The sequence below is a fragment of the Vulpes lagopus genome, chromosome 12 (assembly GCF_018345385.1).
Source record: "Vulpes lagopus strain Blue_001 chromosome 12, ASM1834538v1, whole genome shotgun sequence".
NCBI lineage: Eukaryota > Metazoa > Chordata > Mammalia > Carnivora > Canidae > Vulpes > Vulpes lagopus.
Genome location: NC_054835.1, coordinates 41,802,561 through 41,941,290, shown reverse-complemented (window position 1 = coordinate 41,941,290; position 138,730 = coordinate 41,802,561). Strand labels below are relative to the sequence as shown.

At 51.5% G+C, this 138,730-nt stretch overlaps 6 protein-coding genes across 29 annotated transcripts; 4 read left to right on the top strand and 2 right to left on the bottom strand.

The window, feature by feature from the left end:
* Nucleotides 1–28,798: 28,798 nt before the first annotated feature.
* On the bottom strand, nt 28,799–55,681 carry DCAKD (dephospho-CoA kinase domain containing). Of its 4 annotated transcripts, none has more exons than XM_041726733.1 (5): nt 55,490–55,681; nt 37,125–37,352; nt 36,565–36,768; nt 33,059–33,146; nt 28,799–30,040 (listed from the first exon to the last, which is right to left on the bottom strand). In XM_041726733.1, exons 2-5 carry the CDS (start codon nt 37,234–37,236, stop codon nt 29,749–29,751), a joined length of 696 nt encoding a protein of 231 aa, XP_041582667.1. In that variant the 5' UTR covers nt 37,237–37,352; nt 55,490–55,681; the 3' UTR covers nt 28,799–29,748. The 4 variants fall into 4 exon arrangements, with proteins under 4 accessions (XP_041582667.1, XP_041582668.1, XP_041582669.1 ...); XM_041726734.1 differs by having other exon boundaries at nt 37,125–37,348; XM_041726735.1 differs by lacking the exon at nt 55,490–55,681 and adding an exon at nt 49,432–49,469.
* Nucleotides 55,682–55,913: 232 nt separating this feature from the next.
* On the top strand, nt 55,914–86,908 carry NMT1 (N-myristoyltransferase 1). The gene is made up of 12 exons (XM_041725507.1): nt 55,914–56,063; nt 67,597–67,705; nt 70,725–70,869; nt 76,610–76,728; nt 77,409–77,500; nt 78,354–78,470; nt 79,254–79,424; nt 80,254–80,362; nt 83,690–83,860; nt 84,483–84,650; nt 85,679–85,816; nt 86,514–86,908. The coding sequence occupies exons 1-12, from the start codon at nt 55,933–55,935 to the stop codon at nt 86,532–86,534; spliced, it is 1,491 nt and encodes a 496-aa protein (XP_041581441.1). The 5' UTR covers nt 55,914–55,932; the 3' UTR covers nt 86,535–86,908.
* A 5,366-nt stretch (nt 86,909–92,274) lies between these two features.
* Nucleotides 92,275–111,595, bottom strand: PLCD3 (phospholipase C delta 3). Of its 4 annotated transcripts, none has more exons than XM_041725591.1 (15): nt 111,106–111,595; nt 101,497–101,658; nt 101,153–101,381; nt 100,791–100,920; nt 99,808–100,036; nt 97,789–97,990; nt 97,449–97,593; nt 96,911–97,063; nt 95,812–95,949; nt 95,581–95,731; nt 94,697–94,813; nt 93,680–93,846; nt 93,358–93,493; nt 93,135–93,284; nt 92,275–92,943 (listed from the first exon to the last, which is right to left on the bottom strand). In XM_041725591.1, exons 1-15 carry the CDS (start codon nt 111,593–111,595, stop codon nt 92,855–92,857), a joined length of 2,688 nt encoding a protein of 895 aa, XP_041581525.1. In that variant the 3' UTR covers nt 92,275–92,854. The 4 variants fall into 4 exon arrangements, with proteins under 4 accessions (XP_041581525.1, XP_041581527.1, XP_041581528.1 ...); XM_041725593.1 differs by lacking the exon at nt 111,106–111,595 and adding an exon at nt 107,606–108,039; XM_041725594.1 differs by lacking the exon at nt 111,106–111,595 and adding an exon at nt 101,875–102,376.
* Nucleotides 111,596–111,625: 30 nt separating this feature from the next.
* On the top strand, nt 111,626–119,487 carry ACBD4 (acyl-CoA binding domain containing 4). 13 transcript variants are annotated; one of them, XM_041725601.1, is made up of 11 exons: nt 111,626–111,741; nt 113,163–113,325; nt 113,431–113,560; nt 113,813–113,933; nt 114,005–114,089; nt 114,378–114,498; nt 114,747–114,833; nt 115,152–115,222; nt 115,314–115,389; nt 115,975–116,105; nt 118,799–119,487. In XM_041725601.1, exons 3-11 carry the CDS (start codon nt 113,473–113,475, stop codon nt 118,919–118,921), a joined length of 903 nt encoding a protein of 300 aa, XP_041581535.1. In that variant the 5' UTR covers nt 111,626–111,741; nt 113,163–113,325; nt 113,431–113,472; the 3' UTR covers nt 118,922–119,487. The 13 variants fall into 13 exon arrangements, with proteins under 13 accessions (XP_041581535.1, XP_041581534.1, XP_041581530.1 ...); XM_041725600.1 differs by having other exon boundaries at nt 118,796–119,487; XM_041725596.1 differs by having other exon boundaries at nt 115,311–115,389; nt 118,796–119,487.
* Nucleotides 119,488–122,978: 3,491 nt separating this feature from the next.
* HEXIM1 (HEXIM P-TEFb complex subunit 1) lies at nt 122,979–126,477 on the top strand. Its single transcript, XM_041725349.1, has one exon. The coding sequence runs from the start codon at nt 124,001–124,003 to the stop codon at nt 125,078–125,080; it is 1,080 nt and encodes a 359-aa protein (XP_041581283.1). The 5' UTR covers nt 122,979–124,000; the 3' UTR covers nt 125,081–126,477.
* Nucleotides 126,478–132,421: 5,944 nt separating this feature from the next.
* HEXIM2 (HEXIM P-TEFb complex subunit 2) lies at nt 132,422–137,549 on the top strand. 6 transcript variants are annotated; one of them, XR_005983127.1, is made up of 3 exons: nt 132,422–132,527; nt 134,073–134,186; nt 136,586–137,549. XR_005983127.1 is itself a non-coding variant. In XM_041725350.1 (3 exons), the coding sequence occupies exon 3, from the start codon at nt 136,910–136,912 to the stop codon at nt 137,378–137,380; it is 471 nt and encodes a 156-aa protein (XP_041581284.1). In that variant the 5' UTR covers nt 133,195–133,316; nt 134,073–134,186; nt 136,586–136,909; the 3' UTR covers nt 137,381–137,549. The 6 variants fall into 6 exon arrangements, 1 of the variants encoding a protein (XP_041581284.1); XR_005983128.1 differs by lacking the exon at nt 132,422–132,527 and adding an exon at nt 132,843–133,012; XR_005983129.1 differs by lacking the exon at nt 132,422–132,527 and adding an exon at nt 133,162–133,220.
* Nucleotides 137,550–138,730: the final 1,181 nt, after the last annotated feature.

Sequence of the window (138,730 nt, the reverse complement as noted above, 5' to 3'; positions counted from 1 at the left end):
GCCTGGGCGGCTCAGTGGTTGAGCATCTGCCTTTGGCTCAGGGCATGATCCCAGGTCCTGGGATCGAGTCCTGTATCGGGCTCCCCAAGAGGGAGCCTGCTTTTCCCTCTGCCTATGTCTCTGCCTCTTTCTCCGTGTGTCTTATAAATAAATAAATAAAATCTTAAAAAAAAAAAAAAAAAAAGACAGCTGAGGCACAGAGAGGTTAAGTAACTTGCCTAAGGTCATACAGCTAGCAAGTAGCAGAACCTAGGCTCAGACTTAGCCACAGCCCCACACTAGAGTTTTGACTCCAGAGGCAGAACTCTATACATACAAGAGAGTTGGTGGGTGTGTGTGTGTGGGGGGACTTTAAGGGGCTCCACTGTCTTGAGGTTTCTATGGCCAAGCAGTGACATCTGGCTATCTTCTCGCCTCCATCTCTCTTGGGAGCTCTGACAAGGGAGGTGGGGATCATGGATATGTGGAAGAAGTCTAGGTTCCACCAGTTGGTGGTCACAGAATAGGGGAGGAGGGATCCTTCCCCTGGCCAAGGCTGGCAGCTCACCCCAGTTCCTGCCTAGGGCTCCCGCCCTCGGGAGCTCCATCCTGCCGGCCTCCCTCCCTCCCAGGATCTCATTATATCCCTAAGAGAAACTGACAGCCTCAATATCTTACTTTGCAAATATAGTTTATTCCTTCAATAAAGCCGCCTGCGCAGGGGAATGTTTAAGCCCCGCTCTCCCCCGAGAGCCTCATTTGAATTTCTAAAGTCTTTAGTCCTCCAATGGGGCAGCCGGGTAATGAAAACGCAGCCGCTTACAGGGGATTCATTTCCTGTCCGGTCTGATCGCGGCTGCAGCCGCCGCCGCCACCGCCGCCACCACCGCCACCACCACCGCCACCACCACCGCCCAGGAGGAGCTGGGTTGACCCACGGGAAGGAGAACCGCCGGCTATGTGGATGCTGGGGGGCAAGGAGCAGAGACACCTTGGCATGGGCCTGAGCCCCCAGGGACTCCTCCACAGGGTCTCTAGGCCCAGGGGCCCCTAGACAGCATCTCATAGGCCAGGGTGCTCCCTCAGGGGCCTCGCCCACCAGCCCCTGGGGGTGAGGTCTGCTCCCGGCCGGACCCCCTCACCCCAGGGCAGCCCCTACCCCAGGCCCCCATGGGAGTCTCTAATTAAAGGACCGGCACGCCCCTCGGGGACTCATTAGGCCCGCTGTGCAGAGAACATTTAATCATTGCTCAGAGCATCGATTGGAAAATCAATTTCTTTGTCTCTCCGCACGCGGCGCTGGAGAAGTGGGGGGAGCGCTGACCTCCTTCTGCTGCCATGTAAAGTGCCGCACATTTAATCAGGGAACAGAAATCAATTAGCCACTTACGAGGTTGGCTTTAGTTACCGAGTCGGCAGGGCCCGCGCCACAGCTCAGCCGCTGACAGCAGCGAATCTCTCACACCCCACCAGGCTGGCCCCACTGCGCATCCCACCAGCTCTCGGCGGCCCCTCCCCTGCTGGGCACCTGTCATACAGTCAGACCCCTGAAAACCCCCACGGAGGCCCTGCCAGGCTCTCTAAACTCCCAGCTCAGGGTCACGGCCTCCCTGGCTGACCCCCCTCCTGCTGATCCGCACCTCCCACTCAGCTCTGCAACCCTGGAGGCCACAGCACATGGAGACTCAGCAGAGGCCAGTTCAAATCCCAGCTCAGCTCTCTGCTGGCTTCTGGGAGGTCAAGGATGCTTTTGAACCTCTCTGAGCCTCAGCTCATGAGCACTTTACTCATGAAACAGGAAGGATGATAGTCCCTGCCTCACCACAGGGCGGTGGAAAGCCAAGGACATCTCCCCAGGTGCCTACCAAAGTTCGAGGGCTCACACCAGCAGGGCAGAGTCCCTCCATCTGCATAGTCGGCCAGGTTCCTTGGGGACCGGCGTGTGAGCCCTGTAGGACAGGGCAGGTGGGTCCAGTGTCCCCCTCACTTCTGTTTCCCCATCACCTATGGGGGCATGACTCTGAATCACCTCTGCTCCCATTCTCCCCTTATCTGTGCACCCCCACCCTGGTGCACATCCCCGCTGCCCCCTCGCCTGGGATACTGTGCCTTCCCTCACCCCCATGCCCACCCCACACAGCTCCCGGGGGAGGGGGGAAACAAGCTTCACAGTGCTGTCTCACGCACCCAGAGTTATACACACCCAATTACACAGAGTTGTACACAGTCTGCACGCCCCATTACACACAGTTCCGCAGAATCTCCCCCACAGTGACAGTCACAGGGCTCCCATCCCCTCACGCAGTGCACACACCGCCTTCACACACACAAAGCCGCTCCACTGCTGTTCGTGCACACAGCACTCTGGCCTGGTGTCACTCACGTGGGCTCGCCGGGTTCACCTGAGGGCCTCCCACCCCACAGAGTTGCACACCAGAGGCACACCCGCTCACACACGCATGCACACACGCACACGCACACCCGTTCCGTAATAATATTAGACATGCCATTTCTTTTGCATGACAGTTCCAGTGGAGATGCTCAGAGCTGTCACTTGGATGAAAAATAATGCATAATCCTCGTCTTCCTTCCTTTCCTTCCCTTTCTTTCTTCCCTGTTTAATGAGCTCCTAAAAATATTCCTTGCTGTCTCGCCGAGGCTGTGGGCTAAGTGTGAGTCAAGCCTCCCACCCCCCTTCTCCTCCCCCCAGCCCCCTGAGTGGGCTGCAGGATGAAGGGTCACAGCCAGTCTCAGGGCTTGGCCTGGCTCAGGTCAGGCGGAAGGCTCTTGCCCAGGCTCCACAGGTCTCTGACTCACCACCCCCTCTTCAGAGACCACCTGAGCTGGGAATGAGACACGGGTGGGACCAGGAAGAAAGGCAAAAGTCCCCTTCTGCTACCTATACACCCTCAGCAACCCTTCCCCACAGTTCCTGACCAATTTCCCACCAACGGCCCCACCTACCATCCTGCCCACCTCAGGAGGGAGAGGCCTGCATGCAGCCAAGGTCTTATCTCCTTGAACACCTGCTTCCTTCTCCCTCCCAGAACTCAGAGGAGAAAGGAGGAAGGGCCTCCCTGAGTCCCCAGTTTCTAGCAGCACCTGAGCCTGGCTCTGCTGGGAAAGTCGCCATTGTCACAGCTTCTTCCGATTCATCCTTCAAGCCTCACACCAAAGTCACCTCCTCCTCAAAGCCTCCCTGATTCACACAGAAGAAGATATTTGTTCACAGTACGTACTGACACACTTTCATAATACTAAATTTACAGAGGAGAGGCAATCGTGCCCAGTGGGAAATTTGTCTCTCTGTGGGACTCTCTCCATTCTGTGTTTTGTTTCCTTGTGATGTCACCCCCATCATATCTGAGCTCCTTTGGACTGGGAACCTGGCTGGCCTGCTTGGAGAGATGGATGGGTGGATGGATGGATGGATGGATGGATGGGTGGAGAGACCGAAGGATGGATGGGAAATGATATAGAGGGAAGAGCTCAGCATCATGAATTCAGGAAACTCAATGTTCGTCTGGTTTCGGGGAGCATTTGCTGTGACTTTGGGAGAGGCAAAAGCCCTCTGTGGGTCTCAGTATCCCTATCTGTAAAGTGGGAGAGCTGGGCCATGGGGTGTCCAAGGCCATCTTGCAGCACTGGCAATCTTCATTCTACAACTCCATCTGCCATAGTGACAGATGGAGAAAGCTGTCTATGGCCTTTTACATCCCGCCCTACAGTGTGAAGGGACAGTGTGCTCTTACTGACAACGTGGCAGGAGCTCTCAGCACAGCTCCGGCCTTTATTTTCCCAGCCTCTCTCTGCCTTCCCTTCCATACTTATTTCTTTGCTCCAGTCTCCTTTATTCCACTTCCATGTCTTCTTTTCGTTCTCTGTCCCTTTTCTTGCTTTTTCTGGGCCCGCATCCTACCCATTAGTAGCTCAGAGCAAGGGTGCCCCCCACCTCCCTTTGTCTCTCAGCCCCACCTGCGCCAGGAGCCCCCTCCCCATGGGCCTCCTCGCATTGTCCCAGCAGCTCCAGTCCCGAAAGGTTAAGCTAATAGCAGCTCCTTTCCCATCAGCTGCTCTTGTTTGCTCTACATAATTGCAGGAGAGGGGGGCTGCGAGGGGGCCCTCTGAGTGGTAGGAGTGGTAGTGGGTGTAGAGCGAGGGGGCTGCACAGCCTTGTCCCTGGGAAGGGGACCTGGTAAAGGTGGCACTTAAGGAAATGGAACAGTAGGTAGGCCGTGTGGGCTCTGATCACATGGGACAAGAATCGGGCTGTGGGCCTAGCCATGGCTGCGCTGCCTGGAGAAGGGGAATGGGGTCCAAAGATTGGTCAGAGACATTACTACTCCTGGCAGGAGAATAATAACAACAAGAGCCATAATAATGTTTATCAAGCAGGGTAACCACGTACCAGGCTCTGTACCAAGCACTTTCTTGCCTTTATCTCATTGCTTTTTTTTTTTTTTTTAAGATTTTATTTATTCATTTATGAGAAACACAGAGAGAAAGAAGCAGAGACTTAGGCAGAGGGCGAAGCAGGCTCAATGCGGGACTCGATCCCAGAACTCCGGTATCACACCCTGAGCTGAAAGCAGATGCTCAACCACTGAGCTACCGAGGTATCCCTCATTGCTCTTCACCGTGATCCCAGGAGGCAAATGCAGCCCTCAGGCCCAATTTTTCCCTTGTGCCCATTTTACAGGAAACTGAGGCTCCCGGACGTTCAGTCACCACCTGAGGTCACATGTTGCTAATGTAGAGCCTCAAGTGGAGACTGCTCCTAATCTCCTGCTCAGAGACTTAGCGCTTGCAGGGACCTAGGAGGCCCACTCACTCATCCAGAGGGACACAGGGCAAGGGACTTGCCTGAAGTGACGAAGCAAGTTGCCAGAACACAGATGAGGATTCAGGTCTGAGGCAGAGGGTGCTGCTGCCCTTCTGAGCCCAAATCCCCTGGGATACTTCCTGTGGGTGGGGTGCTTGAATGAGGGTGAAGAGGTAGACTGACATGCCTCCTGGGAGGTGGTGTGGAGTCAGGGCAGGCACAGGTAGAGAATGCCACCTCTCGGCCAGGGAGTGGCAGCCCCGGCCTCCTGCTGGTTTGAGTATATTCAATAATTCACTGGGGACAGAGAGGAGTGAGGGACAGCAAGCAGAAGGTGGGGCAGAGAGTGTGACAGCAAGTGGTAGTGAATTGAGGCCAGTCCCTGGGAAAGTTGAGACAGGAAGTCAGCAGGCCTGGGTCCTCAGCCCGCTCCTCTCCCTACAGACGTGGCACCAGGGTGGCCTCCACATTCCTGCCTCTGGTCCCAGGTCTGGGGCACTGCCATCTCTCTCCAGTCCTCTTTTTTTTTTTTTTTTTTCAGATTTTCATTTTTAAGTAATCTCTACGCCCAGCGTGGGCTTAAACTTAAAGATCAAGAGTCACCTGCTCCCCCGACTAAGCCAGTCTGGTGCCCTGGGGACAACCTGTCTCTTGTTTTCCTCGAAAGGTATGAATACACTTGGCACAGGCACAGTCTTTCCCTTTGGACTGGGGGACTCTTGAGTGGGGTTTTCCAAACTCTGCTGGACACTTTCAGTCCAGGGCACTCAGTGGCTCTAGAAGTAGGGAAGCTTTCTCTTATGAAGAACGACCAGCTTTTTGGGAAAAACTTCTGACAGGTGGTCAAACTCCATCTCCTGTGACTGCCGCATGCAAACCTGACACCACTCCCTGCACATCTGCCTGCTAGTCAGCGGCTTGTCCAGAGTTGTGGTGCCTCACTGAAGACTTGTAGCCCAAGCCTGACCTTGGATCCCCTAGCACCCACATCTGCAGTTCATTGCATGGCCAAGTGCATGCCCCCTACCTCCCCTCAGCACCGCAGGGGGCAGCTGTGAAGGGCCAGGTGAGCAGATGGCCTTATTTGTATTCTAAGTGGCCAGGCAGAGCTATGGTTTTCTCTGGGAGAACTCCATTCTCTCCCCCAGCTCCATCTTTCGAAACTTCTCCAAGCAGCATCAATAATGGGAATCAATTCATCAATGAGCATCCTGGCCTTGAGGCCCACAGCTCCCGTGGAGCTTTGCTGCAACTCTAAGCACTTTGGCTCCCTGCCCCCCATGCCTCACACATCATGTCTAGGGGCCTTGACCTGCCTTTGGGTCTGCTGTAATCCTGAAAGACTAAGCCCCCACTTCAGCCCCAGGACAACTTTGCTTTGACAAAGCTAGGGATGCAGCCTGGAACTGGAGGAAGCCCTGGGGCAGGGAACCAGGGGCTGAACTCAGTGTTGCTTTAACAGGCATCATGCAGAGTGGGAAAGGGCATGCATGCCCCAACCTCCAAATACTGACCATTCAACATCTACCTCTTAACACCAACAAGCCGAGTCACCATCTCCAGCAGTCCTGACCACACTTTGACCCAGGTCCAACCTCCCAACACTGATGGGCCAGCCCAACCAACTAGTCAATGTCAATCATTCATCACTGACGAGCCACACCTAATGGCCCAACATCAATATATTTTTTTAAGATTCTATTTATTCATGAGAGACACAGAGAGAGAGGCAGAGACACAGGCAGAGGGAGAAGCAGGCTCCCTGCAGGGCGCCTGATGCGGGACTCAATCCCAGGACCCTGGGATCACAACCAGAGCCAAAGGCAGATGCTCAACCACTGAGCCACCTAGGTGCCCCCATCAATATGTTAATACATCCTTTAAACACTAGCCAACCATCACCCCAATATCTTTACCCTAACATCCAGGAGTGATCCTCTGTACAGATCTCCCCCAGCTGACCACCCCAAACTAGCCAACCCATTCTCCACTGGCCATCCAAGATTGTATCCAACAAAGACCCTACCCCATAGTCACTGTCACCTGTCGCTTTCTGCCAGATCCTGTGCTTTACCTACAACTCTTCAGATGTCTGCTGCTCAGAGCTGGACAGCCCTAACCCTAACTGAGCCCTAATCCAAACTTCCTCTGGCTCCTGGGACCTGTCCTGTCAGCCAGTGGTGGACTGTTGGGTCTCTAGTCTTGTTCCTCTTCATCAGACCAGGCCCTAGGGACTTCTCCCAGCCCGTGCTGCAGAGTTTTGTTGAGAGAGTTTTCCTTACTGTCTCTGGACTGTCCCCAGAAAAGTCTGGTTGCTGCTTACTGGATGCCTACATCACTGCACCCCCCACCTCCTTCCAGGGTGTTAGTTGCTAAGAGTGACAGTCCGTGGAGCATCATGGCTCTGGCCTGGGCTGATCTCATAGGGAAAGCCTCTAGACTGCTGCCTTCAATGCAAGCTGTAGGTGGAAGGTGGCACCTCTCCTTGTCCACCCCCTTCCTGAAGCCAGGCAAGGGGTTCAAGGTGAAGCAGTTAGAGGCAGGTCCTGAGGAGTGGTGAGAGATAAGGTGAACTGGAAGCAGAGGAGGCCTGTAAGGGCAGTGAATGGGTGGTGACCTGGCCAAGGGGAGGAAGAAGTGAGGAGCTGAGGAATGGTAGGGGCAGAGAAGAGGATGAGAGGTGGGAAGGGGGTGCAGCCCTCGGCGTGGCAGCCTGTGTGCTGCCCCACTGAGCCCGGCCGCTCCTGGTTCCCTGCTTAATGGAAAGCTCCGTGGAGGCTCATACAGAGTGACTGCTTATGATCCCCCTTCATCAAGGACTTGGAACCAGGGCCATTAATTAGATGAGGGAGCAGCTGCTCTGGGCTTAGGGGCTGAGTGACAGGAAATCACTCTGTCCCTGGAAGCTCAGGCCCAGCCCCAGCCTCAGGCTCCCCTCACCCTCTGTGGGGCTTGCCCAGGGACCTTCACATGCCAATCATGAGGCCCTGACTGCTGCCAATCTCGGACCCAGGGTGCAGCAGACCCCACACCCCAGGTGGGAACCTGGCTTCTGGCTTGGACTCCGACATATGCAGCCATGGTCAAGTCATGGCCCTTCCCCCAGGCCTCAGTTTCCCCATCATTCCAATGAGGAAGGCTGCCACCCCTGCTGCCCTGAGCGGTGATGTCTGGGCTCCTCCCCTCCTCTCCTGGGCATGGCCAGAGGCTCCCATAACTTGTCCTCAGCTGAAACAAGGCTGAGCCTGATGGCAATAACTTCTAACTTCTCCACTCTTTTCCTGCTCTCTATTCCCATCTCAGGGATCCAAGAAGAGTCACCAGCCTCCTGTGGCACAAAGGGAGGGTGGGCTTTGGTCCCCTGGGTCCCAACAGAGGACAGGTCAGGAGAATCCTAAGGGGCCTCAGGAGCTGAAGGAGTTGGAGATGGAGGAGATGAAAGGCAGACCAAGGTCAAGACACCTGTCACCCCTTCCAGATGATGGGACAGAAATTCCTAGAGTGTTGCCAGGACTGCCCTCCATCGCTAGGACTTTCTGAGCAGGGGGGAAGGGACAGGATGCCGTCGTGGTTCCTTCCAGGTGCAGGGGTCTCTGAGGCCATGAGTCTAAGGCTGACCATGCGGCATCTGTGTCTGCTTTGGGGGTGGGCATGACGGGGATGCTTAAGACGTGGTTCCTGGTGCTTGGGCCCCTACTGTCCAGTGAAGGAAATGGGACTCGTGCCCAAGAAACCCCAGGAGTGCAGCATTCACTGAGCTTCCCCATGTACACACAAACACACATGCATACACACACACGCACATGAGTGCACACAAAGGAGATGGCAGTTGTGAAGTTCTTCAGGGGAGGAAGAACCCCAGAAGGCTGTTGACCGCTCGGAAGTTTTCAGCAGGAAGCAGGAGTTAGCCTGGATCCTTGGGATGGCACAGGGCATGGACTGGTGGAGGGGAGATGGGGGGAGATGTTTCAGGCAGAAGGAAGAGCCTGTGCAGAGACACAGAGGGGCTGGCGGGGGCATGCAGAACACGTAACCAACTCCAAGGAGCCTGGAGTGTGGGCGGGCAGGATGGGGAAGATTGTTAGGGGATCTCTCAAATGCTCTTTCCAGGCACAAAGGTTATTTTCTGATCCCCAAATCCGAACATTTGGTGTGATTGGTTTGTGTGCTTAAGGGTCTGATGGGGCAGATGTTCGAAATATGGGTCATCTCAGAAAAACGGGTATTTTTGGCAGTGGAGCATTTTTCCTCTTGCGTTTTCCTCACCGCTTCCCTGGTTCCAGATCACACCAGTTAGATTCTGGGGCCGGCCTCCAGGAACCTGCATCACCAGGGGTGGGTGGAGGTGGGGGTACTACTTCCCCAGGACCACCAGGCTCTAGTACCTAAGGGCCACAGGGGCCCTGGTATCTTGCCTGCTGACTTTGCACGCCTGCCCTTTCCACTTCTCTAGTTAAAACCCAATCCCATTCTTACTGGAGTCCCAGGGCTCCCCCCAACAGGACAGAAATCAATGAGCAATTTGCTGCTATTTGTAGATCCTCTTTCCCTGCCAGCCCCCAACCCTAGCCTGTCCCGACCAGGTTCGGCCCTGCCTCCTTCCTCAGTCAGATGGACTGGCGCTGCGCCCAGCCAAGTGGAGCCTGGTGCTCTGTACCTGGGGTTGGGGGCGTGTCACAGCTCGGAAGGGCCAGGGCTGATCCTTTATCCCGTTATGCTCCTGAGAATCTAGAGGAAATAGGGACAAATCAAAGCATTGGCTGAGGAATCTGTATTTTTAAAAAGCCCTTCAAGGGATTCAAATGGAGCTGGTGCAGATACGGCTGGGAAATTAAATGCATTGGCTGCTGTCAGCTTTCCTTCCACCCGCTAGCCGTGTGCCCTTACTTACCCTCCCTGTGCTTCAACATTCTCATCTGTAACATGAGGGCAATAATAGCCTCAGCCTCCTAGGGTTACCCAGAGGATCACCAGAGAAAATGGAGGCGTAAGGTTTAACTCAAAGCCTAGCACCCAATAGACACTCAAGAAACGGTTAATGTGGGGCACCTGGGTGGCTCAGTGGGTTAAGCGTCTGCTGTCAGCTCAGGTCATGATCCCAGGGTCTTGTAATGGAGCTCGGAATTGGGCTCCCTGCTCAGTGGGGAGCCTGCTTCTCCCTCTCCCTCTGCTAATCCCCTTGCTTTTTCTCTCACTCTCTCTCTCCTGTCAAATAAATAAAATCTCAAAAAAAGAAGTGATTGATGATAATAGCAAGGGCCAAGGGCTCTGAGCACTGGCACACTGGCCTCTCCTGGGGGTTCCTGGAGGGGTGAGCCTAATACCTGCCCCAGGGCAGAATGCCCATGCCCCCTCTCAAGGCACTGGAGACCCATCGCCAACCAGTCCTCTCGGTGCTGGGGTGAGAGAGGCCTTTCAGGGGGATGAGCAGGTTGGACTTGATCCTTAAAGGTGGAAGGAAACAAAATATTGACCTCCTGGGGCTTCCTGACCCACCAAGCAGGATGCTGTTTGAGGAAGCTATGAGTCAAGAGGGACTCTCCAGCAGAAGACTAGACACCCGCAGGTGGTCAGTTCCCCAGGTTATAAGGAAAGCCATAGACAGCCTGAATGGTGGGGAGGCAGTAACACAGAGGAAAGCTGGATACTTCTTCCAGGTGGGGGCAGATAATCAATTCTAGATCCCCATCTTTCTCTTCCTCCTACTCACCTGCCTGCTCACTACTCACCTGCCACTATCTCAAGAGACACAGAACATAACAGTGACAGGTGTGGATTTTAGCTCAGCTTACCTGGATTTCTGTTTTTAATTTTATTGAAGTATAATTTACATACAACAAAATGCACACATTTTAAATGTTCAATCTGATGAGTCTTGACAAATTTATATGCACAGATAACCGCCACTACAATCGGGATATGGAACATTTTCATCATCCCCAAAAACTCCCTGGTGCCCCTTCCCCGTCGATCCCTAGCCTTCCCCCAGCCCCAGGCAACAACCGATCTGCTTTCTGTCACTATAGATTAGATTTGTCTTTTCTAGAGTTTCATATAAATGGAATTATGTAATATGTACTCTTGATGTCTGGCTGCTTTTCACTTTTCATAATGTTTATCAGATTCATCCGTGTTGTTGTGTCAGGAGTTTATACCTTTTTATCACTGTGGAGCCCACTGTATGAACAGGTGAGAATTTGGCCACCTGTTGTTGGCCATTCGTGTTGTTTCCAGGTTTGGGCTGTTGTGAATAAAGCTGCTATGAATGTGTGTGGACAAGTCTTTGTGTGAATATATATTTTCATTTTTCTTGAGTAAATACCTAAGTCTGGAATGACCAGGTTCTATGGTAATTGAATGTTGAACTTTTTCAGAAACTGACAGACTCCTTTCTTTCTTTTTTTTTTTTTTTAAAAAACAGTTCTTTTTTATTTTTTTAAAGATTTTATTTATTTAATCATGACAGACAGAGAGGCAGAGACAAAGGCAGAGGGAGAAGCACGCTCCATGCAGGGAGCCTGACATGGGACTCGATCCCGGGTCTCCAGGATCACACCCCAGGCTGGAGGTGGCGCCAAACTGCTGGGCATCAGGGCTGCCCGACAGACTCCTTTCTAAAGCAGTTGCACCATTGTACATCTCTATCATCCGTGTCTGAGAGTTCTAGTTGCTCCACAACCTCACTGACACTTAGCATGGCCAGACTTCTAATGGGTGTATCTTATTGTAGTTTGAATTTGAATTTTCCTGATAATGAATGATGTTGCATATTTTTTTCATGTGCCTATTGGTCATTCACTATCTTCTCTTGATCCATTAAAAAAAAAAAAAACGAGATTGTCTTCCTATTGTTGAGTTCGCTGGATACGATTCCTTTGTCAGATATAGGTATGGTAAATATTTTCTCCCAGGCTGTGGCTTGCCCTATTATTTTCTTAGCTATTTTAATTTTGATTCTGCTGTTCCTTGTGTGCAATCTTGAGCCAGTTACCTAGCTTTTCTGACCCTTTGCTTCCTTATCAGTAGAATGGGGATGATAGTACGTATGGCATAGAGGTGTTGTGACAATTAACTCAGTCCGTATATATAAAATGTCTGAACCCAGAGGAGGTCCTCGACTCGTGCTGGCCATTACTGCCATTATTCTTAGGCAGTTAAAGGCCTAAACTTTATTTCTCTTGTATCATCCCACAGGAATCTGGACCTCTATTCATCCTGTATGTTGGCCTCACACACAGATTTGGAGACCACGAGGTGCTGGGCCAGCATCATCCTGCAGCTTCAGAAAGAGAGACCTAGATCTCCTATGAACCCACAATTATTCATTCACACCCACAATCCCTTAGCCACAAAAATTAGACAAGCGCATGCATGCAACCCTATCGCATTCCTTCTGGCATGGGCACGAGCTCAGATACTTGAGCCCAAAGTGAAACGCAGCGATCGCCTACTCACAAACCCCCACTGCCACTGATCAGGAGTGATGGCCTCACTGGCCAGAGCATGTATAATTCAGAAGTTTGGCCCGAAATAGTTCTGTTCAGGCCCAGCCTCCCAGATAGGGGAGGAGGAGTAGCTGGGGCAGCCAAGGCAGTGGGTGACCTCAACCCTGGGGGAGACCCTGGAGTCTGCCTCCACTTCTGGTGCCTGGCAGAGCCTGGGGGAGGGCAGAGGAGCTTCAAGAGCCATCTGCAGGGCTCCCTTCTCAAGCTGAGGGGCCCCCCTTCCTCCCTTCCCCACTCACATCCCCAAATCCTCCAGCCTGGGGAGATGGGATCCCCCAAGGGGCAGTTGGGAGAGCAATCTGGAGAGCTGCTCTGTCCACATTCACATGTGCCAGGGCCTGGAATCCCCACCTGCATGTCCTCAGCTCCTGGGCACTTCCCTAGGGCCCAGGATGGGAGGGACACTGCTCAGTTGAGGCGTCTTCATCCCTCCTGCCTTCACTCACCAATCAATCAGTAGATAAGCCCACAAATATTTACTGAGCATTTGCCTGGGCAAGGTTGAGTTCCTAGGACATCAGAGAGCACCCAGGCTGTGCACAGAGAGCCTCACAACTTGCTGAGGAGGCAAGACAGTCACATAAAGGACAAGGAGTAACCGGGTTCCATGGTAATAGCACTGGGCCAGGGAAGGACAGGCTGCCGAGATCAGAGATGGGTCTACGGAAAGGCTTCCAGCTGAAGGCCTGATTTGAACCAGGCCTGTCTGGATGAAGGGTCAGATCTGGGGGAGATAGAAAAGCCAGAGAGAGAAGTGTGATCTGGGCGAGGGGGCTGGGAGGTACCAGGCTGTCTGGATGTTAATAAGAAGACTGGCAGATGGAAGCAGGGTCATGTGAGGCAGTCATGAGGCCAGCCTGACATGTCCTTCACCCTTCCATAGTTCAACAAAGACAGGGACTGCACCATGTATAATCCCCTGGAGGTTTCCCTCAAGATCCTGTCACATGGTGTTAACTAACCATCTTGCTTTGGAGTCAGCCAGCTTGGGTTCAAATCCTGGCATTGCTGCTTCATTGCCCCATGACCTCGGGCAAATGACTTAACACGTTTCCTTGCCTACTAAATATGGGGTAAGAACTGTTCCTACTTTATAGCTTTGTTGAAGAGAGAAATAGAAATGCACAGAAGGTGCTTTGCCTAGCAGCCATCCCACCCATCTTGTCTTCCTCAATCCACCTGTGAAAAGAAGCATCTTTACAGAGTGTCTCCAGGGGAGGGTGCTACTGCCCGAAGGTAGAGAGATAGTGCTACTGGATGGAAAGCAAGAGGGCTTCCTGGAAGAGGAGGCCTTCGAGCTATGATTTGATTTGAGGTGACTGACTCCAGAACATCTATAGGCAAAGTGGACTATGGGGTCCAGTGTTATGGGCTCCACGTGGTCTACGGGACACAATACCCCCATGATCCTGTGGGGCCCCACAGGGCTTGCATTTTGCTTTGCTGTGCTTTTCCTGTGAACAAAGTCAGTGTGCGGGTTGCTCTGATCCCACTTTCTGAAGGGCTCCCCACCTCCTCCCCACCTTATCTCCATCCATCTCTCTGGGCCTCTGGCCTAATCTCCCCATCACTCTGCCTCACTAATTTTGTCTTTCCCCACCCCCATCTCAGCCTCTCTCCCTTTCTTGTTTCAAGTCTCTCAAGCTCTGATTCTTCCATTCCTTCCTCTCTGTTGCTCTCTTGACTCTCCAGGGACCTCCCCCAAACTCCACACTCTTCCTGGGACTGGAGGCAGAAGAGTAGGGAGGGGGTCCCTGCCTCTTGAGGGCCCACCGCAGGCCCAGCCCTATCGATTAGGGCTTCTTTGGTGTGTGGGGGTAGACATCGATGACTGTGCTATAAGCCTCACCAGCGCTGCTAATATTAGCCCAGGAAGGCAGCTCATTGATGGATTAGGAGAAATTAAGAATTCAAATTCTGTAATTTGAATTGGAGGACCGCTACTTGCTGACAGCTAATACTTCCCCAGAAATTAATGAGTGAAAGAAGGATGGCAGTACTGGCTTGCCTCTTTGACGATATAATTTCCCCCCTGATCTGTGCCTTTGAAGCCCTCTTCCCCGCCCCACTCCAAGCAGGCACTCTCCTGGAGAGCTGGAGTCCTGTTTGTCTCAGATCTGATTCCTGGATCTTCAAGGATCCCAGAAGTCCTCAGGGCACTGGCCTCTTAATTCCCAACGGAGCTCTAGGCTTCTGGCAACTGGTGCTCTCAGCGTGAGGCTGACCCTCTCAGGGCTCAGGGAGAGGCCCAGGAAGACCTTTCTGTCCCTTCTGGCTACGTGTGGCCCTAGCAAGTGTGTGAGCCTGTCTTCATCTCAGGATTCTAGTCTAGAAGATGGAGGTAATCATTGCCCCCTCTCGGGGTGTTGCGGGCATAAGATACAACTCGCTTGCTTGCTTTTCTCCCTATGCATCTCAGTTGTGTGGTCCTCCAAAAGTTCCCACCAACATCCCCATGGCCAAACCACACACAGACCTCCTTCCTACAAGAAGTCCTCCTGGGTTTCATCCTATGGACACTGATGCCTCCTAATTGCTCAGGGCCTCATTTCTTCACCCTCTTGAAGTTCCAGGTTATTCCAGGAAAGGGGTGTCCTGCCTCTCAGACAAGATTGTCAGCTTCCCTGGGGCCACACTGGCCCCATCCCTGGCACCAGGAGATGCTAAATTCAGGTGGATGAATTTAACCAACATTTTCTATTCCCTTTGTACTTGTCCCATTGTCCCTCCACCCATGTCCACCCAGTGCCCTGTAAGTGCTTGCTGGTGACTGGTAGTTGCCGGGGCGGGGCGGGGTGTGTGTGTGTGTGTGTGTGTGCCAAGGCCCGGCCAGTCCTCCCTGTGGCCCCAGCATCCATGTTTTCCTGGGAGGTGCAGGGGGGCACATTCACTCCTGCCACGTGTAGCTTCCTGGAGCAATTCACCAATATGGCAGCTTTTAAGCATTTTTTTTAAAAGTCTTGACACAGTATTTGCTATGGTGATGGGAAAAGGTCATTAGAGCCCTGGGAAGGCTAGATCTTGAGATACATGAAGATGGAGTCGGGGGCAGAGTGGGGGGGGTTTCCTTGCTTGTATCCTTCCTCCCAAACCTTCAACCCCTGGGGCACATCCTACCCCTACCCTCCTGCCCGGATTCCAGCCTCATGCTCTCCACCTGGCCCCAGGCCGAGCTCTGACTCAGGGGTAGGGAGGGACATCTCAGCTGCTGGGGTTGATGGAGCCTGCAAGGCTTGGAGCCCACAGGCCTGAGGAGTTGGGGTTGGACTTCTCCAGCCACACGGAGGACACATGGGGAGTCAGCTCAAATGGCTTCCTTCCGAGTTGGGAGGGGGCCTTTAGGGGTCACCTAGGACCAACTGTCCCTTCGACAGTTGGAGAAGCTGAAGCTCAGAAAGATTAGCATGTAGTCAAATCCCAATTATTTGCCTAATAGGGAGAAAGCTGGCAGAGTGATCCCTGGAGCAGATAATCCCAAATCCCTCTAGAAGACTCTGCTGGATTCTGGAAAATCAGATGTTCTTTCCAATTATACTTCCTTAGGGCTAGTATTTGAGCAAAAGTTTACTCCCAGGTGGGCTGGGGCTGAAGGCAGAAAAAGGAGATTGGAAGAAAGGCAGTTTCCTGAGTTGGTGTGGGCTGCTTTGGGCAGGAAACTCAGGTGCTAGAATCGCCTACCCCCCCCCACACCTGTTTGTCTGTGAAGCCCCCCACTACCACCATGAATTTTTTCTTTAGTGCTAAAGCTAACCAGGATGAATATCTAGGGAGGGTGGGGGTCTGGAAGGAGTGGCTCAGAAGCATCTACTGCTGCTCAAGGCTCAGAGGCTAATGGGCTCCTCCTTGACATTCCCATGCTGCTCTGCTCCTGCCCCCCAAATGGCACCTCCATGCCCAAATAGCCTTTTCCCAGATCCAATTAAAATGGTGTTTGGAGCAAGGTTGCAATAATCACATAGTCATTTTCTCTAGTAAAGTTACTGGCTGGAGCCCGATTTGAAAGCCGAGCTGGTAATTGAATCTGAGGGCCTGGGAGGAGTGCAGGGGATTCTTCCCAGGGATCAGAGGCTTCTGGCTGTGTCACAACCCCCCGCTCCTGTCCATCACCATTCATTCACTCCCTTGGTCACAGATGTCTCTTGGGGCAGCAGACCTCCCAGACCAGGAGAGGATGATAGATCCTGAGCCTATATCATGAGACTTTCTCAATTCGCAGCCTCGCTAGGGAGGCCACATGCCCAAAGTCACCCAAAGAGGGGTCAAGCAAAGCTAGGACTCTAACCCAGTCTTCCTCTTCAGCCAGTGCTCTCTCTACCCTGAAGGAAACTCCAGCGCCCCAGAGCTGCATGCTCCCCACCCTCTCCTGCTCTGCACCCACCTTCTCCCATCAGCCCACCACATATTCTCTGTGGGTGGGGTGGGTGGTGAAGGGAAGGGGCTTTGGTGTTTGTCTCTGGTCCTGTGGCTCTGGTCCTTTCTTGCTGTAGATTCCCTGCACACCCTCAGCCAAAATGCCCACACCAATAGGACTTGCCCTATCCTTTGCAGCATCCTTCTTCCCAGCACCAGGCTGGGAATCAGAATATCTGTCACTTGTGGTGGATCATTCATTTCCTCCTTCTTTGCTTCCTCCCGAAAACATTCATTATGCCTTATTACATGTGAGGCCCTGAGCAGGACACCAGGGAAAAGTAGGGATAGACAGAGTGGCAGCTGCCCTCATGGCCTGATGGGCAATGTGAACAAGTTACCAAATGTGATGGGATAGGGAGACCCTTCTTACAGCTGGGAAGACAGGTGGCTTCCCAGTCTAAGTGACCCCTAAGTTGAGGCCTCCAAGCTGAAGAGCAGTGTTTTCCTAAAACGAATGCAAAGGCCGAGGAGCAAGAAAAAACCAGGTGTCATCTGGAGCAAGCGGTGGCCTCAGTTTCTTCATCGCTAGCATGGACTCCCTACCTCATCTGTTGCCTCACAGGATTCTGGAGAAGAATGGATATGGATGTTCTTTGTGAGATGGAAATGATGATGATTATGGTTGTTAACAGGGGGCATTTGTCCCTCACCCCAGACAAGAGGTCAGAACCTGGGGGAGGGTAGGTTGGTGGTCAGGTTTGGTGGGGCAGGCTGAAGGCAGGGGGCAATGAATTAAGAACTTGCTCTGCAGAGCCCTTGTGGTTACCTGGGACTGGGAGCCGGCAGCTGGAGCTCTAGAACTCTAGTGGGAGTTGTAGAGGCTAGAAACTGTCCAGCTGGTAGCCCCTTGTGGTTGGTGACCAGCTTCCACGTGGCCAGTGCCTTCTGGACCTTGGGGAGTCCAGGCCCTGGTCTGCCCTAGTCTACTCACAGTGAGACTGAGGGCATCTAGTCCTCTCCCTGCACATCTCAGCCAATCAATACCCACTGTGCCCTCCCTGCCTTCAGCAAGGTTGGTGCTAGATGCGTCATCCTGGAGCCGACTGGTTGGCCACAAGAGCCCACAGAACCCCCTCACCCCCAAGGGCTGTGGAGGAGACCTAGCCATGGGTAAGTGTAGTGCCTCCCTAACCAGTGGCAGCAACAACTGAGCTTCCTGTCCCCTGGGACCTCCAAGGCCTATGCCTGTGGCCCCCAAGCCTTTCCTGGCATGGCTGGCCTCCTGGTCAGCAGCTGCAGGGGTGAGTCACAGCTCTCATTAGAGCTTAATTAATCAATTGAGTTAATCAGACAGCTGGGATGTGCTGTGGTTGCAGATGGAGGCAGGAGAAAAAGAGCCAGAGCATGAAGGGCTGGGTCAGGTGAGCTGCAGCTGGCGGGGCTAGGGTTGGCAGCAGAGCCCGGTGGTTTGGTGAGGGAGGAGGGTGTTGGCCAAGTCCATACCTGAGGTCGCTGCAAACGAGAATGAATGGGCTCAGCAAAGACCCACAATGAAGGGTGCCCTTCATTGTGAGCCAGAGACAGGGACCAGGGAAGGGAAAGGGTGGAACCTCTTCCACCCCTGGCTTCCTCTCTCATTTTTTATCTTGTCACATGTGTCTGAAAGCTGTTTGAAATCTTTATTTGAATGGAGTGGGGAAAGGCAAGAAAGAAAAACAAAACAAAACAAAACAAAAAAAGTAGGCCCTCATATTCCCAGTGATCCCAGTCTGATGGGGAGATCAGATGTTTACTGGGGACACAGACAGAGATCCATACTCAGAGACAGAGAGATGCAGTCTCTCCAGTTGAGTCACTCAGGCTCTGGACATCTGGACTGGAGGGATGGGGAGAGGCCAGGGGGACTCGAGCCAAGGGCAGGTGGGAGTCCAGGAAGAGTATTGGGAGGAGGGGAGCACCTGAATGGAGTTTACGCTGTGATTTGCAAAATGTTGTTTCCTCTATTTTTTCTCATGTCTGACCTTGGTATTACTTTGGGGGTGGGGGGCGCAGCGCAGAAGTGTGATGGTGAGATATGGATTCAGAGAGGACTCATGCACACCCCCAACAGACCCTGCCCTCCAGGGGCTTAGTTTGCACAGGGCAGCAAGCTGGGTGCAGTCCCTGGAGACCCCAAGTGTGAGGTTTTGAGAGATAAGGGTCCAGAACCTGGGCCATGCAAGGGACTATGGGGGATGAATGGGAGGAAGGCAGGCATTTCTGATGAGGCTGTAAAAGGCTGACCTGAAGAAGTGGCCTGTGAGCAAGGGCTTGCAGATGGGTGGGATCGCAACAAGTGGAAGTGGGCAAGGAGAGGACGCTGTTGCAGGAAGGGAAAATTATCTGGACAAAAGGAGGGAGCGGAGCGTGCATGGCACCCAGCAGGGTCAGTTAGTATGGCAAGCTGGCCTGGAAACGAGGCTCCTGTCTGTGTCTGGAAGACAGAGCTTTATGGTGGAGGGCTCTTTGACTGCCAAACCAGAGTCTGAAATGCATCTGGTAGGCACTAGGGATCACCACGAGTCTCTAGCTGGGAAGAACAGGCTTGAAGCAGTTTCAGAGAGAGGATGCATGTGGAGGAAGCTTTGTGCAGGATGGAAAGATGGAAGACATCTGAAACAGGAAGAGAGAGCGTGTATGTGTGTACGTGTGTATGTGCACATGTGCACATGTATGGATATGTATTGTGTGGATACGTGTGTTCCTATGTGCATGCATATGTGTGTATGTGTATATGCATTTGTGTATATGCATGAGTGTGTCTATATTATGTGTGTGTATTTGTGAGTGTGTGTGTGTGTGTGTCTAGAGCAGCAGTTCTTACTCTTTGAGGAGTCACAGACCCTTCACAGAAGTTTAGACCCCTTGGCTTAGAAAAATGAACGTAGGTTTTGCTTTTGATGACGGGGACAGGAGGCAAGCCCTTGGATCGGCTGAAGTCCATTTGCTGGACTTTCTAGGGTTTAGGTCTCCTAATATCCCGGCTCTTCCCCTTAGTTGTAGAGTCTGCAAAAGCTGTAACTGCGACCTTTCCATGGCTCTCAGGACCCCACAGGAGTACTGGGGGTACGTGGTCTGGAGCAGCTGGGTGCCTCTCCCCACACCTGTCCCCTGGCAGGATGGTTCTGCAGCCAGGACCAGGAGTACTGCTGGGCAGTAGGGCTGGGGCCACTTGGGCACAGGACCAGCCAGCCCAGGAGTGAGAGCTCCAGGCTGCCAGTTCACAGCATCAGTAGAAAATGTCAGGTTAGACCCAGGAGGGCTGCCTCCCTGCCAGCACTGGGCACCCTTTGCAGTGCCCTGAAATAGCCTTGTTCACTCCTTCCCACAAATCCTAGTGTTGAGAGCAGCTGAAGAAGCAGGATCCAGGTGTCCTGGTTCCAAACCTAGAAGCTTCAGCTAAGCCATTTCTGGGTTTGCTGTGTGGCTCCTGGAGAATCATACCCTTCCCTGGCCTCTGCTCTCTTCCTCCAGCTGGAGCCTGACTCCCCCAGGAGTAGGATGGCCCCTGCAGATCCTGAGAACACACCCAGCAATAGCCACCACAGAAGGGGTGGCCTTGGTAGGGGTGGCTCATCCTCCCCACTTTCTCCTTTCCTCACACATGCTCATGGCTTACAGAGCATACATTCTTTTTTGACTGAAGTGGGCTTGTTCATGACCATCCCCACTGGTAAGATGTGAAGCTCAAGGAGGGGCCTTGCCTTCGGTCCCACAGCCAGAAAGCAGAGGCACCAGGAATGAAAGGAGGCACTGAACTTCCCAGTTCAGCTGGCAGGCTTGTCCCTCCACACCAGACCGCGCCAAGTGCCAAGGGATGCCAGAAAACTCGGTGTCCACTCAGCGCCAGGTCCTGCCCAGGAGAGCTGGGGGCTGTGGTGGACTCACTGAAGGAAGACTCTGCTGTTGGTCAGCTTCTCCCCAGAAAGCCTCCTGCTGGGGTGCTGGGGTCTCTTTACATAAAATCAGTTTTTTAAGGCAATAAATAGAAGTTTTATTTTATTTTATAAAAAGATTTTTATTTATTCATGAGAGACACACACACACACACAGAGAGAGAGAGAGAGAGACACAGGCAGAGGGAGAAGCAGGCTCCATGCAGGGAGCCCGACACAGGACTCGATCCAGGGTCTCCAGATCACGCCCTGGGCTGAAGGCGGCGCTAAACCGCTGAGCCACCCGAGCTGCCCAGAAGTTTTATTTTATATACTTTTGATGACTTTCCTGAATTATCCTATCAGTACGATATTTTTTATTTTTTTTTTTAGTTTCAGAGGCAGAATTTAGTGATTCCTCAGTTGCATATTAACACCCAGTGCTCACTATGTCAAGTGTCCTCCTTAATGCCCATCACCCAGTTATCCTCCCTCACCCACAGCAACCCTCAATTTGTTTCCTAGATCATAGGGGCACACTTTCCCCTCTGCCTCCCCACTGTCACAGAAGAAAAAGCCCCTACCCTTTGGTGTTTTACTCTGGATCTGTGCTGGTCCAATGTGGTAGCCACTTGCCACATGTGGTGACCACCCTTGGAGTGTGGCTAGTGCCATAGGGTGAAATTATAATATTTTGGATATATCGGGTTAAATTATTTTTAAAATGATTTAAGTTAATTTTTTTATTTCTCAGGACTGTTTCAACTAGGCTACTAGAACACTGAAAAGCACATATGCGTCTTGCATTTTATTTCTTTTGGATGGTGCCACTCTAGATAGCAGTAGTGCCTCACCCTTTTTGTATAATCTCATTGAAAACTGTGACAGAGGAGTGGGGGTTACCCACCTCTGTTGACAGATGAGGAAAGTGAGACTCCATGATGTCAAATGACTTTGCCAAGGTCATACAGCCAGGAAGGGGTGGAGGCCAGATACGAAGACAGGTTTTCCTAACTCTAGAATTGAGAACCACTTTCCAAGACAGTCCAGAAAGATGCCTCTCTCTTCACGTTGGCGTTGGCCCTCCCTCCCCAACCCCCCTCTCTGGGGCAGGCCCTGCCAAAACCACTCTCCCCTCCCTAAGCTATGAGAACCTCCACTAGAAACATCCCTCTGGTAATCCCATCAAGACTGATGCCTCTTGGCCATCCACCGAAGCCAGAGTCTTATTTCATATTAGACTCTGTGGCCTGTGATTCTCCCCATCAAAGCTGGTACCTTTGCCTTATCATTAAAAGCATCCTCTTTTGTACCCGCTGCCGCTCACAGAAGTGCCCCAGGGCAAAAGAAGCAGCGACCACTGCTCCCTGGGACACACTTTCTCTTCCACTTGCGATCCTGATCTTCTGCTGACCCTGTCCACCTGGGTTCCACTCCCTCTGCCAGAGATGAGCATATTCGATGCCAGGGGACTGTTTCTTTAATTTCCCCCCCTGTCCGTCCCTGGAACGTGATAAAAATACCCGGCATTGATCTTTTTTTCTTCCCCTTCTGCCGGGATAATGTTTACCCAGGTGTCAATCAGGAGAAGAATTTGGCTTCCTAATTTCTCTTCTCCTCCCCGGGGGCCGCGCGTCTCCCCGCCTCACATGGACACTGAGCTGGCATCAAGGTTACTAATAATCCCCCAGCACACACAGACACCGAGAACACATATATTAAAGTCACATATTGATTTATATTTTTGGGTCCCTCTGCCTTTCTGCCCAGCCTCAGCCTTTCTCTCTGCCAAGGAGAAAAAAAGAATTACACAGCTATATTTATCGCCAAGATGTTTAGTGTAAAGAGCATTGTGTCCGAAGCTAATTCCCACCCCCTGCCCTCTTTGGGGGTATTTTTTTTTAATAGTGTGGCATTGCCTATCCAAAAGCATTTATCTTGTGTTGTTCATTCTTTAACTTTTCCCTGAAGGAGGCAATGAGAGATTTAAGATAGACTGTTGGAAGGACTTCCTGACTGGACAGTGGCTGCATCCCCAAGGAGGCTGGTGGAGCTGTCCTAACAGCAGAGATAAGCCTGCTGCAGGTGGGGGAAGAGATGGGCAGGAGCCTCTGTGGAAGGTGAGGCCACAGATTGGGTAACTTCTAAAGGTCACCCACCAGTCCAAATAGCACCTTGTAAGTAGTGACTCCCCGGCTATGGTCCCATTTCACAGCTGGGAAAATCATGAGGCTGAGAAGTGAGTTTGTTTCCCACTGGGGCTCCAGAGTCCACATCAGCCTCGGCTCTCCTTCCTGACTCTGAAGTTGACAGGAAAGAACCTTTCTTCCAGGTATGGGGGCCCCCTCCCTAAGGACTCCAGGTGGGCACATAGGTCTCTGCCTGGAAAGAGATGGTAGTGATGGAAGCCATGGGGAGGAGAGAGACAGTCTGGAGATTCTCATTCTCTAAGTAAGACGGGGGCTGGAAAGGCTCTCTGAGCCCTAAGCTGGGCCCCACAGCCTTCCCCCACACCTCTCCTCCCACCCAGCATGCCTGTCACTCTGTCTGGTGAGGCAGTCATTTAAAAATGCCAAACTATTTGACTCCAGTTCCCTCAAGGGGCTCTTGGAATGGCTCTTGGAACATTGAGCATGAGAACTCACAAACTCAGCACCACTTTCTTCTTTTTTTTAAAGATTTTATTTTATTTTTTAAGTAATGTCTACTCTCAACATAGGGTTTGAACTCATAACCCTGAGTTCAAGAGTCCCACACTCCACCAATCGAGCCAGCCAGGTGCCCTAGCACCATCTTCTCAATGCCTGTTGGTGATGTCACATACCTTGTCTCCTTTGTTCTTCATAAATGCTCTGGGAGGTTGGTTCCATCTTACACATGGGGAACCCGGGGTTAAGTAACTTGCCGGGGGGTCATACAGCAGGGACAAGGCAGGCCTCAGCTACAGCCCAGCCTCCTCACACAGTTTGCAGGGCTCACCACCTCCCCTCAGCCATGGGCACAGCCTCCTGGCACTCAGCCTTCAGTGACCTTCAGAACCCTGCCGGCCTCTTTCCTCTGGTCCATCCTTGGGGTCATGGCTCTATCAGCTGATTCCAGGCGAAGCTAACTCTCCATCCTTGAGTCCTTGACACCGAGAAGCAGTTCCTCTTCTGGTTGTACCCAGAGTCACCTGGGCTGAGAGTTCAAACCTTTCCTGGATGGAGCCTAATGAGGTCCTGCTGCATGCTTAGCCTCTGTGGAGGACTCTGAGACGAAGGCTGCCCCCAGCTTTCCCTTTGGTATTTTCCAGCAGCTTGACTGAGTCACTTCTAACTCAGTGTTTCTCACTTCATTCTGGAACCTATTTTACCCCCTAGAAGGGCTGAGAACTAAGATCTATGGCGAGCCACCATGTGCAAGGTTGACCTCCACGACAACACTTCAAGGTGAAGGTTGAGCCTTTTATTACAGTTGGGGAAACCGAGGCGCAGGGAGCATAAGTAACTCCTGCTAGATCACTCAGAGGGTGAGAGGAGTTACTAGGATTGGGTCAAGTCCGTGTGACCCAGAGTCCTTGCTCTGGAGCTCACTCTCCCCCGCCCCCACTCGGAGCTCACTCTTTGTGGGGGGGGGGGCGCCCCCATCAGACAGGCCGAGTGAGGGCTGGGGCCAGACAGCGCAGGGCGCGGCGGGAATCAGCAACGAGGACCCTCCCGGGGAACTTTTCCCATTGAAAATCTGTTCCCCTCGCGGCCACGGGTGATGTATGGCTGGAGCTGATGAGAAACGTGCCGCGGAACGGAGGCAGGCGGCGCGGGCGGGGGCAGCGCGGCATTGAGATTCCGCGGGGCGCGGGGGGCGGCGCAGGCCCTGACACGGGCCGGGTAATTGATCTGGAGGTGCCAATTTGCAGCAACTAAATATTTGGTTTCTGCCTCTGCCCGCTCCGCACTCTGCTCAAACAAACTTCAATTAAAAGCGAAAAGCGAGGGGTGGGGGGGCGGCGCGCCCGGGTCCCCGCGGCCCGATCGATGGCGCGGAGCCTGCGGGCTGCGAGCGCGGCGCGCCGGGCGGGGGCCACCGCGGACGCGGGCGGGGCGCGCGCCCTCTCCCGGATCGCCGAGCACCGGGCGCCCGGCCCGCGGGAGGCAGAGCCCGGGGAGGCCGGCGGAGGCGGCGCTTGAGCCCGAGCCCGAGCCCGAGCCCGAGCCCGAGCCCGAGCCCGGAGCTGCGGCTCAATCAGCTCGGCGGAGCGCGGGGCGCCCGCTGTGTGCCAAGCCGGGGACGCCAATAGGGCCCGCCTGGACACCCCACTCCGGACGTCCAAGCCTGTGGACTCGGGGAGGGACCGGGGAAGGAGGCGCCCCAGGGCGCTGACCCCCTCTCCCGGGGCACTCACCAGAGGAACTTTGGTGGTGGCCTTGCCCTTCGGCGGCATGCGCGGGGCGTCGCTGGTGCACCTCCTCTCCTATGTCTGTCCATTTGTCTACCCTCGGGTTGGTGTAAGCGAGGAGAGCGAATCCAACCCAGGCCCCACCCCTGGCGGGTCTGAAGGAGAGGGTTTGATATTGGGAGGAGCGGTGAGATCCTGGGGGACCTGAGCAGGGGTTCTAGGGAAATGGCTACAGCCTGGGGCAGAGGAAGGATCTTCGGGTCACAGTTGCCTCCTTTTGGGGTTCAAGACAAACATAGCAACAATAGTCATTCACTTGGGCAAGGTTATTCCACAGAAAAGTTTCTGTCCCTCAGTGATCTTTCAGTTCTTTGCCGGGAGAGACCCTAAAAGCTGGGACAGGGAGCTAATCAATCACTGGTGTTGGGAAGCAGAGGGATCTCAGGGTGGGCTGCCTGGGGGGTGGTTAAGACAGTTCTGGGAAAGATGTGATGAGGGATGGAGGTGGGGGTGGCAAAGAGACATCCAGGTCCCTGTGGTTCAGATGGATTGACAGTGGAGGGGAGTTTTGGGGTCCTTCCATCTGAGTGAAAGTTTCTTGAGGGCTAACGGTGGGAAGTAAGGCAGAGGGGCTGGGAGGAAGCACTCGTCCCCTCCCTTATTGCTGTGCCCTACCTTCTAGGGTGGCTTCGAGACTTACCCCATCACCAAGTGAGGCCACTGCTGGTCCACTCAGCTGCAGGCTGCAGCCCCTTCCCACCCATCTTCCCCTTCAAACCCCGTCTCCTAGGGCCTCCCAGGATCCCCTCAGTTCGTGGCTGGGTGTGGAAGCACAGGAGCTGCCTCTGTGCCAAGCTTCCAGATGCTCAGGTGGCTCTACAGGGCTCCCTTGGGCCAGGGAGACCTGGGTGTCATCCCCATTCCCAAACTCAGGGCTCTAGGGGAGATAGGTCTCAGCACCCCTCCCTCTGTCCCCTTTCTACTTCGAGCCTCACTTCCCCGGGCCCTCCTCAGGGGCCCTCAGTCCCCAGTCCTCTCTCTTTGTGGCTTGGAGCATAGGTCTTTATTACAGAGAAGCTGGACCCAAAGCTCAGTGTAAGGAGAGGAAGAGCCCCCAGCGGAGCCGCCTATAGGCCTCCCCCTCACCCACCCCCCTTGCTCCCCCACCAGTCCCTCCTAGGGGCTGCGGCTCGGCACTCCTCCGCTGAAGCCAAACCGCTTCCCAGCCTGCAAGCTGGGCGCCAGCTCGCTCGCATCCCCTCCCGCCGCCTGCCCGCCCTTCTCTCCCTGGGCGCTGAGCTGTGGAGCAGAATGATTTCCTGTAATTGGCCAGCAATCCGGCTGCCCGACTTGTTCTATCGACATGCTGGTTAGCTGGAAATTGTATTGGAATCTGAGTGATGGGGAGGGGAGGGTGGGGAGCAAAGGGAGGAGGCTCTTTGGGCCCCAGTTTGGTGCAGCCTCAGCTCTGTGGGTGAGACAGAGGAGCCGGGCTACATCCACATCTCTTGGAAAGGAGCAGGAAGGCAGCCCAGAGTACCTCACTACCCCTTTCCTTTTGCTCCTTCTCTTCTGCCATTTCTGGGGGTCCCGCCTCTGTGTGGCCCCGAGGCCTTGGGTCATCACTGCGACCCCATTCTCTCTCCTAACCTTCTGACCTAAAGTGGCTTTGTGAGAACTGGGGGACACCTAGCAGACATGACTGTCTCTCTCCCACCCAGTGTCTTAGTCAAGGAAGCTCATCAGGGAGTGTCCCAAATCTCCCCCTGGCTCTTCGACCTCCCCAAGGGAAGGAAGAGGCTGGACATCTGAAGAAGAGGTGGCAGGAACTCCTAGACATAGAGTCAAGGGGGAATTAACGAGGCAGTGCAGGGGGTGGCAGGGGCATGTCCAGAAGCTTGGCGATTGTTGGTTACCTGGGCCCGGGGGCTCAACCATAAATTCTAGCCCGGCTTCCTTCACCCCTTGACCAAGCTGGGAGATATCAAGGAGAGAACTGCGTGATTGCGCTTTGAAAACCGTTGAGCTCTGCTAGTTACCCTAGGGCCGCCGGAGCCTGGGGTGGGGGAGCCTTGGGGAGCTTTGCCTGTCTCCTTCGCCCCCACCGAGAGGACAGAGGCCGTGGCAGGTGTCTTTGTTGCTCCGCGTGGGGTGGGTAAGGCCCAGAGTCTGGGAATGGAGCGCGGGGCCGGAGGGTAGGAGGCAGGGTCCCGGGGCGTCCCCCCGAGGGTGGGATGGGGCCGCATCCCTCCGCCCCGCGGCGCCAGGAGCTCACGGGGCCGCAGCTCCTGCACGAGGACGCGGCGAGCAGCACAGCTTTTTAATTAGCGCCCGGGGCCAGGCGGCGCGTCCGCGCTCCCGCCGCAGCCGCTTGGCCGGGGACCCAGGCGCCCGCGGTCCCGGAGCGGAGGCGGGAGCGCGGCCGCGGGAAAGTTGGTAACCGCTCCGCTAGCGCCCGCCGCACACACCCGACCCCAACCCGGACGGGTGCTGCCACCTGCCGGCCGGAGGGGAGGCCGCCCGCTGGGGCGCGGGCCTGGGCTCCCCGCTGGCCGGGCGCCTGCTGTTGCGGTGGCTCCAGGGCCCCAGGAGAGGCCTAACCCTGAAGTCAGGCTCTGGGGAAAGCAGGCCTTAGTCTTCATTTTTTTCTTTTCTTTTTTAAAGTAAGCTCTAAGTCCAGCATGGGGCTTGAACTCAGGACCTTGAGATCCAGAGTCGCATGCTCCACCAACTGAGCCAGCCAGGTGCCCCGGTAGGCCTTCTAAGGCTGCCTTGGGCCACCAAGCCTGGGAAAGGCAGGACAGAGGCATGACCGGGAGGTGGGAGGTAGGGCACCAGGAAGATTGGCCCCTGTTTTCTGCACACCTGCCAGTCTGGCTATCCTCTGACAATTCAGCAGAAGAGAAAATAATTCCTTGGAACTTTACAGTTTGCAAAGGGCTTTTACTGCCCTCCATTTTTTAGATTCTTTGACGTAGGCATCATGAAGCTAACTTGATCAAAGAAACACCAGTCGGGAGGTCCCATTAAGGAGGCAGAGCCCCAGTGTAATCCCAGGGCTGCTCCTCCCTGATGAGGCTCAGGGGCACAGTGGCAGAGGCCCAACCCTGGCTCTGTGACCCAAATCAGATCCCTCCACCTCTCTGGGCCGGGAATCAGAGTTACATCACCCAGAGGGTGTTACACCTCCAGCACACCGTCCAGAATGTCACAGGCATTCATGAAGAGTCATTTTCTCACCAACTGGGGTGACAGGGTACTATCAGGGCTCCATACCTTTCCTCCTTTTCCTCCTCTGGCTACGTCCCAGGAACCTGGGGAGGCAGCTGCCTTCCACTTTCCCATCCTGCCTGGTCACCCTGAAGTCAGACACCTCCTTGCTTAGCCTTTCTTTGCCCCTGGGAGGTGTGCAGTGTCGTTAACAAGCTAGTCTCTGAGGTACGAGCAGCTCTGGGAAAGGGGGCACTAAATACGGCCACCACATCCTTAGCATTTGTCATGCTCATTCCTGGCCTTAATAGGCTGCCCGGCAGGATCAGCATCTCAGCAGGTCTGCCAGTGGTGGCAAGAGAAAGCGGAGGTCTACACTGACCTAATTGGTTGGGGAAGGAAGATGAAGTGAGTGAGTGGGATGTTGCCCCCCACACCTCTACTTATCTCCTGTGACGGTACACCTGGGCCTGGCTGGAACCCTCTTGGGGCCTCAGGCCACTGTCAGAGGGCCACTGAACCTTCTGGGGCCTGGGGAAGTGAGGGACCCAGGCCTCGGTGTGGGAGGAGGCCAAGTGGCAGCCCAAAAGGCATCAGCCAAGTCAGGGAACCTGTCAGTCCACAGTGCTAGTGCGGGGCATTTCAGATCAACACGCTTTATTATATTAAGCACCAACGGCCAGTCAGGCTCTGCAGCAGGAACACAGAGATGGATGAGACACAGTCCCTGCCCTCAAGTGGCTTACAGTCTAGGAGAGACCAACCAGCTTTCGGCTGATTACAGTTCTGTGGGTTAAACTAAAACATGGAGGGAGTAGTCCCCAGGGCACCTGACCCAGCGTGGGGCTTCGGATGGTGCTTGAGCTGGGGGTTACCCAGCTGTAGAAAAACTAAAGGTATTCTAGGTGAGGGAACAGCACACCGAAGGCACAGAGGCAAGAAACAGCCTGGTGCACGTGGACTACTGAGTTCAGGACGCAGAGGACACGGAGTGGGAGGCAACTGGTGGCAGGTGGTGAGTGGGTGTGGGGAATGCTTGAGAAATGCCACGGGTTGGGGGGCAGTGGGTCAGCCCACAGGAGGCCCCGCCACAGCAGCACTTACAGCGGGGGCCTCACTGCATCTTGCAGAGGGCTTCAACCTGGGGGAGAATGCTGTCCCAAGGTGGTGGCCCTTGGTCCAAAATGATTTCCCCGGTCCAGGAAGCAGGTGTGGGTCATGATGGGGCATGGGCTTGGAGACGGTTCAAGCCCAGGGAGCCGCCCAGCTTTGAACACTGCCGTTGGCCACTGAGACCGTGTTCCTCACCTGTACCCCCAAGAAGTTTACAACAATTTCCTACCACTGCTTTCGTGCCCCATCGTGGATACCATTCTGTGGGTGGCTCCAGAGGGAGGAGCCCTAGGGAAGGTGGGGAGGAGTGCCACTGACAGGGCTGTTCCTCTGCCTCAGACAGGATATACTTCAAAGAAGGGTCACCCCAGTACCATGCTCAGCCCAGATTTAGAGAGAGAAAGAGAGAGAGTTGACAGGCTTGTGCCTCAGCCTCTAAGATTGAGGCCCGGGGCCTTCCGCATTGGGAGACGCCAGCTAGGGGGAAGGCAGGAGGTAGCGGGTAAGCAGGTAGAGGAGGCTGGCAATGCCCACTAGACCAGTCAGGACCCCGAGCCGCAGCGGCAGGTAGTCCAGGGAGCGCTCCAGCTCGGCATACAGGAGCAGGACCTGGCGTTTGGTGGAGCTCCACTCCCCCGAGTTGTCCAGGACGTGGTGGGCCATGAGGACTTTGTCCTTCAGGGGCAGCTGGGCCTCGATCCGGGCCTCCGCGTCCTTCCGGGTCAGGCTGTTCCGCCGCATCAGCCGCGCCAGCTGGGTGTCCCGGTCACTGAGGACAGGATAGGAGGGCTTCTCAGGCACCGTGGGCCCCGGCTTCCCTCCCACTGGCAAGTCATGGGGGTGGGCGGCCCCTTCCCTCAAATCTCTGGGGTCCACAGCTAGGGAGGGAGGCTGCTCCCACCTCACCCCATGCTTTGTGAGGACCCTAGTAGCACCACGGGCCCTGGAAGCCCCTTCATATCCACAGGAGGGGGAAGGGCTGCAGCAGGTGCTCTCTGCCGTCTGGGGTCTCTCTGCCTCACCATAGCTGCGATTTCCCAGTTACAAGATGGGAAGACTTGGTCATCTGGCATCAGCTATATCCTGGGTCCCTGGATGGGTGACCTTTACTGGAAGGCCTGTGCCTGCAAGCCAGTCGCTTCCTGTAGTTCCCCTGGGGCTGGGGCCTGCTGCATCCAAAATAGCTTCCTGAGCCACCACAGAGACCCCTCTCCTTCCCTCTCACCCCGAGCCCTGGACGTGTACAGCCAAGGCAGTGGCTGCTGTAGCTGATGCCACTAACAGAGTGGGACAGGCCAGCCCCAAGGTGCTTCCCCTTGGAGCAAGGACTTGAGAGCCAGATCTGGTCCTTGGGACAGGACAAAGCGCTGCGGATTAAGCCAGACACCACCCTGTCTCCCAACTCTGAAGGGGATTCAAAAGAATAGGTCATTTGCCCACTCTGATATTACCATTTAGATCCTTCCTTGGCAAATTTCTTGTCTTTCCTTTGGCTACACAGGACCACTGGGCTGTCCTCTGGAAGGGGGTCATCTCTCACCTCTCTCTAGTTCTGTGGCTACCTGAGCCCCTTGGGGGGAACAAGAGGTAGTGGGCTGTGGCAGCTGTCCTTAGCCATCTGGGGTCTGTCTGCTTTGCACCTAGGCCTGAGCTCCCCCCACTGTGAGATGAGAGGATCTGATCACTATAGTTCGGTCTCCTTTTAGGTGTGGCCTAGACCAGAGGCCCTCTGGGCATGTGAAGACACACCTTCCAAGGACAGATACAACCTGAACACTAGTCAATTCCAATGCCGTTCAGAAAAGAATGTTCCAGAAAAATCATTTCTGGCTGGCTGATCAGAGAAGGCCTGATAGAAGCATGGTATCTATACCGGCCTTAAAAAGTAGGCTGGACTTCTTATTTCATTTGTTATGGGGAGGGGACAGCATCCTGTCAAGGTCATGGGGCCAATCCTGGCCTAACTAAAAACAAAGACTGAATAATCTGGGGCTGAGGAAATCTGGGAGACCAAACGGAGTTGTCTTAGGGCCACCTGTGAGGGTGCAGCCTTCAGAAGGTGTGGCCTAGACCAGAGGGCTTCCTGGAACATGAAAGTAGAGCTCCTGGACAGCCCTTTCTGGACTCAGAGAGAATCCCACATGGTTAGCTCAAGGACTGATGCTAATTGTGGTAACAGGATTTTTACCCAAACACTTGCCCTGCAATTGGCAAATTTCTCAAATGTGAATAATCTAATCCTATTATGGTATAGTCACATCTTGGTAAATGCACTAGGGATATTCTAATAGTTAAAGGAATAGTTAAAGGAATCCATATTATTTCAAATGCACTAGGGATAGTCTAATAGTTAAAGGAATCCATGAGGGTATCTTTAGTATTGTACAGTGTGGATCCCTTTTATGAAAAGCAAATAATCACTCATTCACATGTCTCTGGCCTCTCTCTTGAGTCTGAAAGTGGGGCATGAGCAGCACCCAGGATTTGGGCAGAGGTTCCTCTGGCTAGTGAGCAGGCCTGGAGGATCTCCTGCAGAACAAGCCAAATCCATGGAACCCAATGTACCTGCCAGAAGCCATAGCTCTCTCTGCTCTTAGTGAACAGACCAAGCTGGAAGGAAAGTACAGCAAGGCAGGGCAGGCATGGTGTTGTCTGGTGACTGCAGATACAACCGGTGTTCTCAACTCCGATGGAAGATCCCCCCTACCACACCCTTTTGTGATCCTTGGTGCAAAGTTCCAATGGTATTAAGACTCCACGGCCAAGTCTTCATGGAGTGTGGTTGGCCTCAGAGGCCAGTCTTCACAGGGAATAAGAAAGCCAGAGGGGTCGTGGGTTTACACGGGAGACACGGGCCAGTGGGGGAACTATCAGGATGCCTGAGTCCCTTAAGAAGGCTCAGCAGATTCAGACTGGGATTAAAAGGCAGCCCTCAGGGGGGTAAGCTGCGAGGGTGGGCAGGGTGAAGCTCAGGGCATGAGCACTGTAGTGTGCTAGGAGCCTCCCACGCACCAGTCTCTGGAGAGCCACCCTGTGCCCAAAATACCCACAGAGCCAAGGGCCCACCTCTGTGTCTGTCGTACTTGTGGGTGGCATCCAGGAAGTTTCTGGGAGGCACAGACACCCTACATCCTCATCTACTCTTTCACCTCACTGGGACTGTGACTCATTTTCTGACAGTTTGATCTGGCTCTGTTTGCCAAACCTGGCGTCTGGTTTGCTCCATGTCCCGAGGGATTCTGAGAATAAAGCTCCTTCCTTAGTTGGACTCCGACAGTACCCTCCTGGCAACTATCTATTCATTGGTGCTGCCGGTGGGTGACCCTGGACACCCCCTCAAGCAACTCCCTCCTCCAGTTTCTCTTCTGTAATGCAGAAGTATAAGCTCCTGCCCTAAACATCTCATGCTGAAAGGTAAACTGAGTGAAGTAATAAGTGCGGGAGCTTCCTGGAAAGGTAGGATGTGCTACAGGAAGGAAAAGGATTAAGTGATTAATAACAGGGTAGCTCAGGGCACCTGGGCCGAAGTGCCCCCAGTGGCCAGCAGGGGGAGCCCTTCCCAAGCAACTAGAGAAGGCTGGGGCCCTTCACTTCTCAGACCTGCTTGGGGGCCTATCTGGGTCAGGCACAGAAGCGGTGCCTATAGGTTCTGGACACAGCCGCCCAAAGCCCCCAAACCTCCTAGTCGCCCCGTGGGGTAAGGGCAAAGTGATTTCTCAGGCATGTGTTTTACTCCAGGGGTCCACCTTCCCAGTCTTGGGCAGGCTGGGCCATGACACACACTCACCAGTACACCACCACGGTGTGCTTCATGTACTTGAGCAGCTTCTTGGTCTCGAACAGCAGGGGAATATCCAGAATCACATAGCGGTATCCTTGGAAGAAGCCAGGAAACCCACAGTTCAATTCTGCAAGCAAACACTAAGGACTGCATGTCAGCTTGGGGACGGAATTGAAGCCACTGGCCCCTACCATTGAGAGCTCCCTAGCACAGGGAGAGACCCTGCCAGGATAGGCCTAACGCTAGCCATTTCCAATGCCATTCAGATCAGACTGCTGCAGAGAGTCATTCCTGCCTCAATGATCAGGGAAGACCTTGCAGGAGGGATGACATTTGTACTGGCCTTGAAATGCAGGTAGGGCTTCTTATATTTGGGCATGTTTTGAGGTGAGGGTTCCGGGAATGGGGAACTCAGGTTGTGGAGGTCTTGCACAATGGGAGGCAAAGCTGGGGAGGTGAGCAGGGCAGGCACAAAAGGTTGATTTCACCTTGATCTTGAACATAAAGAATTATTTGTGAGTAAGGAAATGACAAGGTCAGAGTTGGAGGAGGCTGGAAGTTTCCAGGAGGAACTGGGCCCTTTCTGCCCTCCTTCACCCATCTTTGCTCAAAGAAACCCAAGAAACAAAAATAGAAGTGTGGTCCCCTGCTGAAGAAGAGTCCCGCATGGCTATCTCTACCAGCTCCTCATGAAAGATTCCTGTGGGGGTGGCAGCAGTAGCCCCAGAAGGAAAGAGGTTGTTCCTCTGTGTCAGAAGCAGGCCTCCAGCCAGGGATTGCAGGGACAGGTCTGGAGGTAGTGGGTGGTGGTGACTAATAAAATATAAGTCACTCTGGTGTGGTAAAAGGCAGTAGCTGGCCCTCCCACTACAAGCTGAGGCCAGTTGAGGGTGGCACCCTGACCCACGATGACAGGACGAGTCCCTGGGTTACCCGCCCCCCCAACATACCACGGGCTCTATAGTCCTAGTTCTCTTTGGGCCAGTGTCTCCGCATATGTGTAAAAAGCTGGCAGGGGTCCCAGAGCCATGAAGGAAAGGGGTGGGCACTGCTTCTGCCCAGAGATGCCTGCCTGGCTTGAATGGTAACCCACCGTCAACACTTCTGGCCACAGGGCCAGACATACATCGCACCAGTTCCAGGGGTGTTGCAGGGAAGCTGGCACTCTGGGTGATGCAGGGAACCAGGCTGAGCACCCAAGCTATGGGGTTTCCTGCTCCCCAGAATCTGCTGCTCAGGAAGCCCCAGAAAAACCTTCAGTTGAATGAGGGGGTTGGAGAATGGGCTCTGGTTACACGCCTGGCTCTGCAGCCCCCCACTTTCCCACCATGTAACTTTGTGCCCCTGAACCAACCTCATCTGTGAGTGAAGGCTATCTCCCTCCCAGGAACACAATAAGGATCAAACAAGCGAAGGCATGTAAACCACTCAGCACCTCACTCAGACACTTCCAGCAGCTCCCTAAATGATGGTTATTATTACTACCGGTCCCTGGAAGAAGCGGCGGGGCACAGTTCCAGTTTCCCCACTTCCTTCCCGGCTCAGAACAGAAGCCAAGACCAGACCCTCTCTGGGCCTCTTATCTCCCTGTCCTGCCCCGCCCCACCCGTCCCAGTCCCCTCACTGTCCTTTCTCCTCGGCCCCCCTTGGGAGCTCATGGCCAGCTCTTTGGTTCACCGGCAAAGGGCTATTCAGCTGTCACATCCCTCCTGCTTGATAAGCTCTGCAAACTATCCTGACTCTATTAAGACATCCGTCTGCCTACACAGAGACCTCCCCAACAGCTGGTGATCTTATCTGACGTTTGATTATACCAACTTTGACAGTTGTATTTGTTATACTCATCAGGGAAAAGCTGGGACTGTGGAAGCCACAGCTGTCGTCCCCATTTTTCACCTTATCGAGCTGAAAAGAGCTTTCTGGCTTTTATTTAAGTGGTGGTGGTTGGGGAGAGGGGAGGCTGGGCGGATGACACAGCAGGAGAACTTTGGAGCGGCTGACATTATCCACTGCTTAATTTCAGAAGGGGAGAGCCACCGCCTCAAAGCCCTGCAGATGTACTTGCAACTGGCCGGGGAGCGAATGCGAAAGGGCACGATTGAAAGACAGAAGGCTTCGCTTCTGGGTGGGGGACAGATGAGGTCCTCTCACAGACACAAGAGGTAGGACAAAGGCAGGAAGAGCCCAGAGACTCCCTGAGGCTGGAGGGAGGGAGGGAGGGAGGGAGGTCTGCACCAAGGTCCTGAGATGCAGAGCAAGCTGGTCCAGCAGGGAGGGTGCCCGGAGCCCACTTCCACCCTGGACAGAGCCGGGGGGCGGGGGGGTGGTGGTGGTCAACACTACGGATGTCTGTCATGTTATCTCTTCTTCTGAAGGGAGGTACAGGCCAGAGGGAGATGGGTGGAGAGAGGTCCCCCAATCCACATGAGAACTTGATGTATGAGAGAATAAAATAAGGCCAGGATCACAGTACATAAGCCTTGAGAAAACCTAGAAGGCTGCCCCATACCCTCCAGGGCCAGTCTCAGCACTGTGACTGATGATGGGGAGACAGGAAGCCAGGCCTTCCATTCTGACGCCTGGGGTTGGCAGCCATATACGCCGAAGGCTGGCAGGCAGATCCACAGGGGCCCCAGGCCAGCCTCCCACCTGGTCTGAAGCCACTGCTCTCTGCTCCTCCACTGCTGGTGACTGACCTCATCTTGCACCTTATGAGGTCACCTGGACCCCAAACCATTCTAAGAACAGAATGACACCCAGGCTGTAACTTGGGAAAGGTTCTTGCCAATGGAGCACAGACCTGGCTTTTCACTCTCCCTTCTTTCAATCCCAGCACATGCCAGGCTAACTCTCCGCTGAGCCCTAGCCCCGAAGGATTCTCCTCTGCATAGGAACCCCCCACCCCCACCCGCTGCAGCTGCTGCCACAGCCCTGCACCTGTCCTGGCCATCCTGGTTTCTCCCCAGTGTCCAGTCTGCAAGCTTACTTTCAGAGGCAGCTCGACCAGCACCAAATCTGACTCTGACCATGGTTTATACCATGTGGTGATAGACAGTCACTAATGTGAACTCGGTCCCCCCAATAGCTTCTCAAGGTTGGCATTATTAGCCTCACTATGCAGAGCAGGGGCTGGCTCACTTGACAAAGTCACACGGCTGGAAGCTTTGAGGCCAGGACTTAACCTCGGGTCTCCAGACTCCATTATTCGTCAGCTGTTATTATTCCCAACCCTGCCAGAAAAATCAACTTACTTCCTGGGAATGGTGTCTCAAAAGCCTCAAGTGTCTCTTCTCACTCAATTGTCAACCTCTTTAAATGCTGAGGGACATGTGCACCTTTCCTCTGGGGATTGCATGGGGCTCTGCGTGGGGGGTGCAAAGGAACAGTGTGAACTCGACAGCTGGGCCAGCCAGCTCCCCTCTTCCCTGGCCAACCTTTCTACAGAGGAGGAGGGTCCTGGCCCTGAGAGGAGAGGCCTCTGTCTCACCCCTACCCCAGGCCCTGGGTCTTACCTCGGAGGAAATACTTGAAGGTCTCCTTCATCATTTCCTTGCGGATCTCAGGGTGGGTGATGGTGTTGAGCAGATGTCGCCGGTCAGGCTGGTTAAAGATCAGGTCCCCCAGGACCTTACGATTGATGTCACCATTCTCCAGTAAGACCTCGGTGCCAAAGGCCTCCACAATGCGCCGGTGGGCAGGGTATCCTGGCTGGACGACTATGGCATGAGGAGGGGGCTGGGTCACTCTCTAGAGCCTCCAGGCCAGCCAGAGGCCCCCAAATGACTAAAGGCAAAATTATGGGGGAACCCATGGGTGCCTCTTTCAGTTGATCAAAAACCAAATGAGAAGAGGAAAAGCAGTCAGCGCACAGAACCCCTGGAGCTGGTCACTGGGTGAGGTGAAGGAGAGGGAAGAGGAAATGTTGGGGCTAGAGGGCAAGTGTGGGGCAGGGGGCAGGAAGTCAGATCAGGGCTGACGGGAAAGCCTTTCCCTCCTCCGAGGCCTCAAAAGGACTTAGAAAAAGGTGAGACATAATGGCAGAAAGGGGTGCCACCTGCCCCTCCCAACTCACCATGCCGGGCGATGACATCAACATCAATCACTGCACAGCCCAGCTGCTGGAACACCTGAATCACCGAGCTCTTGCCCGAGGCAATACCCCCTGTGAGGCCCACCAGGAACATCTTCCCAGGAAAGAGGTGGCCAGTGAGAATGCCAAACCAGGAGCCGGGGAATCACCGGAGTAGGGCACACTTGGCTGGATGGGACGGCCCACCCTGGGAATGCCAGCAGGACCTGCCTGGGGACGACAGCAGGCCTGATGTGAGTGTTGGGCCTGGGGATGAGAGGGGAAGGGGGACGGGGGGGATGGGGATAAGGGGGGAAAGGGGGACGGGGGGGGGGGGAGGGGAAGGGGGGGAAGGGGTAGGCAAAGTAATGAGAGGGAGATGGGGCCTGTCCAGGCAGAGTGGAGTTCTGAGCTTGGCAAACTCTGGATCCATCCTAAGACAGAAAACTCTTTCAAGAGAGGCCTCCAGTAGTCTTAAGAAAACATTCATAAACAAAACCAACACTGTACAAATTTAGCAATCTAAATGCTGAGTAAGCAGAACAGGGTCAGGTGCTGTTAAGCAGAGTGCTTTCTGGAGGCAGCAGTACCCTGTTGCAAATTTTGCCTAGGAAGGGGATACCTGTCTCTCTGTGGTGAACCCAAAGCACTTTCCAGATGCCCACAGAACCCCCCACTCCAGCCTTCACTTTATAGTCTGGGATACTGAGGCTCAAGGGGAAGAATGTCCTGCCTGTCCCCCCTCCCCAGCACCAGCACTGCCTGGGTGGCTACTCTACACTGAGAAGAATCCTCCCTCCTCAACCAAGAGGCCCAGATGGAGAGCTCAGAGGAAGCAGTGGCTCCATGGCCTGAGAGGCCTGAGACACAGAGGGTCTTGTCAAACTTGCTGGGGAGGAATGTGAGGGAAGGATGACAGGCTGCTGCAGCAGTAGGGGGGCAGGGGACAGGGGGTACTCTGAGTTTGGCATGGGGATGTGCAGCTCTCAGCTGGAGCGGAAGCAGAGGTCAGGCGCATGGCCCCTCAGACCCAGTTCCCCTACTTCCGATGCTGTGCGACCCTGGACAAGTGGCCTGTCTCTCTGAACCTCAGTGTTCTCATCCATAAAATGGGGGTGATGGAATCTATCTCCTAAGGCCGTTTGCAGGCTGGATGAGAAAACACATAGGAAGCCCTCCGGACACTGCCATTTCTACGGTGACTGTTCAGGAGAGGAGTGAAAGGGGAGCTGGGGGATGGAAGGCGGGTGCTGAAGTCACATTGCAAGGCATGGACACTAAAACAGATGTTCGTGAAGTTTGGGGACGTAGTCCCCATTCTCACAGCCTCAGACTATCTCACAAAGGACTTCTAAAGTCGTGGGATGCCTGAGTGGCTCAGTGGTTGAGCACCTGCCATCGGTCCAGGTTATGATCCTGGGGTTATGGGATCGAGTCCCGCATTGGGCTCCCATAGGGAGCCTACCTCTCCCTCTGCCTATGTCTCTGCTTCTCTCTCTGTGTCTCTCATGAATAAATAAATAAAGTCTAAAGAATTGTAAAGTCGTGTTACATTTTCTGGAGTAAATAGGGTTACCATGTCTCGGACTTTGCTCCCAGGCTGGAAGAAATTAAATTGAAGGCCAAGTCTCTCCCATCCTTCCCCCAGCATATCAAATCATTTCTCTAGGACCTTGAAATCTGTCATGGGACTTTTTTTTTTTTTTTTGTAAAACGGCAGATTACTGTCCTAATTACACTTTGCTTGAGCTTATACTGAAATGAATTTGCCTCCCCTGAGGACACACCAGGTGACGAGGGAGGCACCTGCTCGTGAGGGGACCAATCCACAAGTTTAAATCTGCCCAGGTTCGTTCTCCCAGGGCAGCCAGGGAGGAGAGAGGAAAATACCCACCAGAGTCGTCATCCAAATGGAGAGACCTAACTCAATTATTAAACCATTTATGAACCATTTTCTCCTCAATCTCTGTGAGCCTGAATTCGCCCCCAGGTGGTCTCCCTCCAGTTTACACAGAGAGGACTTAAGGACAGGGTTCAGTTGTCAAAAAAAATTTTTGTTGTTGTTGTTCACTCAGCTGAAGCTTTGAAATGGAAAATCCAGCAACAGCATTGTAATCCTAGCTCCGTCCTGTTGTCCTTAAACCCGTGAGCTTACCTTTCTCTGCAAAAGACCAATCTAGAATAATGGGAGTGAGACCTGAGAACGGGCAGTGGCTGAGGGAAAGGGCAAGGGCCAATCCTCCACTGGGCCCTGGCCCCTCACTGTTGAAAGCCAAGCCACTGTCACCGGGTCACCCAATTTTGCCAGACTTGGCTGAAGGGGCCTAGAAGAGCATGTGACTCGGCTCCTGTCCACTTACAGGACCACGACCCCTCCTGAGACACACTGAATCAGAATCTCTAGTGATGAACAGTTCTGCTGTGTCACAGGTTCTTCATTTACAGTGAGGAGATTAAAGACCAGAGAGAGATGGGGACTTAGCCCAGGGCCACAGTTGTTAGTGGAGCCTGAAATGAATTCAGGGCTCCCACCTTTGAGTCTAGACTCCTGCCTTAACATACTCAGGAAATGAAAAATTAAATTATCTATACTGACAGCAAATGAGGACAGTGAATATGGCTATAGGTGAATCAATTCAGCGCCAAAGAAAAATGACTTCTAGATTATATTGGTGTTTTCCCTCTGCAGAATAGGGAGTGAGGTCTTAGGGACAGCAACCAGGGCACAGATGTAAATTCCAGGCTCAGCTCTGTCCCAGACTCTTGGGGTAACTTAATGAATATCCTCCCTTCTCTGTGCTTTGGATGACCATCTGTGGAAACAGACCAACAGCTGCTTGGCCTCTGTCAGGAAGGCCAAGGGGATAGAGGAGCACATGCCCTGGGAGACCGTGGGCCCCTGGCTGAAAGGGACCAGACAAATAACAGCTGTTCTTGCCGTCCAGGAAGCCGTTCATAACTCGTTCCTTCACTAACCACTAACAGAGCTCCTCTGTGCCTTGCAGGTCCCCATTGGGGACCTCTTGGGTAACCAAAGGAAAACTTAGGTCTTGGGCAGCCCGGGTAGCTCAGTGGTTTAGCGCCACCTTCAGCCAGTGTGTGATCCTGGAGACCTGGGATCAAGTCCCATGTAAGGCTCCCTGCATGGAGCCTCTTCTCCCTCTGCCTGTGTCCCTGCCTCTCTCTCTCTCTCTCTCTCTCTCTGTGTGTGTGTGTGTGTGTGTCTCATGAATAAATAAATAAAATTTTTTTAAAAAAAGGAAAACTGGAGGGGGAGAGACAGTAACAAATGAAACCAGCCAAGAAGAACAGAGCACCAACAGGTGAGCCAGAGTAATCACCTGATACTCACCCTGGGCCTGGGTGCATGTGTGCACACCTGCCTGGGTGTGTGCTCACAGGCCTGCTCGTGGACCTGCCCGGGGAGGGAGCCGCAACGAACAGGAGTCCATGTCCCCTCAAGGCTTACCGAGGAGGAAAAGAAGGCTGGGTTCCCAACTGCCCTTAAGACTCATCGAGACCTGTCTGACAGCTCCTCCCCAGGGAGACCCATGGAGAAGCGACACCTCTGGTAACCTGTGCTCCCGACCCTCTTCCCGCTCTGGCTCAAATGTCCTTCTCCAGAATCTGCTCCTTTCCCCTCATTACACCGCCATTTACACGCAGGCAGTGGGAACTCATAGCAATTACTAAGCCTGGCCCTGATATGAATCCCCTGTGAAACTTTAGAAAAGGTACAGAAACCAATGGATGCCTGGGTGGGTCAGTGGTTAGGCATCTGCCTTCAGCTCAGGGCATAATCCTGGAGTCCTGGGATCAAGTCCCACGTCGGGCTCTCTGCATGGAGCCTGCTTCTCCCTCTGCCTATTTCTCTGCCTCTCTGTATCTAATGAATAAATAAATAAAATCTTAAAAAAAAAAAAAAGGTACAGAAACCCAGGCCCAACCCTACTGTCCCAGCCAGGTGGGCACCAGAACCACTGTTAGAATGAAAGCTTATAGACTGGAAGTCAAGCAGCCTGGGTCCCAATCTCTCTGCACTCTGCCATAAAACTGCGTGACAGTGGTAGCCTTCTCACTAGCCTGGCCCAGGGTGGTACGAGTGCTCCATAAATGACAAAAAGCTGATTCCCCCAAATGCCTGTCCCTGTCTGATCCTATCTCCACACCTGTAAGGGAGGAGCTGATGCTCACAGGGCCATGAGGCACACTGGGTCTTCCTTCCTTCCTTCTGTGGGGCAGCACTTCGCAGAGCTGTCAGATGTTCTCCTGGGGACAAATGAGTGACAAGACCACTGGTGGCCCAGGAAACCTCCTCCTCAATACCAAAAGCTGTTCCCAGAGCCAGCTTGGCTGGAGGAGGAAGGACAGCACTGAGTCCCATGGTAACAGAGAAAAGCTAATGCCCAGCACAGGAGAATGGAAGCTGGATTCTGGGAAATAATCCCAGGCCTGGCCTCATCATCCAAGGCGGGACTCTAGTCCCAAGGGTGCCACATCCAAATCCTTTCTTCTCCCTCATTCTCGCTGTTGGCAGAAGGACAGCAGGGTATAAAGAAAAGGGTAGGGACTCTTATGAATAAATAAATAAAATCTTTAAAAAAAGGTGGGGGCACTGTGGCTCAGAGGTTGAGCATCTGCCTTTGGCTCAGGTAGTGATCCCAGGGATCCTGGGACCAAGACCTGCATCAGGCTCCCCACAGGGAGCCTGCTTCTCCCTCTGCCTGTGTCTCTGCCTCTCTCTGTGTCTCTCACGAATAAATAAAATCTTAAAAAAGAAAAGAAAAGGGTAGGGACTTGAATCAGAGTGAAGTCTGCAGGCTATTAAGTAAGGATCTAATTTTTAAAAATATTTTATTTATTCATGAGAAACAGAGAGAGAGAGAGAGAGGCAGAGGGAGAAGCAGGCTCCATGCAGGGAGCCCCACACAGGACTCGATCCCGGGTCTCCAGGATCAGGCCCTGGGCTAAAGGCGGCGCTAAACCGCTGAGCCACCGGACTGCCCTAAGGATCCAATTCTATCGTGCTCTGTAAGTGGTGGGTCCCTCTCGTTGAGCTTCCCCAAACCGCCTTTCATTTTTTACCTCTTAGGCCCCAACAGCGCTGAAGAAGACAAAGAAAAAACATTCAAGGAATAATAGTCTTGGGGCACCTGGCTGGATTGGTCAGTGGTGCGTGTGACTCTTGGTCTCAGGGTTGTAAATTTGAGTCCCACAGTGGGTATAGAGATTACTTAAAAATAAAATCTTAAGGGGATCCCTGGGTGGCGCAGCGGTTTGGTGCCTGCCTTTGGCCCAGGGCGCGATCCTGGAGACCCGGGATCGAATCCCATATCGGGCTCCTGGTGCATGGAGCCTGCTTCTCCCTCTGCCTGTGTCTCTGCCTCTCTCTCTCTCTCTCTCTCTCTCTCTCTCTGTGACTATCATAAATAAAAAAATAAATAAAATCTTAAAAAAAAAAGTACCTCTTGGAATTTTCTCTGGCAGTGCTTCTTAGGGAAAAATGAGAGTGGCCTGCTTCATGGGCCTCTAGACAAAAAGCCCCGCTGGCCCTTGCTGTCTGACCTCGTTCCGACTCTACTAGGCCCACCTTACAAACCTAAGTCCCATCGCCCTGCACCCACTTTTCCAGGGACCTCTTAACTCGATCCTCCAGTCCCTGTCTGGCTTCTCCCAAAATGGCCAGGGTCAGTGGACTTCTTCTGATGTCACTCCCCTGCTTAAAACTTTCACTGCCTTCTTCCCTCTCCTCCTATCCTCCACAGAGGTCTCTGGGCCCCATGTGACCTACCCACCTTCGACCCCTCTGCTCCTCACCCCCCAGTCAAGGAATCTGGTCCATGCCTGGTGTGCCTTGCACACTTCCTCTCTGTCCCTAAATATGCAGGCTCTTTCCCACCTCAGAGCTTCCGTGTATTATGCTGTTCCCTCTGCACTAGGCTCACTTCCTGACTAACCCTCCTAGCTTTATTTTACATTCAGCCAATCAGGCACCAGGCACTGCTTAAAACAAGAGTGCCTCCCAAAAAAAAAAAAAAACAAAACAAAAAAACAAAAAAAAAAAACCAAGAGTGCCTCCCCCTTCAAAGCAAAGTCTACACTCAATCAGTTGTGTGTGTGTGTGTGTGGGGGGGGGGTTGCTAAAGACATATAATAAGCTCATGATATGTGTGGTGATGTTAGTGGGGGAGCATATCAAGAGCAATGAGGGTTGTTGTCTTTTTTTTAAATGATATTTATTTATTTATTTATTTATTTATTTATTTATTTATTTATTTAAGAGAGTGAGTGAGCATGTGCACAAGTTGGGGAAAGCGGTACAGGGAGAGGCAGAGACTCTCAAGCAGACTCCAAGCTGAGCGCAGAGCCCAACGCAGGGCTCGATCTCATGATGCCGAGAGATCATGACCTGAGCCAAAATCAAGAGTCAGATGCTTAACCAACTGAGCCACCCAGGCACCGCAGGGGGTTGTTGTTTTAAATCAGGACCAGAGAGGTTTAAGTGAAGGCCTGAAAGTAGCAAGAGGGGACATCATAGCTCCACTCAAAGCAGCTTTGTCCATCCTCCAACTCAAATCAGGCCCCTGACCTCTCTGAATCATTCTTTTCCTTCCCTGTACCCATTGTTTGTGTGACTGTTTTCAATATGCTAGATAAGCTCCATGAGGCCATGAGCCATGTCATTTGCAACCCTTTGTCTCCAGCACCTAGCATAGTGTCCAATGTCTATCCATCAAGTACCAGGTAAGTGATACTGGTCAAGTTACTTAACCTCTTGTTGACTCAGTTTATTCACCTGTGAAATGGAGCTAATGGCACTTACCCTGAGTTGCTGTGAAGAGTAGAGCTCATACATATAAAGTGTTTGCTTCTAAGTGCCTGGCATGCACTAAAAACTCAGTGCATTATTAGTTATGAGAAAGTGTTTGAAAGCTCATTATACAATGAACAACTGAATAGCTCCATGACCCATGAAGGGGAGAGAAAATACTTGGGGTCATACTCTCCTGTCAGTGGCAAAGAGGGTGCTGGAACTAACCTCCCAGCCTGCTCCCTTTTCCATGAGAACATGCTGCCTGAGGATAGTATATCCCTCCTGAAAAAAAAAAAAAAAAAAGGAAATAAACACAATCCCCAATGGGTTAAATAAAATAAGAAATTGATACTTGAATGGACATGCTTTCTTTTCTCCCTTGGGAAAGCTCAGGACTTAACTTGGAAGCAAGTTCTGTTGCTTTGCATCTCCTAATCAACAGCCCCAACCTGCTTGTAGGGGTGGGGGGCACAGGACCTGGCTCTCTCATTATCTTGCAGCTTCCTTTCCTCCTCTTCCGGCAGCCTCCCAGGATTTCACACTGGGCATACCTGACCTGCCAGATGATTCTCCTTCGAATTGTTTTCCAAAGGGGATGTATCCATTTTGCTCCAATGATCAATATAATCATTCATGAAAACGAGTCATTCCCTTCCTTGGGACCCAATTATTTTCTCGTGGAACCAGTGGTTGCAAAAATATATTGTTTTCCAGTTAACTAGTAAGTGCTATTTTTATCTATGCTTTCCCCACTCCTAATCTTTCATTATTGGGGAGAGGCTGCTGTTTAAACCTCAGTCCAAGTTCTTATCTGCAACACCTATTAAGTCACTACCTCCTCCAAGCTGCCAATTACCTGGAGGAAGCCACAAGAGAAAGTGTCCACGCTAAATACCTCCTCCCTTCTCCCTCACTGACACCAAGGGAAGGGGAGGGAACAGGTCACTCCTCTCAAGTACTCTCTAAGCATAAACCATCAGTCCAGGGGCAGGGAGGTTGTTTGCACTGGACGTCTCTGCTGGTGCTTGTGCAGCAGGATCACAGGGAATGCCAACTGTCGGGGGCTTCAGAGTCACAAGGGCCTCAGCTGAGATCTCAGCTCTGTCCCTTAACTAACTGTGTGGCATTGGGCAACTTTGGCATTGTAGGGCTTATTTCCTTGCATATAAAATATAATTAATAGGGACTACTCATGGGTTTGTCAAGATTGAATGAGATGACATATGTCATGATCACCTCATCTTCTTCAACTCAGGTTGTTACTCGTCACAGTCATTGCAAACTACTCCACTTCCCCCAAAGGACACTTTTGCCCTCTCAGTTGCTCAGGCCAAAAACTTCTGTGACTCCTCTTCTTCATCCCACTCCACTAGCGCCCCCTGCTGGCTGCTGTCCCTGCAGCCTTCACAATCCACCGGGACCAGGCTGGGCCCTTCTACCACAGTCTTGCTCCTGGATTACCTCAGTCGCTTCTGAGCAATTCCTTGCTGCCATCTTTGCTTCCCAATCGTCTGCTCCTGATACAGGAGCTACTGGGAACCTTTAAAAATGCAAGCCAATCATTTCACCCCTTTGCTCAAAACCCTCCAAGGGTTCCTCTCTCACGTAGAACATGAGCCAAGCCCTTACAGGGTCCTACAGGTGCTTCATGACGGATGCAGGCATCCCTGTTCCCAGCACCTTCTACCACTCTCCCCCTTGATTTCAGCCCTCCAGACACACTGGCCACCTTGCTGCTCCTTGACTATGTTGAGCATACTCCCACTTGGGTCTGTGGATATACTGATCCTTCCACATGGAAAGCTCTTCCCCCCGAGGCTGCATGGCTTACTCCCTCCTCTGCCTGACCATCACCCTATCAGAGATTGCCCTGAATATATAAAATAGCACCCTCATCTCACTCTCTAGTCTCCTTGCTGTTCTACTTCTCTTCAAAGCATTTACCAACTTATCACCACCCAACGTATTACATATCTACATGTTTATCTATTGTAATCTGCTTCACTCCAGAATCTGGGCACTACTGTATCCAAGGTGCTAAGAACAGGGCTTGACAAGTAGAAGGCCCTCAAAAACATCTGGTGAATGAGTACATAAAGCACACAGAAAAATGTCCAGCTCAAAGTAAGCAGGAACTCAACATTAACTATTTTATTTTTAAATTTTTATTTATTATTTTTAAAGATTTTATTTATTTCACAAAGAAAGAAAGAAAGAGTACATGCACATGAGCTGGATGAGGGAGAAGCAGACTCTGCTGAGTATGGAGCCGATGTAGGGCTAAATGGCAGGGCTCAACACAGGCTTGATCCCAGGACCTGAGGTCATGATGTGAGCTGAGGTCAGATGCTTAACCAACTGGGCCATTCAGGTGTCCCTCAAAATGGACTATTTTAAAATAACAGCATATCTGTTTCAGAAAACCTACTACGAGAACCACAAAACCTTTTCCACATCACTTCCCACCTCTACATTTCTGGGCTAACAATATCTTGGGCTCACAGATGAGGAAACTAATGCAGAGAGTGCCTAGGAAGGTGAGGTTTCCAGCAGGCTGAACACTAGAGTATAAGAGTATCTGCCCATGGGGCACCTGGTGGCTCAGTTGGTTAAATGGCCAACCAACTCTTGGTTTTGGCTGGGGTCATGGTCTTAGGGTCCCGGGATGGAGCACTGTGTGGTGGTGGGGGGGCACTCTGGCTCAGTGCAGTCTATAGAGTCTACTTGGGACTCTTTCCCTCTTCTTCTCCCTCCCCTTCTGATCCTCCCACTTGTGTGCACACTTGGGCATACTTTTGCATATAAATAAATACTGTTTAAAAAAAAAAAAAAGACTAGATGCCCACCATTTGAGCACTATGTGCCAGGGACATTCCCTCATCCAGTCTGATCAGCACAGTGAAGTCAGTTCTTTGGTTTATGCCCATTCTAAAGGTGAGGAAATGAAAGCTAAAAGAAGTTAGATATTTGTCCATGGTAGTCCCAGGATGCCTGGGGCATGCTTGAAGATCTTCCAATGGGCACAAAGGCACAGTTTAGGAGGAATAAATTTCCAAATCAATGCTCACTGCCTCTATCAACAGGAACAGACCAGCTTGGGAGTGTGCCTGCGTCCTCTCCTTTCCCAGGTCCTACTTCACCCTCTTCTAACTCCCAGGTTTCCAAGAAAGGCACAACTACCCACTCATGCCAAATCTTACTAAGGTGCATTGTCCCTAGTGCAAGATTTCTCTGGCACCATAAAGGGGCACTAGGAAACATCAGTATTCATGCTAAGGATGTGCCTGCCTACAGTGACAGTGTAACACATCTTCCTGCTGAGTCAGGTGGTTTCCAAATCTTTGCCTTCAATAAAGTTCAAGGAGGACCTAAAAGAACTGTCTGCTGGCAGGTCATTAATAATTGATTTCAATGACAGACCACTGATTTTTTTTGGCCCATAACTCAGAGTGTTCAAAGAATTGAGTACTATTACCACAACAAAATGCCTTCAAGTCCTGTGTATTTATTTACACGAACCAGCTTTTTCAGCGCTCATAGCCATGAATAAAAGCTCTTCTGATTCTTTTTTTCTACTGATTCTTTAAAAAGTTCCACTCAGCTTATTAAGAGAAGCATTTCAAATAAAACTTATGTTTGACAATTGATCAAAACCAGTTGTTTTGATCAATTATACATTTTGCAGTTATAAAAACACAATCCAAGAGAGATTGTTTAATATTATGACCACATTTTTCAAAAATGTTTCAGTTTTAATATACATTTTTGTTGTTTGTTGCAGAGAAGTAGGACTATATACCAAAGGCTTTCAAGCATAAAATGTATCATACTAGAAAAAGATTCTGAGGAGGAAATTAGGTGGAAATATAAGTTGAAGGAGAAAAAAAACAGCAATGTAAAAAAATTCAAAGGTTAAACTGGTTTGTATATTTTCCAAAGGATAAGGGAAATCAAATCACCAAGGTATTGAGATTCCATTGCACAGATTCACATGCCTAATATAAAAGTTTCATTTTTAAAGAGTCAGTATTTACAATTAACCAAAACTCATAATCTTTGCAAATTTCAGAGAAAATTTTTAGCTATTTAAAAAGTTGCCAGTGGGTAGTTTTCAAAACACACCAAAGTTCACTGCTTGCCTGTCTTCAGTTACCAGCCCTAATCTTTTCTCCTAAGGCAAGGCACCAAGAAAGGATTTGAACCCTTTAAACATATTACTCAGGAGGACAGATTCAGACCTTGCACAAGACAGAAGAGGATCCAGTGGAATTTACGGCACTTCGAAGAGACAACCACCCCAACCGGCCTGTCTACTTTCTATTCATCAGTCAGAGCTCTAGTATTTCAACATTTCCCCAAAACCTAGGTCGGCACCCCGCCAGATACATCTGATTTATTTAGGTAAAACCAGCCATCACCCTCCCCTCAATCCATATTCAAAGACTTCCATTTCCTCATCTTTAAAAGTAGGATTTAATGTCAAGGTTCATTCGGGTGATTACTTTCCCATAGCTAAGGGAGAAATAAAACTTCATAAGCAAACCCAACGACAGAGGCGCCAATGTCTCCATTTAGGAACCTGGGGGAAGGAAGAAAAGTAGGCAGACATGCCATCCTCTTTCCTAATGGGTGGGTGGGAATCCCATGCTGCCACCCAGGCCCGGGGGGAAAGAGGTGTCTTCTCTTAAAATTTTATAACCGGTCCAGCCTCTGGGGAAAAGGTAAGGGGAGGCGAAGCCTTCTGAAAAGTGGAGATGATCACTCAGCGAAACAGAAGTACCCAGCGAAGCACTTTTAATTCACTCTATGAGATAGGTACCATTCCCGTTTTCCAGATGAGCAAACTGAGAGTCGGAAAGGTACGCGAGTTGACAGAAATGGAAAGGGCGGAGGTTAGATTCAAAAATAAAAGAGATCTGGGCAGCCCGGGTGGCTCAGCGGCTTAGCGCCGCCTGCAGCCCGGTATGTGATCCTGGAGACCGGGAATCGAGTCCCACGTCGGGCTCCCTGCATGGAGCCTGCTTCTCCCTCTGCCTGTGTCTCTCTCTGTGTCTACCATGAATAAATAAATAAATATTTAAAAAAATAAATAAGATCTGACCACAGAGTTCTGAGTCCTAGTGGCTTTGGACCGAACCTGCCTGTATCTGCAACCACCTTTCTCATTTCCACAGCTGTAAAACAGGGAAGGTAACAGCTCGCTTAGCCGGGGTGCCGTCAAGGCGGATGAGCCACGGATGCCAGGGCGTTTAACCCAGGGGCTGCTACATAGTACGTGCTCAACAAATTGCAGCCGAGGTTTGAAACGAGGCGCACACCGCCTCGCCCCATCGCGGGGTTCCGAGCGCCCGGAGCCGGGCCGGCGGCCGGGCCGCGGGGCCTCCGGGTGGACCCAGCCCGCTGGACCGCAACGAGCAGAGCACCCCTGGGGCGCCCCGCTCCCGCCCACCCCCTCCCCCGGGTTCGGCCGTGGCCAGCGTCCCGCGCGCTACGTACCGCCTCTGACCCAGCCTGCGCCGCCGCCGCTCGCCCAATCGCAGAGGCGCTTACTGGGTGGCTCCCGGCGGGCGGGCGGGGCCTCGGGAGCGGGCGCACGTGGACCGGACTTCCGGCCGGCGGAGAGGGTGGGCGGGGAGCCCCGCGGCCTCCGCGCGCGCCGTTTTTCTGCCTTCGGAGCGGGAGCCCTCCCAAGCGGGGAAAAAACCGGGACTGTATTTTCCCGTTGAGGCCTTGGCCATCGCTAGCTGTGCACCGCCTGGCGGTGGCTACGGCAGGTAACTGAGCGCCTTCAACCTGCCGGGTCCTAAGAACATTCGGTGGGTTCACGGAATCTCCCCAGTACTTGGGGTGGAGACGGTCACCGTCCCTGTTTCACACAAGAGGAAACTGGCTTTGAGAGGTTACGGTCCGTTTGCTCTGTTACAGTGTCAGAGCCCAGCAAGTGACTTAGCCTCTCACCCCCTCTCCTCTATTAAAGGGGGGTGATCGCCACTCTGCCGTTTGTTGAAAGCATTAGAAATACATAAAAATATCTAATGGTGCCTCACATATAGTAGGTGGTACTTAATTACCCCGCTTCCTTTCCCTCTCCCTAACCTGTACCTCTGCTTTGTGCTTCCTTTAGGGTAGGAAGCTTGCCTTATCTTCACCGCCAGTATCCCCAGTGCCTAAAACAGTGCCCGGCAGCGTAGGGATCCCATACATTGAAAAATGAAGTAATTCAACATCTTTCTCTAACCACTCCGGGCCCTGAAACCCTTCTCCTTAATGTCAACAGCACTGGCTGTCATCGCCCAATATACAGGCTTGCATCTCATGGTCAAAGGGCCCATTTTGTCCAAACACCAATCCAGGATTTGAATCTCCATATCATCCCTGCGGTCTAATCTTGACCATGCCCGGTGTCAGGGAACTGTCTTTCATGAGAGCTTCATACTGTTCAAACTTGAAGTCCAGGCCTGGCAGTAAGAGAGTTTGTCCTTAGGTAATACAATATCTCCCCTAGTTCTAATCTGAGGGATCATGCAGGACAATTATAATTCCTATTCCATAAGGCCAGATCTAACGGCCTGGTTCCCGTCTTGCACCAAACAATTGACATAACCTAGCTTTCAGGTTCTCAACCTTTTCCCTACTCATGTCAGAGAAATACACAACTCCCATCAGTAACCCTGGCGGCCATGGTAATGACTGGGATAGGAAGATACCCTCCCCTGTCTCAAATTATCAAGCTCTTTTAGGGGCATATTGTTAGGAAACCCCTGCAGATAGATGATCTGCTTTTCCCACACACACCCTTACAGTATTGTGAGCATTGGCATACAGGCCGGGACCTTATCTTTAAAGTAGGTGTCCTTGTGGTCCAGTGGGCTAACAGCAGCTACTCTACATCTCTGCTGGGATGATCCCAGTGGAAAGGATGCAGAGCCTTCAACCCAGGCACATCTTAGGAGCGGAAGCTCCATCTTGGCAGTTTGGAAGTGATGCCATCAAGGTTTTCAGCTCAAACACATATCCTCCTTTAGTGATGGCAATAACAGACTGGCTCTGGCTGCTTACACGGTCTCACTTCATCCTGACAATGACCTGCATTTCAGTCACCTCGGTGTCCTTGGCATTAAGCACGATGCATGGAATATAGTGCTGCTTCAAGTTGTTTGATGAACAACCCTCTGAGTCCATTAGAAGAGATGACTCCTTTGACTCCTGGGGCTTTGACTCTTGGTTCTTAAAATTAAACTTACTTTCCCTATGTTTATTTTAAATAAATATTAATATGCAATTAAATTTATGCCATACCTTACAAATACCATTAATATTTATCCTTTATTAAACAGCTTCAAAAAAAAAAAAAAAAACCCAGACACCTCCCATAGGTTGTCACCAGCTAGAAGATAAAGTCCAAACTTCTTAGCCTGAAACTTAAGGCCTTCTTGTGACCTGGCCCCAATCACCCCTCTAGACCTATGTCTCACTGTATGTTCTCCCTTGGGAAAGGCCAAGAAGGGAAGCAATCTAGTTATTGCACAGACTTTGTGTTAAAATATCAGGGTCAAGTCTGAATTCACCCTAACTAGCAGTGAAACTTTGGACTAATCACTGAGCTTCTTGTTTTGTCATTGTAAAATGGGAATAACACCTGACCTGCTAATTGCATAGCGTCAAACAAGACACTTGATGGTGATCAAATAAACAATGTACTAGCATATTTTGTGAGCAATAAACACTATACAAACACAATGGGTCACCATGCTGTTCCTGCCTCTGCCCTTTACCTGTAACATTTCCACATCTGAAGCTTTTAACCCTTCTTTCTCACCATTCATTCATACATTAATCCAACAAATATTGAGGGCCCACTCTGTGCAGGCCCAAAGGATATAGAGGTGAGGAAAATCCAACATATTCTCTGCCTTCATGGAACAGAGGGTCTTGTGGGAGAAAATGGTTACAAACTATATAACTGCACCAACAAAAAACGCAAAACGGTAGCTGCAATTTCAGCTCACCCATGGGGTCCACAGGGCCCCATCCTCAATTATAATGGAGGATCCGGCACTTAAGTTACCTCCAAGGCCAAGTTCAAAGTCCGCTTTCTCCAGGAAGCCCTTTCTAACAACTCAGCCCCGAAGACATGCACCCTCTGCCCCACCCTAAACTTCAGTTAACTTCTCAATCTAGCTCATTTAATCATCCCCAGTCTGGCCTTGTTATTTTGTTTTCAAGTTGCACCTCCTTTTCCCAACTCGCTCTAAGTGCCTTCTGGGCAGGGGATACCTGGCACACTTTTTCTTAAATCCCACAGATTTAAGCCACAGAAGGCTGGACACACTGTGTTCCAGACCCATGTTTCAGGGGCTGTCATAGGAGCCCCTGAAAGAAAGTTCCAGGGGAGATAGGAAGCTGCCAAAGACCATCTCCCTGTCCCTTATTCAGAATTGAGCACACTAGCCCTGTTCTTCAGAGAAGAAAAACTCTCTTCCTTAGGATGGCCAGGCTGCTCCCTGTTATGATCTCTCTACAACAAAAATTTTATCATCTCTCTCCCCAGCTAAAAATCTTTCAGCAGCTTCCAAGAGTCTTCAGGATAAAGCTCAACTCCCTTAGTGTGGTGTCCACATCCCTTCCTGGTCCGACTCCTGACTGCCTCTCCAGGCTCAACCTCCAAAATGCTCATATAATTCTCACTGCAGGACCTCAACAGCACCCAACTCTGCCCTCTCCCCACCCCATTTGTCTGGTTCCCCTTTGAAAACTTAGCTCAACCATCTTTCCCTTTCCCTTTCATCTTTTCCCCTGTAGAACCCCTTTTCCCAGGTTAAGGGTCCCTCCAGGCTCCTGCTACATCTGGTGTTCCCTCTCTCTGACACACTGTGCCACAAATGTCAATCTGCGTAGCTACCAACTTGTGGAGCAAAGCCAGGATGGGGACTGTGTTGTTCCATCCAGATTCTCTAGTTCCTGCCATAAAGCCTGGCAAGTGGTGAGTGCTTCAAGGTGTTGAATAAATGAATCACAACCTGGCCCATACTTTCCTAGGCCCATTAGAAGAAATGGATCTCTGATACACTGGGACTACAGCAAAGGCCTAGATCTGTGATGGATGTCATGAGAAAGTTTTTATCACAGGTAATGCTGACCTCCTGGGAAGGGAAATAATAATTTATTAGGTATTGACTGTCTCAGACACTTTACTGTTTTGCCTGCATGGTCTCATTTTACAGGTGAGGACATTGAGTCTCAGAGAGGTTAAGTGACTTGCCTAAGGTCACTTGTTAGGCAGAGGTAGAACCAGGATTTAGAACCCAGGGAGTTAAGACTCTGAAGCCTGTTCTCTTAATCACTATATTCTACTGTCTTCAGTAAAAATACTGTGAGGGGATAAAAGATGTATCTGCAAAAGTTTCCAGAATCTGCAAAAGTTTCACAGGCACATTCCTCAGCGACTCTTTGGGCCATGCTGTACCCCACTGCCTTTGTAGAATGCTTCTGCCAGAATGGGGAGGAGGGGGATAGAAAAAGCCAGCAGAGCAGATGGGAGAATCCTGCTATTTTAATGTGATGAGGCACTCAGAAAGCTGGGAGTGCTTACCTTGGAAAAAGAAGTTTAGGGAACTAGAAATCAATTGAAGAACATGTAATAATTATGTAAAAGGCAAGAATTATATGCTTCCACATTAATTGCATAAGGCAGAATTTGCCCAACTTTCCACCAATGAAAACAGTCTGAAAGTGGAAGTCTCTCTGTTATGGGGGTAGGGAGAAGGAACAAATATGAGAACTCTTGGGATCCCAAAAAACCATCCATAGACCCAATTTAGGAAATTACACTGTATTGCTTTTGATGATCATTCCCAACGTGACAATAAACTCAGAAGTAAACTTACATACTAAAATCACATGTAGCAATATTCATTTTTCGGTGGTCATTTTTAAAAAGTATCACATATACTCAATTTCTTTTAAAAATCATAACATTTAAACTTTATTACAGAGAAAGAATGGATTCTACAAAATCTAAGTGAGCATTCTAACTTGAAAGATCCTGAGAGGGGGAATTAGTGCCTTTCAGGTGCCTTTGAACTCAAATTCTCAAAGGTGCTAGATTCCAGAACTTTGGACTGGTACTTGCATTCTGAGCTTGGGCATGACAGTCACATTGCCTGCCTATCTACCTCCCAGAAAGACTCTTCACTGAGCAAAAACTGCTCAGTTTGCAGTAAAATACACAGTAGTATCTTTCTTAAGCTTTGAACTGCAAGAATGACAGGGTCCACAATGGACCCTATAATCACTCTTCCCTGGTCATGTTTCATTCACTTTTGTTCAACATCTGCCTATCAGTGAGAAAAGAAAAGACAGGGTTGGGAATTAGAATACCAGATGTGGGTTCTGGTTCTGCTACTAGGTATCGTCATTTTTTTCTTTTCTTTTTTTTTTTTTGCAAGTCCCAATTTTCTTCAAGTCCCCTTCCCTCCCTACTTTGCAAGGTCCCATGAGCTACAGCAGGTGGAACACGTACAAGTTAAAGCCATCTAACACACGGAATGCTTTATTATTATTATCTCTGACCTCTTCCTCAGGCCTGCAGCTGCATATAAGACATCATATCAATTGCGGTCTTGGTCTTGGGAGAGATGAGTGTGGGTGCCAGCACTCAAACTGAGTGGGTGTAAGTCAGAGATAAATGACTGGGGATTATCTGTTGTTTCGGATCATATTTACTTCTGTTCTTGCCACTGAGAAAAATGAAGCAGGACAATATTTAGCTCCCTTTTTGTTTCCCTGAGTCAAATGGGAAGGGTTTCTTCCCTGTTTCTCCCTCTTTCTACCTTGAGAGTTTCCTGATGGCAAAGACCAGTCCTTTTTTTTGTGGGCACTGGCCTCAAGACTCAGGTGCAATTACTCAAACACAGGGGTGAGACCCAAGGGATTGAAGCATTTAGTCAATGCTAAAACTAGATTAAGATGTCACAATTACTTTCTAATAACTGATTTCCTTGGGTGGATGAAACAATGGGGCTTTTGTAGTATCAAAGAATTCAGAGGGCCAAAGGGGCCTACAGATCCAAATTTGTACACTGATTTTGCACTTATTTGCTATGTGACTGTATGATTGACCACCCAATCTGGGCCACAGTTCTTTGCCTGTGCCAAAGGGTAATAATAATACAACACACTTTCTCAGCTTGTTGAGAGGATTAAATGTGATATACGAAAAGCCTCACCCCAGAGCCTGGCATAGAAGTGCTCATTAAAAAGTGGATGTGGAGAATCCTAAGGGCACTGTGTGAGCTTCGTGGAGACCAAGAAGCGGCAAAGCCTGACAGAGCAGTCAGGGCTCCTGGCTCAGGATCAGTGCTCTGCGCACCACGATCCACCGCCGCTGGAGAGGCCTCGGATTCCCAAGGAAGAGGGGCCACCTAGAGTCCCGAGTGAGGAGAGGCGGCCAGGAGCCAACCTGGCTTCTTACAGCAAAGGCTCTCCAAGAAGGCCCGACGCATTTCGGGCTCCCGGTGGGTACCACCCGCAGGCCTCAGGCCTCATTACTTACCCGGGAATGGTAACGGTCCTTAACGGCAGCCAATAACGGCTCACCTGTGGCCCAAGCACTGACAAGGGCAGGCTGAGGTCAAACCTTGTATTTTGGCGCCTCATCCCGAAACCCTAAGCAAGGACCGAACTACAATTCCCAGCATGCCACGCGGCCGCCCCATCGCGGAACGTCGGCCCCGCCAACCTTGGGGCCCCTCTTTCCTCAAAACGCGGCTGATCGCCCAGGACTTCCGGGTAGGGCTGGCCCCCAGCCAGGACAGCCCCCTTCATGATTTCTGGGTATTGTAGTCACTTTGTTCCGGTTTCGCGAGAATGAGGTGTTCCTCGTTACGGCTCCCTTCGCGACAAAAACTACAAAACCCAGAATAAACCGCAAGTTCCTTTCGTCCAATAGGAACCCCCTATGTAGCGAGGCGCGGAGGCCGGCTCTCGCAACTCAAGATGGCGGACGAGAGTGAGACAGCAGTGAAGCTGCCGGCACCTCCGCTGCCGCAGATGATGGAAGGGAACGGAAACGGCCATGAGCACTGCAGCGATTGCGAGAACGAGGAGGACAACAGCTACAACCGGGGGTAACGATATCCTCGGAGTCCAATTCCCGTCCAGTCTCCCACAACCTGGGTCTCTGGGGTGCGGGGAAGTCACCGGGAGCTTAGGGTAGCCCCACCCCCACATTCTTATTGGCGGAGACATTGGGATCCTGCCTGGTGATTGGTTGCTGTCTTTGTCATTTACCAGGGTGGGTGCTCAGTATATTAAGGGCCGGAGACATTCAATACTTTTATTATATAAAAGTTCTTCTGCGTAATGTTCCACTCGTGTGCTTCACCCGCGTTCAGGGAAAAGAGCATGTTGGACTGTGGTTTCCGATGGCACAACACGAGTCAATCTAACTACGGTTCAAAGGGAACGTTACTTAGATGTGTGAACAACGTGATTAGCAATAAACGAATAATAAAACATTTTGCTGCAGCTCACCTTCAATGAGGAAGTAAATCAGCTTGTACAAACCATAATTATGTTGTAAAATATCACTAACAGGAGAATCTCAAAATACAGACTTACCTTATAAACCCGACATGTAATTACTGTATGATAATGTTTTGATGTATACAGTGCCCGTTGTTCCAGATAATCCATAAGTTTCCTGAACAGTGTGTAATTAGATCTTCCAGGATCTTCCCTCTATTAACTTTGTGAAATAGCCTCAAAGCTTCAAGAAATTGAGTGATGGTGCATCTTAGACAGGGATTGGAACTGGTTTTAATACTGTATCTCCTGTACTTCAGAGTCTTGACTACTAGTAACTGTTACTTGGGGAGAAGAAATTCATCAGGCATTTCAGTGTTGTTCTTTTCCTACATCAGTTTTCATTCTCCTGAGCCACACCCTATCCTTCTTTCATCGTTTTGTTACAGTAGCTGGTACTGAAGCTCTGTCCTTGTCTATATTTACGATTATGTTTGTTTTGTTTTGTTTTTACGTATATGTTTTTGAACGTTAAGTTAGGAGAGACTTTTTTGGATGTATAACTTTGAGTCTGTGGAGGTCTGATTGTGTGTGGGGGGGGGAGTCCCATTTTCATAGCCATCAGGTCATTTGCAATATTAGCAGAAGTCCTGTAGGTAAAGTTAGAAGGTTGAAATCTTTGAATAAACTTAAAATACACTGTCTTGGAGAGATGGAAAAGCAAATGATTAATTAAGTAGTTTATGATCTGCTTGTGATAAATCCTTAGGTTAAAAAATCTAGCTTTTATGTTCTTTGACCAGCCTTAAGAATTCACAAGAGAGATGCCTGGGTGGCTCAGAGGTTGGGCGTCTGCCTATGGCTCTGGTCATGATCCCACGATCAAGGGATCGAGTCCCACATCGGGCTCCCTGCATGGAGCCTGTCTCTGCCTCTCTCTCTCTCTCTCTCTCTCTCTCTCTCTCTCTCTTTCTCTCTTTCTCTTTCTCTCTCTCTGTGTGTGTGTCTCATGAATAAATAAAATCTTTTAAAGAAAATTCACAAGAAGAATGTAGAGGAAAAGGAAGTTTGTCAGATCTGGTTTTATGAGTGCTATAACTTACAACAGATCTAATGTAACAAAAGCCTTGAAGTTTGAGATTGCTAAGAAAGGAAGGGCTTTTAAAGAGGAAATAGGAAAAGGAAGAAGGGAAAGTGCACCCCTCCTGAGTAGAAATCCTAATCATAGATGAGAGAGTTGATGAATTTGAAAGTCATTTCAGAAGTGAAAGTATGGCTTTTTCTTTGCTCTGTGTGTAGTTGCTTTTATTTTTCTCTACTAAACTGTTGTCCTGACCAGCATCTGTAGCTTTTTAATTGGTTTTATATTCCCTATGATCTGTGAATCCTTTTGCAAAAAGTATTTGGCAGAAAGTTCTGTGTTTTATTTATAGTACAACAAAATGATAACCTTAAGAAAAACTTTGGTGGTGTTTTGTTGTTGTTGTTGTACATGGTTATATGTGGTCTGGATGAACAAATTTATTAGCATCCCAAATCTAGCGATCTGGTAAATAAATTTGGAGGTGGCAGGTGAAAAACAAAGGACCTAGCTTGGAGGACACGCTACTTTTGGCACTCGGAATCTGAGGTGGAGTCAGTATTTCCCCACTAATTGTCAGAGGAAATGATTTGGGAAAGAGGCAGTGTAGCACGGAAAGAGCATGGATTTAGGGGTCATTCATACCTGAGTTCAAAGCCTGGTTCTGACACTTATCCTGTAACCTTGGGAAAGTTACTTAACGTCGTCCAGTTATAGGGATTAAATGAGATAATGTCCAGAATACAGCCTGGCCCCTCCCTCCCCTTCTTCTTTCCAATCTTCCCTGTTCTTCCTTTCTCCAGCTTGTATTCTTATCACATACCTTGTTTTTTGTAGTTTTTATAATAGTGGTTAAATGTATCCAGTCCCTGCCTCACCTGACTATAAGGTGCCTGAGTAGAGGGACCATGTTTTTGAGATGCCTGGCACTTCATGGTCGTTAGTGATTACTTACTGGATGAACAAATGGCAAATGTTAAAACTAAGAGTTCAGTGTTAGTGGAGTTTCTTCTCACTGAGGGGAAGAGTGTCAGATTTGTCTTACACATTTTGCTTCCCCACGTCAGCCTCATTGTGAGCCTTTCTGCAGTTTTCTGTGAAATACCTACAGAAACCAGGGATCCTCCCAATTTGTCCTGGAAGTTTTCCCCTGTGTTTTTGGCTTCTTGAAATTTTCTTGTCTTAATATTATTTAAAATGTTTTCAAAAGTGATGTAAAAAAAAAAAAGTGATGTAAGAATTGAAGGGGAGCACCTGCTTTTTATGCTGATGAGTCTAATATGCAGTAAAAGTTAATGATAGTTCAAGCCAACCTGTATTCCCTTTAAGGCCTTCCTTTCAGGATGGGCTCACAGTACTTTACACTAATGAAATGAGCTACATCCGTACACTGGAATAATAGGAAATACAGTTGTGGTAGTTCCTTGTGTCCCTTTGTCTATAAGGTTAGTCCTTGACTTTTTGCATCATGTGTTTCTTCCATAATTAAATAAACATTTGATGAGATCTATATTCCTATAAATATACATATACATTTAAATACACATATGTGCACATGCATACATGCAATGTATGTATATATTTTATTTTATGTGTTTTATATATATGTATCTTTACAGTTTCTCTATATGCTATTTTTTTTAATCCACTTAACGAAAACAGGCAGCATTTTTCCCCCAGTTGCTTGCCTGACATAAGTTATCCTGAGCAACTGAGAGTAGAGTCCGACTAAAATAATCTTTTTTTCTTTTTAACGATTTAATTTATTTGAGAGAATGTGCACAAGTGGGTGCATGCATGAATTAAGAGAGAAGCAGAGAAAAAATCCCAAGCAGACTCCCTGCTGAATTCAGAGCTCCCTGGACCTGAGCTGAAATTCAGAATCAGATGCTCAATCTACTGAGCCACCCAGGTGCCCTCAGACTAAGACTATCTTATCTTAATATTGTAGCCCCCTGCAGTTCATCATTCATCTAAAGCTTTAATTTGCTTGTTTGTTTTTAGTGAAAGGCTTTCCAAGAATTGTTGCTAAGGAATAAACATTTTTAGCTGGCAGTAGATTTTAGTTTTGGGTTAGCAAACAAGTAAAGTTTATTTGGATGATTGGAACAGGAAAAGACTTTTATATTGTTTTGTTCCTAAGATTGATTGATTGATTCATTCATTCATTCATTTAAAAAACTTATTTACTTGAGAGAGAGCCAGCTAGGGGAGGAACAGAGGGAAAGGCAGACTCCCCACTGGGGAGGAGGCCTGATATGGGGCCTCATCCCTGAGGGGATCATGACCTGAGCAGAGGGCAGATGCCCAACCAACTGAACCACCCAGGCACCCCTAGGATTCTTAAGGATTCTTTTAGAATTTATTTTGCAATGTCATGGATACTGCTGAGATGCTGCTAAGCCATCCCTTTGATACGAATGTCCAATGTCGGTTTCCTATCCTGGTTTCTTACTCTATGGGGACAGGTTAAGATGAGTTCTTGTAAGTTTTTCTCACTAGTCCTGAGCTGTTACCTCTTATGAAGAAACTTAAGAGAAAAAAAGAGGCCTTTTTGAAAGGAAATTCCATAAAGCCAGCTTTACTTGGTTTTGTTTTATTCTTCTGATTCTCTAAGAGTGGTTCTTTCCATATTTATTTGGTGGCATATAGCTGCATCTAGCTCTTGGAAAGAAGAAATCTTTTCTGTGCCTTTTTCTTAATTTCTCCCTTCAGCTTTTGGTTTTTCAAAACTAGATCAAAGCAGAAATGAAAAGAGAAACCTCATCACTGATATCAAATAAGTGTTCTAATTTTATTTCCCAATTAAGTGGCAATTAAAAAAGAAACTAATCAAGAGCTGCTTCAAAGAGAAGAGACTGGAAAGCAGAAGAAATGAAAAGCAAATGAGAGCCTATTTCAGGGAGACTGCTGCTCATGGCACACCAGTTTTGCTGATTTTTCACATTGTTTAACTAATGTGCTCACTCTAAAATTTCCCAGCTTTACTAACTCTGCGGTTAACCCTTTGCCTTCAGAGTCCATAGATTTGGGGACCGTAGATTGAGTAACTTTAGGAGGAGCTTTTTCAGCTCTTCTCTGTAACCTTGTCTAAAATCTCTGCCCTGCAAGCCTTTCTTCTGATTCCTCAAGGAAAGTGCTCTTGCAATTATTGCATTTAAGACACACAAAACAGCAACAAAACCTAAACTAAAATTCTTCAATAGGATCAGTACTTGCTTAGTAATGTTTTCTACTTCTGCTAACTTTTGAGAGACAGCTGAAAAGGTTTCACCATTGTGGTATTTGATAAATGTTCTCTGTTGTTATTACTACGTTCTGGCCACTGTGCTAATAAGCCCTTTCCGTGGATTATCTCCTAGACTTCACTTACAAAGACTGAATTAGCTTTCATAGTGAGGCTTGGGATTTGTATCTCTACCTCTTCCTTTGACATCGTGGAGGTTCTATTGCTGGACTTGCTGGATTTCTTTTCCTACTGCCTTGAGTTCTGCCTCCTGACTGCAGCAATGTGAGTCCTGTCTTTGGATCCATTCAGGAACCCATGGACTTTTCCAGACTAGGGAGTCAGTTGGTGATGGAGATGGCTGACTCCTTTAAACTTTTCTTAATGGACAAGTATATTTTCCTGACGTCATTCTAGTGTGTGAAATTTCTGTCAGCAGTGAGTCATTGCTCAGAAAATTACTGAAAATGGTCTCTAAGCAGCATTTGATTTGACCTTGGAGTTGCAGGTTATGGGGTGGCTCACCAAAGCAACCCAGAGGATGTGGAATTTACATTTCTGTCTCAGTCCCATTCTAAACAGTTTAGTATGGAAATCCCTGGGTGGCTCAGTGGTTTAGCACTTGCCTTCGGCTCAGGGTGTGATCCTGGGGTCCCGGGATCAAGTCCCATGTTGGACTCCTTGCATGGAGCCTGCTTCTCCCTCTACCTGTGTCTCTGTGCCTCTCTCTCTTTCTCTCTCTCTCTCATGAATAAATACATAAAATCTTTAAAAAAATAAAAAATAGTGTAGTATATCAGAGCTTTTGTGACCCCTAAAAAAAAAAACAGTTATCTTCCATGACAAGAGCTGACTTGTTCACCTTCACAATTCCTGTCCCAGGAAAGGCAGGGGATGTCAGTAAAAGCAATTTTTGTAATCCGTTCCCACAACCTGCTGTTCTTTTCACAGGCCTCTCTGGGTACCTTGATGGCAGTACTAAAGTGTTTTTATTTTTCCCATCATCTATGATTTACACAGTTTTTTCTTTCACTAATGGGTGGGATTACAGATTTTGGAGTATGACTGTAAGTGAGCCTGCAGTCATAGCAGTACAGAGGATAGACATTTGAGACTGAGTCATTACATGTGCTTTGTACCCAGGTACCCTTGTATGCCACTGCACTCACCTCTTTGGGCCTTCTGAGTACCGAAAGGATTTTTTTTTTTTTAGATTTTATTTATTTATTCATGAGAGAGAGAGAGAGAGAGGCAGAGACACAGGCAGAGGGAGAAGCAGGCTCCACGCAAGAAGCCCGATGTGGGACTTGATCCCAGGACTCCAGGATCACACCCTTAGCTGAAGGCAGGCTCTAAACTCTGAGCCAGGGATCCCCCCGATAGTATTATTGGTGAACATATCACACCTTGTAAGTAAACAGATTTGCAGAAAGATTTCCTGATATCCAAAAGTAGAATCAAAAGATATCCGAACCTAGGCTTTCATAGATTTCTCTGAAAATGTTGAATTTTAGCCCAAAGAATTCCAGTTTTTAGGGGTAGAAAATAAGTGACCAAAAGCTATGAATTTTATTTTCTGGACTTTTTTTTTTTTCTTTGATCCCATAATCAAAACTAACCCTGTTGTCTGTATTTAAGATGTTGGAACCATTTTAAATAGTTTTAGTGGAGCTTTTTTGTTATAACTTTATAGAAATAGGACAGGTCCTAACGAGGGAGAAGATGACAAATAAGAAAATTGATAATTTAATAAGAAAGTTGATTATTTAAAATCTCAACCAGTGGTTCGTTCAAAAGACCGCAGCATCTCCACACTTTTATAGACTGTTAACATACCTGTCCTATGGAAACATTATTGGAGATGATTTGCTGACCCCCTTTCGGGCTCTAGCTTTCCAGGATTTTATTTTAGTCTATTATGTTCAAAAGTGTCAGTCAAGGGATCCCTGGGTGGCGCAGCGGTTTGGCCCCTGCCTTTTGCCCAGGGCGCAATCCTGGAGACTCGGGATCGAATCCCATGTCGGGCTCCCAGTGCATGGAGCCTGCTTCTCCCTCTGCCTGTGTCTCTGCCTCTCTCTCTCTCTCTCTCTCTCTCTCTCTCTGTGAGACTATCATAAATTAAAAAAAAAAAAAGTGTCAGTCAAGCACGTTATCTGTTGAACTCTTAACTGTGCACTCGGTGCAACTGGAGGTGCTATAGGAAACAGCTGTATCAGATGTCCGTATGCTAGGAAATTTTTAATCTTACTGGGAAGGTAGGAAACAACACATTATATGTGAAGTATTAAATCTTATGGGAGATCATAATCTTAGCCAGATACCAGTGAGAGCTAGTGTAGTCAGAGGAGGCCTGGATAAAGCATTGCTCACTCTCTTCCTGGCCTTTATTTATTTACTTACTTATTTCCTCCTTGCCTTTAATATGTGCTCCTCTGATACACAGAAATTTGTTTTAAGGCCCTGTGTGATGAAACAGTGTTCTTTTGACTTTGGAGGAGTCTCAGATAAATTCCCATGGTAACAAGACTGTAGTGTTTGGGAAGGAATGGCCCAAGTCTTTAGAAATTGGTGGATTGTCCCTGGGTACCAGTTGGTTAGTTGGTGACCAGTTTGTCTCACATGTCTGGGCCTTGGTTTCGTCTTCTGTAAACAGCAAGTTAAGCTGGGTGGCCCTAAGATTCTTTTCAGCAAGCTGCTGGCTGAGCTTGCACTCCCCCACAAGAACAGCTTTCTGTTCCCCAACCACGCACCCTTGAGTGGATTTTGTTACCCAGTAGGATGGAGAGGAGGCCTATGTTATGGACCCTTACTACTTGTCATGTTATCTGGAAGTTCTGCGCTCATGCTGCTCATCTGTCAGCATGCCCTTCCTCCCGCCCACTTCCACATCCTGGCATTGCATTCTGTTTCTAGAAATCAGCACTGAGGCTCATTTTCTATCTCCTCCCCCAAGCCTTGATTTATACCAGAGCATCCATGGGCTTTCTAGTTTGAACTTAGAACATCTTGGCCTTCATTAAAAAATGACATTTCTTGGGACTCTTGGCTGATTCAGTCAATAGAGCATGAGACTGTTGATCTTGGGGATAGGAGTTCAAGCCCCATGTTAAGCATAGAGCCTACTGAAATTTAAAAAAAAAAAAAAAATTTTTTTTTTTAAGACTTTGAGAGAGAGAGAGCACGCACAAGTAGGCAGAGCAACATGGAGAGAAAGAAGCAGGCCCTTTGCTGAGCAGAGAGCCCCATGCGGGGCTGAACCCCAGGACCCTGGGATCATGACCTGAGCCAAAGGCAGAAGGCAGATGCTTAACTTAGAGCCAACCAGGCACTCCTCCCTCCCCAGTTTTTTAAAGACATTTTTTTAATCACTGTCTTCCCTGTTCCTGGCTCTGTCATTCTGCTAATTTGTCCCATATTCACTAGGTTGGTCATTAATGACTTGAGCTTATCAGCTTTAAAGTGTAAACTTCAAAATTTTTATGTTAACTTTCATGTCTTTTTCCATTGTAAGGAGCCTCCTTCTCCCCAGGAAGGCAGATTTCACTGATTCTTTGCTCATTTTTTTGGAACCAAACGAACCAAAGTCAGACTTTGATTTTTTGTATTCCATGATTCTGGCCCATCTCTTTGGAGTGTGTGACTGGAAGGCTTAGAGCACTCTGAGATTGCTGTTTCAATTTGCAGAATCACTATACATCCTGAGATACCCACCTGCTGGGTGTGGACTTCAGGTCCCTTTAAAAATTATGCTGAATTCTTAGAGAAAGACTAGCCTGCTTCAGTGGATCCCCTGGTTTGGTTCTCCGCAAATCCAAATGGAAGCTGTTCTCTGAAATGGTGTTGGCTTCCTAGGAGGCTTCTTGAAGACTTACTCTCAAGGCCTCTGAGCTTGGTCTCTTTTGAGTAATTAGTATTACTATAATCACCTTGAAAACTAAACCCTAGGGACGCCTGGGTGGCTCAATGGTTGAGTGCCTGCATTCGGCCCAGGGCATGATCCTGGAGTCCCAGGATCAAGTCCCACATCAGGTTCCATGTATGGAGCCTGCTTCTCTCTCTACCTATGTCTCTGCCTCTCTCTCTGTGTCTCTCATGAATAAATGAATAAAATCTTTTTAAAAAAAAAAAGAAAAGAAAACTAAACCCTAGTGAACTCTTTGGAAATCTCTTCTCTGAGTCAGTTGTCCTTTCTGGGTTGTTGACTGTGAGACATGGTGAGCTCATAATGTGTTCTCGTGGCTGTAGCTCAGTACCTAGCAGCTCTGTGAAAATGACTCTTCTTTCTTTTCACTTTCCTTTGTTCTTCATCTGTCTCTATATTTGATGTACAAGTTGAAACAGGATTGTTGCTCAGTAGCTATGTATACAAATTTAGGGCAGTACAAGGAAAATGAAATTCACTCTCTGCATTTAGTTTGGGTCTTGGAGTTTGTCAGGCGTGTATATTAATCATGCATAATAAAACAGAACAAGAGTTCAATCTAAAGATCCTTCCACAGAAACAGGTTCATGAGGTGATGGCTGCACAGAAGTGTCTCTACTGAATAGCAGAGCAAGGGCAGGAAGGTGATTTCTTAGTGATTTACTTGGAAAGATTTCTGAAGTTGGAGGAAGTAATTTCTTCTGTTTTCCTTATGTGAAAATGTGTTTAGTAAATATCCAAAAGGTTAACACACAGCAATTCTTTGCCTTGACCTTTTTTATCTATATAATTATTTTAAAAATATGTGTTTTTATGGTAACTCATATACAGAGACCAGGTAACTCATTCCATAAGCTGAAATGAACGAGGACTTATAAATTGTATCAGTGGCAGGACACCGCTTTGTTTCCTAACATCAACTGGTTTTTCAATTTTATAATGTTCCATATAATCTTGAGACTAAAGTGAGAATATGTCTGGAATTTTAAAATCACATAGAATTGTTATAGGCTGCAAATAGGCCTGTAGATGATAACAACATTGAATTACTAAGTGGAAAGAATTTTCTTTAGGCCATAAATGACTTCCTGTTTCCTGTTCTTTGCCATGGCCTTGAGGGTTTTGCAGAGAGCATCTGGTTTTAGGAGTTCACCTTATTCCTCCTCTGAATGTTATTGGTCTTCCTTTCATAGTATGCCTTCTGTATCCCATTAAGATAATACCTAGGAGTTGCACTTGTGTCCAGACTTCATGACCTTACACTTGGACTAAAGTGACCTTCAGCCTTTTTTTTTTTTTTTTAAGATTTTATTTATTTATTCATGAGAGACACTGAGAGAGAAAGACAGAGACATAGAGGGAGAAGCAGGCTCTATCCAGGGAGCCCGATGTGGGATTCAGTCCCGGGACTCCGGGATCACGCCCTGAGCCAAAAGCAGATGCTCAACCACTGAGCCACCCAGGCGTCCCATGACCTCCAGCCTTTCCTGGATCTCCCTGACTTCATAGTCTCCCTGCAGCAGGGACCTTTGAGAGGCCTGGCAGATGGGTGTTGGCAGGTAAACCAGAGTGGGGTGAGGGGAAGAGTGAATGACCTAGCTAGGAACTGAGGGTTATGGGCCCGGGGAAAAGTTGGGCTCAGTACCTTCTAGGTTAAGAGGCTGCTCTCACTGTAGGCTTTCTAGCATGGGAGGGACAAACTTTCTAGCATGGAAAGCCTTTTCACAGAGCTACGTCCCACAGCTGACTAGAGTTGACAATGATGCAGAAAGTTGGTGAAGTCAGAGAGATTCAGCACAGGCTGGAAGTAACTTTAGTTGAAGCATAAGGTCATGAAGTCTGAACACCAGCGCTCCTCCCAGGAGTAGGAATAGGTATGTCTCTCACAGGAAATGGCAGCTCATGCTGCAGATTGCCTTTTCCCTACACAGTACCACTTGCCATGAGAAGACAATTAATATTCATAATCACCCCAAAGCATTTTAATACCAAGAAGACTTTCTGAATTATAAAATAAAGCGTAAATGGAATTTATCATAATAGTATGGAAAATGTATTTTATACTATTTTAATTCTTTTAAAAATGGTTATCTAGAGTATACAGCTAAAACGCACAGCCAGCACCTGGCTGGCTCCGTGGTTGAGCGTCTGCCTTTGGTTCAGGTCGTGATCCTGGGGTCCTGGGATTAAGTCCTGCATCAGGCTCCCTGCAGGGAGCCTGCTTCTCTCTCTGCCTCTCTCTGTGTGTCTCTCGTGAATAAATAAATAAAATCTTTAAAAAATAAAATAAAACCCTACACTTAGCTGATCCTGCAGATTAAAGTTCACTGTATTCTCAGGTGGAACTACTAATTTTGAATTTTTTTTTTTAACTGCTTTTTTCCTCCTTCCTTCCTTCCTCCCTCCCTTTGCAGTACTGCCTTGAGCTTTAGATACAGCTGGGGAATCTCAATAAACCTTATGCACTGAGAGGGTGGGAGTGGGGGCGAGAAAGGGTTTCCAAAAAGACCACTTTGGGCTGTCATCGTTTTAAATTCAGGGCTCTGAGGAAGCGTTGGTGGTATGAATGCCCTGTTAACAATAACCATTTGCCTTTGGTGCCAGCACTCTTGCAATCTGAATGAAATAAACATAAAATAAAAGCAAGAATTAAAAAGGTCCTTCCAAACAAGATATTTCTTGCACAGCCCCACCACACACACATCTCACAGAACTGGTGGGAGTGAGGAGAGCTGCATTTGCTGGTGTCCTCCAAATGCCCCTCTGGGACCTGGATTCTCTAGTCAGCTTCCGAAGCCAACAGGCCTGATTAAGGAAGGTCTGGCTCCCCAGAAAGCTCTTTGTCAGTGTAGCTCCAAACAGATGATTTTTTAAAAGCCCTGCATCAGTCTTTATTTTGTCTTACAGTGGTTTGAGTCCAGCCAATGACACTGGAGCCAAAAAGAAGAAAAAGAAACAAAAAAAGAAGAAAGAGAAAGGCAATGAGACAGATTCAGCCCAGGATCAGCCTGTGAAGGTAACAAGGACGCTCTGTTTTCTTGTGACCGAGAGTCGCTTTTTCAGATGAGAGAGTTTGGGGGTCAATGTATAGGAACAATTCAGATTGACAGTCTCCACTGGTATTGCTTCAAGATGGAGGAGTTGGATCCCTCTGCTGCCCTCTGCTGCCCTAGACCTAGGTGATGAACCTGCTCCTGGTACCTTAAGAGACACAGCAGGTTAGACGCTGTCTCCCGAGCATGTTGCCCCCTCAGTATGTCCAGGTACAGAACTGCATGTGCTGCTGTGCTAGGTGCTGGAGAGAATTCTGTCGGAACAGCCCCTGCTGCCTAGAGCAGTGGTTCTCAGACCTCTGTCTTAAGTCCTCAGCACTGGGAGAAGAAAGGGTCTATTCTTTTTTAAGGCCAATCTTTATGTATTGCGAGCATTCCCTTATTGCTGTAGTCATTGTAATGGAAGCTGTGAGTCCCACAAGGTCCATTTCTGAGGTCCACCATTGAGAACCACTGGCCTAGACTGTACAACTACGACTGACACATGACCTGAAACCCAAAAGTACGGGTAGGGATTGGGTTATTTCATAAATAAAAATTATAAAAGAAAACCTTTTATTTCAGGTTAAGTGTTGCCCCCTTCAGAGTTGTCTCCAGGAAAAGCTTAAACATAGAATCCCTCTCTTAGAAGTTTCACAAGAGATCCAGTCTCACCCCAGTATACCCTCACCTTTTTTTATGCCGCAAATACCGTGCTTCAACTTGAATCCTACCTTGTTGAGAAATGGCTTCAAGTAATTTTTTTTACTGTTCTTAATATTAAATCCACTATGGAAAAAAACCTCCAAACCACCATTGTTGACCACCAGGCACTTCATTTAAATTAACCCCAAACCTTCAACATCCCTACTTGGAAGGTGGGGCGGAGGTGGGGGGGGGGGCTCTTCCTCATTTTAAAGCTGCAAGCAATAGGATGCCTATCTGGCTCAGGTGGTAGAGATCAACTCTTGATCTAGCAGTTGTGAGTTCAAGTCCCATGTTGGGCATAGGGCCTACTTTAAAAAAAAAAAAAAAAAAATTAAGGATGAAAGCAATGGCTCAGCCAGGTCTTTGGGCCAATGATTCTAGCCCAAGCCTGTGCTTTAGCTTTAGAAACTTTTGTTTCATTGTTTGTCTGGAGGTGGGTGTTTGGAGACTGCAGGGGGATTTGAGCTCCAGCATGTATCAAAATGATTCACTTTGAAATCAGAAACATTTAACAAAATACCATTTACATAACCTCCCTTTCCCTCTTTGTGAGAGGGGTGCAGTTCTTTGTCAAGAATTTAGGAAAGACCTGGTGCCTGAGTGACTCAGTGGTTGAGTGTGTCTGCCTTTGGTTCAGGTTGTGGTCCTGGAGTCCCAGGATTGAGTCCCAGTAGGGAGCCTGCTTTTCCTGCCTCTCTCTCTCTGTCTCTCATGAGTAAATAAATAAAATCTTAAAAAAAAAAAAAAAAAAAAGGAATTTATGAAAAACGTTAACAAGAGGAAGAAAATGGAAAGCACTTGTCCTACCTCCCAAGAATAAGCAGTATAAGCACTTAGTTTATGTTCTCCCTGTCCTCAATATAAATGGGGGGGGAAAAGTAGCATAGTAAAAATACCAGAAGAAATTCTGAGTATTTTTATATAATCGTAAGCCTGACATAAGACCCAGAAGCCATAAAAGCCAAAAAGCTTTTCTTTTTATTTTATCTTTTTATTTTATTTTTTTAAGCTTTTCTTTTTAAAAGAAAAATTGACAAATTTAAATCCTCTCTGTAAAAGTTAAAAAGATAAATAGACTGGGAAAACATCTGTAATATATCAGTCAATTTAAAATAATGAAATGAGTGGGCAGTTTACAAAATTAAAAATGCACGTTGACACAGTGTATGAAAAGATAGTTAAATTGACAAATTAAAATTAATATTTTTTTCCTCCTTGGTTGGAAACTTTAAGATTTGGGAAATCTAATGATGAGGATCAAGAGAAACACGTGCTCACTGGGTTATTAGTTGATACTAGTTAAATGAACACACTGTTCCTTGGGTTATTGATTGATACTCTCTTTTTAGAGAACAAGTTGACAATATATATTACAATTTATTTTTTTTTAAGATTTTATTTATTTATTCATGAGAGACAGAGGGAGAAGCAGAGACACAGGCAGAGAGGGAGAATCAGGCTCCATGCAGGGAGTCTAATATGGAACTGGATCCCAGGACTCCAGGATCACGCCCTGAGCTGAAGGCAGATGCTTAATCGCTGAGCCACCCAGGCGTCCCTATATTACAATTTGAAATGTGCATATCCTTTGACCCAGAAAGTCTCTTTCATAGACTTTATCCTACAGAAATATATATTCCAGTGAGCAAAAATAGATGTACAAGAAACTTCATTACGGCATTGTTTGTAAAGCTGAAGAACAAAACCACGAAAATGCCCGTCGACGGGGGACTTGCTAAATATATTGTGGTCCATCCACAAAGTGGACTCAGTTCAAATGAGCAGATCTGTGTGTCCACATGGAGAGGTCTCTAGGACCGTATTTAAAGAACAGCATGTAGAATAATACCGTATGACCCAATTCTAGTTTTTGAAAATTGTGCGTGTGTGTGTTTGGAGCTTGCATGCAAAAAAGTCTGAAATTATATTTGCCTCTTCTCACCCTACCTCCTAAATTCAGACTTTTGGTGATAAGGATTATATTTCAGGGGCGGGATTGTTGGGTTTTTACTTTCTATATGTATTATACATTTCTGCATTGTTTGAAATTTTACACTGAGCATGTATTCCTTTTGCCCTCAAACATGAGACTAAGAAGGAGAAACCCTGTAGGAAGCACCCACCCTTCAAAAAACCATCACCAACCACTCTTTGGTTGTCATATGACATCTGACCTCTGGGGTTGGGATCATACCCCTTCCTTGAGTTGCACCCCTTAACTCTTGCACTTGTGATTAATCAAAAGTGTTTGTTAACATAATGGGCCTTTTCTCTCCCCAACTTTGTCTCATCCAGATGAACTCTTTGCCAGCCGAGAGGATCCAGGAAATACAGAAGGCCATTGAACTATTCTCAGTGGGCCAGGGGCCTGCCAAAACCATGGAGGAGGCTAGCAAGCGAAGCTACCAGTTCTGGGACACGCAGCCTGTCCCCAAACTGGGTATGTATGTGCTTTCTTCCCTGGGTGAAGGGAAGGGATGTGTCTTAGCTTTGGGTGCCACACTGAATTAGTGAGGGAAGGATGGTAGGGTTTTGGAGTTCCTTGGTGACTATTTTTAGAGGGCAGTCTTTAAAGTGCAGTATAGAAAACACTAATTTTCAGGGACCTTACCATGTCACAGGAGTACATATTGAGAACAAGTACTGATTCCTTCCAGTCCATCATCATCTACTCTAAATCTACAAAGAAAAACCATATCTTGGCACACGCTGAGTAGGGTTGTGTGCCCAGGGGTCTGTGTTCCCACAAAAATTTTATTTATTTCATTTTTTTTTAAGATTTTATTTATTCATGAGAGACACAGAGAGAAAGAGAGAGGCAGAGACACAGGCAGAGGGAGAAGCAGGCTCCACACAGGGAGCCCAATGTGGGACTCGATCTCAGGACCCCAGGACCACGCCCTGGGCCAAAGGCAGGTGCCAAGCCACTGAGCCACCCAGGGATTCCCCCCACAAAGATTTTATAGAGAGACCATCTCATTTATGGGGCAGATGTCTGATCCTGGGGTGGGCTGTCCTCCAGCCCCTTCCCTTTGTCCCTCAGCCAGTACACACTTACCAACTGCACATAACTTGACATTTTGCTCAAGAGTGATGGCTCAGCCCCCGGGATGCCCTCTGCAGGTCTGGTTGGCACCCTTTAGAAAAGCTATACTGAGCTCTTAAAGGGGTAGGACAGGCAGAAAAGCTAAAAGGATTCTGGAGAGACAACATAGCAGAGTTAGATATGCCTGCTGAGGCTGAGCCACAGCTAACATTGATGACTAACTTCAGATGTCGCTGTTGAGAAAAAATTTCCAGAGTGGTTGCACCATGATTCTGGGCCTATTGATGGCCCAATTCCTATTTTCTCTATGACCGAGAAAGTGTGTTGAGAAAACATGAGACACCAAATGTAAGTGGCCTTCAGGTTGTGCGTGTGATTGGTCTCTTCCAGAATCCTTGGTGGGAAGGGGGGGTGAGGGCAGGGCAGAACCAGTGAATCGAGAGGGGAGAGGGGCTGCTGTACCCAGAGGTGGTCTGTTTCAGGAGTGGGGAGTATGCGATACAAGGCAGTGCTACTCAAAGTGTGGTCCTTGGACCAGCAGGGTGGGCATTGCCTAAGAACTTGTAAATGTGCGGACTCTCAGGCCCTACCTCGGGTCTATGGAATCAGAACCTGTAGGGGATTTGTGTCCACTCTGCAAGTTTCAGAAACTGCTGTAGAGCAGATGCAGTTCTTGAACAGTTCAGTCACAATCCAGACAAATGGAGATATGCCCCCCCGGGGTGGAAAGCAAAGCACTGCCTGGATGGTGAGGAGTGGTGAATCGGTGGCAAGCACTCCTCCAGAACCCTGTCCTGACCCATCCGCCTTGTCTGTCAGGCAGCCCAGGTCAGCCAGGTCCCAGGCCCACTGGCTAAGCTTTCCAGCAAGGCTTTGGGTCATAGTAATGCGGTTAGTAGGGCATTACCAGGACCGGGTCCTGGTGACAACTCCCCGCCAAGAAGTAGGAAGAATTCCACCTTTGAGTGAAATGCACAATGAGGCATTTTGTGGTGGCTGCTGGGCATTTTGGCCTAGTTTTCAGATGGGGCTTTGGAGTTTTTTGGTCTGATTTTATTTTTCATTAAGAATTTGCAAATGGTTAACTTAGCTCCATTCTTCATAGACATGGAACCTGCTGAAGAGATGAATTGGGGTCCATGGACTTCTGTTCCTCATTAGTCCAGTTACTACTCTATGTTGTCTGCCTCCATTTCTCCACCTGTAAATGGAGAGAGTGCTCCAGGTTCGTTGTCAGAAAGTTCGTGAGAAAGCCGCCCAGTTGCCACAGGAGTCCTGACGTCCTGAGGAAGGTGGAACCAGTTCAGCTGTATTTCTTCTGGATGTGCCTCCTGGGCCATATGCGGTGTGGGGCTCTGGGGAAGCGCCGTTGCTCTGAGCGCCTGACCAGTCTCCCTTTCAGGTCCGTGGTCAGGCCCACAGGAAGGCTTCTGTTGTTTCCATGAGGCAGTGCACAGAGGGCACCACATCACAGGCTTCGGTTGGTCGGCGTGGCTGAGGTGCCAGCCTCATTCTCCTCAGGGTAGTGTGACTTACAGCTTCTTGCCATGATTTTTCCCACTGGAACGGTGCCGGTGGTCCGGAAGCCTATCAGTTGTGCTGTTTACTCCCACCTTGTCAGGAGAGGTGTGATTAGGTTGTATTACACTACAGAGACCTGGAATTTTTCAGAAGTTCATGATCCTAAGTTCTCCGTCAAAGGGCTTTCTGAATAGCAGTTGTTTTAGGCTGTGTGGCAATTCTATGTCCCCAAATACACACACACACACACACACACAGTTCCGTTCCCAAATAAACTTGTTTTTTCTAAAGGTTGTATTTATTTATTTGAGAGAGATGGTGAGAGAGAGCAGGAACGGGGAGAAGAGGGAGAAGCAGGTTCCCTGCTGAGCAGGGAGCCCAATGTGGGGCTCAATCCCAGAATGCTGGAATCATGACCTGAGCCAAAGGCTGATGCTTAATTGACTATGCCACCCAGGGGACCCCCAAATAAACTTTGGATCCCCTTTTCAGATCATGTCATTCTACTTTTTCAAAGTCATCCATTTTCCACCATAGTAGAGGGCTACAGAATCCTTTCCCCCTCATCTCCATGGATTGGAATCTCACCACCCTTAGATTCATTTGTACAAGTAACTACCCAGAGGTGAACTCAGCTTGTACGTGGTTTCTCTGAGCTGTGTGAGAGAAGCCTCCCCACTCTCAGCCTCTTCTTTGCCCTGTTCATAAGGTTTAAACCCTTCCAAATCTCACACTCTTTGCTTCTAAGTCCTTCACAGTTGCTGTGGTGCATGGTTTGGGATCTTTGATGTCGAAGGCAGAGAGAATTTCAGGGAGAGAGTGTACAGAAAGAAAACCCTCTGAAAGTCCAGGATTTTCTTCTAAAGTTCCCAGCATCCTCAGTCAGTTACTGGGTTTGGGTGGCCTAGAGATCATTGGCTGTACTCCAATCATTCTCTGTGGCAACCTCCCACACCTACATAGCAAGAGGTGCTCAAAAGCCCTACAAAGGTGGAAGACTGGCCTGTCCCCACAGGAGGAAGCTGTGATGCTGGGTGCTGGCAGGATGACAGTGCAGTAGCCCAAGGCCACTCCTCAGCTTCGTTGGCACCCCAGACTGTAAACCTATTAAAAGTGGTGTTAGTTTTCTCATTGTTTCCTGGAACTCTTTTGTCAGCTATGTCTTGCAGAGGTGAGCCTTGAGATGACCTATGACAGCTGTCTAGCAGGTCAGGGGCCCTCATCGTGATTGGGGGACAGGTGTCTGCTCACTTGTCTGTTGAGTGCCCATGATGCTGAGGGCCTATGCCATCCCATTCACCAGCTCTGCCCCAGAACTACTGCACTCTGGGATTCCATGGATACATGGTAAAGGAGTGAATAGAAATGCTCATTGTATGCAGGGTCTATTAAGGAGCATAACTGAAAAGATTTAGCCTTGAGATTATTGGGCTACAGTGAGGAAGACTACCAGTATCTTGCCTGTGGAAATCATTTAGAAAAAAAGAAGGGCAGCCTGGGTGGCTCAGCGGTTTAGCGCTGCCTTTGGCTCAGGTCATGGTCCGGGAGTCCCGGGATCGGGTCCCACGTCAGGCTCCCTGCATGGAGCCTGCTTCTCTCTCTGCCCGTGTCTCTCTGTTTCTCATGAATAAATAAATAAAATAAAATCTTTTTAAAAAAGGAGAAGAAGAAGCAGCTTCTGAAGTAAAATACCTTGGAAAAGGTATAAATTCAGTACAGAGTAAGAAACCAACCAGCACCTTGATAAAACTAGCATAGAAATCCTTGGTACTTTCTAAGGGTCTAGCCCTCTTGACTTTGTAGGCCCCAAAAATTTTACATGACAGTGAATTGGAAGTAGATTGACTTAAATTAATTCACAAGGGCTAGTTTATGAATAAATCAAAAGACCAGTTTCTGAAGTAGGGGAGAGGGGTGTCTGGGTGGCTCAGTGATTGAGTGTCTGCCTTTGGCTCAGGTTGTGATCCCGGGTTCCTGGGATCAAATCCCACATGGGGCTTCCCGAGGGGAGCCTGTTTCTCTCTGTCTCTCACAAATAAGTAAATAAAATCTTTTTAAAAAATAAAAATAGGGATCCCTGGGTGGCACAGCGGTTTAGCGCCTGCCTTTGGCCCAGGGCGTGATCCTGGAGACCCGGAATCGAATCCCACATCGGGCTCCCGGTGCATGGAGCCTGCTTCTCCCTCTGCCTGTGTCTCTGCCTCTCTCTCTCTCTCTCTCTCTGTGACTATAATACATAAGTAAATAAAAAAATTTAAAAAAAAAATAAAAATAAAAAAAATAAACTAGGGGAGAAAAATATAACCTCTTTTCCAAGCAAACCTATTGGGGAGCTGGATGGTAAAAAGGAGGTAGCCATTTGCTTCTTTGCTATGTGTCTCCCTTGTTGCCTGCACTTTCCAGTTTGTGATGTTGGTAATGACTTATTTATTAAATACTTCGCCAGAAGATGGTACATCTTGTGGGGACAGGGACTTTGTCTCTTCCCTGCTGTTTCCTAGTGCACAGTGTCTGATACAGGTTGGTGCTGAGAGAGAGTGTTAGGTGGTCAGTCCTAATGGCGTTGTCCTCAGTTCGTGGCCTGAGGCAGCTACTTCCCTCCATCTGCCCCATGGATCCATTACTGGAAGGGTCTGTCGTTGCTTGTTACACATAGAATGACCTATTCGGGCCAGGGGTCTGAAAATCAGTAAAAGCATAAATTTAATGCCTGGTGTGTACAGAGCCTGATGCTGGGAGCAAGCAGTGTACTGAGTGGGTTCCTTTCAAAGGTTCAGTTTGCTAAACATTGCATTCTTCCAGATGTGAATATGAAGGAGCTCTGAACTGTAGAAACTGAGTAATTCTGAGGGCCAAAATTAAGTGGTCAATTTGCTCAAGTATGTCACATGAGTCCGATTTGGCTGTGCATGGGTATCAGGGTTGTATCATCTGAGCACCCCAAGTACTCTCCACATGCTCCACAGAAGAGGGGCATCTGTCCAGTGTGGGGATGTCAAATCAGTGGGTAACTTCCCGGCAGCATTGTGTGGCTTCCGTGATTCAGCCTAAAGACGCTTGTAGGACTCTGTAAACACCAAACAACCAAGTTGGCAGCAGTAGTTAAGTGGCCCACATTGCTGAAAGCCAAGACTGGCAGGGCCAAGATTGAGCCTGGCACCTCAATGCCATCCTCTGGGTCAGCAGTGGGCGCAGTACATTGTTGTTGCTGTTGACACAAAAGCAGCCTTGTTGCAACTCCTTATAAATCCGTCCAGGTTGATGGGTCTGGTCCAGGACCATGACAGTCCTCTTTATACCAGCAGGGAGGCAGGATGCCAAATTAGTCAAGATAAATGTTTGCCATTTAGTAACCAAAGGGAGATTTAAAAGAATTTCAAAAAAAAGCCAACCACCTTGGATCTTAGTGATTGTTCTGAGGCTTTGCTAGGAGTTGGCTCTCAGCTGAGGACTAAGGGTAGCTGAAGAGATGGTCTGTAGCTGCCAAGCACAGAGTGTCCTTCAGACGGAGGGCTCTTAGGGACAGAAGGAATGTGCTGTGGTCAGTGTTTGAGCTGAGCTCCTTCCCGCCCCCTGAGATGGGGTGAGGCTCCTAGCTATGCTCTTCTTCCAGGAGAAGTGGTGAACACCCATGGTCCCGTGGAGCCTGACAAAGACAACATCCGCCGGGAGCCCTACACCCTGCCCCAGGGCTTCACCTGGGATGCCTTGGACCTGGGGGACCGTGGTGTGGTGAGTAGGCTGGCCAGGCTGCAGTGTGGATTGGATGCGACTTTCAATGAGCCCTGCCACCATATGAAGAGAGCTACTACTCAGTCCTTCCTCTAGGACTCTCTTGAGAGCCAATCCAAGCAGGTTGGAGCAGACACACCTGCCATCCCAGCCCCCCCTCCCCCCCAATCTGTTGCCTCTGAGGCCTGCCTTATATGCCACATTTTCTCTTTAGGATTTTCTTTTTTAAGTAATCTCTATGCCCAATACGGGGCACAAACTCACAAACCCAAGAGTCATATGTTCCACCGATGGAGCCAGCCAGGTGCTCCCAAGATGCCACATTAACTAGCACTTGGCTTCTCAGGCAGGTTGATAGTTCCCCAAGGTGATATCTTTCTGCCATGCATGTGTTTTCCTCGTTCATCTATTCATTGGTTCTGTATCTTAACAATGGAGTAGCCAGCTAGTTGGATGACATTCTTGCTCTGCCATCCTCGGTGGCTCGGTTTCCTGGTACAACTAGGGTACTTGTTCTGAAAGAATCCCTGCCATGCCTGGATCGAAAAGGATTTATGAGATGAGACATGGTTTGCCTTGTCCTTCTGGAAAGCGTAGAGCCCCAGGGAGTCGAGGTTGGGCCCTCCCTCACCCCTAGCCATGGCAGGGTGGCTCTGAGGCAGCCCCTTGTCTCTCTGCAGCTGAAAGAACTCTATGGCCTCCTGAATGAGAACTACGTGGAGGATGATGACAATATGTTCCGGTTTGACTACTCCCCGGACTTTCTGCTATGGTGAGCCATGAGGGCTTCCTGGTGGTGGCTTTGGGTGGGGCACAAGGCAAGGCTGCCACGGTGGGCCCATCTCATCCCTGCTAAGAACCAGCCTTTGAATGGCAAATTAGGGTGTCCGTTTTGAGTTCTCACATCTGAAGGAATCTCGTTTCCGGTGGAGCTAAGAATCGAAATCTTACTTAAGGCAAGTGAAGGAGACCCTTTGTAGCATCAGTACCCAGAAGAAGGGATGCTGTGTTATATGGTGACTTGGTGTGAGAAAGAAAGAAAAGACCTACTGAGATTGAAAGAAAAAAAAAAAAGTGTCATTTTCTATCCAGTTCCTGAGCACACTTGGTTATATGGTTACTTGCTCGGCTGAGTCAAGCAGCCTCTCAGTGACATGTTGAGTATCCAGGAATGTAGAGACACACCACTGAACTGGAGAGGGACTGCCTGAAAGGAAGACTGAGCAGGCAGAAAGAGGGGGTGAGGATACCCGGAGGGCAGGTGGAAACCAGAGCTCCGGGGGCTCCATGATCACTTCACAACCAGGGGACCCATTGGATGCTGACCCAGTGAGGCTGGTCCTCTGACTTCAGTTATCAAAATGAGTGAGCACAAAGCAATGAGATCAGGTACAAAGTCCTCAGTATGACAGCCTTAGATTGGGTGGATAAGTAGGCCAGGTGGGCTGAGCAGCAGACAAGGCCTCTGGCTTGATCCCACTGGTGTCCAGGAGGGCTTGGTCCTCAAGAGAATTTAGCTACCCAGGGAAGTGAAACAGGAGGTGAGAACAGACTCTGCTGCAGAGTGCAGGCAGCCTGCCCAGCCCACTGGTCACCTGCAGCTGTGGCCTCTGTCTCTCCTCTAGGGCTCTCCGGCCACCTGGCTGGCTCCCCCAGTGGCACTGCGGGGTTCGAGTGGTCTCAAGTCGGAAACTGGTTGGGTTCATCAGTGCCATCCCAGCAAACATCCACATCTATGACACGTAAGCACTGGGAACTCCACCCCCACCTCCCCACCATCCTGCTTGGTCTGAGAGTGGGGGAAGAAAAGATACCCCATCTTCCACAAAAGAGGGTGAAGAGGAACTCAGGTGCTGGGAATAGAAGCTCATAACAGGAGCTGTCCCTTTTGCTCTGTGTTGTTGCTTGTTCTCTTGTTCATGATCTGGGCTGGATGAGGTCCACCATGAGGGCTGGGTGCTACCTGCACAGGGGCTCTGCGTTTGCACTTGAACCTGTCACATGGTGGTGCACTTGAGCAGCTTCAGAAATGGGCCTGAAGCCACTGTGACTCAACATCTAAACAGTCACAGGGCTTGTGAGCTCTGCTCTTTATTTTCCCTGGAAACACCAGAACCATCTGCCATAGTTCTCTGGGCTTTGTAGGCCTGGGATTCTTGTGGGAGTCAGAACCCTTAAAACTCCTGGATAGCCCTTGACTTACTCTGGGGTGCCTTGCCAGCTCAAGGTGGGACTCCTCTCCCTGCTATTGGGGCAGATCCTGGTGGTACCTTTAAATAAAGGAGTTTGCTTAAGTCCCACCTATCTCTGAAAGTGGGGTCTGGTTCAAAAGATTGGGTTCCTTGCCTGGTGCAGCAGAGCAGCGAGGAACAGGAGGAGCCTGAGTACTGGTTGCCGGGTGCAGGTGGCAGCAGAACGCATGCCTGAGCTGAAGCCCCCCCCCACCCATGGTTGCTCCAAGGTCCTGAAGGGGTTACCTTCCCCTTTAAAAGCCTGGTCACTGGGGTGTTTCCCTTTCTCTCCAGAGAGAAGAAGATGGTAGAGATCAACTTCCTGTGTGTCCACAAGAAGCTGCGCTCCAAGAGGGTGGCTCCAGTCCTGATCCGGGAGATAACCCGGCGAGTTCACCTGGAGGGCATTTTCCAAGCTGTTTACACTGCCGGGGTGGTATTACCAAAGCCTGTTGGCACCTGCAGGTAAAGATCTCTTGAGAGGCACTCAGGGTCCTGGTGTGCCTGCTTTGGCTGAAGGAGCTTGTGTCACTGAGTTGCAGCTCTGGCCTTCTGTTGGTGCATGCCCGAGAGTGTCTTGCTTCTCTCTGTCTGATAAGATGGCTGGTAGGTTCCCATAGAAGCTGGGTAGGAGGTATGGAAATGACGGGGGAGATCGTAGGAACAGACTGGAGAGCCAGTGCCCTGTCCAGAGAGGTTAGCCATTCTCCAGTCCTGCTGAATCTGGCCTTCTGGAATCAGAAGATAATTCTGCTGGGGTTTTATTGTAGTTTTTAAAGTCCAACACAAAACTGGATTTTGATGGTAAAAGTTCAAGACTTTTAAGCAGTTGGCTCCATTTTGTTTTGAATGTTATGTGGGCCAAAGAGCCCACATCTGCTCCCTGTGGGATCAGATCCCTGTCTGATCCCTTTGTGATCCAAGGACAGCCTCTGGACCTCAGAAAGCTGTGTGAAGCAGTTGAATATCTCTGCCTCAAAAATTTGAGAAGTGAAACACCAAATGCAGTAGAGGAGGAGAGGAGGATACACATTCCGAGAAGACTACAAGTCTTTTCGTGGACTTAGCTCTTGTAATTGGGAAAGAAAAATAGAAAATTCAGGAAGAGCTGTGGCAGCTCTGCATTTACTGGGGGGAAGTAGGAGAGCCCAGCACCGGCCCTGGCGCTTGGGGGGGGGGGGGGGGGCCTGGTGTGTCTCTCGCGCCACCTGCCGGCCATCTAGAGAGCTCCATGCCTTCCCTCAGTGGAACTTGACAGAGTCCTCTGAGGACAGGACATCTGTGTCCCCCACAGGTACTGGCATCGGTCCCTGAACCCACGGAAGCTGATTGAAGTGAAGTTCTCCCACTTGAGCAGAAATATGACCATGCAGCGTACCATGAAGCTCTACCGACTGCCAGAGGCCAGTGGTGCTGGGGGCGATGGGCAGGGGTGGGAGAAGCAGAGGAGAGCCCGGCCCTCAGCAGGACCGTAGTGAGCTCTGGCGGGGCGGGGCGAGTAGGGGGGTGGTGTCAGAAAAGTGGCCCAACTCAGGGTTTCCGAATTCCTGGACTTTCTGTCTCTGTTGTTTCTGTTGTCTATAGCAAGAATTTTATTTTAGTCTGACTTTCTTGGTCTCCTGTGTCTGCACCTGGATGGACTTCTGTGTCCTCTGTTGATGAGCTCAGGAAACACCTATTCCCTGTGATTGTAGCCCAGGTGAAGCATAAATAGAAAGATAAACCTGGGGATGCCTGGGTGGCTCAGTGGTTGAGCATCTGCCTTTGGCTCAGGGCGTGATCTCAGAGGTCTCACATGGAGCCTGCTTCTCCTCCCCCCCCCCTTTTTTTTTTTGCTTCTCCTCCCCTTGCCTGTGTCTCTGTCTCTCTCATGAATAAATAAACAAAATATCTAAAAAATAAATAAAAGAAAGATGAACCTGCTAGCTGAACTGCAACACCACCCAGAGCCCATGTAAATAAGCTACAGAGTGTCAGCCTGGCCTCTGTCAGTCAGGGAAAGGAGGGGTGACCCCAGCCTGTGAGGAAGTCCAGATTTCTAATCCCAGTGCCCTTGATCCAGATTTGGCCGGTAAAGGAGTAGGCAGCCTGGAATCAGCTGGTTTTCTGTTCTGGGTCTCAGTTTACCTAGTTTTCCCATGAAAGAAATGCTGTTTCTCGTTCTCTGCTTGTGCCTGGTTTCAGGACCCTAATGACCTGAAAGTTGCTTTTCCTCCCACAGAACTTCTCTGGTCCATGTCAGCATGGTTACTGGGTGCCTACTGATCAAGGGGCTGCCTGCCTGCATTTGTCAGCCACCACACCGGCTTAATCACCCTGGGAGTGGGCTGATCAGCACTGGGCCTGGGTCAGTGGTGTCCTGTTTTGAGAAACTGTGACAGATACCACCCCGAAAAACAGATTGGGAACAGGGGCTGTGATGGGTGTCTCTTCCTATTGTTTGTTTGTTTGTTTGTTTGTTTTTAGGGTTTTATTTATTTATTTATTTATTTATTTATTCATTCATTCATTCATTCATTCATGAGAGACATAGAGAGGGAGCCTGATATGGGACTCAATTCGATCCCAGGACCCCAGGATCGTGACCCTGAGCCAAAGGCAGACACTCAGTCATTGAGCCACCCAGGTGCCCCTCCTCCCGTTGTAATGACAGATTTGTCCTGAGTTCTAGGCAGGCAGAGAGCATTCTTTTTTTTTTTTTTTTTTTAAAGATTTTATCTATTTATTCATGAGAGACACAGAGAGAGAGAGAGAGTGTGTCAGAGTCGGTCAGAGACACAGGCAGAGGGAGAAGCAGGCTACAGGCAGGGAGCCCAATGCGGGACTCAATCCCCAGTCTCCAGGATCACACCTCGGGCTGAAGGCAGCGCTAAACCGCTGAGCCACCAGGGCTGCCCCAGCAGAGAGCATTCTTAAAGTGATGTCACAGCCAGAAGAATGTCTCTGGACCTCCCCACCATGGGTGCTAGCCCCTTCCAATGGCAGAATTTGAGGTGTCCTTGTGGGAGCTACCATGTAGAAATGAGGTCAGCAAGTGTTCCCTGGAGACCTCAGGATTAGTGAGGAATTTACATGGCTGAGGTCCTAGAACAGCTTGCTTATTTATTTATTTATTTATTTATTTACTTACTTATTTATTTCAATTATTTATTCATGAGAGACACAGAGAGAGAGAGGCAGAGACGTAGGCAGAGGGAGAAGCAGGCTCCCTACTGGGAGCATGATGTAGGATTCGATCCCAGGACCCTGGGATCATGCCCTGAGCCAAAGGCAGACGCTCAACTGCTGAGCCACCCAGGCATCCCGGAACAGCTCTTTTTAAAAACTGTTTCTACACAGGGAAGCAGTTGTATTACGCAGTGAGCGAGTAAATACTGTATATAAACTGTAACTCCACCCTGCTTTCAGCTTTGGCTGACCCCACCTTTGTGTGTTGGGCCTTTGGGGATGTTCTAGCAGCCCCAGTATTTACTCCCGAGCATCACATGGGTTCATTCCATTGAAGCCTTTCTTAAGAAAAAGCAGCTGTGGGGTGGGATCCCAGTTTAAGATGAAGCCCCAGGAGTTTGGTGTTTTTCTTCTGAATTTAACCGGCATTAGGCCCTGCTGGAAGCAGGCTGGTGCAGCAGGATCTGAACAGACAGATGGGCATCTGGTGTAGACTCTGCTGGCCCAAGGGTTAGGCGAGAAGCTGTTCTGTGAAGTGCTCTCTGAGTCTCTGGGAGAGAGACCAGTGTGGGAGATCAGCTATGGCTCAGTGGGACAAGGTGGCAAGGGTTTGGAGGAGCAGAGCCAAGCGGGGCTTCACTAGGTCAGTGAGTAGCCCCCAAGCTGGGCCCACTCCAGCACGTCTGTGAGGGTTTTGCTCCATCGTGGCACCATTGACATTTGGGGCTGGGTAATTCTATTATGGGGCCTGTCATTCATTATAAAATGTTTAGTAGTGGGACACCTGGTGGCCCAGTCAGTCAGTCTCATTCACTTAATGTCTGCTTTTGGCGCAGGTCAAGATCCCAGAGTCCTGGGATTGAGCCTCCTGTCAGGCTTCCTACTCAATGGGGAGCCTGCTTTTCCCTCTCCTCCCTGCTGGTGCTTTTTCTCACTATCTCTGTCTTCCCCCCTCCCCCCCCCCCCAAGTAAATAAATACGTTTTAAATGAAAAAAGATATAAGATATTTAGTATTTCCCTGGCTTCTACCCATTAGATGCCAGTAGCACCCCTCCTCCTAGTTGTGACAGCTGAAAATGTCTCACAGTATTGTCAAATACTCAAAATTGCCCCCGTTGAGACCCACTGGGCTAGCAGAATGGAAAGGACAGTGAGAACTGCCAACTGGTCCAGTTGGAAGGTCTTCTGCTCCATGTTAGGGAGTTTGAAGGAAGGGAAAGGCCTGATGGGTTGTGTTCTTTGGAAGGTAGCCTGGGCCTTGTGGATAAGAGATTGAAGCAATAGCCTCAGCCAGAGAGTGTGGCCTTCCCTGGGAGGGAGGGACCAGAAGACACTGACAAGGCAGGACTCATGCCTGTGTGCCTGGGGGCAGTGGGTGGGAGTGGTTCTCTCACTCCCCGGGGGTGACTGGGGGTTCTCTCTTGAGGGCCTCGGTGAATGCCTCCAGGGTTAGGGTAGGAAGGGATACAGTGTGAAGTTTTTGTTACCTTCAGGACTTGAGAGGGAACCAAGATGCTCAGTGTCAGCACATCTGATGCTGTCTCATCTGTCTTCCTTCCAGGCTCCCAAGACAGCTGGGCTGCGACCAATGGAAAAAAAGGACATTCCAATAGTGCACCAGCTCCTCACCAGGTACCTGAAGCAGTTCCACCTCACGCCAGTCATGAGCCAGGAGGAGGTGGAGCACTGGTTCTATCCCCAGGAGAATATCATTGACACTTTTGTGGTGGAGGTGAGTGGGGAGGGCTGTTCTGGGCCCCCAAGAGGCATTCTCCTCAAGCAGCTAGGGTTCCCATGCTTGGTGACTGGAGACCCAAATGACAGATGGCAGTGTCGCCACCTAGACTTCCTTGGTCCTCTTTGCTTGGTCCTCCCTGAAGACTGGAGGTTGTAGCTTACACTTGCTAAAATGATAACTCTCTGGACTGGCGTGAGCCCTTCTTGCCTCTGCCCCTACCCCCAGCCTCTGTGGATGGCGAAGTAGGGAGCACTAGTTCCCTCTTCCTCTGGTAAGCCTTTGAGCGCTGCCTGTCATGCTTGCAGGAATGCTGGCCAGACATCAGGGACACAATCTGGGGGATTGTGGGCTGCAAGCAGCCCCTGACAATGTGTAGGGAGAGTGCTCAGCAACTTCGGCCCACAATCCGTCCTGGATTTTCCTTCTGGCTCAGTCCCCAAGTGCCCTTGGCCAGTGTGTTCTCTTTTGCCTGCACATCCTATTTCAGTGTGCGCCCATTCATCTAGGGCAGGGCTGTCCTGGGGGTGGTATGAGAGCAATAGGAAACATTCCGTTCCCTGGCTGTAGGTTCCCCATGCATGTGTGACATTGCCTCCTTTTATTGTTTTCCCTTTAGAATGCGAATGGTGAGGTGACAGATTTCCTGAGCTTTTATACGCTTCCCTCCACCATCATGAACCATCCAACCCACAAGAGTCTAAAGGCTGCTTATTCTTTCTACAACGTCCACACCCAGACCCCTCTTCTAGACCTCATGAGCGACGCCCTTGTCCTCGCCAAAATGGTGAGGAGCAGACTGGAGGGCCTGGAGATGCGTGGGGATGGGGCAGTGGGAGCAGTGGTGAGCACAGCTGCCCACGGGCTGGGGCTGCCAGCCCTCCTCGGCCTTGCGCTCTGCGTAGGAAGGGGCCCAGCACTTCTCAGCCAGCAGCTCAGAACTAGGAGGGAGCAAGGAGCATCCACATGAAGTGAAGGCATTGAACTCCTGATTTATTTCAGTGAGTTTCGTTCTCACGGGAGGCGCTGCCAAGGAGCCTGAATAGCCAGGCCTGCTCCAGGAGTAAAGGGGTTCTCCTTACGACTTCCCCAGCGTGGGAATGGGGAGTTTGGTCTCTTGTCGTGGTGAGTCACTGGAGCGGCTGACTGTAGCGCATGGGGGGGTGGGGTCCAGGCTTTTTTGACACCCAAAGAGGTCAGCGTCAGCCCTTCATCATGGGTCCTGCCTGAACTGAGATCAGTCCACCTGGGCTGGCCAGATGGGAGCCCATCCAGCCTGTGCTCTGTAAGACCTTCTGGTTGACTTGGTGAAATGTGGGAAATATCTTTGTCACAGCCTCAAAACAGCATATCAGCTGCCGGAAAGTCACAGGGTACACAGCGAAGACCTAGTAGTTGGGGTGTCTGGGGTGTAAAGGGACAGAACAAATGTGAGCAGCTGATAGGAGCCAGCTTCTCAAAGGAGTACTTCCAGGCTTGGTCTCCAGAGAAGACTGTGCAAATGACTGGTGTTCTGGGGAGGCATAACATGGAACAACAGGAGCAGTGATCTAGACGCTGCATACACAAGTATGCATTTGGTGGGACACCGAGGAGAGGCCGGGTGGGGTGGCGCTCCCAGTGTTGCAAGCACTGCCCCTAGATAGCCCGCGCTGGCTGGAGTTTGGAGTTTGGAGTTTAGAAGCAGCCGGAGCTTCCAAAGGGATTGTCCTGGCCACCCATGCTGTATGGCCGTGCCATGGCAGGAATGGGCAGGAAAGCGAAGCAGCTTTTATCTCTATTCATCTGTTCTTATTTCTCCCTGCTGCCCTGCAGAAAGGGTTTGATGTGTTCAATGCACTGGATCTCATGGAGAACAAAACCTTCCTGGAGAAGCTCAAGTTTGGCATAGGGGACGGCAACCTGCAGTATTACCTTTACAATTGGAAATGCCCCAGCATGGGAGCAGAGAAGGTATGTCGTCCATGCCGAGCGCAGCTGGGGTCAGGGAGTTCTTGTCTCCAGCAGAGATGGTGCCATAGGTCTGAGCCTCAGCATTATTTGGGCCCCCAGAAAGTCACCACCCTCTGATGGCCAGACTGGCAGGGTCCACATTCCCCCTCAGCAGCTGGCATGAGGGTGGCAGAGGAGACTGGCCCTGGAGCCGCACAAAGGCAGGAAGCTTGTCTCCAACTTCTTTCCCCACAAGATGAGCCACCTTGGGAGGGCATTGGAGACCACCTCAGGGAACTGCAAGTCCAGCTGCCTGTGCTTAGCTGGGAAGGTTCTAGTCTAAGGATCTGAGGGGTTTCCTCTGCTGGGCAGCTGCCCGCATTCCAATGTAATCCTCAGCCCTTCCTCTGCCAGCTCCAGAGGGCAGCCTCAGCCAATGGTGTCATCAGCATTTACAAAATAGTGATAGAGGAGCTGGAGGGAAGCCTTGTGACTAGTGTTGCTCGGGTTGCTGGCAATTGCTTTCCTTGAAAGATCTGATAGATGAAGGACGCCCCTCACGGAGGTTGAGTAAGAGCTCCTGGGCTCAGCCTCGTGGCACTGTGCCAACTCAGTCCTTTGGGACTTCTCAAGTCAGGTGGACAGGGGGTGGGGAATAGTGGGACAGACTTGGGACAACTGTTGACTCAACTCTGCCTCTCCCCATCGGCTCTCCTAGGTTGGGCTGGTGTTACAATAATCAGTTGCCAGTGAGAGTCTGGATAAAGCCACTGAGAAGTCACACCAGGAAATGGAACCCCACCACTTGTTGGTCCAATTTTCACAAACGTGAGAATCCCTGGCAAAGGGAACAGAACTGAACCGGCTTTACCAAACCGCCGCTGAACTTGACAATTGTATTGCAATGGCGTAGGCTGCGTGATGTCACCTCTGGCCGTGTGATGTCACCTCCGGCCGTGTCTCTGGTCTCCCTGTTTTCCAATTAATCACATCCTTCTGCAGCCGTGATCAAGGGAATGTAACTGCTGAAAACTAGCTCGTGATTGGCATATTATGGAGTTAACGGGTGAATAATAAAAGTATATATATATATATATATTATATATATATAAATATTTTAAATATCTTTCCTGTTCCAAATGTACAAGGATGTTTGGTCTCTAATGAAAAACTGAATCCAGGTCATTCCTCAGAATTAGAATCCAAGGACAGTGCCAGAGAAACACATGTTGGTACAGTGAATTGTTTTGTTCTGAAAGCAGGCATTGACTTTTCTTGGGGGAGCAGGAGAAACAGGATGTGGGCAATCTTATCTAGTCCCCCTTCTGGATGGGCTGAAATGATTAGCTTTGAGAAGGCAAGGACAGGTGGAGGGACAGTGCCGAGCTGGGGGTGGGCTGAGAGGTCACAGAACTGCAGGTGGAGTCTTGGGTGGAGCTGACCCTACTGGGGCTGTCCTGCAGGAGCCAGGCCTTTTCTGCATCCTGACGTTGGGCAGTGGGGACCATCTGAGGAAGCAGATTTCATTTATGGGGTCCCTCCTTCCATCCTTGCCCTGCTCTGTGGGAAGTCGTCCTGCCAACTGATTTTAAAGGGCTCTTTAGCTAGCTGTTGCCAACCTTATAGGGATGAGTCGCATGGGACATTGTTTTTCACTGCCTGGGGTGACTGGCAGTTTGAAGGGGACCTCTGACCTCCTTGTAGCATCTGGGACCTTGTGGAGACCATACCAGTGCAATCCCTGCTTAGCTCATCGTAGAGCAAAGAGCCAGCACCCTGATAGCCCTAGGGTGGCTGGCCAAGGATGGCATGGGGACAATACCCAGACCCCTTTAGCCACCAGCCCCTGGCCTGTGCCTTCCAATCCATTAGCCATCACTTGTGCTCCTTTCCAAGATGCATAACTTGCAAGTAGTAGCAAGGAGCGGTGTCCAGACGCCGATCTGGATTTGACAGCAGAAATGATCTCGTGTCGCCATTGTCTGAATCTGATTTTCGCTGGTGATGTCTTGTGGATCTTTGTGGTGGTGGTGGTGACGGTGACGGTTATTGATGCTGCCAGTTTCTCCAAAAGCGATGGAGCCTCAGGTCACGTGGCTGTCCGCGTAGGCATTCCTCAGCTGCGCTCAGCCAAGTCCCTTGGGGAGCATTGAGCTGTGGAATTGTCAGAAACCCACATCCAGGCTTGTGTATAACTTTGCATTGGGAGAAGGTAGACAGGAGAGCAGGGCATGTGCGTGAGCGAGACCTGGCTGCTTTCACCTCTCGGCCACTTCTGGTGGGGAGGAGGTTTTAGCCGACTCTCATAAACTGGAGCCATGCTCTGCAGGCTAACAGAGCTGAGTTTCAGGCTTTGGGGTTGCCAGAAGGCTAATTGTGCAGAGTCCCCAGAGCTGGAGGAAATCATGTGCTAGGGCTGGGGGCTGTGCCACCTGTGCCACCCGCTCTGGAGATGGCTTGCTGGGCCCAGCCTGCGCTCCACTGTTCTGCATTCTCATCAGCGGCCTCTAGGGGCCTCCCTTCTCCCCATTGTTCCCTTGCTGCAAACCGCATGCACCAGCGATCATGGCTGACCTGTGACTCCTTGACTCCAAGATACCCAGACCAAAGAAGCTGCTGTTCTTAGCAAGATGTGCACTGCATTCCACAGACAGGAGGAGTCGGAGAGGCAGGGGCTTGCCTTTACAGCCTCACAGACAGCAGCCAGCCAACGCCCCGAGTCCCAGAGCAGCTTACCCTGTGCATGCATCTGAGGATATCAGAGAACAAAGTGCCCGACTCTTTCCTACCTGGGGCAGGACCTGGAACTTGGAAAGGCTTCCTGTGCTAGGCTTGGTCAGCTCTGGGCCAGGTCCCAGGGCAAGCTGCTGCTGAGGTTAGGTGTGCATAGCAGCCTCTGGAGTGAGCTTTGCCTCAGCTGACCCAGGCCACAGGATGGAAACCAGGAGTCCATGGCTGCTCTGGAAGAAACCGGTCTCCTGGAAAGACCCCCCGTATCTCCCTCCAAGACCGCGTGGCCTGCTTCTTGGACTCTGCTGTTGTGTCATGGTAGGGACCCTGCCCAGCCCTAGCCCTGAGCACCGCCTCCCCGGGCTGCAGCTTGGTCCCTGCTCTTCATCTTTTTGTCCAAACAGTTCCCGAGTTCTTCACTCCACCCCTTCCAGGACTTCAGGTCAGAGAGCTCAGAGAGAACCATTGCTTGGGGTCCAAGGCCTCCTCATAAGGAGCCCTGCAGGATGGTGGAGCCCCAGCCAGCGTGAATCAAACAAGGGAACGACCCTGGGGCCTCCAAGCTCTTCACCTGGGACCTGCCTCAGGCAGCCATTGTTTGAGGGCCTCCTGGGCGTGGCCCTCACTCTCTGCCACCAGTACTCCCTGTTCGCACCACTGGGCTTTTTGGACTCCCATGTTTCCAGATGTTTACCTCTGCCTTTGGATTGACTACATTTGACACCTGGGCAGTCTTATGGCCTCTGATCTCTGTTTAGGGAGAGAGCTGGGTAGAAAGGAGGCCTTGGCTCTGGGTGGAGGCGTATATAGGGCTCGTCCCCCTGCCCCCACCATGCCTGCTTTCAAAGACACATCCAGTTTGAAGGCTGGCCCACACCAAGCCACCTCAGCACCCAGTTTATGGGAAATTCAGGCCTTGCCTGCAACTCTCACCTAACTGCCATTGACCCCCTGACTCGCTGGCTCATTGAAGCCCAGGCATGGGGGTCCCTGCGGTCTGAATTCTTTGCCTAAAGATGACCAGCATTTAACCAACTGAAGGGATGGCCCAAAGGCCTGTAGCTTCATGAAGCTGCAATCTGGGAGAGGATAAGGACCTGGTTGTCAGGCCAGGGGAGCATATGCATGAGCATATCCCTGGCCAGTGCCCACCAGGGGGCGGCCTTCTTGTGGCCTGACCCACCTGCTCCGGAACCAGAGGAGACGCAAATCATCTTTGGTTTTGCCCTACAGCAAAGTGAAGGCAGGCCTGCCAACAGGCTGTCTGTCTCCTAGGAGGTTGTGTGGGACATTCTCATTCAGTTAAATTCAGAGATACTGACTGCAGGCAAGGTGTGCCGAACCTGGGAACAGGAGGGGGAAGCTTCACTTTTTGTCTGAGCTTTTCTCTGGGCTGTGGGAGGGGCATCCATTTCCAGGGTGGGGGAGGAAGTACCAAATGCATTGTAGTTCCACTGGTTACATCTCACTTGTTTCTAATAAAGGAAGCAGCTGAACCAAACCTCTCTGCCCTTGCATTCCTGGGGTCCGCAGGTGGCAGTGGAACAGATGGGAGCCCCTGGCCTGGGCTGGAGCACCCTCTCGGGTGGCAGTGGAGCCCCCAAGGAAAGCCACTCCTGACTGTTCCACAGAGGCAGCTACTTTACTTTGGTAAGGTTCTCCTTTCAGGGCAGAATTGGCTCTTGTCCCCTGACTTCTCCCATCTGCCAGCTAGGAGTCTGTACTGACCCAGGTTTGTTCCATGTAAGAGGAGCAGTTGGGCCCTGGGCCAACATCAGGGCACCTTGGCAGAGGAGCCAGTCCCCAGCTTCCGCTGCTGGGAGCAAAGCACCCCCTCAGCCCAGAGCAGCAGTGGCTCCTGTGGGGGTTTGGGGGGTGCCCAGGCACTGGCCTATCCTGCTTGTCCAGGTGCCACATCTCCAGCGGCCAGTGGCCGGGTGATTCTATGGAGCCACCGGGGGTGCTTTTTAACACTGCTGGTCACCAGGTCCCGCTACACACCTACTGTACCAGTTTTCCAAGGAAGGGCCCCAGTTACCGAATTTAGACTCCCAATTTTCCCCCACCCCCATTCTTTCCCTCTGGCTGGTGCCTCTGAGCCCCTTGGCAGGGGACCTGGGCTGCACCTGAGAGGACACAGGACCTACCCCAGGGTCATCTGTGAGGCGCCTCCCAGAGCACTCGAGGCCCCTCCTAAACCCATCCCTGTGTCTTCCACACACACCCACAGCAGGTCACTCTAGCCCCTGAGGGCTCAGGCCTTTGTTCTCCCCTTAGACCTGGGCTGAGAACACAGCCCTGTAGGTGGCCATCCAGGGACCTCCGGAGTAACAACTGACTTCTTTGCTTCCACCTCCCATAATCCATTCCCATCAATTTTCCTACACTGAAGACTTGCCCTTTCAAGGCTGACTTCCCTGCTTTGGACCTCTCACTCAGCAGGAAACACTTCCTTGGGCTTTACCAAACCAAAGAAGAGAAGCAGGAGCGGGGGCTGAGCCCAGAGTCTAGTGCTCACCTGACGTGGGACCCTCAGTGCAGGTCCTGACCAGAGCTGGCCCTCGGGAAACAGGGCAACTCCCTAACTGCTCCATGTACATCGTAAATGGACTCAGCTTTGCTGTGCTCCCTCCTCGGGCCTGCGTTTTGGCTGCCAGGTGTCCTGACAACCCTGAGAACCAGGTGTCCAGGCTGCCTGGCCCATTCCTTTGTGGTTCCTGCGTGGAGAGGCTTCTGAGCCCATTCAGAATGTAAGCATCCCCTTTCAGACACTTGAATTCATCAGAACCAAAGTCCACTCTCAGCATGAACAGAGAGCAGGGGGAGGATCTCACTTCTTGCATCAGGTGTTAGGTTGCAGGAAGGTGAGATTGCCCAGCCCCGGGGTTCCTTGGGACGCATTCAAGCCCCAGCCCAGCGCCATCCCCAAGCCAAGAACTGTCTTCAAACTCTGTCCTGGTTCAGTGTTGGTGCTTTTGCCTGATGGAACCCAAAATGTCAGGGCACCATTCAAACGAACAAGAGGTAGTGGAAAGGGAGGTGGGTGGGGGTTGGGGTGACTGGGTGATGGGCACTGAGGGGGGCACTTGACAGGATGAGCACTGGCTGATAAGCTATATGTTGGCAAATTGAACTCCAATTATAAATAGATAAGATAGATTAGATAGGTAGATAAATAGTCCCCTTTCTGGCAGGTTTTCTCTGGATCCTGCCATCTGGTGTCTCGGCACATTCTCCCAGCCACTCCAGGCAGCCCCGAGTAGCGGGATGGTTTCCAGGCCATCATCTAAAAGGCTGGTTGCTTGGTGGAAGGAGAGCCCCAAGTCTCTGGGATTCATCTACTGAACGGACAGGGGCCTCAAATGCAGCTGAACCCAGAAAGCGTGGGCCTGTCAGCTCCCTCAGTCAGTCTGTCCCATCCTCTTAGGGCCATAACAGTTCTTCCCTGGCAAAAGTGCCCCCCCCACCGGCCAGCTCCCCATTCAAGGCCCTTCATGGTGGAGATGGGGGCAGGGGGTGCCTATGAGTTGGTGTCCCCACAGTCTTGTGATGCTGGAAGCAGCTCAGAGCCAAGAGGAGGGGTCAGGCTATTTTGAGCTGGGGCCTCTCCTGTTGCCCTCCCACCTGTACCATCTCCCTGGCTGGCTTAAATCCAAGCCCTGCTGGGGGAGGGGGCCCAAGGGACTCTGCCCTCATCCCTCCTCAGGGTCCTATGGGTATGACCTCAGGTGCTCAGCGTACAGCAGTAGTAAACTTGTTTCTTTATTTTTTAAAATCGATAATCTCCTGTCCTCTTCAGGTCCCTTCTATGACACAAGTGAAAACCTACTCGTAGGCTTCCTGGGAAAGGCAGCCCAAAGTCGAGCTCCAGTGGGGAGCCCAGGAAAGCCTGGCAAGGGGAGGGCCCTGGGGGGTGGCTAATAATACCTGGGGTGGGGGAGGGGGCAAGGAAGGGGCTGAACTACTCTGGGGATGGCGGCTGGGATGCCCCCCTAGGGGGCAAAGAAGAGCTAAAGGCTCAGGTTTCCTCCCCAAATCTGGCAGCCACAGGCCTGGCTCTTCATGAGCCGGGAGGAGGGAGCCAGCCAAGAATCCGAGGAGCTGGGGCCATCTCAAGGCTCTGGGGTCATAGGGCAAAGCGGCGGCCCATTCTCAAGAGGGACCAAGGCAGCCCCTAGCGCTCCACTGGGGCCAGAGAGTGGAGTGGGCAAAGCAAGCAGGCTGGAGGGGCTAGTCCTCCCTGCACCCCCCCACTCCTGAGGAGAACAGAGCCTCTGCCACAGGAGGCAGGCTGGCACCCAAGGGGCCCCAGCGTGGGTCGTCCCACCCTCAGAAGCGCTGGATGCGGATGTGGACGAAGAGCGTGGCTGGTGACAGTGAGGCGCCGTCCTTGGAAAGCAGGTGGATGTGGCGGTACCCTGTGGGGAGGGGAGCCACGTGTCCAGTTCTCTGCCCACCCCAACTCCCAACCCTTCAGGGCCAGGGCCGTGGGGGCACAGACCACCTCCCACCTCAGGGCTCGGCTCGGGGCAAGCTCTCAGAGGACATCCAGGGCCCAGGTGAACAGGGCTTGGCGGCCCAGAACCCCTCCCTTTCCATCCACACCCACCTTGCTTCAGGCTATTGAGGGGCAGCGTAAACTGGCCCACGAAGTCGTTGGGGGAGGTGGTGTCGTAATCTTCCACCACGAAGCGGACCAGCACCAGCTCAGGAGCCCGCAGCTGGAACTGCAGGGTCTGCCCCCAGCGCGGGTTGAAGCCTAGGGTGCAGGCAGGGCAGTCAGGAGCCTGCTGGCCCCAAGCACCCCCACTGCCACCAGCACATCCACCCACCATTGTTGAGCACATAGTTGGTCTCCTTTCGAGCACAGTCTGCAGGCACCCCGTGGATCTCAACGCGTACCAGGGGATCCACGATGGAGTTTGGCTTCTCAGTGTTCAGCTTGGGCAGCTGCTGTGCAGTCAGCACCTGCGGGGGACAAGGAAGGGGAGCTGCAGTCTGGCCCCTCTGCTCAGGTAGGAAGCCGCCAGCCCTCCCCCACACCTCAGGCCGCCCCCAGGCCACTGCTGTCTGGCGCCCTGCCAGGGAGGACCTCGCTGGGACTAGCTGCGACCCCAGGGTGACCCCAGGGTAGGGCTGGTCCAGGCTGCTGACCTGGATGGTGAGAGTAGTTCTGGGAGGTCCGGGACACTCGGGGTCAAAAGTGGTGTCTGGCTGCCGTAGGCAGGCGGGTTTCAGGATGTAGCCGCATTGCCCATTGACAAGAAAGCGCCCGGCATTGAGGTCCATCTCGTAGCCAGGTGTCTGGAAGTTCAAAGCCACTGTGGACATAGCAGGGTCAGAGCAGGGGCTCTTAGCAGCCCTCCTCTCGCTGCTCAGTTTCAGGTCTCACTGCCCACCCCCACCGGGCTTGGGGGGCGGGCATCATGGCAGCCAAGGGACCCAGCCCCCACTATCACCTGCACTTTATCCCTGGTATCCCTCGAGGCCAGAGGGTGGGGCAGGTCTGGGCCAGAGTTGGGCCCAAGGAAGGCTGGGGTTTCCATATCTGCCCTCAAAGGGACCATATTCCCCCCTACCTTTGCTCCTTTGTTGGGGCTCAGCGTCCCTCCAGAGCCCACTTTTGTCAGTGTTGATTCAGTGGGACTCCCAGGGGAGGGTGTGTGTGCACACCTCTGTGTGTCAGGGGGCATTAGGGAGTGGGGTGTGTGCATGTCTGTGTGTGTCAGAGGGCACATGGGAGTAGAGGTTTTGAGCTTTCGCCTTCATAAAAAAATGGGACGCTGGGGCGCCTGGGTGGTTGAGCGTCTACCTTTGGCTCAAGGTGTGATCCCAGGATCCTGGGATCGAGTCCCACATCAGGCTCCCCACAGGGAGCCTGCTTCTCCCTCTGCCTGTATCTTTGCCTCTCTCTATGTGTCTCTCATGAATAAAAAAAATCTTTAAAAAAAAATGGGAGACTTTCACACTGTCAGGAAGAAATGAGTCTGATTTGTTTTCCCACCTATTTTCCCAACAACTATTTTAATAAGTGCTATTACCAAGAAAACACATTTTTCCACCTTCCAGAAAACTATACGGCCCCATCACTGCCCGGGGCCTCCCATGGGTCCCTGGAGGCCGCCCCCACGCGCAGCACCCTGCCTGCTCTGTGCTCCTGCCCCCACTCACCTAGCTGACAGCCAGAGTTCCACATCTCCTGGGGGCTGTAGTTGGCCGAGTTCATCCGAAGCCCCAGGGGGTAGACTCGGGTCAGCTGGCGGGCATTGTGCCTGACAAAGCTGTTCCCTGGGGGAGAGTTGGGGCCCCGGGGGTGTCCTTTATCCAGTGCCCAGCCTGTAACTTCCTCTACCTCAACTCCAGGAACAAGCTGGGAACAGAGGCTGAACTCCCTCTGCCCCAGGGCTGAGAGGACCTTCTGGAGAAGGCTCTGGAAGCCCAGAGAGGGTCAAGAACCCCCTTCCACACCCCAGCACTGCATATCCCCCCTATCTCCAGGCCTGGAACAGGGGCCCCAGGCAGACATCCAGCGCTCATCCCGCATGCACTCCTCCAACTGTGCTGCGGGTTCCCAGGACTCTTCCTGCATGTCATGCCTCCAGGCCTTCGTCCAACCTGTTCCTCCAGCCTGGAAACCCCTTCCCCTTCTTCACCTGGCTGCTTCCACCCTATGCTTTGCTCTGGGGTCTTTATAGGCATCACCTGCTCCAAAATCCTTCCCTGATCTCACCCCCTCTGCGGGGGCTCCCCTGGACCCCCCAACGGCCCACTGATCACCCTGCACCATCACTCCCGTCTACGCCTGGCCCTGCCACTAGGCTTGAGTCCAGCAAAGGCAGGCAGCAGCCCCCCTCCTCCCAGGGCCCTCTTCCCTCCATCCATGCCGGCCCGGTGCTAGGCACGCACTGGGCACTCACTCCCTGAGCCCCAATCTGGAGGCCTCCTGACCCTTTACTGGCCCCAAAGTCCTGTCAGTCTCCTTTCCAGACCAACTTCAGGTTACAGCCCCTCCAGGCATCCAGGGTGCCTCCTGCCCCCCATGTCCCCACTCCTACCTGCCTCTCGGATGAGCTTCTTGGCCTTGCGCTCATTGAGGGAGCTGACCTGGCAGGGCTGGGGCGGGACCGGGGTGGGGCGCAGGGTCCGCAGGCGGGTGGCACAGCAGTACACGGCCAGGGCCGACAGCTCAGGGGAGATCTGCTTGGCCTGGGAGATGAGCCGCAGTGAGGGTCACTGGCTCCAGCCCTGCCCCACGTAGCTCCTTCCTGCCCAAGGGTCCCACTCACCCGCCGCCTCTGTTCTGTGGCCTCTGGCTCCTCTTCCTCCTCTTCCTCTTCCTCCTCCTGGTCGGATAGAATTCGACCATCCTCGCTCCGAGCAGCCGGCAGCTTCTTCCCCTTCACCAGAACCCGGCCCTTCAGCTGCTGTCGGGGCCCACAGACAGGGAAAGATTATGCCCTCCTGCCCCTGGGTCAGTCATACAGCCACCAGACGTGAGGGGCTGACTGGGGGGAGCCGGGAAGGACACACAAAGATGCGTGATGTTTCTAATAGAAAAGAATGGACACCTGGGTGGCTCAGTGGTTGAACGTCTGCCTTTGGCTCAGGTTGTGATCCCCAGAGGGAGAAGCAGACCCCCCATGGGGAGCCCGATACAGAACTCCATCCCAGGACCCTGGGATCACACCCTGAGCCAAAGGCAGACGCTCAACCACTGAGTAACCCAGGTGCCCCCAGCTCAATTTTTTTAAAAAAGAAAGAAACCACACACAAACACACACACACACACACACACACACACACACACACACACACACACACACAGGTGAATCAACATTCTCTGCATATTTGGATTGAGAGTAGGAGAGTTTTCTCAAGGAACCAGAAAAACACAACCGTCCTGAGGAGGCAGATAAAACATTCTGGGGTTTAGGAGGAAAAATCACCCCAGGCCAGAGAGCTGAGGAAGCTTCTAAGGCTACAGGAAGAGGTGGTTTACACTGAGCTAGAGGTCTAAGCAGGTGGCGCTTGCCAAGTGCAGATGGCTGGGAAGGGAGCTTCAGATAGAGAAGAATGTCCCAACCTTGGAGGTGGGAATGTCTGAGTTTGCAGGGACTCTGTACGCAGGGAGGCAGAGCAGGGAGGTTAGGGTGAGGGCACGGAAGGCCCAGAATAGGGTGGGATGAGTCTAGTCAAGTCTGGTGGGTAGGAAAGAGACAAGACCCTGGGGGGAGGGGGGCAGATGTCAAATGAACGCTGGAGCAGGGGGAGACTGAGGCAGAGAGAGGGAAGGGGTCCTGACCTGTGGAGGTGGCATAGCAGGGGTGGATGGTGGACTGCAGCCAGATCCTCCCCCCACCAGGCTGAGTCTAGGGCATTCATTACCTCTGGGGATGGCAACTCCTCAGGGTTCTGGGCATCCAGCGCTTGTGTCACCAGCGTATCTCCCAGGATGGTTCGAAGGTGGCGGGCCATGACAGCCTGTTGCTCCAGCCCACAGTGGTTCTCGAGGGACAGGATGACAGGGTATGGGGACAACTGAGGGGGAAGGGCAACAGCTCAGAACCACTTCCCTCTCCCCCTACGAGGACCCTCACTGTACCTGGCCCCCAACCCTCTTCAGGACAGGCAGGCAAAGGCACTCTGGGGAGCTGAGTAGGTGGGATATACTCTGGGGCAGGTGTGTCTGTAGGGGGACACAGGTCAGATCTGGGGTCTGGAAAAGGGTCTGGAAAAGGTGGAATGTCTGGGAAGCTGAGGACAGCTGCAGGTTTCTCCTGGACATTTTGTGATTTTAATGTAGTTACTAAACATGAGGATGGAGGAAGAGGGCCTCTCACTCAGCTTTCTTCTACCCCATTGGCCAGTTGCCCCAGCAGCACTTGGTGAGTGATTCTCTGGGCAGGGGGTCCTAGAAGCTCACAGTGAAGGCGTGGTCACGCACGGCCTGGACCACGTCTCGGAAGAGGATCTTGGAGGTGAGGGTGTGGCCGTGATAGATGATGGGCTCCCCTCCTGGGCCCTCCCAGCAGTCCAGCTCCACACAGCGGCATCCCTGGGCAAAGGCCCTGCAGAGACAGGTGGGCAGGCAATATGTCCATCATGTGGGAGCCACAGAGCACAGCAAGGGACAGGGTGAGCCAGGAAGCCACACCTCCTCTTTCCTTCCCCCCCTCAGGAAGCCCACAGTGAGATCTGAGCTCTATAGCTCCCCAAGCTGGGTTCCCAGGTGTGCTCACCCCTACCATCCCCCGCTGCAGTACCTAACATAGGCTTCGGTGCTACTGGGCCCCCCGATCTGAGAGTCAGTCAGATAGGTGTTGTGTGAGGAGGAGATGAAGTAGTGGGAGAGGGGCTGGTCCATGTCCTGGAACACGGATGTGTGGGCCGGGTCCAGGGCAGCCCCTTCAGGTGACAACAGGTACATCATGAAGCCATCCAGTGTCATCAGCTCATGCTGCTTGGCTGCAAGGATGAGCAAAAGAGAGCATCAGGCCACAGGGAGGACCCTCACGTCTGGCCCCACAGGCCCTCAAAACAAACTTCACTCAGCTAGTAATAAAGAGCACCTATCTACTGACTAGATTCTACATAAGTTATACCATTTATTTTTTTTAAGATTATTTATTTATTTATTCATAGAGAGAGAGGCAGAGACACAGGCAGAGGGAGAAGCAGGCTCCATGCAGGGAGCCCGACGTGGGACTCGATCCCGGGTCTCCAGTATCATGCCCTAGGCTGCAGGTGGCGCTAAACTGCTGCGCCACCAGGGCTGCCCCCATTTATTTTTTTAAAGATTCTTTTAAAAGCTTATTAATTGGGCAGCCCGGATGGCACAGTGGTTTAGCGCAGCCCAGGGTGTGATCCTGGAGACCCCGGATCCAGTCCCACATTGGGCTCCCTGCATGGAGCCTGCTTCTCCCTCTGCCTGTGTCTCTGCCTCTCTCTCTCTCTCTCATGAATAAATAAATAAAACCTTAAAAAAAAAAAAGCTTATTTATTTGGGACACCTGGGTGGCTCAGTGGTTGAGCATCTGCCTTTGGCTCAGGGTGTGATCCCGGGATCCCAGAATCGAGTCCCACATCGGGCTCCCTGCATGGTGCCTGCTTCTCCCTCTGCCTGTGTCTCTCTCTCTCTCTCTGTCTCATGAATAAATAAAGAAAATCTTTTTAAAAATTATTTATTTGAGGGGGATCCCTGGGTGGCTCAGCAGTTTGGCCCCTGCCTTCAGCCCAGGGTGTGGTCCTGGGGTCCCGGGATCAAGTCCCACATCGGGCTCCCTGCATGGGGCCTGCTTCTCCCTCTGCCTCTCTCTCTCTCTCTCTCTCTCTCTCTCTCTCTCTCATGAATAAATAAATAAAATCTTTAAAAAAATTATTTGAGGGAGGGATCCCTGGGTGGCGCAGCGGTTTGGCGCCTGCCTTTGGCCCAGGGCGCGATCCTGGAGACCCGGGATCGAATCCCACATCGGGCTCCCGGTGCATGGAGCCTGCTTCTCCCTCTGCCTGTGTCTCTGCCTCTCTCTCTCTCTCTCTCTGTGACTATCATAAATAAATTTAAAAAAAAAAAGATTTAAAAAAAATTATTTGAGGGAGAGAGAGAGAGAGAGAGAGAGAGAGAGGGAGAGAAGCAGGGGGGGAGGGGCAGAGGGAGAAGCCAACTCCCTGCTGAGCAGGAAGCCTGATGTGGGACTTAATCCCAGGACTCTGGGATCATGACCTGAGCCAAAGGCAGATGTTTAACCAACTGAGCCACCCAGGCACCCACCATTTTTTTTTAAGATTTTATTTATTTATTCATGAGAGACACACAGAGAGAGAAAGGCAGAGACACAGGCAGAGGGAGAGGCAGGCTCCCTGCAGGGAGCCTGATGTGGGACTCGATCCTGGGACTGCAGGATCACGCCCTGGGCTGAAGGCAGGTGCTAAACCACTGAGCCACCCAGGGATTCCCCCATTTATTTTTTTAAAGTGATCTCTACACCAAACTTGGGGTTTGAACTCATGACCCCAAGATCAGGAGTTGCATGCTTTAACCAACTGAGCCAGCTAGGCACCCCCATAAGTCATGCCCATTTAATCTTCAACCAAACCCTGTGAGGAAGATACTATATGTTATGCCACGTTCCAGATGTGGCAGCTGAGTCTCCCAGAGGCAAGGTAACCCGCCCAAGATGGCACCCACAGCCAGAAATTGAAGAGCCCACTTAGCTGAAAACCCAGATCTGTCAGATGTCCAGACAGGGTGGTGTCCAGCCCAACCCCATCTGTGAGACCCCCACCTGTCTCGTTGAGTTCATAGGTGTGGATGAGCTGCTGGGCGTGGGCCAGCGTGGCGCCGTCCTCGCCCTGGTCCTCCAGGAACTCCAGCAGCTCCGGGGCGCTCAGCACGCGGTCCTCGCCCGAGTACCGGTGGAAGATCTCCTCCAGCTCGGGGCGTTTCAACAACCGCCGCAGAAACTCCTCAATCTCAGCACCCTCCAGCCGCTCATTGTTGGAGTGGTCACACTCCTGGAAGGCACAGGGAGAAGCTCAGGGAAGGAGAACACCCTGGGAAAGCCGGCCCGTACCGACACACCTGTCATCTACCACGCTGGGCAGGCAGGTGTCCCGCACCTGTACGGACACACCTGTCATCTACCACGCTGGCAGGCAGGTGTCCCGCACCTGTACGGACACACCTGTCATCTACCACGCTGGGCAGGCAGGTGCCCCGCACCTGTACGGACACACCTGTCATCTACCAGTCTACGCAGGCAGGTGTCTCGCACAGGTAGAGAAACTGGGAGCTAGCGAGGCTCTGGGTGTCGCTCAAGCTCACACAGCTGGTAAACTGCGGGCGGGGATTCTAGGGGAGGTCTCTTGGATTCAGTGCCTGTCGCTCTGTACTATGACCTACCCCCCAAAAATCAAGATGTGGGAGGAAAAACAGTGACCCAGGGGCAGGACGAGCCATAATTCCTCCTCCCACGTAGGGTCCTTCCATCCCTAAATTCACACCAGGGGTCAATGAGTAACAAATAATCGAACACGCAGAGCAGTCCGGGTGCAGCTGCCGGCCCAGGTGAACAGGCTCCCGGCCCTGCCTGAGGGTGAGGACGGATGCTCTGGGGCGCACTCCCATCCTGGCCCAGCGCCCTCCGGGGAGTGTCAACGGCTACCCAGGCCCAGATGAGGCCGACCGCAGGCGGAGGCCTCCACCCACCAAGGCTGGCGGTGAGGACGGATGCGGGTGACTCGGGTCAGAGTGGGGGTGGGAGCCCACCTTGAAGAGGCGGTAGGCGTACATGTCATTCATGTCCACGTTGACCATTCTGAGCAGGCTCTTGATCTCCTTGAAGCTCATCTTGCTGTCCTGGTCCGAGTCGGCCCGGTGCAGGTAGGCGTGGATCCAGGTGTGGGCGCTCAGGAAATACCGGCGACAGGCTGGGCACGGCCGCCCCCCCCAGGTGCCTGCGGGGACGCCCGACCTCGGGGCTATACCTCCCCCCGCCCGCGGCCTCCAGGGCCCGGGGTCCCCAGACACCCCAGGCCGCGGCGCCCCCCTCCGCCCTGAAGACCAGGGGCTCTGGCTCGGCCCGCGGGCCCCCAGGACGGCCCCCGCACCCCGGCGCCCCGCCAGGATATTGGTCGAGGCGCTCGCGCTGGCTCATGGCGTCGAGGCGCGCGCGCAGCTTGGCCAGACCGCGCACCCAGCGCTGCGCCTCCTCGGCCGTGGCGGCCGCCAGGTCCAGGTTCTTGCGGCGGCCCCGGAAGGCGATGGTGAGGCAGCGCGCCGGCGGGAAGGCGCCCCCGAAGCGCCGCAGCCCCTCGGACTGGTGGCCCTCGCGGACCGCCTCAATGTGCTGCACGAAGACTGGGGCGGGGGGGGGGGCAGGCGCGGCCGGGTCAGGGCCGAGGGACCGCGTCGCTGCCCCCCCCCCCCGGCCGCTGTCCCCCCGCCCCCCGCCCCGCCCCCCTCCCCGGCTCACAGATGTGCTGCGACGGCGCGCGCGGGATGCGCCGCTGGAACCACACGCTCAGGCCGTCCTCCTGCAGCCGGTACAGCCGCTCCTTCTGCCACGTCCGCGAGCGGATCTTGCGGAGCCGGGAGCCCCGCAGCATGGCGCGCACGTCCTCGTCCTCCGTCAGGCCTGCGGGCGGCGGGAGGCGGGAGGCGGCGGGGCGTCGGGGCGGGCCTGGCCCCGCGCCCTCCGCCCTCCTCCCAGCTGGCAGCCGCCTTGCCCTACAAGCCCTCGCAGGCCGCTGGGGACGCGACCGACCGCAGTACTGGGTCTGGCCTTGGGCTCTTCTGCCCCAAGGCCCCGGTTGGTGTGTCCCGCCAGGCCCCCCTGGGGAGGTGCCAGTACCTCTTTTCCGGGGAGCAGGAGGCCCTCCAAACAGAGCAACCCCTTAGGCAGCGCCTGGGACTCAGGCCTCTCTAAAGGTCCCCCTCTCTGCCACTCCCATCCTGGTCTCCAGACTTCAACCAGAATCTGTCGCCAACAGCCTTTTCCCTTGATGTGAAGCCCTGACATCAAGAAGGTAGTCTCACTATCTAACCTAAATCTCTCTTGCTGCAACCCAAGCTCCTCACCTCTGCTTTCCCCAAGACAAAGACAATAGAGGCCACTCCGGCTCCAGGGTCACAGGCCACGAACCCCGGGACCAGCCCTGCCAAGGCCAGCCTGTGGCTGACATCCAGGTGTCCTGTCTGTGTCCAGCTGAAAGCATGGTCTCCTGTGACACTTGGCACTCACCCTTGCCCAGCCACTGTCACAATCCCATGTAACCCCACATGTGCTTCCAGCTGCCCACCTTCCTTAAGAAGAAGAAATGCTTACAAAACCTCTACCACACGCCAGCCCCTACTCATGAATGAACACAGGAGAGGACAGAATGCCACGGCTACCAAGTGGTGGAAGGGGACTTCAAACCCTGGAGGTCAGGTCCCAGCACCCCTGCCCACAGCCACCAAACTGAATCCCTCTGCTCCTCTGTCCCTCCTCCTTGCTGTCATGGTCAGGGTGCAGGTGGGGAGTGCAGAATTTAAATTCAGGGGCCCTCGGGGCAGCCTGGGTGGCTCAGCGGTTTAGCACAGCCTTTGGCCCAGGGCGTGATCCTGGGGACCCAGGTTCGAGTCCCGTGTCAGGCTCCCTGCATGGAGCCTCCTTCTCCCTCTGCCTGTGTCTCTGACTCTCCCTCTCTGTGTCTCTCATGAATAAATAGATAAAACCTTTTTTAAAAAAATTAATAAATTCAGGGGCCCAGGGAGGCAAATCCCAACACTGTCACTTCTGAGTTACACAGCCTTGGTGGCAGTAATCCATGACTGCTCTGAGCCTCATGTTCTCTGTGCACACAGTGCAGACACCACAGTTGTCCCTGTGGCAAAATCCAAACTTCAGTCAAGATGTCACCCATCCTGAGGGTGCCACATCCTGCTCTCATTTGTCTTGTAAGAGGTCAATACCAAAGGTTTCTGAGCCAGGGGACAACAGGAAGAGTGGGAACCTGGCAAACTGAAACTGGAGGGTCCATGCCCTTTGGAAGGAGCGGGGCAGCCAGGAGTGGATGAGGGCAGCCCAGAGTCTCTAGAGAACAGGAAGCTGGATTTGTATGTGAAGCCTCTGGATTTTTCAATGTTGGCAACTAAATCAAATTGAAACAAAAAGCCCCTAAAACACTACTGTGTGGGCCAAATGAAACAGGACAATGGGTGTATCTTCCTCCCTTTATTTTAACAAGCCCCCAGTACTGGGTTTGGCTTTAGGCTTTGTGCCCCCAAGGCCCCTGTTTGTTGTAAACTCTCACCTATGGAACCAAGTCTAAATCCCTGGGCCGCTTTTTCTCACTCTCTCTAGGAGCCTTTGTAGGATACTTCCTGTTTCTCTTCCTCACACAGAACTCCTTCAAGGATCAGCTCAGACACCATCTCCTCCAGGAAGCCTTCCTTGATTTGTCCTCAGATGGGCATTCTCCCTCCCTGGTCACCAACAGCACTTTTTATTTTAAAACAAACACCCCACCTAAATTGTAATTTCGGTGAACTTTAATAAGTCCAAGGACAGGGACAGAGTCTTATATCCATAGTTCAGGGCTTATCCCAGACCCAGGCTCACAGCCAGTGTTTTCTGAAATGGGAGGACGAGCCATGTCGGCAGATGTACTGACAAGTGGGGAACTAAGCTCATTCTACCGCCAGCCAGCCCTTCCCGATCTGTCCTTTCCTTACGGGCCAGGATTTCTAAACCCTGGCTGTGATCGGAATTACCTGGAGGAGGTTGCAAAACCCACAGCCCAGAGATTCTTGTCCAGCAGGTGTGGGTTGGGACTTGGGTTTCTATGTTTAAAAACCTACCCTGTGACTCTGAGGGTGATTGTGATTGAGAATCAGGTTCTTAGGACGAGGGGAGAAACCTGCCATCTGGAGGAGCCTATGGTCCTCGTTGGGGCTTGCCTGTGGCCCTAATGGCTCCAAAGGGTCTCTCAGGATTCAGACTGGCCTCTTGGGTCAGTGCCAATCAGTGCTCCCTAGCTAGGAAGTGGAGGTGGAATCCTCCTCTCTCCAAACAAGAGGCTAGAACGCGGCACGCACCAGGCCAAGAAACTCAGGAGACCCTTAGCCCTCTGCACTCACACGCCCATGTGTGGGCAACTTCTGAATCCCCTCAGCCTGAGAAGCAGTGAACTGGGGGGCGGGTAGGACATTGGGGGGACCTGTAGTGCCATCACAACTGAGCCCACCCCTTCTCCACCTCTTCAGCCATAGGAAAGGAACTCCTCATTCCCGTGACAACCATGCTCTGCAACTGGGGCCACCTCCCCTGACCCCGCCAGCCCTCTAATGCCAAGCCCGTGGTTGGGGAGGGTTGGGAGAGGGGGGGCTGGTGAATGACTAAGGCCGGAAGTGGAGGTGAGTCACCGAGGGCCTGCTTTGTCCAGAGTCTTCTACAAACAGGACATGGACACAGGGAGACTAAACTTCTGATGGGCCCTCTGCTGGGACAGGTTCCCATGTTGAGGGCCGCCCCTTCACACACACACACACACACACACACACACACACACACACACACACACGCTCCCCAGGAGCCTGGTGAGGGAAAGGCTGACAGTCCAGTCTGCCTGCCCAACCAGCACGGGCCTCAGGATGGCGCTGCTCCTTAGACCACACTGCCTCCCAACCACACTCACAGTGGAGAAGCCAAACGGAATGAGAGTTCAATGCCAGGCTGAGCCAGGTGCTGAGTCCCTGGGCAGGTAACACTATTTCCCCATTGCTTGAGCTTCTGAGCCCTCGGGGATCGAAGGGATTAGGGTTCCAGACAGGAAGGGCGGGGCCCACAGAGGTAAAGGGGTGAGGTCAGGAGGATGTGCTGGAAGGCCCCTGGCTCTCTGCCCTGGCACCCAGTAAACATTTATAGGTCCTGTCAGGGCCCAAACCCACAGATGCTTCCTCAGCTTCATTCCTCCCTGCTTGGAGCAGGTGTACAAGCTGCCTCTTGTGGGTTCCATGGGTATCTATCTAAGCATCTCTGCCTAGGCAGCCCCGGTGGCTCAGTGGTTTAGCGCTGACTTCGGCCCAGGGCCTGATCCTGGAGACCCAGGATTGAGTCCTACGTCGGGCTCCCTGCATGGAGCCTGCTTCTCCCTCTGCCTGTGTGTGTGTGTCTCTCTCTCTGTTTTCATGAATAAATAAATAAAATCTTTAAAAAAAAATTTGAAAAATAAACATCTCTGCCTGGAACCTGGAACTGGGCTGGGCCAGTATCATGGCCACCTTGACTGACCAGAGAGGAAACAGTCATAAAGCCACAGCAGTAGGGCAGCCCGGGTGGCTCAGCGGTTTAGCGCCGCCTTCGGCCCAGGGCCTGATCCTGGAGATCCGGGATCGAGTCCCACATCGGGCTCCCTGCATGGAGCCTGCTTCTCCCTCTGCCTGTGTCTCTGCCTCTGTGTGTGTGTGTGTGTCTCTCATGAATAAATAAATAAAATCTTAAAAAAAAAAAACCACAGCAGTAAAAATGAGGATGAACAATAGGCAAAAGATAGAAACAACCCTAATGTCCAGCAACAGATGAATGGAGAAGTAAAAGGTGGTATAGACATACAGTGGAATATTATTCAGCTGCAAAGGGAATGAACCCTGGCAGCACTGTGAAATAAGCCAGTCATAAAAGGACAGATATTGTAAGATCCCATTTACACACGATGTCTAGAATAGTCAAATTCATAAAGACTCATTATATGTCACATATATCTCAATAAAAAAAAAATTCAGAGGCAGAGTGTAATTAGAGGTTACCAGGGCCCCAGGGCGGGGAGGAAGGGGAAAATGACTGGTTAATGGCAGAGGGGTTTTTGTTGTTTGTTTAGGGTAATGGAAAAGTTCGGGGACTAGCACAACATTGTGAATGTGTAACAGTGTGAATATAATTAATGCCACTGAATTAGCCACTTCGAAATGGTGAAAATGGCTAGTTTTATGATATATATTTTCACTGCTAATTAAAAAGTAACATAATATGCCAGAAACCACTGTATGCTTTAAATGAGTGAACTGTATGATGTGTGAATTAATATCTCAATAAAGTGATACAAGAGGCACAGAGCAGCTAACTTATCCAGGGTCCTGGGTCTGTAGGTGGTGGATCTAGAATGCACTGAGAGTTGGAGGGTGCCTAAGCCCCCAAAGGGCTGTGTGTGGCTCCAATGAGCTAATGCCAAGGTGCACTCCATATAGGGCCTGGCCCACAGTGGGCACTCACTAAATTACAATAAAGGGAAGGGAGGCGGTGGCCCGGGAGGGAAGAAGGACCCAGGCATGTTCCCATACGTCCTCCTCAGCCATGGTCTCCAGCTGGGCCCTTGTCCAGCCCAGATCAGTGCTGTCAGCTGGGACTCAGACACCTCCTCTAGGCCAAATGCTTATCTCAGCCTCCAGAGACTGGCCAGGGGGAGGTGAGGAATGGACACCTCCCAGTTTCCCAACTATCACCTTTCAGCCTGGGCGGTTTGGTCTGTGTGTGGTCTGAGGCCCGAGCAGCTCCGTATTGGCAGCCAAGGCCAAGGGCAGGAGACTGTTCAGTGATAGAGCTGGAAGGGGTCATGGGAAAGAAGCCTGATCCATCTCTGATCCTCAACCCCCCATCTCCACCCTTTTCCATAGATGGGCCACTGGAATTATGAGAGGGTAGGTTGTGTGTATTGACAATAGTGTGGGTCACCCAAAACAAGGAAGGACACAGGGGCCATGTAGGGGGTGGGCAGAAGCCAGAGCTGGCCAGTGGTGGGAGGTGAGGGTGGGTGGGCTATGTGGTTACAGGGAGTGTAGACAAGAGGGGTAATATGTAGGCATATTACTTTCATAGCAGGGCATGAGAGTGGGAAGTCTCGAGCAAGGGTGTGTGTCGGGGTGAGTGTGCATATAGGGTGTGTGTGCTGGTGTGTGTGTGTGTGTGTGTGTGTGCACGCATGTGTGGATGTGTGCTTGCACCAGTGCACGCTCAGGAAGGGCACACGGGGCTCCAGCAGGAATGTGAGACATGCAGGGAACAGCAACAGCCGACAGCTTCATGCCAAGTGGGGGAGGAGAGGGAGAGAAGCTTTTCCTGATGGTTCTGGGAGGGAACACACAATGGTAAGGGGTCCCAAACGCTGTCCCACCCTAATCCTCTGGCCAGCAGGCAGCCCCAGCTCTTCGGGTACCCAGCATATCCCCCTTGCCTGGGCAGGCCGCCACACCCAGGGCGAGGGCCCAGTGGAGCTCAGCGCCAGACTCCATAACATTCCTCGGAGAGTCAACAAAGTCAGGAAAGGCAGGCAGTGCGTCCCCTGTCCCTGGCCAGACACAGTGTGACAAAGGTGGCAGCACCCTTCCTGGCAGGGCCAGAACAGGTATGAAGCCTATTTGGGGGCAGAGGTCGTAGGAGAGGGCCTCCCCAGAGCTGAAGAAGGAGGAGAGGCCAGGGAAGCCACAAGGCATGACAGCCTAACCACAAGGCCTAGCTAGAACGGCTGTCTAGGTCTCCCTGCCGCCAGGCCAGGCACCTGCCAGGATCCCCACCTGCCAACTCCACACGCGGCAGCCCCACTCACCCTGCAGGAGACATCCTGGGCAGGCCATAGGGAGAGCCCTCTTGCCCCCGGGGCACTTGGTGCTGAGTGCAGGCCGGGAGGAAAGGGAACAGGATTGTGCCCACTCAGGGCTCTGCTCACTGGGAGGATTAGGGGCAGGGCGGAGCATCAGGGGCACAGGCAACGCCAGGGGCTCTGGGGAAACAGGCTTGTCAGATAAAATTCAGGATGCCCACTTCAATTCAAATTTCAGATAGTCTTAGACTATCTTTTAGTCTAAGTCTGTCCCAAGTGATTTGTTGTTTATTTGAAACTCACGTTTAACGGGGCATCCTGTATTTTTATTCGGCAAGTGAATAATTCGGTGAGGACACCCCTAGAGGCTGGCAGGCCCTCTGTGGGGGAGAGGAGGAGCCGGCCATGGCCAGGCACACATCACCCACTCACTCGTTGTGATATGAGCTCGGACCCTGGGCCAGACGCCTGGCTTCAGACCTTCTCTCGGCTCCTTCCCAGGGTTGAACCTCTCTGAATCTCAGTTTCTCATTTGTAAAATGAGGCTAATGGTACCATATACCTCATACAATCGTGAGCATTAAATGAGCCAATGCGTGAAAAGCCCTCGCTCACTCGTTGTAGCGTGTTATAAAGGTGATAATTAGTATTCATTAGTTCTGGCAAAAAAGAGCCATCATTGAAACCTAGGATTTGGCGGCTGCCTCTTAGCCCTGTGGGCCCCGGGGCTGGTGGCTTCATCCTGACTAGGGGATCTGTGCTGTGAGGACCGCAGCAAACCTTCTCCTCCAGGGAGCCCAGGATTAGGTGGGTTCCCCCTGCAGCAAGCTCAGCGGCTATGTCTGGCCCGGCAGGTGCTCATGGAGCTCTAGCTCTCTCCAGCTGATCCCTGGCTTCCTGGGGACATGCCACCCTGGGGGAAGGGACAGGAGAAGAGCCCCAGGCTCCGCACATGACTTGCTTGCACTCTGCGGGAGTGGTGTTCCTCCCTCCCTCGTGGTCCCAGTTCCTCCACCACCCACCCACCCACCCAGGATGGCCCGGAAAAGCCCTTTCTTTTCTGTGAGTCCCTCTGAGCCTTTGATCTCTAAGCCACTCCTTGCCCAAGCCTCTTGACCAGACCAGAAATAAGATCTGTTCTGTTAGCCTAAGGGGTGTGGCCATGGCCATGACCGGGGGCAGCCCTGAGAGCCATCTGCAGAGGAGCTCTGGCTGCTGTGGTCGGGGAAGCTACCTGGGTGGTGGGCCCCAGGACACCTGGGTTTGGTCTCTGCCCCGTTGCTGGAGTCAGGGAGGCCTGGGGAAGGGGCATTCCCCAGAGACCGGACATTCCTTTCTTGGCAGTCATTCAGCAGGACAGCGCAGCAGTGGGGAGGACAGCCCAGGTGACATTCTGACACCCACATAGGTCGTGACAGTGTCACTACGATGGGGTGCCTTGAGCTCCCATGGAGCTTAATCATTCAGGGCAGTTGAGCCCTGGGCTCAGTTGTAATTATTGGTCTACAAGTGTCTCCTGCTAGTAAACTGTGTGCTCCCTGAGGGCAAAGTGCTGTGTTATTCATCTCCGTATCCCCAGCCCTTGGCACAGCGCAATGGCACACTGATAGGGCCAAGCAGATGTGTTTGGAATGAAGAAGTAAGCAGGTATGCAGGGGCATCATCCCAGCCCTCCCACAGCATCCGCCACCCCTGCAGTGGCTGACTCCAGGGACTGCTTCTCTGGCCCCACATCAGCCCTGGGAAGACAATGGCACCTCAACTCCACATGGCCATCCTCCTCTTCCCAAGGCACCAGCACTGCTCAGCCCAGAGAATGACACTGCCATCCACCAGAGACACCTTTCAGAGCTCACCAACTATGGAGTCTAGCCCAGGCCGCCTCCTAGGGAGTTCTAGAATTCAACTCAGCTGCACTGGCCCGAGTCTGAGCACCACCATAGCTTGACCATCTCAGTCCTCGGTCTCCCTCTTATGGTTCTCCCTGATTCACCCTTGCCTTCATCCAATGTGCCCCTAGTCTGTACGAGCCCTGCCTCCCTCCTCTTGCCAGAGACCCTCTGGGACTCCTGCTGCCCTCCAGGGCAAGTCTATAACTCAATAAGGAGGGACCTTGAGAATCTGGCCCCCACCTGGTCTCTTTCCAGTCTCCGGCTGGCTCTGGGGTGCAGCCAGGACCCTCGCTGGCTCCCCAGCAACTGACTTGTCCCCTCCCTTCCTAGTATTGTTTCTTTGCTTCATTGCCTGATCTCCCTGTTGAAGCCTCTACTCTCTGAAGGGCCAGAACCTTGCTGAATCCCAGGACAGAGCCTACTAGAGAGAGGCACGCAATAAATGTCCGCTGAATGCATGAATGATTGGAGGGTAGGGTAGAGATCATGTGTCTTATGGCTTCTTAAGGAGAGTGCAAGGCTCAGCGCTCAGAACAAAGAGCTCAATCAATTTAGATCAAATGAATGACAGGAGATAGAAGAAATAAGGGGGACGGGGGTGGGGGGTGGCGGTGATCAACAAGACTGGCGATCGGCACCCCTGAATTCTGCCCCAAGATTCACACTGGTTTCCTGGACAGCCCTGCCCTGTCCCCCCAGCCCCACACCCCACCTTTCCATCATTAACTATTTACCAGCAGCAGTTCCAATACCCCACTTCGGTTTCATGGTACAGTACATTTTATAAAATACTCGCACACACTCTCCAGCCCCTCCCCCCCATTCAAGCCACTCAACCAGCCAGTCCGTCACACTTTGCCCAGGCTCTGAAAGGGTACCAGCGGCAGTGTGGCCGGGCACAGCCTCCGTGCCAGCCTTTGCCCTTAACTAGCTGTGTGGGCACTGACAAAATCTTTAACTTCTCTGGGTCAGTTTCTCCATCTGTGAAATGGGAATGATACCAGGTACCTCTCAGGAGAGTGACGAAGACAGAGTGATGCCACCTATGCTAACTATCCAGTGAGGTGGGTCTCTGGGAGATCCTTAATAAGCCACGCTACATTCCTTCCCTGGTCACTTCCCCCACACCTGAGACGGGAACTCTGCCTTTTTGACTCCAAGGACACTATTCTCACCAATTCGACCTGTCCTACCAGTGCTGTGTGGCTGCTGCAACCCCTGTGGAGGCTTCAGGGCTGGAGGCCCGCCTCTTCCACCGCTCCCCTGCCCCCTAAGGGCGGCCCAGAACGCAGGATGCCCGGGGGCGCCCGCAGAGCCTGGAAGGCACGCGGGGCTGGGGAGGCTGGGGAGGGACACCCCGAGCCTGTCTCTGCCACTCTATTCGCCTGGTCCTCGGGGACCCCAATCCGCGCCCCCGCGCCCCGTCGGCGCCTCCTGGTGGGGAGCAAAGGCCACCCGCGGGCCTCGGTCGGCCCGGGAACGTCGGGGGACCTCAGGTGTGACCCGCAGCCCTACGGTGCTGCATTCTGAGCCTCGCCAGCCTCCGCACACCCCCCGGCGGCCCGGGGAGCCCTCGACGGCGCCCACCCCGAACCGCCCCCGCCCGTCACTGACCCATCTTCTTCAGCGCCCGCAGCCCGGGCCTCCTGCTGCCGCCGTCCGGGGGCGCGAGCGCGACGGGCGTCGCGACCTGGGCGGGCCCCGGGGGCTCCTCGGGCCGGCGGCGGCGGCTCCTCCAGCGGCCGCACAGCATGGCTCGGCGGGGCCGGGGCCGGCCCGGGGTCTGCGCGCGGGGCCGGGGCAGCGGGGTCACCGCTCCGGCCCGGCCCCGGCTCTGCGCGCGGTTCCGAGCCAGAAACTTAGCGGCGCCGGGAGGGAGTCGGGAGGGGAGGTGTCGGGAGCTGGGACGGAGGGAGGGACGAGGTCGGGAGAAGGAGGGACGGGGAGGCAGAGGGCGGGGCCGAGGACGGCGCGGTGGGAGGTGCGAGGCGGTGGCTGGGGCCGGGCGCTGACCCCAGGCCGGGAGGTGGGCCCTGGGCGAGGTGTGGGAAGGGAAGGGGTCGCCTCGCGTCCCCCCAGGCCTCCGCGGCCGCCCCCCGCTCATGAGTCCGCCTCCTCGTCCTCGCAGCGGTCCTCGGATCCCGGCCCCACCGGTGACCTCCGCCCCAAATCGGGGGCTGGGGGGCCAGAGGAGGGCCGAGGATGGTCCTGCGGCAGACTCCCCCTGCGTTCTCGGGACCCCGACTCGAGGTGGACTCGGGACCCCTCTCCACCTTCTCCTGCCCCGTCCCGCCCGGAGGCCTCAGAAGGGAGCCGATTCTGCGGGGCCCCCGGCTCGTCCTGGGCCCGGGGTCCTCGGGCCCGCCCGGAAAGCCGAGAGAACCCCGAGAACTGAGCCAGGCGGGAGGGCAACCCGAACTGGAGGTGGGGGGAGCGGGAAGTGGTGGGTGGGGGGTAGGAAGACTCTGGCTGTGACGTCATAGGATTAACCCTCTCTGCGCCAGGCCAGTTGCTGGCCCCTCAGCGGCACAAGTCTCAAAGCTGGGAAAGATGGGGTGCACTTTCTAGAATCCCCGGCTGAACTCGGGTTCTGTGTTCGAGGCTGGGATGGGTTGGCGCCCCAGGAAGGCCGCCGCACCCCGTGTAGGTGTCCGTGACATCAACCTGTGAGTGAGTGTGGAGTGTGGGCCCTGGCCATCGCCTTATGCGTTCTCTTACTATTTATGAAACCGTCAGAATATCTGTCCTCCAAGGGTGGGATGGCAGGAGACTAACCATGTTAGGGTTGTCTGCAGCTACTGCCCTAGGATGGGTGCGGAGAGCTGGGCGCACAGCGCCACTAGGCGGCGGTCCAGAGCGTGGCATCTCCAAGAGACAGCTTAGTTCCTCAAGACCTAGATTTGCCAACCTACTTGCTCGAGTCCGTTCTCAGATATCCTCGACCGAGAGATTCGACGTACTGGTTGGGGTCCTCACCCCTGTCGGGATATTCTTTCTGCATTTTGATCCTGCAATTCCTTCCTCCAGGAATGATCTCCCTCATTCTTCTCTTGGCCTACTACTGACAGGTTCCAAAACTCAGCTCCAATGCCCCTCCTCCAGAACCCCCTCTTCTGCCGGGGCATGACTCCCTTTTTTAATCTCCAGCGCCTAGAAGGATCTGAGGAGCTGAGCTGGGTCGCTGGGCTCTGCAGGACCGGGGTGCGGCTAATGGACGCGGGCTTCCACCAGGGGGCGCGAGGACTCCGCGTCTTTTCCCTACGTCCACCGGGTGGCGCTTCCTCCCGCCTCTGGCCCCTACATGGTCGGGGAGCCGCCGGTGGATCCGCCTCGACTGATTGGGAGAGGCACAGCTAAACTATTTGCATAATTTTGAAAGGGCCGCGCTGAGTGGCTGAGGTATAGAAGGAGAAGCTGAAACGGGCTCTCTCATTGGCTTAAATTTTCCCCCTGCGTCCACATCCCGGTCAGATTGGGCCCGGAGGTCAGTCGGAAGCCTCCGGCTAGTGGCGACCAAGGACCTAGGTCCGGGTGGTGGGAGCTGCAGGGTGAGTGCCAGGCGGCCAGGCGGCTGGGGTTAGGGGACCCTAGGGCAGAGCGGGTGGGGGACCAGGGTGAGAGTCTATTGGCCCCACCCTGACTCCGCTCGGCTTGCCGGTTCTCCTGGCCAGGGGTTGGAGATGTGCATCTAGAGGAGGAACGACGACCTTTGACACCTGCCTTCACCCACCCACCGAGGTCCTCTGCGCCCACCCTGGCCCCACCCACGCCGCCCTGGTGTTTGGAAAGGAATCTTCTCAGCTTCTGACCCCGCCCACAGGGTATCTCACTCAGGTCGAGAGCTTAGTCTGCCCCTCTGGAAAGTGGATCAGTGGTTTACTGAGTTGTTGGCCAGGGTGGATCGTGGAGGTCTGCTCACACGGAGGCTTGTTCTTGCAGAGTCGCTCAAAAATAGGTCCCCCGGGCTCCGAGCCGCTGGGTATGGGTACCGAGAATGAAAGCCCAGAACCGGACTACCAAAAACAGTTCCAGGCCGCAGTCAGTGTCATTCAGAACCTGCCCAAGAATGGTGAGGGCACGAAGACCTGCATTTGAGGGTCAAGAAGATTGGGGTCTGCCTCCTGCCAGGCTCTGATCCCTGCAGTTTATGCAGATAAGTCCCTGCCTGGGCTGCCTTGGGGATCTCCTCTACCTCCTGCCCCTGTCCCCCTGGGTGGGACACCTCGCCATCTCTGCCCATTCCAAGAGTGGGTCTCCCCCCACCTCCACTCTTGGAGCTTGGGGTGATGCTCTGCCTTCCACCTCCACCCCTCCTGCCCAGGCTCTTACCGCCCCTCCTATGAAGAGATGCTGAGATTCTACAGCTACTACAAGCAAGCTACCATGGGACCCTGCCTGATCCCCCGGCCTGGGTTCTGGGACCCAATTGGACGATATAAGTGGTGAGCTCCCTACCAGCTGGGCAAACAGGCCTCAGCTGTCAACCAGCCCCTCACAGCTCTCTGCCCCCCAGGGATGCCTGGAACAGCCTGGGCAAGATGAGCAGGGAAGAGGCCATGTCTGCCTACATCACTGAGATGAAGCTGGTGGCACAGAAGGTAGGGCGAGGCTGTGGGCTTTTTCTGTCCCCAAGGTCCCAGCTAGGTGGCCTGCCTTCCACCCTTCGGCGCTGACCTCCATGATGTTTCCTGCACGTTGACACACTTGTGGGAATTACCACCTTCATGCTATCTCCCCAGCTCCGTCTGTCTCTGGTCCCTGACTGGGCCCAGGGTGGAGGGGCATGGCAGGGCAGGGTCAGGGTGGAAGGGACCCAGCTCAAGGTGGGGTAAGAGGATGGCAGCAGGAGGGGCTGGCGCCTACCTGATAGACCCCCTCTCCCACAGGTGATTGACACAGTGCCCCTGGGCGCGGTGGCAGAGGACATGTTTGCTCACTTCGAGCCCTTGTACCGGGTGATCCCTGATATGCCAAGGCCCCCGGAAACCTTCCTGAGAAGGGTCACAGGTCAGGCCCCCAGGTTGTGAGCTCTACAAGTGCTGAGTGAATTTTCTTGGGTCCAGGTGGAGGGGCTGCTCAGTTGAAGGGGGATTTAGGGGCACAGGGCTCCAGGTGATGTCCCTGTAGGGACTCCAACCAGTGCCCCTGATGGAGTGGGTCTTAGGGAGAGCTCATGGCTGATGGGGAGCAGGGGCTGATTTCCCTGGGAAGCACCAGCCTCTTCCCAGTCCCACCTCTGGGTGCTGTCTCAGCAGGTTGGAGAGAGCAGGTGCTGAATGGAGATGTTGGGGCTACCCCAGAGCCTCCTTGCCTCCCCAGGGAACTCGAACCCCCAAGTCCAGGTCAGTGCCTGGGCCACAGGGACAGAGAGCCAAACCAAACCCAGACTGGTAGTGGGTGGGGGGCTCCCAGTGGGATGGGTAAGGAGAGAAGGCTGGATGTCACACCTCAGGGGCACACATACGGAGACCTCCTGTGCTTGCAAGGGCCAGGGGACAGTTTTTGGGATTCCATTTCCAGGATCTCACTCCTGGGACCCATCTCTGCCTCCTGTGGCAGTGTCTCTAATGGCCCCTGAACAGGTGCCTCTGCCCCATTTCACATCCTTCTTCTTCCATCGCCTCCCTCTTGTCACTAATGTTACCTATCCCCTTGCCCAGAGTCCCAGCCACCTAAGGACCTGGACTCTGAGGTTTTCTGTGATTCCCTGGAGCAGCTGGAACCTGAGCTGGTGAGACTACCCCTCATTCCTTGCCTTCTCCAACCCCCTGTGCCTTGGCTGCTCTACCCCCACCCCTGGACCTTGTGACTCATCTCAGCAGGTTTGGACAGAGCAGAAGGGAGCCCCTGGAGGAGAGCCTGACACCAGAAACAGCTCCATGCTCCCTGCAGAGAAAGGTGAGCCCTTGCCCAGCCTTTCACTCACTCTGCCATTCCTTATGGCTCTAGTGTGCCACAGGCTTTCCCTTGACTGCCCTCTTGGGGCGGAGGTGAAAGTCCAGCAGCGGGCACTTGCCTAACAGCCAGATGCCAGCCTGGATGGCCAAAGTCCCTGCCTGGCCCCCTCTCTGAAGGCTTTCCATTTGAGACTGTCAAAGGATAATGATTTCTGTCCTATCTCCTTCTAGAACTTCCAGTGTGCCACACCCCTTAAGGGGCACTCTCATAAATGTTATCTCCTTTATTCCTCTGAGTAAGGCATCCTGTGAAGACAATGACCTCTTGCCCTAATTTTCATATGACAAAATGAGTCTCAGAGAAGTTTCTGGCTTACCCAGAGTCACACAGCCAAGTGACAGTGTTGGGATTCAAACCCGTGGCCACCTGTTACTCAGCCACATGGATGGACTTTATTATAAAAGACACACTTTATAAGGGATTTCACGCTATTACTTTTCCCCAGGCCTGCCCCAGCCTGCCACCACCCTTTCCCCAGCCGAGTTGCCTTCTGAGTCCCCTTCCTTGTGTGTCTGTGCTCTTCAGAGGGCAGCCTGATGGGGCCCCAGGAATTGGACACGTGGCTAGTGGGGACAGTTCGGGCACTGCAAGAGAGCATGCGGGATGTCCAGGGGAGACTGCAGAGCCTCGAGAGTATGCCCAGCCTCCCGGAGCAGGTGAGCTACCCCCAAGGCCCCAGGCGAGATTGGGGCCGAGCTCCATGGGGCTCTCCTCCAGGCTCCTCATGGTGCCACTTGTGTCTTTTGGTCCTAACTATCCACTGGCCCACATCTCTGACTTCTGCAGAGAATGGTGTGGCTCCTGTCACAGGCAGAGCAGGCAGGGGGGACGGAAGTGCTTCCAGCCTGGAAGGGAGGGTGGGAAGGGCCCTCCTTTCTGCTTTTCCTCTGCTGGAGGAGAAAGTGAGTGTGAGGACAAATTCCAGCAAGCGGTCTGGAAGGCCAGGATGTGTTTGCTCCTTCCACTGGGGCTGGGGCTCCCTGGTGAGCTGGGGCTCCCTGGTGCCCCTTCATGACTTCTGTTCCCAGATTTAGGGTTTGCTCCCAAACAGTGCAGCCCTCGTCCCCCTACTCTCTCCACTCTGCTCCTAGATCTGCTTGCCCCTTACACCTGGGCACCTGGGGTCCTGAGCTCACAAGCAGTCACAGTTACCATTTCTGGAGCCCCCGCTTAGTGCCAAACCCAGGATTTATGTTATCTCACGTAATCCACACAACCCTATGAACTAGGTTTGCTTTTTTATTTTTAAGAGTTTATTTATTTATTCATGAGAAACACACAGAGAGGCAGAGACACAGGCAGAAGGAAAAGCAGGCTCCCTGCAGGGAATCTGATGCGGGACTCGATTCCAGGACCCTGGGGTCATGACCTGAGCCAAAGGCAGATGCTCAACCCCTGAGCCACCCAGCTGCCTCTAGGTTTGCTTTTTCATTTCCCTTTTACGGAAGAGGACACCAAGTCTCTGAGAGGCTGGGGAATTCACCTGAGGACACAGGGCCTGGAGGAACCTCACAGAGCTGCTGTGAGGATTAGATGAGATAATGCCCCTTCCATTGTTGCTACTACTGTTATTACTAACCTCAGGTGATGGAGCTGGGAATGGCCCCAGGTCTGTTTCCCTCCGCAGCTGGGACTCACCATCAACTCTGCGTGGGTCTGTTCCTGAGAAACCTAGGGTGGTAGGGGCAGGAGACAGCTGAATTGCTGGATGTGCGGGATCCCTTGGGTTACCGCTGATCCCCTTGACACTGTGGGTGGCAGCCAGGGTGGCAGGGATTTCCTCAGACCCACCTTTCAACACCCATCCCGCAAAGCTTTATCTTCTTTTTTTTTCCCTTTCCTTTCTTTTTCTTTTCCTTTTTCTTTCTCTCTCTCTTTCTTATTTTACCTTTAACTAATTTTATATGCTGAAGATTTTAAAGATTTCCACCCCAAAATAGTCAGTTTTCCATCTCTAAAAATAAGAACGTTCTACTACCTAGCCCAAATGACAACATTTTAGCACACATGATTTCTTCATATCATCAAATACCCAATCCAAACTGCAATCTCCCCATTTGTCCTGAAATCACCTTTGCCAGCTGCTCTGCCCGGCCTGTCCCTTCCTGGCGCATGTGCTGCCTTTGGTTCCTCTGTCCTTTGAGACCCCTTTCATCTAGACTAGCCCTTCTTCCTTGCTACTGACAGGGCCAGTGCAGTGGTCCTGTAGAATGTTCCTTTTTGGGTCTTTCCAATTATCTCTGAGGCTGGTCATTACATGACCATATTATGTCAGATAAGATGCTCTTCACACCAGGGACACAGACATGGATGTCCCACTATTAATGATGCTTGCATGGATGAGGAAGGGGTGACATTCTGATCCCATCACTGCTAAGTCATGTTTTCCTTTTGCAGCTAGGCAATGTCCAGCTCCCCATTAACCCCACTGGCCACATGATTTTTGATAGTTGATGGATAACCCTTGCCTGGGTCAATCCTTTATTTGGAAAAGAAATGCTGACTTTTAAATTCTATTATTCCTTTACCATATGTTAGGTGTCACTTTTCTGTAGAATTTCATCTAGGGTTTTACTTATGTAAAGGCAGAATAAAGGTTAATTCTTTCTCTTTAATTACCCAAAGTAAGGAGTTGATTTAACAGCCACCTCAATGGTGACAAATTTCCAACTTTCTCTTTGAGTATCATCATGGACTAATGGATTTTAAAGATTCGGTATTTCAATCAACTGAAATTAATTCTTTGTGATGCTTTACATTGTCACAATTTTGGTCAATGGAGACCCTTTCAAGCTGGGTCCTATGTTCTTATAACATGACCTCATTAATCTTTAAAAGCTTCCTTGCTTTCTGGTACAAGATGTCCCACATTCACCTCTACCTTCTCTGCTCCAGACCTGGAATTAACCACTTCTCCAAGGAGTCCTGGCTTTTAGTTTCTAATGATATTTAGAAACTAAAATCTGAGTACCATTTGAAATATGTGGCACATCCTTTATAATATTGGGTGTCCAAGCCATACCACCAGGACCACTGCTGTGTGGCCAGAAGAGATACCCTAGAAGCCAGTCTCCACGAGGCAGCCAGCCCCTCCAGCCCCCCGGCACCTGGATTGCCCTGGGAGGAGGGTGGGAGGGAACTTGAGGTCAGCTGGCAGGGACACACTGGGGACATCAGGATCCCTTCCCTTCTAGTGGTACAGATGTGGGGGTAGTGCCTTCTTTGCCCCACTTCTTACAGTCTTAGGGAGACAGAAGCTCCCTCTTAGTTCTGGAAGAAGCTTCCTCAGGAGGGCCCAGTCTGTGCTGTAGCCTGGGCTGGCCCCTGACTCCCTCCCTCTCGGCAGCAGAGGACCCCGCCCAGTGCCCGGCCGTGGCCCCTCAGGCTCTCCGGCCCCACGCTGCTCTTCTTCCTCCTGTGGCCCTTCATCGTCCAGTGGCTCTTCCGAACATTTCGGACCCAGAAGAGGTGACTCTCAGTGGAGGGCTCTCCGCAGCCAATTAAGGTGGCTCTGAGCCCCCTTGTCCTGTTGTGTCCTGAGCCTTCCTAGGTTTAGGAGAAGAACAGCATTAACTCCGGCCCCCACCACTCAGTGTTTGCCTGTGCACCGCTCCTTACTTGGGGGCCATTTAAGAGCCCATCCTTCCCCACGACTTCACACGGACGCCTTCTCCCCTCCCGCCCAAACACCGGTGCAGGAGTGGTGCACGCCCCCGGGCCTGGGTTGGCCGTGACTCGGGGGCGGGGCTGCCTGGTCAGCCTCTGCCCTCCCCAGCCACTGGGTCACCTGACTCTTCTCCCACCCCGGCCTCTCCCGGTGGAGGCCCAGCTCTTGGGCAAGTTGGGACTTGGGCTGGGGCCTGGGAAAATGATTGGCTGGGAGGCTGCGGGAGGGAGGCCAGGAGGCCCGGCCGAGTTGGGGGGAGGGGAGCGAGCTCCGTTTCGCTGGCCTCCCTCCCCCTGCACACGTACACTCAGGACGTCTTCACGGAAGATTCACTTGCAATGAATGTTTCACTAAATAAAATAAGACCTTCATCTTTTTGCCGTCTGGATCCCCACGGAGCGAGGCGGGAAGCCGGGTCTGGCGCGCAAGGCACAAGTGTCTTCCCTGCCCCTCCCCCAGCGCCCCCGAGGACGGTCCCGAGAGGCCGGCAGTCTACCCTCCCGCGGCCCGAGCAGGGAGCACAGGGGCCCCGGGCCCGAGGGGGGCGGGGGTGGAGGGCGCGCCTGCGGGCGGGGCGGCCGGGGTGGGGCCAAGATGCGGCCCCGCCCCCCACCCCGTCGCCGGTGGGGGGGGACGGGAAGCGAGGGAGGCGGCGGGACCCGGTCCCCGCCCGGAGAGAAGGGCTGCTGCTCGCTGCCCCTTGCGCGGGCCGCAGGGATGGGGCCCCGGACCACGGCCCCGGAAGTGCCCACCGCCCGCCTCCCTCTCCACAGCTGCTCGCTCCTGGTGCCCCCCGCCCGTGACCTCCGAGCTCGGGCCTTCCCAGAGAACTTTCTGGAAGGCCAAGACTCAGCCGGAGCCTAGTCCCCGCCCCGCCCTAAGGAGCGGGGGCGGGGCCGGGAGCCCCCGTCGGGGTGGGCAGAGCGCCCGCCTGGGCACGGCGCTGCGGGGGCCGCCGGCTGCTCGGGCTCCGAACTTCTTTTTCCCACCGCCTGGCGGCCCCGGCCTCCCTCCGGTCTGCGGCAGCCCTGTCGCGCCTCCCCCCAGGCTCCCCGGCTCTAGCAGCGGCACTCCGAGCGCCTCCTAGTGTTAGCGCCCGAGAGGCCTCGGGGGGGGGGGGGGCGGCCGCGGAGGCCGCAGCAGCCTCGAGCCCCTGCAGTTGCCACCCCTGGGCCCCAGGACCTTCCTGCCCGCGGTGAGGAAGAAGAGGCAGTTCTGAAAGGCCCCTTCTTGGAGACCCCTAAACTCCCGAGTTCCTTCTGTCAGCCCCCGGCCTTGACCACTGCCCAAAGTGGGCTATCACTGGACCCACTAGAAGCCTCAATCAGGCCGTCAGTCCTCTCAAGGTGTGGGGGGCGTCCCCCAGGGCAGACACGCCGGCGCTGGTGCTCTACGGTCAAGCCCAGGGGCCCAGGAAGAGAGACTGAATAAACCCTCGTGTTAAGGATGGGCAGCAGCAGGAGAGGGACCAAAGTGGCGCTGGGGATGCGGGCACGGGCATACGGCTAGCTGTGGCACTTGGGCAAGAGACTCAACTGCTCCGAACCTGGTTTGCCTTGTTTGTAAAATAAGGATGAAGACCCCTTTATAAGGCAGTCCTAGGTTTTAAATGACGAGGACATGTAAAATGCCCGGCATTGGGTTAAAACTCAGCTAATACCAAGGTGCCTGGCCTCTTGTTTGACAGAATTCTAGAATTCCACGACCTATCACTCTGCCCACCCCTCCTCACATAGGACAAAGGAGCCTGGTCCAGTAAATTGAGGGTGGCTGGGCTCAGCTGTACTTTTCGATCCCCCTGAATGAGGGTACCCAGGAGTCTTCTGGAGGCTGAAAATGTGTTAACAATGAAGAGATCTCGGACTCCAAGTTTTCTGCAAAACCTCTTTTCCTCAGGATGCGAACTCTCAGTGTGAGGGGGCATTTCTTGCTCACAGGGAGGCCTCTTGCATGGCTGATGAAGGAGCACAAAGGAGGGCAGGCTTTTAGAGTTCTTGGAAGCCCAGGGTCTGGGGTGGTCGGTTTCAAAACATCTGGATGTGCCTCAGAGGCACTCTTGCTTGCCTCTCCCTTGTGGCATGCCCATTGCCGCCTCCCCATGGAACCACTCCTGAGTTCCCAGACAAGTCCTTTGGAAACGATGCTTGCTCTTTATAAAATGCCCTTCATGATGCAGGGCCTGAAAACCCTCCATCCTTCCAAGAAACCCAGGAAGATATGTCCTCCACAAATCCTGTCCATAATTCCCAACTACTGAGCAGCTCACAATCTCCTATCTACCCGGATTTTCTTCATTTGCCATTTTGGCTCACCATGGTTTAATGGCCTCTCTCCACACTGTCCATGTGGATGACATTTTATTCATCATTGTTCCTGCCTAACAAATATTTGCTAAATGAAGAAATGAGGGCTTTAATTAGACTGAAGCTGTTGGAAATGAAAGGAACTAAATCCAAAGTTCTTGAGTAAAAAAGAGAATTTTGTTTGTGAAAGAAAAATGACACGAAGGTCAGGGAGATCTTCAACTAGGAATTGCCACTTAGTTGTCATGTGACCTTGGACAAGTCACTTCATTTCTCGGATTCTCAGAGATTTCTTATCTCTAAAATGGAGACAATCATTCCTACCCTGCCTCACTGGGCTGCAGTGGGGTCAAATGATTGTGTGTAAAAGAATGTTATACGTTGGAAAGTAAGATGTTGCTATTAAGGAAGAAATAATAAGAATAGGTCACGAGTGTGTGTGGCAAGAGGGAGAGGCTGTTATTAGGCTGAGATTTTTTAGGCCTAAATGATTAGAGTAGTTTGGGCTACTCGGGGGCCCTGTCCTCTGGGCTGGAGCTTGGAATCTGGAGAATTTTCTCAAGGAGACTGTGTCACACACCACCACCCTCTAAGTCTACCCCATAATCCTGGGCCAGCATCCCCCTGCCTCCATTTCTGGGCAAGACCTCTTCCTCGGGGAAGCCTCTGGCTCCGTTCCCTCTCAGTGCTGCCCAGCACCCACTGGGGAGAAGAGCCTCTGCGGATGGGACCCCTGTAAACTCAGGATTAATTCTGAACCTTTCCCCCAAGAGGTCCATCAGCTGGCCCGGACTGCCTTGTCTGTGCTCAGGAAAATGGTCCCAGTCAGCTCGGAAGTGAAGAGATCAAGTCGGCCCCAGGAGGCCATTTTCTTCGACAGAAGCTGCGGGCCCCAGGGCGAGGCCTGCCCGCCACCCCGGGTCTCCTGGGAGCCCCAGGCGCACACCCGCGCTTCCCAGATCCCCGCCCCGGCGAGAGGCTCGGTCACGGCCCACCGTTTTGCACTGGTCCTGGGGCGGCGGCCCTTGAAAGACTAGGCCTGGACTGGGGCTGCGCCACTCGGCCGCAGCGGTCCCAGGCAAGTCCGCGGGGGGAAGTCACCCGGGACTCGAACCTGCCTTCTCATCCTCCGAGGCCTAGGCCTGGCTTGCTGCACTAAAGCGGTCACACTGTCCCTTTAAGGCGGCACTTTTTATTCTGCATTTGTTTACTTCTTCATACGCTTTTCGTTTTTTTACAGAATGTGTTCGCAATATCCTTCCGCAAATGTCAGTCCCAGGCATTAACCACACACACCTCGCAGCCATTCCTATAATCTTAAAAATCGAGAGCTATTAGCCATAGGCCAACATCTCTCTTTATAGGATTTAATCCTCTTTTACACTGTAGGGACTACTTTTTAGGGATGAACCATTTCTTCCTTTAGCTAACAAACGTTTATGACCTTCGAAACCCTTCCACGGAGGATAGAATACGATAATACACTTTAAAACGCACCTTTTCATAAAAATATTCTGTGTAGGCCCTCAGAGGCCACGGAATCTTCTCGTATTCCTGAAGCAGAATGGTATGGCCCAAGGCCCGCCCTCTCTTCTCTGCGATTGGCTCCCCTTCTTCGGCAAGACGTGTGACTCCTGACCAATGGACACTCACGTTTCTCTAGCGAGGGATATGCGATAGAAGGAGGCGGCCTGGAAGTCGCCCCCTACGCGTACTGGGATTGGCTACGTCGCACGGCGCGCGAGCACGGCGGGCCTGAAGGATGGGAACTACGACTCCCAGCTTCCTAAGATGAGGACTCCGCTACGCATGCGCATGGGCGGGGCAGCTAGGCTTCTATATAAAAGGGGTGCAGAGGGCTGGGAGGCAGCAGTTGGAAGTTGGCAGGTGGAGAGGCAGGTTGGGAGGGGAAGTCGGGGGAGGAGGCGGAAGAGTTGCTGTCGGAAGGGGGAGGAGGGAGGGAGGAAAAGAGGAGGAGGCGGTGGAGATCTGAGCTGAGCCGAGCATCGAGCCAAAGGGGAGATGAGTTTGTCTGTCCTCGGCTGAGGCTCCGGCCGGGCCTAGGGAACTGGGAGCTCGGGTTGGAGCGACACCCGTGGAAGTGGGAGGAGGTGACTCTGGGACTTTAACCCCTTGTGGGCTCTGCGGCAGGGGATTTAACCCTTTGTGGATTCGGTCCCTCGGAGGCAGCGTCATCGGGTAGTTTTAACCCCTTCGGGGCTGGGTTTAACCCGTTGGACTTAACCTCATCTCCTTGCCCACCAACTCCTCGATCGTGGGGGCGCTCTGCGGGGAGGCTTGAGGTCCACCCCTTTAGCACATTACGTACTGTTACTGCTGCTGCACCCCCTGGACCCGCTAGCTGGCCGCGCTGTGGGCACTTAACCCTTTACTGACTTGAGCTCTCCCAAGTTGCAATTGGAGTTTGTTTACAGAAGGACTGGCTAAAGGCGTCACTTCAGGAATTACAGACCGAAGCGGACTCTGCTGGACATTTTTTAAAAGAAAAGGAAAACCTCTTTTTTCCTTAAGGACTTACAGCCAAAATTTTTCAAACTTCGAGAAGAGGACTCTATTAGCCATGGCCGAGCCACTCTTGTCAGAATACCAGCACCAGCCTCAAACTAGCAACTGTACAGGTGCTGTTGCTGTTCACGATGAGCGGAACCCCGATCGCCCCCCTGGCGCGGAGGAGCGCGTGCCCGAGGAGGACAGTAGGTGGCAATCGAGAGCGTCCCCCCAGTCGGGTGGCCGTCCGGGGCAGGAGGGGGAAGGGAGCTTGGGGCCGCAGCCACCTCCCCTGCAGACCCCGGTCCGTCCAGAACCTAGCTGTCCGGAAGCAGGCAAGAAGGGCCAGAATGGGGACGACTTGTCTGCTGGTGGAGCCTCCCCGCCGGCAGCTGGGGGGGAACCGAAGCCCGAGGCCGAGCCTCTCGCACAGCCATGTCTTGATTCCGAGGTCAACAAGTTGGGGGCTCCTGCTGCGGGGGGCGAGGAGGCGTGGGGACAGCAGCAGAGACAGCTGGGCAAGAAAAAACATAGGAGACGCCCCTCCAAGAAGAAGCGGCATTGGAAACCGTACTACAAGCTAACCTGGGAGGAGAAGAAAAAGTTCGACGAAAAACAGAGCCTGCGAGCTTCAAGGATTCGAGCTGAGATGTTCGCCAAGGGCCAGCCAGTAGCACCCTATAACACCACGCAGTTCCTCATGGATGATCACGACCAGGAAGAGCCGGATCTCAAAACAGGTCTCTACCCCAAGCGGGCCGCTGCCAAATCCGACGACACTAGCGATGAGGACTTCATGGAAGAAGCGGGAGAGGAGGATGGGGGCAGCGACGGGATGGGAGGAGACGGCAGCGAGTTTCTGCAGCGGGACTTCTCGGAGACCTATGAGCGGTACCACGCGGAGAGTCTGCAGAACATGAGCAAGCAGGAGCTCATCAAAGAGTACCTGGAGCTGGAGAAGTGCCTCTCACGCATGGAGGACGAGAATAACCGGCTGCGGCTGGAAAGCAAGCGGCTGGGCGGCGACGACGCGCGCGTGCGGGAGCTGGAGCTGGAGCTGGACCGGCTGCGCGCCGAGAACCTCCAGCTGCTGACGGAGAACGAACTGCATCGGCAGCAGGAGCGAGCGCCGCTGTCCAAGTTTGGAGACTAGACTGAAACTTTTTGGGGGGAGGGGGCAAAGGGGACTTTTTACAGTGATGGAATGTAACATTATACACATGTGTATATAAGACAGTGGACCTTTTTATGACACATAATCAGAAGAGAAAATCCCCCCGGCTTTGGTTGGTTTGGTAAATTTAGCTTTGATGTAGCTTGCGTGCTTTTCTCCTGTTCTTTAATTATGTGAATCTGAAGGGTTGCTTTTGTTTTCCTTTTTAGAAGTTTTTTTTTTTTTTAATGTGTAAGTAACTTGACCAAGTTATAATGCATTTTTCTGTTAAAAAAATCCCCTCCTTAAACGGAGTTATAAGGTGGCCAAATCTGAGAACCATTAAATTCATTCTAGCTATAATAAATTTAATATTTGTAAATGTAACATAGTTTCAGTGTGATTTCTAGAGCTAATTCAAAATAGTGCTGATTTAAGTGATTGCATTGGGGGGTAGAGAAATCCTTAAATTTGTCAGTTTGCAAGAAAACAATCTTTAATGGGACAATTTTCAATTTGCTGATTTTTCCCTTGGATGAGTTTTAGTGTGCTAAATATACAGTTTAGGCAAAATATAAAGATTATCTTCAACACTTAAGTGTGCTTGCTTTCTAGTGCCTTGGTTTTCTTTTTTAAGCTGGAGAAACAAACCAGGGTTAGGTGTTCATGGAGCAGAAAGTACGATTAGAAGCTTCAAATTTAATTCTGCTTCTCAACAGCCATTGGAAAGTCTATTAACAAAAATGTAAACCTAATTTGGCAGTTTGTTAGGTTAGACAAACTGACAGTCTCATTTCATTCCTACAAATAGATTTTACTGATCCTTTCACCTCACCAATAAGGCTGAAAGAAGTTCCTGGATAAATGAAAACAGCTCTTGGTAAACCCTTTGCTTTTTTAGTGCAAGCAATGGTTGGATAAACTTGTGTGGCAGTTCTTTGTTAAGACGCTTAGAGGTAGGGAATATTGGATTTATAGAGGAAATAGTTGTTTGGGGCATTCCAAGGACTTACCCTAATTACTTTATACTTAGGTGCTCCCTATACTAAAAAAAGGAATGGGAACTGTCCACCTTTTGAGGGTCAAACCAAAATTAGAAATTCCCCCTCATTGCAAATCAAATGTAAAGCTTCTGGTTGAGAAGCTAAATTAAGTCCTTATGGACTGAGTGGGAACCCTGCACATCCAGCCCCCATACAGCCCCTGGTCTCAATCTAATAGCTGCTTTAGGCCCGGGAGTAGTTCTGTTGTTGAAAATGCAGGGAGGCTCTGGGAATCAATTTCTGCCCCCAAATCAAAATAGTAACAAGTTATGTTTGTTGGCAGACAATCTGTCCTTTGCTGTTCTGCCTACCACTCCCTTGTGGTGTATTTAATAAACTTCTGTCTCCTTAAAATTATGATTGTTCCTTCGTCATCATGGTTAATCCAGCCCATCTCCGTCTGCCCTGTGTGTTTCCCTAGGCAAATGCATTGCTCAAATCATTAGTACAGAGGTTTCTTGGGGCCTTAGAATCCAGAGGGGGTCTTGAGATTCACGAACCCCACGAAGTTCTATGTAGATTTTTGTATGTACATTTTTCTGGGGAGAGTGTTCAAGAGAATCCTGAGATTGTCAAACTCCTTGAAGGTTAAGAACCTCTGCAGGGAAAGGGAGAAAAAAAACCCATGGAACTCCCACTGGAAAGCTTGCTTTTGCAGCTAAATGGAATAGTGGAGGTGCCAGGAACTTCAAGAGTGACATGCACCTCAATGATGCATAAGCATTCACAAATCAATGAATCAAGGGGAATTATGCTGGTCAAGAACTGACTCAGGGCCTCCAAAGCTGGACTAAGCTGGCCCTATTCTGGCAGATGGTCCACTCAAGACAATGTATGATCAGTTTTTCTTTTAGCCTAAAAATTACATTAAATGTCTATTTTGAAGTAGTTTTCTTCGTGTTTTTAATTTTCCTTCTGCTATGATGTCATGCAGTAGTCCCAGAAACGCAGCTGCTTGGTGGAACGGCAGCAACACTGCCCTCTGGCTTTACATACGGAGAAGCCTCATTTTGACTGCACTATAGGATGCAGCAGTGATAACCTCTGATTGTAGAACTTAATAAAATGGATTTAAGTTTAATGATCTTGTTTTCCCCACTATCAGTCTTAGACTGATACATTTATCATCAGAAAAAAAGTATGTTTTACGCCTAGAAGACAAATTCAGTCTTTAAAAATACACAACTAATTTTAAGTTACTCACAAATGACTCTGATTTACCTAGAGATATGCAGCTTTCTGAACTTTGCTTCCAAAGGCACTTTATATTTATTGCATTAATGTCCTTAGAATGGTGAGGTTTGTGTGAAATTTGTTTTCTATCAATTATTTTCTACGTTGAAACACTGGAGTAGCATACTGCTTTCAGGACTAAGACTGAATTACTTATATTAACAGGGGGCTGTGATGACAAATGATCCTCAAATCATTTGAGGATCTCTAGCCTTTCACCAAAAGTCCTCTCTGCCAAACATTTTAACTGAGCTGCTCAGAAGACGATGCTTACACAATGGCAATTTCAATTTGTTCCCTTTCTCATAGGGAGCCTGAGTATCCAGCCAGGGCAAAGTGCTTCCTAAACTATGAGACATATGGCTGGAAAGTTTAATCCTCCAAGTAAGGAAAACTTAGGGGGCTAGCCTAGAACATAATGTGGCCCTTGGACACAGGGACTTTTAGATCTTAGTTTCGGGAAGAGTCAGGGAAGTCCAGAAAAAGACTAGGTTATCTGGTTTAATTCAGAAAAACAGACTAGGTATCTCTAAAGAGAGAAAACAAAAATGAGACTAGTTTATTAGGAGTCAAAAAAAAAAAAAAAAAAACAGAGTCCTAGTCCTATCTTTAACATACACTGCTAGCAGTGTAATCCTGGACACAACTCTTAAACTTTCTGAACCTCATGCTTCATTGCCAAAATGGGACTGTGGCTACTTTACAAAACTGCTATCAGGATTAAATAAGATAGCATGGAAATGTGTTATTCAAGAGTAAGCTACCATTAATATTATCTCTATTTTTTTTTTTTTTTTAGATTTTATTTATTTATCCATGAGAGAAGAGGCAGAGACACAGGTAGAGGGAGAAGCAGGCTCCCCATAGGGAGCCCAATGCGGGATGCGGGACTCGGTTCTGGAACCAGGCCCTGAACCAAAGACAGATGCTCAACTGCTGAGCCACCCAGGCATCCCTATTATTATTATTTTCTTTTAGTAATCTCTCTATGCCCAATATGAGGTTCAACCCATAACCCTGAGATGAAGAGTCACACACTCTACCAACTGAGCCAGAACAGTTGCCCATCAGTATTTTAATTTTCCCTTCATCCAGAGTAAAATGAAAATCATTTGCTCAGGAAAATGTAAATAAATATACTTTACCTTAATGACTTCAAAAGTTATAGGGGAAAAAAAAGAGAAATTAAACAGGGAACCCATAGAAATTTTTAACGCCCGCCCCCCCCAAAAAAAACAAACAAAAAACCACAACCGAACAGTTTACCTTCAGAAAACCAAGAGCTGGCTATATTTAGTCAAACATTAAGTAATGCACCACAGGATTCTCCCTGGCTACTTACACCTAGAACAGCTGGCAACAAATATTCACAACATTGTGATGGTAAAATTGGCTAAAGCTAAGACAGTACCTTTACCTAAGTACAGTTGAGTTTGTGAGGTTAGTTTTTTGAAATTATTTCTCAGACTTGACAAGAACACTGGAATAAAATTCCACTTTACTATTCTTTTTCATATAAGGTATAAATGGTTGATGCTAGAAATGAAAAATAATTTTCAAAGTAAAGAAAATATCATATTCAGGCCCTGAACACAGTAGGATCTGCTGACTGAGGGGTAACATTCATAGTTTGCAGTGAGACAGAATATATACTCTAGGAGGCAAAGACTGAATTTTGAGCCAGTTGTCTTTGAATACTGGAGAGCTTACAATCTCATTCCACTTCTTGTCGAAAAAAACAAAGGCTGAGTTTAGACAATCAATACTTAAGCTCTCACAAATCCTCCTGAATAAATTTTCTTGGGTTTTACTTAGAGGTGGTTCAATTATGACAAATAATGTATCAACAAAGCCAACAGCAGGAAAAATCCTAGTTTACTAATAAACCTCTGCACACCAATGAAATTCTTTCAAATGGTTGAGCTGCTACTGGAAACTGTTGGTAAGTTTTCTGAAATAGCTAATGTGACCTCTAAACAGCACCAAGAGCAATTACATTTGGTTTAAGTTTTTTCTTTTCTTTTTTTTTTTTTTTTGGTTTAAGTTTTTTCAAGAGCAAAAATTCAGAAGGGAATCATACTCTCATCCTTCATATTCTTCATATTCACACATTCACTGACTGTGCAAAGTGTTAAAAAGCCCTGGGTTTGCAGGGAGTAAAAGGGTATTCCTGAAGGAAAATGTGAGAACTTGAGTGCCTCATGAAACAAGTTATTTGAGAAAATGACAGCATCACCGCTCTTGTGAGCTACTCAGTAGAACTTGTACTAGCTCCAGAGGGTCAGAGAAGATTCATTTGAAGTCTGACTCCTGTTTAAACACAGAATTCTGCATACCTGGATAATAATACAACTATTAGGTAAAGGCAAGAAACCAAACTGGAGAATGAAAAGGAATGGCTAAGAGGTTAGTTAGTTCTATCTTCCTCTCTAGTTATTCCTAAAAGTGTACTTAACAAACCAGCAAATATATGAACAATTTAAAAAGAGAAAATTTAAAGAGAAAGATGGTGAGAGCTTAATACAACAGAAAACTAGTTAATTATGGAAATCAAATAGTTCAGAAGCAAAGATCTTCATCCTGAAGAGGACTGCTGCAAAGAATCCATCCTACCCACCAATGAATCCTGCTCTCACAGAGCCACTAGTTCCCAGGAATTGGCCAGCAGGGTAAAATATCCAGGACTTCCTAGTAACAATTGCTTGGTACCCTAAGAAACTGACCATCATTCAGCCTAGTTGGATGGCCATCCTTTGTGCTGCCGAGGGCAGCCAAGGCCACATTTCAGTAAGGCAGGCCTCCCAAATGTCCCAAATAATCTCTGAAGCAGAAGTTCTAGATTCCCAAGTAAGGAAGTTTTAGTAAATATATGTTTACATAGCTACCGAAGAGTAGTTACTCCTCAAGGTTATTTATGGGGGAAGTAGCATTGATATCATTTTCAAATTAGGAAACTGAGGTATATAGGGTTTGTAGACTTTGTCATAAACCCTGAAGGAACTCATCTGCCAGAGGACAGCTGAGGAGGAAGCAGAAGGTCTGGTTGAACATTAGATGAACAACAGACTCAGCAACAAAATGACCAGTTTGGCCTCATCTTCAGGATTTGGCCCCTGGCAAAGCCCAATCAAGTCAGTGGTAGCACACACAGAAATAGAACTTGGGAGTTCCTAACTTCCAGTCCTAGGTTTTGCTCAGAAGATAACCAAGGCAACATTAATAAATTGGGTTTATTCCCAGCTTTATCAAGGAATGAAAAAGCTTGTGGTTCAACCTTAAAGATGATAACCTTTCATCTTTATAAATGAGTAACACATTTCTGCATCTGGCAAGGTATTCTCCACCTCGTAGCATCCAAAGGTTTATAACTACATTACTTCACTATGGAGGATGAATCACAAATGTCTGGCATCCTCCTCCATTAAACTGTCAGAAGAACCACAAGGATAATCTTTAAAGCCCCTTTCAGCTCCTAAGACTATTTAACTTAACTCCTACCAAGTTAATGTCAGCTTCTCCTAACTCCCATCTTCTCTTGATCTGAGGAACAGTGTAAAATTAACATGATGTAAGCCAAAAGTCAACCTACGGTATGAGTCAAGTGTACTGCATTTAGTGGTTCAAATTTTGGATTAAGAAATCGAGTCAATAAAAAAAAAAAAAAAAAAAAAGAAGAAATCGAGTCAATGGTGATCAAATTTTCCCAATCCAGTTTTAAGACTTTCTCTGCGAACATCTGGGAAGTTCGGGGAGAATAGATAAAGCTTTGGAACTGTCATTTACAACTTAAAAAAGAATGATTAATAGAAGGAGAATGGCTTCAGTTCTCAAAGACCTTTCAAGGTTCTTGCTAATTAAGCCAAAGACTCAGGAATGATGTGACCATGTGTAAGTGACAATGAGATTCATCACAAGGTAGAGCTCACTACCCACTCTCATACTTTATAGAGTCTACCTAGCCATAATTTTAACTGATATTTTAGCAACAAAATAAGGTATCCCTAAGCTGTATGCAAATCTCTCTGAAGTTAGATTTTGAGCATTAGTAAACAAGACGGTTTGATCCGTGATTCAAGGAAAGAATTTCACATCAAACTTCAATCCTTAAAAAGCTGCTATAGCTGTTAATATAAGGTTGAGCGTTTATTGTTTTCAAAGGTCTCTCTCCCATCTCCGCCCCCCCCCCCCCAAAAGCTACATATAGGAAATAGCTCAAAACTGCAATTTCTATCTTGGTAGCGTCTGGGATCCACAGAAGTGATTTTCAACGACTTGGAAATTCAAAATAGAGGTTCCCTAGTAACAATGCACCAGTGGCAAAAATATTCCCCATTTTTTGTTTAGTTTTTAGGAGAAAAGTTCCTTAAACTGGAAGGAATCTGTAGTCTTAACAAAGATTACGTTGGAATTAGTTCGTTTTTTTCTTTAGGAGGGCAGCCATTTCTCCAAAAGTTTTGGTCAAAGTCACGGCTCAGATTTCAAAACGCAAACAGATGTTCCTGAAGCATCCAAAACGGGCCCACACTCCACTTTTATTCCCAGAGCCGTGGCCCCTCGGTTATTTTGTGTGCCCCAACCCTGAAAAGAGCAAAAACCCAACCCCTCTTTGGTGTACACTTTCGAGAGCAGTGGAACAGCACATTTTTGGACTTTCCCAAACTGGGCTGGGGAGTGCAAGGTCGGGTCCTTCCGAGAATCGGGGCTGGGAAGAAATCTTGAGGGCAAGAGCGCTCAGAGATTTCCAGGCATTGGGCTCGTGAAGGTTTCCACGGGCCTCCGTCTATCTAGCTCCAGGGGGAATTAGTGGTTGCCACTGCAGGAAGAAGCCGGGACCGCGGGATGGCCTTGGTGTACTGGGGGAAGATGGTGGGCGCACCCCACTCTCCGCCCTCGGGGCCTCCAGCCGCCCGCCACGCCAGAAGGACGCGCGGCCAGAGCTGGGACCTCCGCCCTCCCCCTCGGCGCCAGCCTTTGGAACCTGGCGTCGCCCCCACCTAGCCCGTCGGAGCGGGAGTTCCGCCACGCCGGGCCCCGCCGCCATACCCAGGCCGCATGGGGGTGGGGAGACAAGTTGGCAAAGCTCGGCCTCAGGATCTGCGCCCCCCGCGGAAAGGGCAGACGGGAGTCGCTTCACCCGGTCTCTCCCCAACTGGGGTCTCGGGGAACACGCGGTAATTGCCCAAAACCCCGCCCTCTGTGAGAAGCGAGGCTGCGGGGCTGCCGGGACGGTTTGAGGACCGGGCCCGGCCGGGGAGACTCCAACCTTCACCCCCCCGGCCCCCGGTCCCACTCCCCGCCGTCTCCCGGCGCCACCACTTCAGGCAGCCCACTCGGCCCGGCCTCTCCCCGCGCCCGGACCACCCCCCATGGGGTGCTCTCACTGCGCAGCGAGTCCCTCCGCTGCCTCCTCCCAGCCCAAAATGGCGGCGGCGGCCACCGATCCTTCTCGTCGCCTTCCTCTAGGGCCGAGGATCCCTCCGCACCCGCAGCCCCGCCCCCTCTCGGCCGGATCTATTTTCTGCCCCGTAAAGATTAACGCCATCAATGAACTCTTTAATTGATCTCGGAAGGCGGGTCCTGTTGTGCTTCCGCACAGCTAATCGTTGACGAAAGTGAAAATATTGGCAGACGAGTTGGCCAATCACAGAAGGCATCGGTGAGCGCGGGACGCCGCTCGCGCAAGGGTAGATGGGTTTTGGAGTTCTGGGTGTCTCCGTAGACGTGACAGGATCATCAGCCGGCTTCCCAAGCTACAAGAACTACAATCCCCAGCAGGCGCCGCGCTGCCAGGCTGTCCCCCTCCCCCCACCCCCAACCTTAGTGCCTGAGCGGCTTGACCAGAGCTGCTGCAACTGCAGCAAGAGGTAGGGCTGAGGCACTGGGAACTGCACAGACAGGCGTTCGGTCGCACAGAAAGACACACAGATATAGTCGTGTGCATAATCCTTGACAGCAAATAGGTCAGTTCCGCCTTTGCAAAATCTTTCTCGGACCACTTCCCCTCTTCCAAGGAATCCATCCTTATTCCAGTTGGGCTTCCCTTCCAGCTGCATGTAGTGTGAAGACTTTTTCCCCTTCCCTCTGTTTCTCGTCCTGAGAGGAAGGAGGGGGGAGGCAGGCCAGGCCCAGGAGATGATAAGTCTTCAGCCCCAGGCTCGGCCCAGGCCACAACTGTGTTTCTGGAGGTGCTGACTTTTGGAGGCCAGCCTGAGGGGGCTGGGAGTGGGGGGTGGGGGTGGGGTGCTGTCAAGAGTGGGACCTCTGGAGGCTGTGAGGAAAGGCCCCCTTGTAAAGCCTGCTACATATTTTCCTGTTGGAGCCACTGCCCCACTCCACTGCCAGCCTCTCCAGGTCGAGTGCCTCCAGGTCACTGCTGTATCTTTGCCTCCCTGGGCAGCGACCTTTTCCTCTTTGGTTGTTGGGGGAACAAGGCTCAGGACTAGCTTCCCAGCTGCCAGCCTGGGCCTCAGTGACTTCCAGAAGAACAGCATAGGATGGAAGCTCTGGCCCCGGCGAGAAGAATAGGACTGGGAAGATGGCCCCTTGCTGGCTGGAGGTGTGAACCCCAGGGTGTGGAGGCTTTAGGACCTGCATTGGATAATGAAGGTGTGCAGGTCTGGTGCTACAAAATGGCTGCCGCTGCCTTAGTGAATAATTGCCAGGCAGCCAGTCTTCCTGAAAATTCTCCTTTAAGACTTAGCTTTCTGTTATTTAAGGCAGGTGTCATTAGTTAGAAGCATCTGCTGAAAGATTTGGAGCAGAAGAAGGTGGCTACTCCGAACCAGACCAACTGTAATACAGAGTCACCAGCAGCCCTGGAGGAGGCCAAGGTAAGCCCCACCTTCCCAGCCACCTGAGTGCCCCGACATGGAGCCTGCCAACTGGGATCCTGGCCGCTTGTCTCAGCTGTGTTGGCAGATCTGGAAAACCAGATCTAACTGAGTCCCTACTGTGCGGTGGGCAGTATGCCAGGATGCCAAATCTGTGCTGTTGTGAAATCCTAGCAGCCCTTCAAGGTAGGAGTTACTATTTCCATTTCAAAGAAGCTAAGGTTATCAGAGTTGAAATACCTTCTCTAGAATCATACAGCCAGCAAACAAAAGATCCCGGGTTTAAAATTAGGGCCTTCGGACACCAGAACACAGCCTTACATTTTGTCAAGGCTGAGAACCAAGTGTGACACAGGGGAAAGAGAACATTTGGTTCATAATTTAGGATGGGGGTTGGAGTTCACGTAGCATCCAGGAGAAAGGGAAAGACAGATTGTATCAGGCTCTCAGGAAACATCACCTTCTGATCTGGCAACAGGAACCCAAACCCACTCTGCCCATGCTCTCTCTTGCTGCCCCCACGTTACCCATTCTCCTCGAGTTTACAAGTTCCTATAGGTGAGGAGAGGACTCAGTGCCTCTGACCCACCCTCCCTAGCCACTTCCAGTGTTTGCTAGAGTTTTTTAATTTGGAGTTCATGACATGTCAGGATTAGAAGTTCAGAGAGGGCAGATGACTCACCCAGATCACACAGTTTATCTGCATAGTGGGAATGATGGTAAAGGGAAAGGCATTCAGGAGGAAGGCAGCATGTGGGGCTGAGGGACAGGGATGGTATGGGTGAGGGGAAGGATCATTAGAAGCCGAGCCATGTGCTGAGGGCTGGGGGAGGTGAATGTGCATACACAAGCCACTTTGTCTCAGTGCTGCTAGGGGCCTTGCCTCTTCTGGGGTGGGGTAGAAGCTCTGTCTCAGTTGACTCAAGACACTGGTGGAGACAAGGCCTGTTCTCGATTGACAGTCTCCCAGTAGGTGAAGTAACAGTACAACACACCTACAGACAACACAAACAGACAACATACACACGTACTCTGTATGCGCTCTAACATATCCCATCCTAAATGAAGACGAGAACTTCAGGGCCTCCGAAACACACACAACGTGCCTCCAGCTCTTACAGGGCTGTGTACATCCCCGAGTACACACACTATGCCTATATGGGCCTATGCTCAGATGTTTCTGAACCGTGGTGTACGTTGTAGAGCAACATGCCCATGGTAGCGGTTATTATTAGAATTCCCCAAACCACAAACATAGAGCAATTCATTCCCATCCCCCACACTGAGTACTCCCACCCTCACCACAACAGAGATAAACAGATGCTCTGCACACACACTGTCTTGACAGAATCCTTTCCACCTCTTAGATAAGTTCTAGAATTCTCTTGGCTGCAGACTGGAGGTTCACCCTTCCTCTCCCTAGCGAGGGCCTCTTTCCTGCCACTCATGTCGAAGAGTGATACCAACTTCTGCCTGGAATAAATATCACTCCATCTTCTTTACCCTAGATCAACAGAAAGGGGTGGTCTCATATCCCAAGGTCTTTTGCATCCGCCTCTCTTATGGGCTTTATGTCATTTAACATGGTTTTGAGCACTTTCCTTGGGCCACGCATAGGGACACAGTGGTGAGCTAGGCAGACAAGACACATTCTTATAAAAAGAAGATAGTAAATGGTAATGTGGTAGACACTACGTGGGATGTGGGACGGTAACTGAGTCACATGATGGTGTCACTGGGAAGGGGAGATGGGGGGGATCTTTACATAGGGTGGTCAGGGAGGGCCCATCAGAAGAGGTGATATCGGTACCAAGCCCTCAAGAGTCAGCTCTGCAATAAAAACTGGAAGCAAGATTGGCTACGTAATTCTCGTAGGGCTCAGGGCAAAAGGTTCTTTATTCAAAACTTGTCAAGAAGTTCAAGATGAAAACATCGGAGCATTAAGCAAAGCATGGGGTCTTTCCAGACAGAGTGGGAGTGAGGGGCCCTGAGAGATGACACAGGTTGCTTACCCAGGAAGCCAACTCTGTCAGAAAGACAATCTTTCTAGGAAGAGGGCTGATCAAGCAAATGCAGCAGGAGCCACTTCCCATCCTGTCTCCTCTTTCTCCTACTTCATTCAAACAGTATTTATTGCATGCCTACCTTGTGAGGCACAGAACAGCTACTATTGAAGGCACTGAAATTACGGAGTGAAATACACAGGCATAATTCCTGCTGTTTTCATGACTCGGGGAGGGTTGAGGGGGCAGATAAGCCCATAAACCAACAAATAGTTGCAGAGGGTGAGAGGCTAGAGAGTGACCCCAAGTCAGCTTCAGGCTGGGTGGTGGCAGAAGGGTTCCAGCGCCAAGGGGCAGGCTGTCTGTGATTCACTCTATCTTGTCCTCTCTCTTTAGACCCCTGGTGCTCCTGGGAGCCCCCAAACACCCCCTGAGCCTCATGACCCTGGTAGTTCCCTGCCCCTGACCCCCCGGATAGAGAGCCACTCTGAGGAGGAAGATTCCCCTGGGGCTGGCAGGGGCCTAGGCTGGAACAGCAGGGGCTCCCGGACCCAGAGCCCAGGGGGCAGCTCTGTGGAAGCTGTGCTGGGCCGGAAGAAGCACCGCAGGAGGCCTTCCAAACGCAAACGCCACTGGCGCCCCTATCTGGAGCTGAGCTGGGCAGAGAAGCAGCAGCGGGATGAGAGGCAGAGCCAGAGGGCCTCCCGGGTCCGTGAGGAGATGTTTGCCAAAGGCCAGCCTGTAGCACCCTACAACACCACCCAGTTTCTGATGAATGACCGGGATCCTGAAGAGCCCAACCTGGAAGTGCCCCACGGGGCCTCCCACCCAGGCTCCAGCGGGGAGAGCGAGGCAGGGGAAGGTGACGGGCAGGGCCGGGCTCATGGGGAGTTCCAGCAGAGGGACTTCTCTGAGGCCTACGAGCGCTACCACACCGAGAGTCTGCAGGGCCGCAGCAAGCAGGAGCTGGTCCGAGACTACCTGGATCTGGAGAGGCGGCTGTCACAGGCAGAAGAGGAGACCAGGAGGCTGCAGCAGCTGCGGGGGTGCACCAGCCAGCAGCCCTGCCGCCAGGTGGAGGAGCTGGCTGCCGAGGTCGAGAGGCTCCGGACAGAGAACCTACGGCTGCGGCAGGAGAACGCCATGTGGAACCGGGAGGGCAGCCGCGGCGAGGGGGAGCCAGGCACCTAGGGGAGGGCACCCTTCAGCTGGGCTGATCCGAGGAAATGGTCCCATTTCATACAAGCTCAGGCTGCTGGGGCTCAGGGAGGCGGGTGACAGATGAAAACCATGTCCAGCACCCCTGTGCCCCCTGAGAACAGCTAAAATAGGTTCAGCCTTCCATTCGTCATTTCTATAATTTGTTCTTTGATGTCTTTTTTTTTTTTCACAAATTAAATGATTTTCATGAGCTTACAGGGAGTGGCTAGGATTGATTTCACTAGGGTTGCTCTGAGAATTAAAGCATATGTGTCCCAGAGAGGCTTGGGACTGTGGTCCCAGGCCCTGCCTTACTCCAAGCCTGGGAGGCTAGCAGACCTCTATATTGGGGAACCACCAATCCCTTGGGGATGCCTGAATTCTGGTGTGTGTCCTGGAATAATCGGGCTGCTCTGAAGGTTTTTATAGAGGAGGGGTAGGAGGGGGCTCAGGAACCACCAGGTTGGGCCAGACCTTGACCTAAGATGCCAGATTGCTGTGAGGAGCTGGGGGTCTGCCTGGAGGAGAGAGGGCTAGGACTTTTTGGGAGGGGTTCGTTCAGGGTTTATACCCAGGTTCTCTGCATTCTCCCTATCCTCCCCATTGTGTGGAGGGCCAGGCCAGATGTGGTCTGGATAGTTTGTGTCTCCTTGTTCTTGACAGCCTCCTCCCCCAATACCTTGAAGCCAGTGGTGGGGCAGGAGGTTAGTCATCACTTTTGGCTCCCTTACCTCCTAGAAGGGCACTTACAAGTGTGCACTCAAGGGAAGTTTTCTTTTTTTGTTGTTGTTGTTTGGTTGTTGTTTTTTAAGATTTTGTTTTTGTTTTTAAAGATTCTATCCATTCATTCATGAGAGACACAGAGAGTCAGAGACATAGGTCTGGAGGGAGCCTGCTGCAAGGCTTGATCCCAGGACCCTGGGATCACACCTTGGGCTGAAGGCAGACACTCAATCACTGAGCCACCCAGGTGCCCCTAAAATTGTATCTGTTTATTTATTTGAGAGAGAGAGAGAGAGAGAGCACGTGAGAGCACATGTACACTCATGAGTCGGAGGTACAGAGGGAGAGGCTCAAACCAAATCCTTGCTGAGCAGGGACCCAGATGGGGGGGCTCAATCCCATGACCCTGAGACCATGACCTGAGGAGACCTCAAGAGTGGAACACTTAACCAACTGAGCCACTGAGGCACCCTAAGGGAGGTTTTCTCCTAACGGAAAAAAAAGCCCAAGAGGTGAGGGAGGTGCAGTGAACTGATCCTTAGAGCTCATGGCCTGGCTTTCCCGGTGCTCACTGTGCAGCTGCACATCCTGCTTCTCTTAGCCTAATCACCTGAGTGG

Coding starts and splice junctions, on each gene's coding strand:
- HEXIM2 (XM_041725350.1), top strand. CDS start 136,910: ATGTTTGCCAAAGGCCAGCCTGTAGCACCCTACAACACCACCCAGTTT.
- PLCD3 (XM_041725591.1), bottom strand. CDS start 111,595: ATGAGCGGGGGGCGGCCGCGGAGGCCTGGGGGGACGCGAGGCGACCCC. Junction 100,921..101,152: donor CAGCGCGAGCGCCTCGACCA/ATATCCTGGCGG, acceptor GAGCGCCCACAC/CTGGATCCACGCCTACCTGC. Junction 93,494..93,679: donor GAACTACTCTCACCATCCAG/GTCAGCAGCCTG, acceptor TGTCCCCCGCAG/GTGCTGACTGCACAGCAGCT.
- HEXIM1 (XM_041725349.1), top strand. CDS start 124,001: ATGGCCGAGCCACTCTTGTCAGAATACCAGCACCAGCCTCAAACTAGC.
- DCAKD (XM_041726733.1), bottom strand. CDS start 37,236: ATGTTCCTGGTGGGCCTCACAGGGGGTATTGCCTCGGGCAAGAGCTCG. Junction 36,769..37,124: donor TGATGTCATCGCCCGGCATG/GTGAGTTGGGAG, acceptor CTCATGCCATAG/TCGTCCAGCCAGGATACCCT. Junction 30,041..33,058: donor CACACCGTGGTGGTGTACTG/GTGAGTGTGTGT, acceptor TCCTGTCCTCAG/TGACCGGGACACCCAGCTGG.
- NMT1 (XM_041725507.1), top strand. CDS start 55,933: ATGGCGGACGAGAGTGAGACAGCAGTGAAGCTGCCGGCACCTCCGCTG. Junction 67,706..70,724: donor CCCAGGATCAGCCTGTGAAG/GTAACAAGGACG, acceptor TGTCTCATCCAG/ATGAACTCTTTGCCAGCCGA. Junction 85,817..86,513: donor CCAGCATGGGAGCAGAGAAG/GTATGTCGTCCA, acceptor CGGCTCTCCTAG/GTTGGGCTGGTGTTACAATA.
- ACBD4 (XM_041725595.1), top strand. CDS start 113,473: ATGGGTACCGAGAATGAAAGCCCAGAACCGGACTACCAAAAACAGTTC. Junction 114,090..114,377: donor TGAAGCTGGTGGCACAGAAG/GTAGGGCGAGGC, acceptor CCTCTCCCACAG/GTGATTGACACAGTGCCCCT. Junction 115,223..115,310: donor AGCAGCTGGAACCTGAGCTG/GTGAGACTACCC, acceptor GACTCATCTCAG/CAGGTTTGGACAGAGCAGAA.